The sequence below is a fragment of the Mus caroli genome, unplaced genomic scaffold (assembly GCF_978045245.1).
Source record: "Mus caroli unplaced genomic scaffold, Mus_caroli_1 scaffold_8, whole genome shotgun sequence".
Classification (NCBI taxonomy): Eukaryota; Metazoa; Chordata; class Mammalia; order Rodentia; family Muridae; genus Mus; species Mus caroli.
Genome location: NW_028227263.1, coordinates 102,598,019 through 102,717,715, shown reverse-complemented (window position 1 = coordinate 102,717,715; position 119,697 = coordinate 102,598,019). Strand labels below are relative to the sequence as shown.

At 51.1% G+C, this 119,697-nt stretch overlaps 4 protein-coding genes across 16 annotated transcripts; 2 read left to right on the top strand and 2 right to left on the bottom strand.

Moving 5' to 3' along the window:
- The first annotated feature begins 18,335 nt into the window (after positions 1 to 18,335).
- On the top strand, positions 18,336 to 31,849 carry Napsa (napsin A aspartic peptidase). Its single transcript, XM_021168415.3, has 9 exons — positions 18,336 to 18,600; positions 26,358 to 26,493; positions 26,575 to 26,698; positions 26,837 to 26,955; positions 27,503 to 27,702; positions 29,967 to 30,089; positions 30,187 to 30,331; positions 30,685 to 30,783; positions 31,494 to 31,849. The coding sequence occupies exons 1-9, from the start codon at positions 18,527 to 18,529 to the stop codon at positions 31,731 to 31,733; spliced, it is 1,260 nt and encodes a 419-aa protein (XP_021024074.1). The 5' UTR covers positions 18,336 to 18,526; the 3' UTR covers positions 31,734 to 31,849.
- A 3,964-nt stretch (positions 31,850 to 35,813) lies between these two features.
- Kcnc3 (potassium voltage-gated channel subfamily C member 3) lies at positions 35,814 to 49,788 on the top strand. 9 transcript variants are annotated; one of them, XM_085841796.1, is made up of 6 exons: positions 35,814 to 36,686; positions 40,118 to 41,225; positions 42,512 to 42,541; positions 43,299 to 43,493; positions 45,862 to 45,921; positions 46,884 to 46,989. In XM_085841796.1, the coding sequence occupies exons 1-5, from the start codon at positions 35,814 to 35,816 to the stop codon at positions 45,876 to 45,878; spliced, it is 2,223 nt and encodes a 740-aa protein (XP_085697922.1). In that variant the 3' UTR covers positions 45,879 to 45,921; positions 46,884 to 46,989. The 9 variants fall into 9 exon arrangements, with proteins under 9 accessions (XP_085697922.1, XP_085697919.1, XP_085697921.1 ...); XM_085841793.1 differs by lacking the exon at positions 45,862 to 45,921 and having other exon boundaries at positions 46,884 to 49,788; XM_085841795.1 differs by lacking the exons at positions 42,512 to 42,541; positions 45,862 to 45,921 and having other exon boundaries at positions 43,302 to 43,493; positions 46,884 to 49,788.
- A 1,132-nt stretch (positions 49,789 to 50,920) lies between these two features.
- Myh14 (myosin heavy chain 14) lies at positions 50,921 to 118,006 on the bottom strand. 5 transcript variants are annotated; one of them, XM_029479395.2, is made up of 43 exons: positions 116,489 to 117,149; positions 115,477 to 115,608; positions 111,803 to 112,198; positions 107,655 to 107,811; positions 104,939 to 104,966; positions 104,660 to 104,762; positions 104,143 to 104,166; positions 102,321 to 102,413; positions 101,918 to 101,981; positions 100,652 to 100,750; positions 99,321 to 99,461; positions 88,863 to 88,958; positions 86,437 to 86,555; positions 84,591 to 84,743; positions 84,308 to 84,481; positions 83,649 to 83,822; positions 83,113 to 83,227; positions 79,676 to 79,863; positions 78,792 to 78,913; positions 78,249 to 78,318; positions 77,717 to 77,877; positions 76,894 to 77,002; positions 76,084 to 76,215; positions 75,262 to 75,468; positions 74,666 to 74,803; positions 74,169 to 74,292; positions 73,872 to 74,043; positions 72,419 to 72,631; positions 70,832 to 70,976; positions 70,434 to 70,640; positions 69,786 to 69,890; positions 69,547 to 69,699; positions 68,424 to 68,672; positions 67,179 to 67,391; positions 62,030 to 62,242; positions 61,276 to 61,437; positions 60,151 to 60,279; positions 59,498 to 59,586; positions 59,291 to 59,414; positions 57,350 to 57,558; positions 53,799 to 53,907; positions 51,764 to 51,936; positions 50,921 to 51,479 (listed from the first exon to the last, which is right to left on the bottom strand). In XM_029479395.2, exons 3-43 carry the CDS (start codon positions 112,193 to 112,195, stop codon positions 51,326 to 51,328), a joined length of 6,003 nt encoding a protein of 2,000 aa, XP_029335255.1. In that variant the 5' UTR covers positions 112,196 to 112,198; positions 115,477 to 115,608; positions 116,489 to 117,149; the 3' UTR covers positions 50,921 to 51,325. The 5 variants fall into 5 exon arrangements, with proteins under 5 accessions (XP_029335255.1, XP_021022423.1, XP_021022424.1 ...); XM_021166764.2 differs by lacking the exons at positions 115,477 to 115,608; positions 116,489 to 117,149 and adding an exon at positions 117,961 to 118,006; XM_021166765.3 differs by lacking the exon at positions 115,477 to 115,608 and having other exon boundaries at positions 116,489 to 116,883.
- LOC110297783 (tubulin alpha-1C chain-like) lies at positions 95,647 to 96,723 on the bottom strand. Its single transcript, XM_021166767.3, has one exon. The coding sequence runs from the start codon at positions 96,507 to 96,509 to the stop codon at positions 95,766 to 95,768; it is 744 nt and encodes a 247-aa protein (XP_021022426.1). The 5' UTR covers positions 96,510 to 96,723; the 3' UTR covers positions 95,647 to 95,765.
- Positions 118,007 to 119,697: the final 1,691 nt, after the last annotated feature.

Sequence of the window (119,697 nt, the reverse complement as noted above, 5' to 3'; positions counted from 1 at the left end):
ATCTCATTTCAAGGGTGGCCTTAAATTTCTGAGCCTGTTGCCTCTACCTCCCCATTATTGCGGTAGCAGATCCTCTTCCAGCCCTGTATATTGGTCCTAAATAATTTAAATTTGGAGATGGCAAGATGGTTACAGGATGGTTTTAAGCCTAAAAAGCTTAAAGGCTCTTCATACCTTAAACTTCTCCAGCTCAGGGCTTGGGCTGTCCTTCCCTATATAATCCAGCCGATTTGGTTTTTGGGTCCTTTACTCTCCTGGCTCGCCTCTCTCCCCTTCTCCTCACATGTCCTGGTTCTGGATCTTGTTCACTTTGGACTCTCATGATGTCCCCGCCTCGGGAACTTTTTTTTTTTTTTAAGATTTATTTATTTATTTATTTATATGTAAGTTCACTGTAGCTGTCTTTAGACACACCAGAAGAGGGCAACAGATCTCATTACAGATGGTTGTGAGCCACAGTGTGGTTGCTGGGATTTGAACTCAGGACCTTCAGAAAAGCAGTTGGTGCTCTTAACCGCTGAGCCATCTCTCCAGCCCAGGAACTTTTATATACAAGAATTTATTTTTGCATTCAGCTTCATGATAGGAAGAAGTAAATATAAAAAAGGCAAATTGGGTGCAGGCCCATGCCTGCAATAAGCAAACAGACCCAGGCAAGGCAAGAGGATTGCTTTTAGTTGGAGGCCAAGTTGAGCTAGGAAGTCAGACCTGGCCATCAGCTAAATGTGAATAAACAAGTAGCCTCGGCCCCTCTCCCATAAAAGTAATAATACCAGCTTTCTCACAAAGGAATGAATACTTGTGTGAATCTCAGATGGAAAGCATTCAGAGATTTGTTTCTCCGCACTCCCCACTTGTGGACACTTGGAAATCTTTATTAAGCACAAATGCTTGCTTTTACTTAACTTTTGTTGCTGTTGTTGTTCTTGTTGATTTGTTTTGCGAGACAGGGTTGATTTGTTTGTTTTGCGAGACAGGGTTTCTTTGTGTAGCCATGGCTGTCCTAGAGCTGCTTCCGTACACCAGGCTGGCCTCCATCTCCTAAGAGAGTTGGCCAAGGCCTCTGCCTCCCATGTGCTAGGATTAGAAGTGCATACCACCACTACCTGGTTTAACCCCACCCCCTTTTAAAAGCATGGTCTCGCCATTCTAGCTGTCTAGAACTCTATGTACACCAGGTTGGCTTCCAACTCAGAGATAGATCCTCCTGCCTCTGCCTCATGAGTACTGGGATTAAATGCTATGATTAGTTAATCTAACAAATTCTTACAAAGTTGAGGCTGGAGCCTACGTTACCTCAGTCATGCAACAAAATCAGTCTACTCCTGAGACCCAGCCACTAACCCATGCTTATTTTCAGGAATAAGTGATAGGTCTCAAAACAAACAAAAGCCAAAGCCTGGACAGATGGCTGAGGTGCATATTAATATGTGGACTCTGGGTGCCAGTCCCTCTCAGTATCACCAATACCTGTTAGTGTATAGTTACCCCTACCCTCGGCCTTTCCCCCAAGATTCTCATTCCCACATAATCCAGCTGTTTTGGCTACATGTCCCTTAGCTCTCTTGGTCCTCTTTGTGTCCCGGTTCCCCCCATCCTCCCTCTCTCACCCCTGACCCCATGGCCCGGTTTATTCTGTTGGCCCAGTTCAGTCTGGACTCTTACAAATGCCTCTGGATCGTCTCTTCCCTATATCTACAATAAACCGCCTCTGCCATACCTGGGAGCTGTTATGCGCTCACTGTTTTTCATCAAGTATGTATATATACACTTATATATGTATGTGTGTTTATGTTTATATCTACATCTAATATACATTATATTAGTAAATTGTCACATACTGTTTGAATTCACTGAGATGCTGGCCCTGGAAGCAGGGTTGCTCCCCACTCCAAACCTAAACATATGACTTAGTGTCCTCTAGGACACTGAGGTTATCTGAGGTTGGACTGGTTCCCTAGGCCCTCTGAGATGGGGGAAGGATAGCACCTCCTCAGAGCAAACGACCCAACCACTTTTATCCCTGGGTGCCTGCATAAGTGTACTGAGAAATCTGGACTCTGGGTTTTTAAAAGAACACAGAACTATTATACAACATGTTTTTGTTTTAGTCCAAGGCGTGGGGATGTGGGGCTGTTTGAAACACTTGACCGACTTGCCTGGTGCTCTAGCAGAGGCATGGTTTTGCCAGCTGCAGATAGTTTCTGCAATTGTATAGTCTTTAGAATTCTGGGAACTTTTCAGAGCGTATATAAATGCTAGGGCCCCCAGAGGTGGCTGGTTGTTGTCAGTGGCAGTTTATTAAGTAGTTGAGGGCAAAGAAGAAATTAGATATCCTGGGTTCAAAGATCAAACTTGCCCCAAGGAACTCAATAACCCTAATCAACAGGAAGTAGTCTAACAATGACGTTACCCCTTTCTGACTCCTGGCTTTATTCAGGGATCTCTTTCCCCTCTGTCCTTTTTTCTCTCATACCTAGTGTTAGGAGGTTGAAAGGGTGGAAGAAAAGGGGGTGAGGAGTGGGAGAAGGAAGAACCACAAAGTAGGCAAAGACGTGAGTGTGTGTTCCATACTATTCTGCAACCTATTTTGTCCTTACCATTGTGGGCGAGGATTGCGTGCATGCTGAAGACTGATTCAGTGCGCCCCTGTTGAGAAACTGACTTCCCCATACCTGTGGTGGCTCCATGGTAATGGAGACAAAGGAATGCTTGCACAGGGTGTTGGCCCTGGCCAGGCCAGGATCTGAGCTGCTCTATCATTATCTAAGTCCTGGTTCTGCCAGCTCCTGCTGGGGTCTTTGATACTTGAGTGCACATGGGTTTTATTTTGCACCAGGGTCTTGTTATACAGCCCAGGCAGCCCTCCAACTCTCCTGCCTCGGTGTCCTGAGCGCTAGGATTACAGATACTCATCTCCGTGCCAGGCCTCGGAGGAGTTTTGGTTCTAAGCATAAGATGCTTGTCTGCAGGGCTTGCTGATCCTGGATTTTTTTTTTAAATGTATATGTATGAATGTGTTTGCCTGCATGCATTTTCTTTTCTTTTCTTTTCTTTTCTTTTCTTTCTTTCTTTTTTTTTTTTTTTTTTGTTCGAGACAGGGTTTCTCTGTGTAGTCCTGGCTGTCCTGGAACTTACTTTGTAGTCCAGGCTGGCCTCGAACTCAGAAATTGGCCTGCCTCTGCCTCCCAAGTGCTGGGATTAAAGGTGTGCGCCACCACCACCCAGCTCTGCATGCATTTTCTTAAAAGATTATTTATTTTATGTGCCGAGTGTTTTCTTCATATGCAGTTCCATGTACCACCTGCAGGCCTTGTGCCCATGGAGGCCAGAAAAAGGCATCAGATTCCCTGCCCCTGAAGTCATAGACAGTTGTGAGTCACTGTTAGAAGAGGCAGCTAGTGCCTGTAACCTCTGAGACAGATCTCCAGTCTGTGTTCCTGGAATTTAATATGCACTGAGAAAGAAAAACAAGAGACAACAGACCAGAGGGACAAAAATGAAATCCGCCATGACAAGGACAAGAGCCTCTATCAGGACAGTTGCAAGGGGCCCACCCAGGCAGTCTAGTTTTGTTATCTGACTTTCCTTGTGGACTGGGTTCTGACTCAATGCATCCAATACGACCTTGCTTTCTTTTGTCAATCACTTTGTTGAGATTTAACTTGCTGGACAGTTGACCCATTTTGAATTTTACCAAAAATGCAACTTTTTGTTGTTGTTTTGTTTTGTTTTTTTTTCGAGACAGGGCTTCTCTGTATAGCCCTGGCTGTTCTGGAGCTCACTCTGTAGACCAGGCTGGCCTTGAACCCTGAAATCCGCCTGCCTCTGCCTCCCAAGTGCTGGGATAAAGGCGTGTGCCACCACACCCAGCCCAAAATATGCAACTTTTAAGAAGAGTGTTCACAACGTTTTTCGACCTTCACTATAATGGATTTTAGGACATGTTTGTCACCCTACAGAATAATCCTGTGTCCATTACAGTGGCTCCCAAGTCTCCCATCCCACACTTGTTCCCCGCAGCCATTGATTAACCTGCTGTCTCCATGGGGTGGGCCCAGTCTGGATGTAGAATCCTAGAACTTATTATTCTCTGCAGGTGGCATGGTTTTTTGTTCCTTGTTCTATTTTCAGGGTTCATCTATGTTGCCTTATGTGTCAGTATTTTTATATCTTTCTGTGATTGTATAATATTCTATTGTATAGGTGTATCACACATCATTCTTTACCAATTGACCAACATTTGAATAATTTTTTTCTTTTTCTTTTTCCTTTCTTTCTTTCTTTCTTTTCTTTTCTTTTTGTTTTGTTTTGTTTTTTCCGAGACAGGGTTTCTCTGTGTAGCCCTGGCTGTCCTGGAACTCACTTTGTAGATCAGGCTGGCCTCGAACTCAGAAATCCGCCTGCCTCTGCCTCCCAAGTGCTGGGACTAAAGGCGTGCGCCACCAAGCCCGGTTTTTCTTTTCTTTTTTTTTTTTTTTTTTGGTTTTTTCAAGACAGGGTTTCTCTGTGTAGCCCTGGCTGTCCTGGCACTCACTCTGTAGACCAGGCTGGCCTCGAACTCAGAAATCCACCTGCCTCTGCCTCCCGAGTGCTGGGATTAAAGGCGTGCACCACCATGCCCGGCTCTTTTCTTTTTTTAACAGACTAGGCTGACCTTGAATTTACAGAGATCTGCCTGCCTCTGTCTCCTGAGTTCTGGGATTAAGGGTGTGTGCTGCCATTGCCAGGCCATTTGGATAATTTCTATTGAAGGCTACAGTGCTGCACTGAACCCTGATACACAAGGGTTGGTCATTTTATTTTGTTCTGAGACAGGGTCTCAAAGGCCTAAGCTTGGAGAGATGGCTGAACAGTTAAAAGCACTGACTGTTCCTGCAGAGGACCCGGGTTCAATCTCCAGCACCCACACTCTCGTCTGTAACTACCATACCGGGGATCCAGAGCCCTCTTCTGACCGGTGCAGGAGCCCGGCACAAATGCAAATGCACGTATACACATGCAGACAAATATACCCATACACATGAAAAAAAAAAATAACATTTTAAAGCAGCACCAAAGGCATCATGATCCTCCTGCCTTAGCTTCCTCGGTGCTGGGATCGGAGGTGTGCACCACAATGCCCAGGTTTTTTTAAGGTGCCATCTTGCTATTTTGCATAAACTGGCCCTGCGATCTAGGAGACCAGCAATCCTTCTGCCTCGCCCTCCTGAATTGTATGTGGGCCAACAGGTGCGTGCGGCATCCTGATTTGCCCACGTCTGCCAACACACATTATTATCATTTCCACCGTAACCCCGCTCTAGATGTCAGATTTCACTGTGGTTTTCAATTTGCTCTCCCTGGTAAAATGTGTGTCAAAGGGCAAACTACAAGAATCCAAGTAGTTTAAGTGGGGTGTGGTGGCACAGTCCTACAGTCCCAGCACACTGGAGGTAGAAGCAGAAAGGTCAGGAGTTCAGCTACAGTGGGAGTTCTAGGCCAGCCTGGGCTACAAGAGACCCCAGATGAAGAAAACAACAACAATAAAAATAAATTTGTGTGTGTGTCTGCATCTTTGTGTGTGTGTGTTTATATATTCCAAGTGCTAGAAGGACCAGTGTGCAATTAGTCTTATTTTTGATCCTAGAACTGACCAAGCTTCATTCTATAGAAGAACAAGTATCCTTGGGGAGCAAGCAGAGGAAGATGCTTTCTACAGAGGAATAGCAAAAGAAACAGAAAGAAAATCACAACAGAGCAGCTTGATTGTCCCAACAGCGGCTTCTCGTGCTGGCTGACAAAGCTGCTCACATGGCTGAAGCCTTTGCACCACACTGACAACTTGAGTTCTCTCCCTGAGGCCAAGAGGGTAGAAAGAGAGCTGAGCACTGTGCGTTGTCCTCTGACCTCTGTACACATGCTGTGGCTCGTGGGTGTCATGTGTATACACACATGTATGAATAATAAAGCTGGGAAAATAGCTGGCCAGTGGTGGCTCACGCCTTTAATCCCAGCGCTTGGGAGGCAGAGGCAGGCGGATTTCTGAGTTCGAGGCCAACCTGGTCTACAGAGTGAGTTCCAGGACAGCCAGGGCTACACAGAGAAACCCTGTCTCGAAAAGCAAAAAATTCAAACAAACAAACAAACAAAAAACCCCAATAACAAAACAAAACAAAAAGCTGGAAAAATAATAGACAGCAAAAAAAAAAAAAAAAAAAAAAAACCAAAAACAAGAGACACCAAAGGAGCATCAGAGAAGTTGGAGCTGAAACTACAGGCATTTTGGGGGGTCATCTGAAGCAGGTGCTGACATCAAACCCCAGCCCTGGGACAGAGCAGCTCACAAAAACCACAGCAGATGTGACATTTGAAATTATGTGTACACAGTCACGAGGCTGAAAGTCCACTGAGTGGCACCATCTGTCCCTAGGTATGTCATAATAAAATGTTCCTCCCCCGCATACCATGTCCCGTAGGCTGGGGTAGAGCCGACATTGTTTGTTTAGCAGGCAGGTGGTAGTACCAAAAAGTAAAATCTACTAAAAAGATCTGAGGGGGGCGGCCTTGAGCCCCTGGGCGTGTGTGTGTGTGTGTGTGTGTGTGTGTGTGTGTGTGTGCGCGCGCACATGCATGCACACATGTGTGCACCCGAGTGGGCACGCTACACGGCAGAAGGAACCGCCTGGACCAAGGAGCACAGGGAGGAATATATCCAGAACCGTCAGATACCAGCAAGGCTAGGGTGGGTGGAGACTTTGAGTAAAGAGAGTATGCAAAAGATCTGAGAAGGAAATGGGCCAGGCTTGGACATCCTAGCTACCCAAGAGTCTGAGGCAGGAGGATCACCAGTTCAAGGCCTGTCAGGTTTACAGAACAAGTTCAAATGAACCTGGGCAACTTAGTGTCACCTGTCTCAAAATAAAAAAGTAAAAAGGTGGTTTAGGATGTGGCTCAGGGGTAGAGTCCCTGCCCAGTGAGGAGCTTTGGGCATGGCTCATTGGTAGAACCCCAAGGGTAGCATGCCCTTGTCGCCAAAGGGGGTGGTGATATAGCCCCACTTGCCCGACTGTATGAGGAAGAGCATTTTCTCCCAGGTAGCTTGGAAGACACTGTCAGAGAGGAAGAAACTACCCGCGATGGGTTTGGCTAGAGCCACAAGCAGGAAAGCTGCAGAGAGGTTGGTTGTATCTCCCAGCAGTTGAAGCCCAAGGTACCGCAGAGGGATCTTGTTTGGAAACACAGCCCCACACTGCCACCGTGTGGCCATGTTATGATTTGCAGACAACATTTACAAAGTTCCTTAATAAGACGTAATACGAGGGTCCCAGAAAGAAGGTGACAAGAAGAGGTGAATGGTCAGGGTTATTTAATTTAAATAAATAAATAAATAAATAAATAAATAAATAAATAAATAAATAAATAAATAAATAAATAAATAAATAAATAAATAAATAAATAAATGCACAAATAAACACATACACACACACACACACACACACACACACACACACACACACACACAGATAGTAAAAATGAGGACATGACTGCTCCCAGTTGTGGTTGAGGAGAAGAGAACAGCCAGGCCAGAGGTACCTGGAAGAGTCCAAACTGAACCAGGCTAGAGGACAGAACCTGGCCATGGGAGAGTGGAGCAAGAAAGGAAAAGGAGCGTGGGAGTGTGGGGGGGGGGCACAAGAAAGGAGTGAGGACCGAGAGAAGACCAAGACACCCCGTAGCCAAAATGGTTGATGTTATTATAGGAATCAGAGAAGCTGAGGGGAAAGAAGGGAGCTCGGGGGCTGGAAAGGTTCAGGGTAGGGGGCAGTGTGAAAAGTACTGAGATGAGCCAGGACTCTGTAACAGGTATTAATAGTAATGAGATTGGCCGACATCCACCTTGATATGTTAAATAGGCACCTCAGCCATTTGGGTTTCTTTTTTGGGTTTTTTCTAATAGTTGTAACTGAGACTATGCCTGCAACTGAGGCTCTGCCTGCTGTTTTTGTTTTGTTTTGTTTTTTTAGTTATTTATTATTTATTTTATGTCTATGAGTACAATGTAACTATATTCAGACACAGCAGAAGAGGGCATCAGAATCCCATTGCAGATGGTTGTGAGCCACCATGTGGTTGCTGGGGATTTGAACTCGGACCTCTGGAAGAGCAGTCAGTGCTCTTAACCGCTGAGCCATCTCTCCAGCCTCCTAACAGAATATTTCTTTCTTCTTTCTTTCTCTCTTTCTTTTAAGGTTTATTTATTCATGTTATGTTTGTGGGTGCACTGTCTCTGCCTGCCGTTTAAGAGAAGGCTGGGACAGGGTGAGCATGGGGAATCCACACAATCTCTCCTGCCAGAATTTAGTAGGTGGTGGCTGTTTCTAGGTGCCAGGAAAGTGTTCAGAAATCAACCCACTAATTTTTAATTTTAATTATGTGTGTGAGTACAGTGGCCATGGAGATTGGAAAGAGGATGTCAGATGCCCTGGATCTGGGGTTACAGGCTTTTGTGAATCGCCCAAACTGGATGTTGGGAGCTGAACCTAGGTCCTCTGCAAGAGCAGCCAGTGCTCTCAACCACCAAGCCCCCTCTCTGGTTCTATTTTATTTCGTTGTTTTTTTGTTTTGTTTTGTTTGTTTGTTTTTAAAGAGTCTTATGTAGCACACATTGGTCTTGAACTCTTTATGTAGTGAGGATAACCTTGAAGTTTTGATCCAACTGCCTCCAATTCCCAAGGGTCAGAATGACAGGCACGTGCCACCACATCTTGCTAGAGCACCTTTCCAGGACTGTGGCCTTTGGTCCTGTCCTTTGTTGCCTCTACTCCTTCCTTATGCAGCACAAATATGACACACCACTACAGTCACATTTTGACAAAAAAACATTGTCAGTTGCCTAGTGAAACAAAGAAATATCTATTCACTCCATCTATGGAGGACATGGATGGACCAAAGACAGGATCCCATCTTACTACCTTTGTATATAGTCCAGAAACTCCTGACTAGGGATTGGTGCCACCCACAGTAGGTTGGGTCCTGCACATTCACTTCATATAATCAAAACAACCCCCCTACAAACAAGATCACAGGTCACTCAGATTTAGATAAATTCCTCATAAACACTCATTTCCCAGATGGTACTAATTTGTGCCAAGTTCTCATTTAAAACTGACCGTCAAAGCTACCATGACGTCTCGGGTCCCAACTCACCTGCCATTTTGGTAGCCCCGGGGACAGAGCTGCATGGCACAGCCATAGCTGTCTTGCTCTTTCCCTCCTCGTCACCCAGAATCTCCCAATCTTGTCCACCTTGCTGACACACTGACGTTTTTACCCACTTCGGATGCCAATGCTTGAAATCTTCGTACAGCTTTGAGGTCATTAAGAAATCCCATCTTAAAAAAAAAAAAAAAAAAAAAGAAATCCCATCTTACAAGGGACTGTCCCTGAGTCTCCCTAGAGTTTCTAACGGCTCCAATGAAAGAGCCTGCTCCAGCCACTCCCGTTTGTGGCCCTGGTGTGTCAGCCTGTGATAGGTCAACTCCAGTGAAGTGCAATCAACTGCTCCTTCCTCTGCCAGGCTCTCCACGGGGTAATGTGGGTTTCATCATTTTCTGTGCAACCTGCAGCTCCTGGCGGATTACCTTCCCTCAAGCAGCTCCTCCCGTGGTACTCGGAGTCAGAAACCTGGAGGGCTGGGGTCACCCCCTACCTTGTCACCTCCCTCCCGCCCCCTCTCCCTGCAACCTAGGCAAGCTCTGTAACTGCCCTTGAAGACTTGAATCCACCTAGATTTTTGATGTCACCTTTTCTTTTCTCTTTTCTGTTTTCTTTTTAGACAGGGTCTCACTTTGTAGCTCTGATGGTCCTGGAATTCACTCTGTAGACCAAGCTGGCCTCAACTGCCCTACCTCTGCCACTGGAGTGCTGGGATCAAAGGCATGCACCACCTTGCCAGACTTGATGTGGCCTTTCTAAGGGAAACAAAATCCAATGTTCCATGTTTCCCTCTCCCCCTTTCCCTCCCCATGAGATGGCTAAAGTTATAATTTAAATTACCGTGCTTAAGGGAACTATAAAACAAACAAACAAACAAACAAAATGCCTCTAACCTGTAAGCCCCATTTACCCAAGATAACTTTTTGAAATGCTGAGACATTCCAAGACATGTAAGACAACAAGCCCAGTGTTTTTACGTCTGTAAACAATCATGATTATGCAACTGTCAGTCTCTGGGGGAGGGGGTTCAATGCCCCCTTTTGCTCTCAAGTAACTGCGGGCCATTTCTACGTCTTGTTCAGCCCGTTCTAGCTCTCGAATAAATGACACAGAGACTTGGCAGGTTTACTAACAAGCTTCAGGCCTAAGCTGGGTAGATTCTGAGCTGTTCTAAGGCTGCTGACTTCCTATCCACATGGTCCCCTGCCTTTAATCTGAGTCTTGCCCTGGCTCCCTCTGGTCCCTGTGTGTCCTCATGGCTGCTCTCTCATCACGATTTCATGGCAAACCCTTCTGTTCTCCCCATGTGGTTTCTACATGCCTTCTTCTCCTCACGTTCTTCACTCCCCTCCCTCTTTGATCTCTTTCTGAAACTACCCCATCCCCACCCCAACTCCACTACAAATTGAAAGTCCCACCCTATTCTTTTCTGCCCAGCTAACTGGCTGATTAGCACTTTTATTAACCAGTCGGGGTGATTCAAAACAAGTTTTGTTTTTTTTTTTTTTTTAAAGATTTATTTATTTATTATATGTAAGTACACTGTAGCAGTCTTCAGACACTCCAGAAGAGGGCGCCAGATCTCGTTACGGATGGTTGTGAGCCACCATGTGGTTGCTGGGATTTGAACTCTGGACCTTTGGAAGAGTAGTCAGGTGCTCTTACCCACTGAGCCATCTCACCAGCCCTCAAAACAAGTTTTATGTAACATCGAGACCAGAGACAGTGAACCATGCAGTCCTCTGGACCGCAACCAGCTTTCTGGGCAAGAAAGTCAGCATCCGAATACAAATGACCACACCCATTTCATAGGATGTGCTTGCTCACACACGGGCAGGAGGTACACAGGCTGGAAGTATGTCAGGATGTGTGCTTGCTCCTGATTGGACAAAGGAGGGACGTTCTTGGCCTTGTTGGTTTTGCCTTTATAAGCCCCTGACTAACGTTATTCAGAGCCTTACTCTAGGAATCCTGAGGATGGATCTGGCCAGTATTTAATAAAGCTTGCTTCAAACTTGGCACAACAATGTGGTAGGGGTCTTATTCTCACCCCGTGGGGTTAACACCTCTCTCTCCTACCCTCTCCCTATCTCTCTTCTCACTCTATTATTTTGTGGTTCTAAAGAATGGGCCCTGGACTCCTGTGCACATCAGGCAAGCCCTCTACTGTTGTAGTTCCCCAAACCCCACACTGGTGGGTTCCAGGCAGATGCTCTAAGGCTCAGCCATGCCTCTAAAACTCTCTTATTATTTAGTTGTTATTTTTAATAATGTTTTGTTTACTTTTATGTATGTATATATTTGCTTGCATGCACATATGCGTGTTATGTGGCGGGTGCCCTTGGGGGCCAGAAAAGGGACGTGGATCCCCTGGCTCTAGAGTTAATAAAGGCTGTGAGCTGCCATGTGAATGCTGAGAAGTGATTCCAGTGCTCAGTGTCAGGTCCAAAGGAAACTCCATTTTCCCAAGTTCTGGTGGAAAGTCAAAAGCCAGTATTCCTTATAACCTTGTAAACCCAGTTCCCCTCTACCGAGGAAGCCACTTCTCTCACCACTGGCTGAAGGGACAGATGGCTCTCTGTGGAGGTTACTTGTATAACAGAGTGCACATTGGCCTCCAGGCCTCCAGGCTCCCTCAGTATCACAAGCACTGGTGACTGACTCTTCTGAGCTCCTCTCCCCTCGCCCTGCCCCTACACTTCCTCCAGCTCAGGAGCCTCCGTCCCCAAAGCCACTCACTTCTCCTTATAACCCTGCTATTTTGGCTATGTGCTTTCTCGATCCTCACTCTTGGTCTTCTCCTTTTCCACACTCTCTGTCTTCATTTCCCCGACACCCCAGTTCTGCTCCTGCTTCTCTCCTGGCCAGGCCCTGTCTGGTAACCACACTTAGTCCACTATTTCTCTCTCTGCTCTGGACTCTTCCAAGCACCCCTTGGCTGTTCTCGCTCTCCTATCCACTGAGGTCCAGGAGTCACCTCACAAATCACACAAGCACCAATCTGTCAGGGATAGTTTATTTAGCATTCATCCTAGGACTGATTGATCAAAGCCACAGTCCAGACTCAGGAGCTGGCTGCTACCCCAAGCCAGGATCCTACATATCTTTTATGCCTTGAAATCCACAAATATCGGTGCCAAGTTATTTCACCAGTGAGTATTTAGGGATAGGGGTTTTCCTTAGGAACGTGTCTTTGCTGTACACTCATCCTGCTCCCATTGGTAGGGTGACTCAACTGTGGTGGGGGGCTTGCCTTGTCTAACATTTCATGTCCCAACTTGCCAAACGGGATGTCGGTTACCCATGTACATGTCTCTTTCTGTCAAGTAGGACGTCAGATCCCAGGGACCTCTTGCGAATTTAAATGTTACTCCACCCCAACTCAAAATGGAAGTCTTATTCCAAATAGCTTCTTATATTGGTGCAGGTGTCTCTCTTAAGCTGCGGTCCATCCCGGTGGGTGATTCAGACCCAAGCTTCTGGTAGCGAACTGTACAAAGCAGTCCCAACTGACCTCTATTGTGGTTGATTTCCAAGAACAGCAAAGCACAGAACATAACAGAATCTGCCATCAACTAGAACATGAGAGAGTTTTCTGGTAACAACACATGAGAGAGTTTCCTTATAACATTGGTAACCACACAAAATGGTAGGCTAGACAGGTATCACTTACCCAGGCCTCAACTTTTGACCTAGGCATCCACATCGACAATTCCAACTTTCTGCTTAGCCATACCATGAAGTGGCCACGTTGTCAGTTTACAGGCTCTGGAGGAGCAGGAGGTACTCTTAACGCTGAGCCATCTCTCCGGGTAATTACTAGCTTATTTCATCTTTTACACTGGATTTTTATTTTGTTGTTTTGTTTTGTAGACAGGGCCTCACTGTAGAGCTCTGGCTATGCTAGAACTTGATATGTATGCACACCAGGCTGGCCTTGAACTCATAGAAATCCACTTGCTTTTACCTCCAAGTGCTGGGATTAAAGACAAGACTTACTATATTTGCTGCATATTAAAACTGCTGAATTTGTTCCGGGTAATTCGGAATTAGCCTTGTTATTTATACAACTACAACAGGCAATCAGAAATAGAAACTATCCATTACATATTACCCATATTGAGTCTCATACAGGTTTGACAGGTCCATTAGCACAAGGATGTGAAGAAATTGACCAATTATTAATAGGAAATGTGTTAGAAGACTAAACATTTCATGGAAAACACCATGTCAGCAGTAAAGATTTAAAGAAACAAACTTCTGTCACCTAATACCAAGCCAAGGAAATGATAAGAAAATGTCCTGCTTGTTCTGTGTATAACCAAACCCCATTATACTCTGCAAGGAGCCCTAGGGGTACCAAAAGAAATGAAATCTGGAAGACGGCTGTGTTTCGCTTTGTAGATTTTGGAAAACTAGAGTCTGCACACCATTCTGTAAATACGTATTCAGTTTCAATGGAAATTGCTTTTAGCTCTGAAAAGGCTGACTCTGTAATTAGACATTTACTGGAAGTAATGGGTTGGAAAAATTTTTAAACCCATTTAAAATTCAGGGTTTCTAACCTGCTTTTGACCATTTAGTTCCCAGATAAAAGACACACAACTTTTATTATTTACAATAAGCCTTAAACAGCACTAGAGCTGGGCAGATACCTACCCTCTATGCTAGTAGAATCTCCTTTCCTATAGCTCCCCCAGAGTTATTACTCACTATGTTTCATCTTGGCTGCTCTGAAGTCCAGCCCTCGGGGCCACGTTTTCAAGAACTGACCTAACCTACGGCAGGCTCTCCTTCCTCCTCACCTTTTCCCTGTAGTTCTCCCTCAACCCCCCCCCAGGCCTGGGAACCCTAAAAACCTGCCTATGTCTCTTCTGCCCAGCTATTAGTTGTTAACATCTTGTTTACCCCCAAGAAATAACTTTCGGGCAAGGCTTGGGTCTAACCAGGTCTTGGGGGCCATGTTTAGCATTATAACACACAGCAAAAGACCCAACTTCAACAAATGGCTATTATGGGGGGAGGAAGAGAGTGGGGTGGGATGGGGAAAGAAAAGGCTTCTCCAAGGATCTTAGTGTTACAGCTCTTTTGGGCAAAGAACTTCTCTAATGACCTTCAATTAAACAGTTCTCTGAGATGATCTTAGCTTGTATTTTTTTTTTTAATTTGGGATGGCCTTGTATGCATACACTTTATTCAGGGTGAACCATGTGTTATAGAGTTTTGGGGAAGGGGTGGGAATTTTTGGGGTGGGAAAAGGTCATTCATTGGCTGAAATCAGGCTTAAACTTTTCAAAACCTACCTTCATAAGGGTTCGCACATGCTTCACCCCACTCCCCTTCTAGTCCACCGTCCAAAGGTGGGGGAGAAAAGATGGTAAGTAGGGCAATGGGCTGTGGACCTGGTTAGAAGCAGTGCTTTGTGAGGATTCCAGTCTCCATTGTGGGGATACCAGCAGTCCGATTCAGTAGGATCGGGATACTAACAGCCCAGTTCAAAAGTATCACCAGACACGAAGCAGCAGCAGCTACATAAAAACCAGCCAGGTCTCTGCCAAATTGGCAAGAGTCAGCAGGAGTGATCAGACCAGCTGGAAACGCAGGAGAAGTTCTCCGCTGTGCGTGCGTCTTCCAACAAAGTGAAGAGCATCAAAGACTTGAAACCAATGAAGCCTTGCACAGCTAGCTATGGAAACACAGCATCACTGTCGGGTCCTAGAGGTTCTCTCTGCAAACATCACATGTTTCAGCACACGAGTCTGCATCCCATGACACAACCAGAAATTTCCGCTTCAGCTGAAGGCTAAGGTAAAGGCATTCCAGGAATCTCAGGTGCAGAACTATGTGACATTCCTCAGGTGTGGGGTCTGGGATGCCCCCAAAGAGGAAGTCCCGATGACAAAGGGAGTCTGCCATTTTGCACCAAGCTCAGGGATGTCTGGTAATGTCAGACCTTGGCAGCAGGGTTTCCCAACAAAACGGAACGACAGCACTGGCTTATAGAAAAACTGTTTGAATTAAATCAGCCGATATACTATAAAGATGTGTTAATATCAGAACGGAGGCCAGAGACAGTTTTGCATTAGGGACATGATTTTGTTTTTAGATCCACAGAAAACTAAAATCTGTGGCTACCATCAAAACTGATACAGATTAAAATTGATCAGGAAAGGTCTCCTGAAAACCTTGGCCACTGACCCAAAAAGCTCTTGTTTCATTGAGTGTCTCTGTTGGGGCTGGAGAGATGGTTCAGTGGTTAAGAGCACTGACTGCTCTTCCAGAGTTCCAGAGTTCAATTCCCAGCAACCACATGGTGGCTCACAACCATCTGAAATAGGATCTGATGTCTTCTGGTGTGTCCTAAGACAGCTACTGTGTACCATATACATAAAATAATGAATATTTTTTTAAAAAGAAAAAATCTCTGTTTATAATTTCCCACTACATCCAGCATAATGAATAGCCTAAAATAGAAAGGGGAAATTTTGTGACACTTTTGGAATTTTGGTTTCTTTTAAAACACAGAAATAGAAGAATATGTTTTCATTTTTAATCCCAGGTATCAGGATGTGGGGCTGCTTCAGACTGTCCACAGCAGCTGACTATGATTTGCCTTGTGCTCTAGCAGAGGCGTGGTTTTGCCAGATGCAGAGAGTTTCTGGAACTGTGTGGCGTTTGGAATTCTGGGAACTTTTCAAAAGGGTCTTTAAATGCTGGGGCCCGGAGAGGTGGGTTCTTGGTTGTTTAGGGAAGTTGGTTTGTGGTTTCTTACTAGCTGTGGTCAAAGAAGAAACAAAAGGGAAGAAATTAGATTCAGGGATTTTCCTAACTCCTCTCTCCCCTGTTTCTCTCCTGTCTAGTGTTAGGGGGTGAAACGGGAGTGAGAGGTGAGGTGGGGGGATAAAGAGTGGGACGGAGAAGAACCCACAAAGTAGCCAAGAATAGCTACAACACTTGGCTCCTCTCACTTTTAAATTTCTCAGTAAGTCGCCAAGGCTAACCTTGAACTTACCATCCTCCTGCCTCAGCCTCTCAGGTACCACAGGGCTGTGGCCCTAAGTCTGACTCCCTTCCTTCCTATTCATCCCTTGCTTCTCCTCCTCCTCCCTCTTTGTCTTTGTCTTTCTCTCTCTTTTCTCACAGAGGCCTTGAACTCCTGATTCTACTCCCTCAGGCTTCCAATTTGTAGAATTATAAGCATTTGCCTCCAAGCCCAATCTTCTTCTTATTTCTTTTAACTTTTTATTTATTTCTGTAAATTTCACATCATGAACCCCCAATCCCACTAACTGCCTCTGCCCTTGCAAACCTCCCCCTCCAAAAGGAAAAAAAAAATCCTATTGTGGAAGCTGTAGTGTGTCCCATGTGTCCCATGTGTCATTCAGTCTCCTGCTTGTTCACACTTGCAAGTTTGCTTGTAAATGTTCACTGCAGTGATCATTAGTCTGTTTGAGGCCTCTGGCTTCTGCTACACTATCAATGTTGAAACCGCACCAGGACTCCTCAGATATCCAGATCCTTCAGCTTTGGATCTGCAGGATGGGCCCCTTCTTGGCTCCAGCAGTTCACAGATGAGGTAGATGTTAGGGTGGGCCAACTCCAAGCCCTGGATCTGGGTCTGCATGGTAGCTGAGCTGGTCAGTCTGACAGCTCTCCTGTTCCCACACCACCATGGTGAGCTCTCCAGCACTGGCCTAGCTAGCTCACCCAATGCTACAGCCACCAAGGGATAGAGTCAGCTCTCCTGCTCTCAGGCGCTCAGGGACAAGCTCACCCTTGGCCATGCCAGCAGGGCCAGCTTTATTGTGTTGCCCAGGTGAGGTGCAGGGGCTGATCTCTGGAGTGCTGCAGTCGATGAGGGCAGGGCCAGCTCTTTTTCCTGCCTGCCGCAGGTGGTGAGGGGGCAGAGTTTCAGTTTTCTTTTGAGACAGTTTTCGTGTAGCCCAGGCTATCTCAAACTTAGCCAAAGATGCCCTTGAGCTCTTGATCCTCTTGCCTCTGCCTGATCTCAGTTGCTGAGATCACAGGCATGTAGTACTGTGCTAGGCAGCTCTCCCGTGCATGTGCATCTGGAGGCCTGGGGGCTGTGTCAGGTATCTCCTCTATCACTCTTCACTGTGCTTTTGAGTCAGACTCCCTCACTAAACCTGTGGCTCGTTGATTGGCTAGTCTGGCTGAGCAGCAAGCCCCCGGGGTAGATCTAGCTGCATCCCCAGTGCCAGGACTGCCACACACGGCACAGGCCAGCTCCTTATGTGAGTGTGGGAGTTGGAACTCAGGTCCTAATACTTACGTTGAAGGTGCTTCTGGCATCTCCCAGCCCTGCTGAATGCCTTCAGTCCACAACTCTAGGCAGTGCTTCTCAGCCTTTCCAGTGCGGCAGCCCTACAGGGTCCAGTTCCTCATGTTGGGGTGACCACCAGCCACGAAACTATGCTGTTGCTACTTGGTCACTGTAGTTTTGCCACTGTTATGATTCGTAATGCAATATCTGATATGCAGGATATCTGGCATATGGCCCCCAAAGGGGTCATGACCCACAGGTTGAGAACCATTGTTCTAGCGCCTAAGGCAAGAGGATCACTTGAGCCCAGTAAAGTCATGAGATCTTGTTTCAAAAGAAAAGGAAGGCCAGGGAGATGGCTCCACAGATGAAGACACTGGCGGCCAAGCCTGCTGACCTGTGTTGGACTCCTGAGACCCACCGGCAAAAAGGAGAGACCTGACCCCTGCAAGTTGTCCTTTGTCCTTTGAATTCCTGCTGTGGCATGTGGATGCACACACAAATGAACTAACCAATTAAACTGTGTAAAGGGAGAGGAGCCCCTTCTCCCTAAAAACCAGGCAAGGGAAGAAAGAGTGGGCATCCTGAGGAGCTGACGGAGCCACCCACATAGGAAGGACAGCACACCTCTATTGTAACTGAGTGTCCCCTCCCAGACGCTCCCCCCCCCCCCAGACCTTTCCTGTTCCTTCCTCTTGCTCAGAAAAAAAGTTGTGGTTAATGAGTCTCAGAAAAGTGAACTGAAAGTCAAAAGTAAAATCCATAGAGGGGCAGGAAAGGGGTGGGAGCTGGTCTCCTTCCCCACGCTCTCAAAGGTACAAGCCAGGAACCAGTGAACCTCAGCACACACACTCAGCACATACCTTAAACAACCTGGTTCTGGCCCCTGCTACTGAAGGACTTCACACACACACACACACACACACACACACACACACACACGTCACTTCTATGTTCCAGTAGGTGGTGGGGCGTGAACAGGGTGGAGTCTCAAGGGGAAGAAACAGGCCACAGGACATCTTGGCCCAGCTCTAGTCCCCAGAGATGTCGCCACCACTGCTGCTGCTGCTGTGCCTGCTGCTGGGGAATTCGGAGCCTAAGGAGGCCAAACTGATCCGGTATGGGGACCCCCCTACTCTCACTCCTGACAGATTCCCACCGCTTGTCCTTTAAAACTGAGGCTGGCCTTGGTGCCCAAGAATCCAATTTTTTTCAGGGTCCCCAGATTTTACTTGCTCGTGTCTGTGTGTGTGTGTGTGTGTGTGTGTGTAAGAGAGACAGAGACACACAGAGACAGAGAGAGACAGAAAGAGACACACACACAGAGAGAAAGAGAGAGAGAGAGAGAGAGAGAGAGAGAGAGAGAGAGAGAGTTTTGTGAATGTGAATCTAGCTGCAAGCTTCCTTACCCTCTGAGCCATCTTAAAGGCCTGGGTCCCCAACTCTCAAACTGGGGTTTGCACCCTGAGAAATTCAGCATAATACCTCCTGTTAGAAGAAGTAAAGGCTCAGGACACCCCCACCCACCCCCCGCCCCAGACCAAGTTCTCAGCACAAAGGAGATTTATTTGTGACAGACGAATGGAGCGCGGGAAATGAGAGATAAAGACAAGAGATAGAGGATAGGGAGAAGGGGAAGGAAGCAAGGGAGAGGGAGGAGAGGAAGGTGTTTGTCCTGGTGTGGAATAAAGGATTGCCTCTGAATAGTGAGGACACAGATGTGGCCCATAGGCAAATGGAGGTTTATAACGATGCAAGAGAAAACCCCATGTTTCCCAAAGGGGGCTTTTTTTTTTTTTTTTTGCTGGACTTCAATACTTTGATAGCTGAACCTTGGTAATCAGCCTTGAGAAGAGGAAGTGGCCACAGAATGGTTTTTAGCAAAGCAGAAGGCATGGGAGAGAAAAGCTCAGCCTGCCAGAGCCACGCTCGCTGCACTCAAGCTGGCCAGGGTCCCTTCACGTCCTAAGACCCCCACACTTTTTGGTTGTTTATTTTTTGGCTTTGTCCAGACTTGGTCTTGTGTAGCCCAGGCTAGCCTCAAACTCCCTGCATATCAAAGAATCACCTTAAACTCCAAGTTCTACTGCTTCCACCTCCCAAATGCTGGAATTCCCCAAGAGAGCCTTGAAATTTGTGCTATGTAAGTGCTCTACCCACTGAGCCATATCCCTAGACACGGCTACAGCCCCACAATTTTTAAAAAACATACTGTCTCCTTATGTAGCCCTGGCTGTACTGGAACTCACTATGTAGACCAGGCTGGCCTTGACCTCAGAGAGATAATCCTGCCTCTGTCTCCCAAGTGCTGAGATTTTAAGGCGTTCACCACTGAATTAAGTCCAACATTTGCTTTTGGCTAAGCATTCAGGGAGGCTGAGGGAGAAAGGCTGAGTTCAAGGGTATGGGGACACTGTCTGCAGAAACCAAAGCTGGGCATGTGTCCCAGTGAGAGAGCATTTGTCTAGTAGACACCACGGCCTCCATTCAAGTAAAACATCTCTGGTTCTGAAGCCCAGGATTAAAGACCACTCCTTATCCAGCCAGGATACATTCTATGATTCCGTGAGAAGGTTCCCGGGACGCGAGGCCTAGTGATCTGGCTTTGAGGCTCAAGCCTCCTGACTTTCCCCCTCTTTCTTGGAGGCCCATCTCTGTGGTCTGGAAACTGCAATATCCCCAGATTCTCAGCCTCTGAACATGCCTGTTCCAAGGAGGCCTCCTTGTGAGTTACCCCAATGCCTTGTCTCTGATTCTTCTTGAAATGTCTCCCTTCTTTTCCTTTAGCATCTCCCAACTCTTGACGGGGCTCCCGCCCTTCCAGAAAGCATTTCCTGCTGCCACCACGCTCGAGGCATGCCGGGGGGCCTCTTCAGGCTGAGTCTCAGGCCTGGGCTGGGGTGTTAGGGTTGAGCAGTGGCCAGAGGGTGCTGTTTTGTTTGTTTGTTTGTTTTAAATCTACTTATTTATTGTGTTGTGGGGTTCGTGTGCTAACACAGCCATGAGTGGAAGTCAGGGGACAACTTTCAGGGATCGTTCTCCCCTTCTGCATTATGAATCCTAGGACTAAACTCAGGTCATCAGACTTGTACTTTGGGCCATCTTACTAGTACTGCTGATTTTCCTGTTTTCCTTTCTTTTCTTTTTCTTTCTCTTCTCTTCTCTCCTCCCCCCTCCTCCCCCCTCCCCTCTCCCCTCCCCTCCCCTCCCCTCCCCTCCCCTCCCCTCCTCTCCTCTCCTCCCCCCTCCCCTCCCCTCCCCTCCCCCTCCTCTCCTCTCCTCCCCTCCCCTCCCCCCTCCTCTCCTCTCCTCCCCTCCCCTCCCCCCCTCCTCTCCTCTCCTCCCCTCCCCTCCCCTCCCCTCCCCTTCCCTCCCCTCCCCTCCTCTCCTCTCCTCTCCTCTCCCCTCCCCTCCACTCCCTTCCCCTCCCTTCCACCCCCTCTCTTTTAACTCATGTAGTCCAGGCTAACCATAAACTGGATATATAGCTAAGAATGAGCCTCTGGTTATCCCGTGCCAACCATTATAGGTGCCTACTACCATGCCTGACTTATGTGGAAGCCAGAGTTTCCTGATAGGTGAATGCTATCAATTGAGTCACAACCCCAAGCCCCTTTTAAGCTGAATTTTGAACCCACCATACCACATGGACTTCCAGGTCCATGCCAAGAGCAGTAGATATAGGATACCCAGGTCATTCCTGGACATGCTACACCCCAACACACTCCATCCCCCAGGAGAGAGAGCCAGGAGGATAACATCTGAGCCAGCCTCTAGGTCAGGGCTTGGTAAACACTCAGCTCAAGGCAAGTTCAACAAACCCTCAAGCAGCCGTTGCAGTGGAGTCTGAAGAAGCCGCACCCGTCCATCTGCACACGGCTTTTACTGCTTTCCTGCCATGTAAATGAGTGCTCATCCCCACTAATTTATTATATAATTTACTATTCATTTTACATCTCGATTACTGTTGCCACTTCCTGTTGCACCCTCATAGAGTCCCTCCCTCCATCTCTCTCCCCTATGAGCTGGTTTTGGCTGCTGGTGGTTTTGGATTTTTTTGTTGTTGTTGTTGTTTTTTTGGGGGGGGGGTTGGTTTGTTTTTTCGAGACAAGGTTTCTCTGTATAGCCCTGGCTGTCCTGGAACTCACTCTGTAGACCAGGATGACCTCGAACTCAAAAATCCACCTGCCTCTGCCTCCCAAGTGCTGGGATTAAAGGCATGGGCCACCACACCTGGCTAGGATTTTTGTTTTTTAAACTGGAAAAAAAATGTATTGAGTATTTTGCCTTGCCTCGGGATTTCTATTTATTTATTTATTTAAGGTATGAATTGAACTCAGGACCTCTGGAAGAGCAGTTAGTGCTCTTAACCGCTGAGCCATCTCTCCAGCCCCTGATCTTTAAAAAAAAAAAATTTTTTTAAACTTTTTCTTTTCACTTTAAGGTTTATTTATTTGGGGCACAAACATCTGTAATGGGATCTGATACCTTCTTCTGGTGTCTCTGAAGACAGCTACAGTGTACTCATCATATATATATATATATATATATATATATATATATATATATATATAAAATCTTTTTTAAAAAGATCAAAGTTCAAGCTTCTCTAAAATATTCATCTCTCTCTAAAATTCCAAAGTCTCTTAAAAAGTTCAAAGTCTTAACCATGGGCACCTGTAAAACCAGAGCAAGGACTTTCCCATTCCAAGAGGGAAGAGACAGGGCACAGCCCCAAGGAAGGCAAAGCACAACCAAATTAATAGTGCTAAACTCCGGGTCAGATGTCAGACAGACATCTAAGCTCCGGAGGGTGTGTCCCGGCACTCGTAGCTCATCTCTGAGGCTCAGGCAGGCTCCACTCCACAGCTGCTGCTGCCCCTGGTGGTCATCCATGGTCTTAGCATCTTCAAAATGCAGGGTCTCTGCAACTGGCTACATCTTCACCAATAGCTTCTCCTGGGCACCACAGTGCCAAGCCTCAGCTGCTCTCTATGACCCCTTCATGCCTTTAGAACCAGCAGCACCTTGGAAACTCTTACCCACTGCCGAGTGTGGTTGCCAACAACAGCCCCAGCACCCTCTCAAGCATAGCATCTGTGTGTTGAACCCGAGGAAACTCTTCCCAGAAGATTTCACCTCAATGATTCTGGTTCCTTCTCCTCTTTCTCCTCCTCCCCTTCTTCTCCTTCATCAGAGTCTCACTGTGTAGTCCTGGCTAGCCTGGAACTCTGTGTAGACCAAGCCCACCTGACACTCGATCCCTGATGTGATTACAGGTGTGTGCCACCATGCCCAGACCCTGATCTCTTTTTAATTAGTGCTAATTTCTCAGCTCCAGCTAACCAGGATCAGTTGTCCCAGCAAAGTTTCACTTCGGTAGTTCTTCATTTAAAAAGATCACATACGTTGCCTTGATAGAGTTTTTAAGGCATTCTCTTTTTAAAAAAGAATTATCATTATCATTATTATTTTATGTATTAAGTGTTCTATCTGCATGTGTACCTGCATGCCAGAAGAGGCACCAGATCCCATTACAGATGGTTGGGAGCCACCACGTGGCTGCTGGGAATTGATTTCAGGACCTCAGGAGGAGGAGCCAGTGCTCTTAGCCACTCAGGCATCTCTCCAGCCCTTTAAGGCATTTTTAAACTCCATGTTGGAAGCTCACAAGCAAGGCCTCCATAGTCTGCGCTGCTCTCGGCGCGCTGAGCGTCCTGGTTCCTGCAGAACCAAGCTCTGTGTTCTTAAGCACTTTTTCAGCCCAAAGTGCAATGCCACCACAATCCTCGCCACCAAGACCACACACCAGGTCTGCCACAGCAACACCCATGGACCTGGCACAAGTTCGTAGCTTAGTTGGGGTTTCTGTTGCTGTGATAAAACACCATGCCCAAAAGAGAAGCTTGAGGAGGGAGTGGTTTACTTCAGTTTACAACTCTGAGGTACGCATCACCCAGGGAAGTCAAGGCAGGAAATGAAGCAAAAACCATCAAGGATCCCTGCTTGCTCCCCTTGGTACGCTCAACTGTTTCCTTATACAACCCAGGATCACCTGCCCTGGGGTAGCATTGCCTGCAGTGAACATCTAAAAAGAGAGAGAGAGAGAGAGAGAGAATGCACCATAGGCCTGCCCATGGGACAATCTGGTGAGGGCACAATGACTCAATTGATGTCCCCTCTTCCAAAATGACTCCAGTTTTGTCAAGTTGACATAAAAACTAGCCAGCACATGCATGCATTTATATATAGGCACTGCATATATACATGTATATATACATGCTTGGTACCTACAGAGGCTAGAAGAGGACATTGGATCCCCTAAAACTGGAATTACAGATGCTTGTGAGCTACCATGCGGGTGCTGGGAATCAAACCCAGGTCTTCTGGAAGAGCAATAACGTTCTTGAGAGCTGAGCCGTCTCTCTAACCATATCTTTTTTTTTTTTTAATTATTTATTTATTATGTATATGGTGGCTTGCCTGTATATATGCCTGCAGACCAGAAGAGGGCACCAGATCTCATTATAGATGGTTACAAGCCACCTTGTGGTTGCTGGGAATTGAACTCAGGACCTCTGGAAGAGGACTCTTAATCTCTGAGCGGTCTCTCCAACCCCCTCTCCAACCATATATTAACAATAGTTTTATTCTGCAGGCCAGGGTGGTTTGGAACTCATGGAAATCCTTTTGGATCACGATTGTATGTGGATTAGAGGCTGAGGACAGGGGAAGCCTTCACGAGATACTTGGCTACTCTCTTGTTGCCTTCTTTTTGTCCTGCCTTTGTGGTACTGAAGACCAAACCCACACTCCTATACATGTTACTCTAACACTGAATTATGCCCCAGCCCCACACTGGGGGATTCTAGGCAGGGGCTCTACCTCCAAGCCATTTCTTAAGATCTCTTTTTATTTTTATTTATTTTTTTAAAGATTTATTTATTTATTATATGTAAGTACACTGTAGCTGTCTTCAAACACATCAGAAGAGGGCATCAGATCTCATTAAGGATGGTTGTGAGCCACCATATGGTTGCTGGGATTTGAACTCTGGACCTTCGGAAGAGCAGTCGGGTGCTCTTACCCACTGAGCCATCTCACCAGCCCTTATTTTTTTTTAAAGTATCTTAAAAAAACAAAACAAAACTAAATTCAGCCAAGCAGTGGTGGCACACACCTTTAATTCCAACAGTCAGTAGGCAGAGGCAGGAGGATCTCTGTGAATTCAGGGTCAGCCTGGTCTACAGAGTGAAGTTCAGGATAGCCAGGGCTACTTAGTGAGACTCGGTCTCAAAACAAACAAACAAATAAGACCACCTACACACACCAACTTTTATTTAGTTTTTTTTTTTTTGGCATGTGAATTTTGCATGACGCAGAGACTTTTACAATTTTACCTTTTATTATATTTATTTATTGCCCATGTGGAGGGGTCTAAGGACAACTTGCAGAAATCAGTTCTGTCCTTCCACCATGCATCTCGTCGGTATGCCTGCTTGAGTGTTGCCATGGTGTACTATAAAGGTGAGGTTAGGCTCTGGCATTTATATCCCCCTCCCCCAAGCATGGGTCCCACCATCAGGCTTGAAGCCCCTAAGAATTCACATTGCAACAGTAAGCTTTTGGTCCTCCCTCCCCTCCACAGGGCCCATGTAAAGAACTGTCGGAGCAGGGCCGGAGAGACATGGCCCAGTGGTTAAGAGCACTGGCTCCTCTCTCAGAGGGCTCAGCTTTGATCCCCAGCGCTCACAGCGGTCTGAAAGTTCAGTTTTAAGGAGTCGATCTGACACCTTCTTCTGGCCTCTGCTGGCTCCATACATGTACACAGTGCACAGATATACATGCAGACAAAACAGCCACACACATAAAATACATTTTTTAAACCTCAAAAAAATGTTAACATAGTTAATGTAATTAACATATATGTACATAAATACATATATACTGTATAATTTAAATATTTTATGTATTTATTTTTGATATTTTATACATACTTTTTTTTTGGTTTGTTTGTTTGTTTGTTTGAGACAGGGTTTCTCTGTGTAGCCTTAGTAGTTCTTGAACTTGCTCTGTAGACATATCTGGCCTCTGCCTCCTGGGATTAAAATTGTATGTGCCATCACTGCCTGGCCTATAATATTATATATATATTTTTTTTCACTAATTATTTATTCACTTTACATCCCAATATCTGCCCCTCTCTCCTTCAAGTTCCCCTCATTCCTTCCTTCCCATCTTCTTTGAGAAGAGGGAGGTCCCCCCACCCCTAGGTATCACCCCACTCTGGCACATCTTTTATATATACTTTTAATCATTCTTTTTTAATGATATGCTTATGTGTGCATCTGTGTGTGGGTATCTGAGGTGAGCTCAACGCTGCGGGAGGACAGAAGTGGGTGTTGCATCTCTTGAAGCTGGAGGAACGGGTGGTTGTGAACCACCCAGTATGGGTGTTGGGAACAGATCTCAGGTTTTCTGCTGGATCCTCAAGTGTCCTTAACCACTCACTGAACCATCTTTCCAGCTTCCCTTCCCATCAACTTTGCTGCAGCGGAGGGATGGGGGTGGGGGTTGGGGGGTTGGGGGGCGAATCTTTGGACCCCACAGGAAATGCTGCTTCCTGGAGAATAGCTTACCGTAAGGTATGTGGATCCTGGCAGGTCTTTGAGCCTGTACACCGATCCTTTCTTCTGTAGGACTGTGCAGCCGCCCTCAGCAGCACTTCCTGGTCATTACGGAGCTGCTGTGGATGACTGCTCCTACAGGACCTCGGGGATCATTACCTTCAGGTCCTAAGGAGGGCATCTGTCACACGAGGGTCTCCTGGATGCATTGGTTTGTCACTGTTCAAATTGTCTCTTTCTCTATCTAGTGTCCCTCTTCAACGAATCCACCTTGGACACAGGATCTTAAACCCACTGAATGGATGGGAACAGCTAGCAGAGCTTTCTAGGACCTCCACCTCTGGTGGCAACCCCTCCTTTGTCCCTCTCTCCAAGTTCATGAACGTGAGTCTCGGCGTCCCCGTTTTCACCCTTGCGGCAGACTAACCAGCTCTTCGTTTACCCTGTGTTCTCTTGTGCCACCAGACCCAGTATTTTGGATATATTGGTTTGGGAACGCCTCCTCAGAATTTCACCGTCGTCTTTGACACGGGGTCTTCCAATTTGTGGGTTCCGTCCACGAGATGTCATTTCTTCAGTTTGGCATGCTGTGAGTTTCCCTGAGGAAGAAGGCCAAAGGGTCGGGATGGGAGAAGACAAGGGACTTGACCTCATGCTCCCTAGGCTGTCCTCATAGGTGCTGAGTCTCCCATGCCCTGACTGACACTCATCTCATCTCTTGAATTAGGGTTTCACCATCGCTTTAATCCCAAGGCCTCCAGCTCCTTTAGGCCCAATATGACCAAGTTTGCCATTCAGTATGGGACCGGGAGGCTGAGCGGAATCCTGAGCCAGGACAATCTGACTGTGGGTGACTTCAGCAACTCAAGACTCCACCGCCATCTGGTTCAGGGAGGGGCTTGAGGAGGCAGGCCCTGATAGGAGACAGGGAGGAGATGCTTGAGAAGAGGTGGGTGGGGGGTGGGGTGGGGGTGGGGTTGGGAGTGAGGAGTCATGGTGGTGGGAGTCTCCTGGGCAAGGGATGGATCTTCTTAGAAAGAGGTAGGGTCTGCTGGGAAAAGAGGTAATGTCTCTAGCAAAGAGACAGGGTCTCCTTAGCAAGAGGACGGGGCTTCTTGTGAAAGGGCGGGGCCTCTTGAGAAAGAGGGTGGGACTTCTAAAAAAAAAAAAAAGATAAGAGGCTTCCTTTGCGGCTGATAAGCATTGCCTCCTCAGAAGTGGGGCTGCCTGGATGATGGGGTGGAACCTCCTGAGCAAATGTGTGTGGCTTTTTAGGAAGAAACGGGATGTCGACCATTTAGACTCCTTTCCCAATGGTCCCAAGCAGGATCTCAGCCGTGAGAAGAGTAATGTGTTTCTAGAACTAACTGTTCCCACATCAATTTATCCCTAGATCGGGGGGATCCACGATGCTTCTGTGATATTTGGAGAGGCTCTGTGGGAGCCCAGCCTGATCTTTGCTTTAGCCCACTTTGATGGGATCCTGGGCCTCGGCTTCCCCACTCTGGCTGTGGGCGGAGTTCAGCCTCCGCTGGACGCGATGGTGGAGCAAGGGCTGCTGGAGAAAGCCGTCTTCTCCTTTTACCTCAACAGGTATTGTGTGGGAGTCACCTCCATACCTGGGAGTGCAAATATGGCTAAAATCCCTTAAGGGGCATCTACCGTCGTCCTCCTAAGGTGTCCCAATACCTAGGCACCCTTCTACCACAGTTTACTCTGGGGAACCAATCAGTTTACTATGCTTCCTTCCAGAGAATAGGCGAGGCCTTGCTCACAGTGGTGTGTGTGCTCCTCCACCTCAAAGGCTGTCCCTGAAAAGCCTTCACCCAGAGAGATGAGGGATTCCCGGTAGCTCCAAGGATGGAGCTTCCCTCAGTCTCCCCTGGCCTGTACACTCTAGCACCTCTCCCAGGTCACTAGCAGTTGAAGCAGCGTTGCCTAGGTGGGAGCAGCTGTGTACTCAGGTGAGGATCCCATGCCCCCCTTAGCCCTCCATGATGGGGGTAAACAGTCATCAAGGCCAGCTGGGACGAACTTTTGCGACAGAGCACAGCTAAACTCCCAAGATGTTGGTTGTTCGGCTTGGCACACAATCACAACAATACCCCCAAGAAATCTCCTTCAGGAAGTTTTCATTTATCAACACAGGAAGTCCAGTGGTCCTTGAAGGAAGTCAGTCTCCCAACACAAGAGCTTCTACCTGCATTCAGGAAAGTGCTTACCCAATATAGAAAAATGAGAAGAGAGAAAAAAAAAACAAAAAACCCTCACAACCTAAGTGGCAACTCAGGACATACCATCAATGCTCACCGTGGGTTCACAATGCCCCCAATTTTGAAATCAAACAGGAAATTCCACGCCCATTTGACAAGTACTGCACTTAAGGACTCCTTCTTCACCCCAAAGAGATCTCGCACTTCACTGGAGAGCTCAGCCTAGAGCTAGGGTCAGCCATTACTCACCAGCTTTTAGTAGGCACAGCCTTATACTCAAAAGGCCCTTCTCAGATCACACATGCCTGGCAGCCCAGCACTTGGCAGGTGGAAGCAGGATCAGGAGTTCAATGCCATCTTTGTCTTGCTTCCAGTCCCCATATCTAGGACCTGCTTGCACTCCCCTACCCGCCTGTCTCGGTTAGAGTTACTATTGCCATGGTAAAACACTGTGATCAAAGACAAGCTGGAGAAGAAAGGGTTTGTTTGGCTTATGCTTCTGTCTTCATGCACACCAGAAGAGGGCGTCGGATCCCATTACAGATGGTTGTGAGCCACCATGAGGCTGCTGGGAATATGAACTCAGGACCTCTGGTAGAGCAGTCAGTGCTCTTAACCATTGAGCCATCTCTCCAGCCCTGGCTTATGCTTTTAAATCACTGGTCATTAGTGAAGGAAGTAAGGAGAGGAACTCAAACAGCACTGTCTTAGTTAAGGGTTCTATTGCTATGAAGCAACACCATAACCAAGACAACTCTTATTTATTTATTTGTTTATTTATTTATTTTTGGTTTTTCAAGACAGGGTTTCTCTGTGTAGCCCTGGCCGTTCTGGAACTCACTCTGTAGACCAGGCTGGCCTCGAACTCAGAAATCCGCCTGCCTCTGCCTCCCAAGTGTGGGATTCAAGGCGTGCGCCACCACTGCCCGACTCCAAAACAACTCTTTAATTAAGGAAAACACTGCATAGAGCCGGCTTACAGTTCCAGAGGTCAGTCCATCATTGTCGTGGCAGGAAGCATGGCTGCCTGCAGACAGACATGGTGCTGGAGAAGGAGCTGAGAGTTCTACATCTTGATCCGAAGCCAGCAGGAAATGACAGTGAGCCACTGGACTTGGCTAGAGTGTCAGAGACCCGCCCCCCAGTGACACACTTCCTCCAACAAGGCCTCATAGTAGTGCCACTCCCTATGGGGACATTTTCTTTCAAACCACCACAGGCATGAACCCAGAGGCAGAAACAGAGGTCATGGAGCAGAGCTGCTGACTGGCTTTCTCTCATGACTTGCTCAGCCGACATTCTTCTAGAACCCAGAACCACCTGCCCAGGGGAGGCCCCACCCACAATAGGATGGCCCTCCCACATCAATCACTAATTAAGAAAATGCCCTACAGGCTTGCTAATAGCTTGATCTTTTATTGAGTTATTTTGTCAATTGAGGTTCCCTAATCTTCAGTGACTCTAGCCGGTATCGTTCCAATTTTAGTATATGTGCTGCCGAAGCGAGCACGACTCTAGCTGGTATCAAGTTAACATAAAACTAGCCAGCACACCCATCTAGAAGCCAACTGGAGGAAGTCCCATCCCTGACCACCTCAGAAATCAACAGATGAAACACCTCCTAACTACACTTTGCTTCTGCAGGGACTCTGAAGGGTCTGATGGGGGAGAGCTGGTCCTAGGGGGCTCAGACCCTGCTCACTACGTACCTCCCCTCACCTTCATACCAGTCACCATCCCCGCCTACTGGCAGGTCCACATGGAGAGGTGAGGAGCCTAGCTGGCATCATGGGGTTTGAGCTGAGGGTCTGGACACCCAGGCCCTGCCTCTGATGACAGCTCCTGCCCTATCCTTCCCTCACAGTGTGAAGGTTGGCACAGAGCTGAGTCTCTGTGCCCTGGGCTGCAGTGTCATCCTAGACACAGGCACATCCCTCATCACAGGACCTAGTGAGGAGATCCGGGCCTTGAATAAAGCCATTGGGGGATATCCCTTCCTGAATGGGCAGGTGAGGACTACTCTTGGTGCTGATGGGTCTGCTGGAGGATCTTGGGAATTTGGTGGTAGACTGGTGGGAAGCTGCTGCGTAAGGGACAGAAGCAGGTAACTAGGAAGTTAAGAAAGAGGACAGGTGGGTCTGGAGGTCTGAGTGATAGGGCAGAAGGCAGTAGAAGGAAGCCAACATGCTTTCCAGGTGGGTAGGGGAGAAACATGTAGAACTGGACTTCATAGCAGAAGCCTACAGGAGACTCTAAATACCTGACTGCCCAATCAATATAAGCTGTACTCCAGGGCACTAGGAAGCCACTTGAGGAGAGCAAGAGCCACCTGCCTCCCTTTACTGTTCCTCTTCTTCCACAGTACCTCATTCAGTGTTCCAAGACACCAAAGCTTCCCTCTGTCTCCTTCCGCCTTGGTGGAGTCTGGTTTAACCTCACAGGCCAGGACTATGTCATCAAGGTAAGGTGGCAGCCATAGTGACTTCAGAGTACCAACAACTGAGCTTGAGAGGGTGAAGCTGGGGCTCTGACGCACCAGGCCCAGGTATCCAACACAGGAACTCTGCTCTTAGACAAACTTTCACTGTGGAGCTCTGGCAGGCCTAGAATTGTTAATATAGACCAGGTTGGCCTCAAACTCAGAGATCCTCCTGCCTCTGTTTCTCAAGGGCTGGGATCAAAGGCGTGCCAGCACTCAGCCTGGACCTTGTTTTCCCTTTTCTATTCTTCCTTTCAATTTTTTTAAAATTTATTTTGCGTGTGAGCCTGCCCTTGACTACAACACATGTATAGAAGTCAGAAGACAATTTAAAGGAACTAACTTTTCTCTTACTACGAGCAGGTCTGAGGATTGAACTCAGATCGGCAGACTTAGCAGCAAGCACCTTTACCGGCTGAGCCATTTCATAACTTCTCTTTCATTTCATTTCATTTCATTTCATTTCATTTCATTTCATTTCATTTCTTCCTTCCTTTTAAATGGAGTTTACCTGTATAGCCTTGGCTGGCCTTGAACTCCCCACCCTCCTGCCTTTGTCTCTGGAGCACTGGCATCACTGGCTGATGGCATCATGCCCAGCTAGAAATATTCCTTGTCCTCTTCTGGGTGTAGATGGGATGATCAAACCCGGAGGCCCATGATACACAGTGTCCTGTGTTGTCATCTTGCAGATTCTTCAGAGCGATGTTGGCCTCTGCCTGTTGGGCTTCCAAGCCTTGGATATCCCCAAGCCTGCGGGACCCCTCTGGATCCTCGGGGACGTCTTTTTGGGGCCCTATGTGGCTGTCTTTGACCGTGGGGACAAAAACGTCGGCCCGCGCGTGGGACTGGCGCGTGCTCAGTCTCGTGCAACAGACCAAGCAGAAAGAAGGGCTACGCAGGCGCAGTTCTTCAGAAGACGCCCTGGTTAGGGTACAAGCTCACCCGGCCACAGCAGCTATGCTTCTTTCCAATTAAACAAATTTTAAAAAAATCAACTTTCCATGTAAGGATATACCATTTGGGTAACTTTCGGGGAGGGAAAATGAATGTTTGACCTCTGGAGTTAAGGAAGAAAGGGGAGGGAAGAGAGCATCCCATTTTGCAGGGTGCGAGAGAGGGAACAACAATCCCCATGAAGCCTCTGGCCCCCCATTGCCTGTAGTCAAAGATCCGCACACCGCGGAGCATCACGGATTTTGTAGTTCTCTCCCTGTTAGCGTCCCGCTGGAGGCGGCCACAGCCACAACAAGCGTGGGAGGCGACCGGTCGCGATGACAGCGACAGGTGGCAGTGGGGATTACATCGGTAAAGGGTTTTCCAGTCCTTGTTCTAAGGAAAGAAGTCACCATCCTACGGACCTTGTGTGTCCTACCCTCTCCCTGGGGATTCCAAGGCCCTTGGGTCGGACATAAAGGCGGAGCTTGAAGGAAGACCCTGGGTTGTGGGGATCAAGGGCTGTCCCTCCTCCGGTGGTGATGTCACAGCCTCCATCTGCAAGTCTCTCGCTGCCCAGAGGTGTCGGGGCACGTTCACTCTATCCCCCAGCCACTCTTCCCCCGCCGCCAGATCTCTTCAGTCCCCTTCTCGCCTAAATTTGGGGTGAGTATGGGGAGGGGGCAGAGGCTCAAGCTCTGGGAGCGGGAAGACAAATTGCATCTAGGCTTGTGAGACAGGGAACAGGGGACCAAAGATTGCAGGAGAAGGATCCCCTTGGATTTTGAGCTTTGGGGAGGGACAAGGTACTTGTGTGTGTTTGGGGTGTGTGTGTCTTTTTGTTTGTTTTGGTTTTTATTTTTGAAGACATAGTTTCTCTGTCCTGGAACTCACTCTATAGACCATACTGGCCTCGAACTCAGAGAGCTTCGCCTGTCTCTGCCTCCTGAGTGCAGGATTAAAGGCGCGCACCATCACAGTCTGGCTGGGGGTGGGGGTGGGATGTCTTATGCTGTGCGTTTCCACAGTCTCCGATTTACTGAGACTTTTTCCTGGATTTTGCACTGATGGAATGCGGGTTGGGAGCAGAGCGCAAAGGAATCTTTGAAGTCCAAGAGGGGAAGACTGGTCCCTAGTGACATGGTCTTGGGAATAGGGGAGAAGACAGTCAGAGGGATGACAGAAGGTATCTGGGGAAAGGATATGGATGGATGAGTTAAACCAACACTGAGAAAAAGAGTCTCAAGAAAGGGCCAGATATTTTTCCTACGTCCCCCCTCACTCAGCCTTGATTCTGTTCCCCTCGGGATACCCTGTAACTAGCTTCATGCAGCCTCTGGTGGAAGGGAGCTGATTCTCTAGTGACCAAACCCTCTCCCTACACCCTGGCGAGGTCTTGGAGTGATGACACCCAACTTTCCCAAGCCTTCCTGAGTTTCAAACTGTTGCCTGCCTCTAACCTCACAACTCTTCTCTGTTTCCTCTCACCATCCTCCACCTCCCTCCCAACTTCTGACCAATTTATTTGGTAATTGGATCCTGTTCATGGCCTCTGCTAAAAGCAGCAAGTCGGGGTGGGGGTGAGGGGTGGAGGTGAGGTGCGAAAGGAGTGTGACCTAGGTCCTTATGCTAGTCCATTCCTCAGCCTCTAAAGCATCCTTAACCCCGCCCTATCCCTGCAAGCCTATCCCTAATTGACCTGGGATCCACACCCACTCTCGCACAGCAGGTCCCTCTGTGATATGCCAGCATTAGGAGTACAAAGTGGGCAGTGAGCGCTTCTTTCTATTTTCTGCCCTGGCGCCTCCATCAGAGTATTGAAGTCTCCAGAGGAGGGGGTTCCAGGGTCTGGAGGAGGGTGAGGATGCACTCCCGGGTCTGCAGGACAGACCCCATTTCTGCAACTCTCTTGGAGTGACAGACTCAACTACTACTCAGGACGGGGGTTAGACTGAGGTAGAGAACCCAGAAACGGAGGAACTAAAAATCTGGAGCTGGAGACAGAGACCAAGGCAAGACCAGGGCCAAGAGACCCAGAGACAGAGAGGAACCAAGACCCAGGGAGAGAGGAAGACGGAGACCCTGAGAGAAACAAAAGCCTGGGGAGGGGTGGGAAGAGGAAGCTGGGGAAGAGACTCAGAAAGGGAGAGACAGAGTCAGAGAGAGAGAGAGAGAGAGAGAGAGAGAGAGAGAGAGAGAGAGAGAGAGCCTGAGACCTAGAGGAGGGGGACAAAGACCCAAAGAGAAAGGAGAGATCCACATATAGAGACATGGAGAAACAGATTTAGAAGAGAGAAACCGGATACGTAGAGTGATGGGGACAGGTAGGAGGACAGACAAAGACAGCGGAGAAAGGTGACAGACACACATTAGCGGGAACGGGTCTGGAGACGGGAATACGAACCCGCGCAAAGCCTGCAGAGGAAGGCGAGGAGCCAGCGACCGCCGCAGCCCGTGACCCGCCCTCTTCGTTCCCGCAGGCGCCTCCTCCCGCTGCAGCCCCCGCCGCAGCCACTGCACTCGCGCACTGCCGGCCCTGCGCCTAAGACCGCCCAGAGGGCAGGGCCTACCCGCTCGGAGGTGTGAGGTCTCTCCTCTGGTTTCTCACTTTTCCCTCCATAACCCCGCCCCCTTCCCAATGGTCCCGTCTGACCTCGTGGCTGAGAGGCTGTTATCCGTGCTCCGGGTGTCGCTTTTTCCTGCATGCCTGGTCCCCACTCCTTTACCCATCTCTTGGCCCTTCTGTCTGCACTCTTTGTTGTCTACGCTTCATCCCCTTTCTTCCACCAGCTGGCAACTTTTGCCCCTTCCCTAAGACGTAGTGGACCTTCCTCCGGGGTCTCTAACAATGAATCTCTCTATTCCAGCCCACCCCCACCCCCGTGCCCAGCAATGAGTGTCCTTCCCCTAACAGGTATCTCATTTCCAGAACTCCATCCCACCAGCTTGGAGGCTTCTGGCTGCTCATTTTTAGCACCCCACTTTGCCATCCACTTACTAGTCGCATCTTCCTCTGGACTATTGAAGATGTTTCATATAAGATATAGACCCTGTCCATCTGCCTGTGTCTCCCATTCATCCGGATCCTCTTCGCCCAGGTCTAGCCCCATCTAACGAAGTCCAAGTTTGCAACATCCAGTTGGGCCTGGTGGTGCTCATCTGTCATCTCAGCTACTTGGGATGCTAATGTTGAAGCAGGAGGACAGCGAACCTAAGACCTCCCTCAACTCCACAACTTACAGCCTCCGCCCCTCCCTAGCTTTCATCCAGAGGCTTCCCAGGCCTCTCCTTCCTTCCTTGACCATAGCGTCCCAGTATCTTCCGCTTCGACTGTCTCCTGTGAGTTTTTTATTTAATCAAGTTCCAACTCCACCTCCAGTTCCCTTGTACCGCCCCCACCCCAGTTGAGACCCTCCCCCTTCATTGTCGCGGCCCAATAAGGATTGTTAATAATCTCTTGGGCTCGCTGCATCCAATCACTCCTACTTTCCCCTTCATTTGCCTTTTCAGTGCAGGTACCGCCTGCCCGGGCTCTAGGCAATTTGTTTTCTTTTTGTCAGCTTCTCTTGTTGTGACTTCTTTCTCCCCCCACGCCCCCAACCCGTTCCTCACCCCCACCCCCACCAGAATTGATAGGCCTTTTTTTTTTTTTTTCGAGGCAGAGTCTCATGCAGCCCAGGCTGGCTTCTATTTCACTTTGTAGCATGACCTTGAACGCCTGATCCCCCTTCCTTCACGGTACCTGGCTCTTTCCCATACCTGGCTCTGAGGTCTCCATTTTCGCTGTGCTGCTGAGTTAGGCATTTTTAGGGTCCCCTTGACGCCCCGCCCTCTCCTAGGTAGGATCCAATCCCTGAGCTTTCTGTGCAACCCCACCTCCTCTAGCTAGGCTAGGTCGGAGTCTGCCTAGCCGTGGCCCCGCCCAGTCGCTCAGCCCAATCAGCTCGTGCCCTCCCTCCACCTGCCCAATCACACCCTCCCATCCATTCATAGCCTCCTACTGTCCAATCACGTCTGCCTCTCTACCCGGGCCCCGCCCCCCAGCCCCTGCCCCCCCAGCCCCGCCTCCCTGTCCAATGCTCAGTTCAGTGTGCGTCTGGTCGTTCCGCGGGAGCCAGGGGACCGGCAAGCAGCAGCCTCAGCCGGTGCCAACGCCGCAGCCGCCTGAGTCCTCACCGCCGCCTCTGCCGCCGCCGCCGCAGCAGCAGTGCGCTCAGCCCGGCACTGCCGCCTCCCCGGCGGGTGCCCCGCTTTCCTGCGGGCCTGGGGGCCGGCGTGCCGAGCCATGCCCCGGGCTGCCGGCGGTGGCCATGGGGCGGCACGGCGGCGGCGGCGGCGACAGCGGTAAGATCGTGATCAACGTGGGCGGCGTGCGCCATGAGACGTACCGCTCCACGTTGCGCACCCTGCCAGGGACCAGACTGGCCGGGCTGACCGAGCCCGAGGCGGCCGCGCGCTTTGACTACGACCCGGGCACGGACGAGTTCTTCTTCGACCGTCACCCGGGCGTCTTCGCCTACGTGCTCAACTACTACCGCACCGGCAAACTGCACTGCCCGGCCGACGTGTGCGGGCCGCTCTTCGAGGAGGAGCTGGGCTTCTGGGGCATAGACGAGACGGACGTGGAGGCCTGCTGCTGGATGACCTACCGCCAGCACCGTGACGCTGAGGAGGCACTGGACTCCTTCGAGGCCCCGGACTCCTCGGCCAACGCCAACGCCAACGCCGGAGGCGCGCACGATGCGGGACTGGACGACGAGGCGGGCGCAGGAGGCGGCGGCCTGGACGGGACAGGCGGCGAGCTCAAGCGTCTGTGTTTTCAGGACGCGGGCGGAGGTGCCGGAGGACCTGCCGGGGGCGCGGGCGGCGCGGGCGGCACCTGGTGGCGGCGCTGGCAGCCCCGTGTGTGGGCGCTTTTTGAGGACCCCTACTCGTCGCGGGCTGCCAGGGTGAGCGCGCTCTCCGAGCACTCCTAATTATCCCAACCGCTCTGTTTCCGGAGCACTCCATCCCGTGTCCCTCCTCCTCTTGAGTCCTCCAGTTCTCTAGAAGCCCTTCCTCCTTGCAGCTGGAGTTCCCTGCACCCTTGCAAACACACCCCTCTCTTTAGACCACCCTTCCAAGGACACCTCCCGAAAACTTCAGCGTCCCTGGGACCTTCTAAACCCCAACTCGCTGCTGCTTCTAGTCATCATAGATCCTGGGGAACAGCTTCCTAGCTGGATTTCCCTGACAGTCCCACCCCGCCTTTCTCACACACCTTCTGAGACCTTTGGCAGGTCCCCAGAATGTCCTCAGCCTCTCCAAAACTTCCCCCACTGTCCCTTGAACACTCCAAAGCCATTTTCTTATTCCCGATCCTCAGTGCCCCAGGTCTCACCCCTCTTCAGACCCTCTGAAGTTCCATCTCCATCTCTCCCTCCTTGGAGCCCTCCCTCATTCTCCCTGGGCCCAACTCCTAGATCTGTTTTTCTCTCAACTTTGGGCCTCCTGGCTGTTTGTGATCTTCTGCTCTTAGCTCTCGAAGTTCTAGAAGATCTCCGCCCCCCAAGGAACTCTCAGAGCCTTCTGAACCTCCAATCTACTGGTTCTAGTCAGGACAGTTTCCCACAATCTAGCTGAGTGTGTGCTGGGGGGTGGCATCTTCCTTTCTAAACCCTCAAATCCTTCACCGTCTTTACCAGCCTCCTGCAAAGGACTTCCTCCCTCGAGTCCAGCAGGTTCCACTCCTGTGTCTTCAAAAGAGCCCTATGTTATACTTATCCGCTCCAGTATCCCCAGTATGTGTCGTCCCCCCCCCCCACCGAATTGCTCACAGTTCGTATATCCTTCCCTCCAACTGCACACCTACCCTGTGTCTCAGGGATTAATTTAATTTCCATTCCTTCTTCCCCGGTTACTTTCTCATTTTGTCAAGTGACTTTCAGAAGTTTGTGTCACCTCAAATCCAAGTCATCAACCCAGAAATTTCTCAGTTCTCACCCCAACTCTTCCTGGGATAGCTCAACCCGCAGGGTTCTCCTCTCCCAGCCTTGCTCCCCTCACCCCATCACCCCCACTTCCCCACACCCCCTACCATCACTCTTCTGTTTGCTTCCCCTGGTGTAAACCCAGAACCCTCCCCGGTCCTCCTCTCTTCTCCACCCTCTCCTTTCTTAGAAACCCCAGAGCCCCTCAAAGAGCTCTCCCGGAAGTTTGTAAGCCTCAGTAACTTCCCAGGCCTCATGAAGACTCTCTTGATAGCTCTGGTCATAGGTTTTTTCCCCCTCTTCCTGAAACTTCCTTTGGGCCAAGAGACCCTGGAACGAGGTATGTGGGAATAGCTTGGGGGTGAGTTCAGGGAAAGAGGGGGCATTAGCAAAAGTGGGTAACGGGAGAGCTATTCTCCACTCGCCCCCGCCCCCCACCGTGCTGCGTCCTGGGCCAGGAAGGACGCTGAGCCGCAGTGCCGCATTCGTACTGCGGGGGGGAGGGGGGAACAAAGTGGGGGGAACGGAGGCTTCACATAAAGTTTAGTCCCTGAGAAGCGCTGAATTGGCGACATTTGGGGTTGAGTTGGGGGAAGGGGAAAGTAAGAGGGTCAGGAGGGACATGGCCCCAGATGCTCCTTTGGGCCTCTGAGCATCTCCTCCCCCATTCGATGGCCTGAGTAGTCCTTCATTCCTTTGACCCCATTGAAGGGTGCTGAAACAGAGATAGATCCTTTGGGTAACAGTCAGATTAGGGGTTGAGAATTGCTATGAAGGTTACTCATTTATTTATTTGCACCGTTTTTTAAAATTATTTATTTATTTGAGTATCTATTGTGTGCCGGTACTTTCCAACCTCCAGGTGGACCTTCTTGCAAGTTGGGACCGTAAACCACCTCCAAGCTCAGGGTCCAGTCCTTCTGGCTCCGCTTTCTTTTCCTTCTTACAGAGCCTTGGTACCCCTCCATACCCTCTGCTTAAGGGTCACTCCCGGGGAAACCAACCCTGCACCTGTGCGCTGTAGTAGCTGCCCACCCTTCCGCGGGTCCCTGGGAAGGAAGGGGTTACGCAAGTTGTAGGATAGGTGGCCTCTAGCCATGAAGCCTAAGCCATAGGCACTGCGGCTGCGCGCTGACTTGCGGCGCTTTAGCCTGGAAGGAGTTAAGGCATTCAGAGCACTGCGGCTGCGCACTGCGGCTGGGGGAGCTGTCCATGGTTCTGGCCGCCTCGCGCCCTCCTCCGGGCCGGGTCGACCCGCCTCCACTGCAGTGCTGCAGCCTGCGGGTGGGGGAGGGGAGGCTCCGGGCATGCGCTCTGCAGAGGCCTCTGGCCTCTTCTCCACTGCGGAGAAATCAAGTAGGTGGTCTACACTACTGACCACTCTCCTAACCCTACCCTAAGACCCAGGGCCTACTCACCGCCCAGTTGTTGGGACTCTGGCCCATAGTCTAGGCCCCTGAATTTATCTCTCCAAAACCATAACCCGTCTCCATCCACAAGGCTTTTCGTTCCTCATTTCTCTTTCTTCTCCTTAGCCTGTACCCAGTAAAGCCTTACCCCTACCGCTTCCAAACATCCTTGAACTGCCCCCCCCCCCAGGTCTCTGTTTGCAGTGGGATACTGACAATGAGGTTCTTAGATCCTAGCCATTCTCTGACCCCCCTCATCCTTGCCCCCCACTAACTGATCACCGTACCCTAGTAACAGCTCGGATCTCACTGTGTTCTAGGCATTCAGCCAAGCACTGTTTTTGGAAGCAAGCCCTCTGTACACTCACCAAATCTTCATAACAATTCCATTAAAAAACAAAATACAGATTCAGAAAGCTTAACCCTTGCTCCAATTTGACCAATTCAAACCCAGGTTTTTGAGCCGGGCTTAGTGGCCTGTTATCCCAGCTACTCAGAAGACTGAGTCAAGAGGACTGTAAATTCAAAGCCATCCTGGTTAAGTCAGAGACCCTGTCTCAAAATAAAGAGGGCTGGGAATGAGTCTGGGGCATAGCGCTCACCCACATGCATCAGGCTGTCATGGCTAGTGTCCCCCGTGTCGCCACCTGCCCTCTCCCTTCCCCAGCTCCAGGCTGAGAACCAAACCTCTGAGACATGGGCAGTGTTGTATTCTTTCTCATCCCCACCTGAGAGTAGAATATTTGAATCCTTCTGGGGAACCCTGATACAGAACCCAGAAAGGGCTCTTTCCCTGGGTCACTGTGGCAAGCTCCTGCCCTGAGCCTCTGTTCCTGTCTCAGAACTGATTGCTAGAAGTAGCGGAAGCATTAAATGGGAACGCTTGGATTCTCGTAGGATTTGGGTCCTGAAGTGGGGACCGCGAGGCCACCACCAAGTTCTTTAGAAGCCAGTGATACAAACAAGTCAGTCACCCCCATTCTCTTTCCCGTCCCCCTGCAGTATGTGGCCTTCGCCTCCCTATTCTTTATTCTCATCTCCATCACCACCTTCTGCCTGGAGACACACGAGGGCTTCATCCACATCAGCAACAAGACGGTGACGCAGGCCTCCCCAATCCCTGGGGCTCCCCCGGAGAATATCACCAACGTGGAGGTGGAGACGGAACCCTTTTTGACCTACGTGGAAGGCGTGTGTGTGGTCTGGTTCACCTTTGAGTTTCTTATGCGGGTCACCTTCTGCCCAGATAAGGTGGAGTTTCTCAAAAGCAGCCTGAACATCATCGACTGTGTGGCCATTTTGCCCTTCTACTTGGAAGTGGGCCTGTCAGGTCTCAGCTCCAAAGCTGCCAAGGACGTGCTGGGCTTCCTGCGTGTCGTCCGCTTCGTGCGCATCCTTCGTATCTTCAAGCTGACCCGTCACTTCGTGGGGCTGCGTGTGCTGGGCCACACGCTCCGGGCCAGCACCAACGAGTTCTTGTTACTCATCATCTTCCTGGCTCTGGGGGTCCTCATCTTTGCCACCATGATCTACTATGCCGAACGCATCGGGGCTGATCCTGACGACATCCTGGGCTCCAACCACACCTACTTCAAGAACATCCCCATCGGCTTCTGGTGGGCTGTGGTCACCATGACGACACTGGGCTATGGAGACATGTATCCCAAGACGTGGTCTGGGATGCTAGTCGGGGCACTGTGTGCCCTGGCTGGTGTGCTGACCATTGCTATGCCCGTGCCTGTCATTGTCAACAATTTCGGCATGTACTATTCACTGGCTATGGCCAAGCAGAAATTGCCAAAGAAGAAAAACAAACATATCCCCAGGCCCCCGCAGCCTGGCTCACCCAACTACTGCAAGCCCGACCCCCCGCCTCCACCCCCACCACACCCCCACCACGGCAGCGGTGGCATAAGCCCACCGCCGCCCATCACCCCTCCTTCCATGGGGGTGACTGTGGCCGGGGCCTACCCACCTGGACCCCACACGCACCCCGGGCTGCTCAGGGGTGGTGCTGGGGGCCTGGGAATCATGGGATTGCCTCCTCTGCCAGCCCCTGGTGAGCCCTGCCCATTGGCTCAAGAAGAGGTGATTGAAACCAACAGGGCAGGTGAGGCTGGGGCCAGGACTGGAGGTGTGGGGAGATCTGGGGGGGAGGTGGCAGGGTTGGAGGGGATGCAGGGGCAGGGTTTCTTAGGTACAGGCAGAGTCGGGTGGGAAGCAACAGAGCAGACAGAAAGGACAAATGGCTAGAAGGCTGGAGGGGAGACACAAGGAGCCACAGAAACAGGATTCCATGTACAAGAGCTTGTGAACACAGATTTCAGCCAGGCTGCTCTCAAAGGCCCCTGGTTAGGAGCAGCAGAGTGAGGGTCTTTGGAGAAAGAGATTCGGTAACCCAGGTGTGATGGTGCATGCCTCCTATCCTTTGGAGGTACTTGGTACCTCCCACACTTGGAGATAGAGGCAGGAGGATGAGGAGTTCACAGCTAGCCTGAGTTACATGTTCCTGTCTGAAAAATCATGGTTAGAACAAAAGTGGAGAGGAGAGAGGAGAGAAGGGCTTGGTGGCATTCCCCTGTAGTTCCAACACTGGGGAGGCTGAGGCAGGAGAGTCTACACGTGTTTGAGGCTATCTTGGGCTACATATACACAAACAAAAGATTTGAGTGGCTTCCTGAGCTACTAGTTCACGTCGGTTCTTAGAGACACTCCCGTAGCTATTTGAGAAGGCAAGGGAAGAGAGGGAGAGATAGAAAGAAAAAAGAAATGAGAGCCAGGCATGGTGCCTGTAATTACAGGATGGAAGAGGAAGAGGCAGGATCAGGAGTTCAAGGTTAGTGTAAGTTACAGGAGACCTTGTCTCAAAAAGAAAGGGGCTCAGGGTAAAACACAGCGGGTCTCACGTGACTCCTAGGAAGGCTACAGGCAGGCCTGGCTACCATCACAGTCCTGAGAGCCAAAGCCCGGGGGTCGGGGGAAGGAACAGTCAGTCACTCCAGAGAGGGAGTCAGGCAGCCTGGAGGATAGAGGTCAGGCTCTGCCTACAGGAAGGCAAGAGGGAGACACAGGCCAAGGCCAGCAGAGTCAGGGTGCAGGGCTGCCAGGCAGGGTCTGCAGAGGGCAGCGGGGGACACTGGGGATCTCGGAGAGTTCTTATAAGAGAAGAGACAGCCAGGTCTGGTTGAGCACACCTGTTATCCCAGCATTTGGGAAGCTGAGGCAGGACTGTGAGTTCAGAGCTAGCCTGGACTATAGAGCGAGATTTGTCTTAAATTTTTTTTTTTTTTTTAAATAAGGAGACAGGCCAGGAAGAGGAGGGAGGAGAGGAGAAAACTAGCAGTTGCGCCTGATTTCTCGGGTTGTGTGTGTCCTGGGGGACTCTGTTTTTTGCAGGCAGTGACTTGGGTGTCCTGGAGGAAGGAGGTGAGTGCCCCCCCCTCCCCCCGCCGGGCCTTAAGTAGGTCAAGAAAATGAGCTAGTCTGCCTGGCCCCCCATCTTGCTCCCTTAGCCACTGACCCAGTTTTCCATCCATTAAAAATAGCTCAAGTCAGAGCCTAGGGGACCCCCACCTCACCCTCCCTCACCTGTCACCTTCCCAGCCCTTCCCCATCCTACCCTTTGCAGCACCCCGGACTTGTCCCTAAGCAACCACTTTGAAACCCGTGACATCCTCTCTGCCCTGCCAGTGCTCTGCACCGGAACACTGATGACTGTGCCCTGCGCCCACCCTTTCTGGGTTTTTGTTTTTCTTTTTGGAGGGTGGGATCGGGTGTGAGGTGTGGGATGGGATCTCACTATAGAGCCCAAGTTGGCCTCAAACTCGGAATCCTCCTGACTCAGCTTCTTGAGTGATGGATGACAGGTGTACACTACCATGCCTGGCTTGCAGTAGCCCCAGCCAACCTGCCAGTAGCAAGCACGGCACTCTAGTCTCCTTCTCTGGTCATTCACATGTTCACACCTGACTGCCTCTCCCTAGCACTCACCTCTGCTCTTTAGCCAGCCACTGTCCACACTCTCAGTTGCACTTGCCTTCCCTGCCTCTTAGCACCGCACCCCACACCCCCAGCCATGGCACCAGCAACCTTGTTGTACCCCACGCCCCCAGGATCACTCGAATCTCCATCACTGTCACCGTCCACCTTCAGTTTCTCTCCTCTCTGGCCTCTCACCCTGCAGTAGACCCCCGTCCCAATGGAGACCCTGCGGCAGCTGCACTGGCCCATGAGGACTGCCCTGCCATCGACCAGCCAGCCATATCTCCAGAAGACAAGAGCCCGATCACTCCCGGAAGCCGGGGTCGCTACAGCCGGGACCGAGCTTGCTTCCTTGTCACAGACTATGCCCCTTCCCCTGATGGCTCCATCCGAAAAGGTGAGGTGCCCTCCAGGGGCTCCCCGGAGACCCTTCCTCTCTCCCAGCCCACGGGAGGAAGGAGAGGGGGTGGGGGAGGCGCTGGACTTCCCTCTATTCTGCCCCTCAGCCCCAAACCACCTTCTTCCCTATCCTCCCTCACCTTGAGCCCCAAGGTTCCTCACCTGTCTTTATTTCATCTCCATCTCCCCCACCCGCCCTGACTCTCTGGCCTCTTCCCTCATCCCCAGCCACTGGTGCTCCCCCACTGCCCCCCCCATGCTGGCATAAGCCAGGCCCCCCAAGCTTCTTGCCCGACCTCAACGCCAACGCAGCAGCCTGGATATCCCCCTAGTGGACGAGCCCCTTCCCCCCCAGGGTAAGTAGTTCCTCTCCATGGCCCCTCCTGACTCCCCTTCCTTCTGTACCTCCAACTAACCTCTCTGAGAACATGCTCTCTCCCACTGACCAAGACCCTCACCCATGGTGAACAGCTGTACCCAGTTCCTGACACCGACTCCCACTGTCACCCCAGGATTTGCCTAGTCCTTACACTCCAGAACTAACCCTGCCCCAACTCCCACCTCTGACTCACTCACCTCACCCCCACCCCACCTCTGACCCTACCCCCACCTGTCTGCGCCCCTCTCTGGTCATTATTTTATCCAGTCACCAGGGTGGTTTATGGACATTCCTAAGTGCAGGATGGAGTGAGACCGGAGAGTTCTCCCTGATCCTAAGAGCTGGGTTCAACCTGAGCAGACTTAGTTTCCCAGGGGTTTCTGATGGCCAAGCAGAAAGCAAATAGACATATCAGGGGAGAGATGAAGAAAGTAGGGCCATGCCAGGGGCTGGGAAATGGGATGAGAATCTCGGGACAAGAGGATGGGAATCTAGCTGGGACCAGGTCTACGGAGATGAAAGAAAAGGATGAAGAGTCAGAGGTCAAGGGTCAGTCAAGGATAGTCAAAGCCAGGCGTGATGGTACACATCTGTAATCACCCTTGGATGCTGGGGCAGGGGGATGGTGAGACTGAAGCTAGCCGGGGCTAGAAAACAAGACCCTGCCATCCCAAATGTCTTGTCTTAACCACTACACTTTGGGGTGATTTGTCATGCCACAAAGAGGCCCCACCATGAGGAGCAAGGAACTTTTCTAGCAGGCTCAGGTTCTCTTTGCCCAATTGTGACCTGTCCTCTCAGTGTGGGCAGGCCTGACTGTGGGTAGGCACCACCGCAGCCAACTCTGAGAAAGTGACATGAAAACTGGGTGAAGAGGAGATCAATCAGGAAGGACAAAAGGACAAGTGCATAGGCTCAGAGGCTGAACACACTGGTGGGGCGAGGGTGGTGGTGAGAGGGGGGGATGTCATGATAGAACTGGGGAAGGCATGCAGAGAGCATTGGAAGGCAGCTCAGTGCTAGGTGAGGCCAGCTTCTCCCAATGAGTGATAAGCAGACTGAAGGTGTGTGGTCTACTTCTAGAAACAACACAGCACCTTCTTCCAAAATAGAATCCCATGAAGAATCCCTGCTCTTAGCCGCAGGGCACGCTACAGTCCGTCCCAAGACTTGGGAAGTCTCAGGAAAGGCCAAATGAAAGCGCCATGTTCCACAGACCTCAGGGAAGCAGACAGGTGTGAGAGAAAGCCTAGGGTCCTAGCCCAGCCGGTCCATAGCCTCCCTCCACCCTCCCCCAGCCCTCCATGCCCATCTCATCACTCCTCTCCTCCCTCCTCCCATCTCACCCCACCCCCTCGCTTGAACCTAGACCTCTATTCCTCACCCCTACCCTGAGGGGCTCCTGGTGGGATAGAGGGTAGAGTGGAGTAAGTGGGGAAAGCTGGGGATCCCAGTTGGGTGGACAAGGCCCTTGCTTTTCTTGCATATGATACCAAAATCCATTCATTGAACTCAAATGATGGCCAGAGCTGATGGGGCTGACTGTTCTTTGCCCCAGTGTAATGTCTGTAATGTCCGTACCCTGTCCCCACCTGTCACGCCCCCCTTCCCTCCCTCCTGGCCTATCCCCATTCATCCCCCCCCACACACACACACCAACCTCTTATCCCCTTACCCAACCCCATTCCTTCCATCCTCGGTTGTCCCCCTTACCCAGTCCCATCCCTCCCATCCTTGGTCCCCCCCTTTACCCAACCCCACTCTTCCCATCCTCCATCCTCCCCTCTCCTAGCCACCCCGGAAGCTCCTGCCATATTTGATGTCTCTGGCTGCCCCCATTTCACCGCTCCCATCACCCCCCGGAAAACACCAGAGAGGAGGAAGACATCCCGGCGTTTCTCCGTCCCCCCAACAGTGAGCCTGTGTTGGGGAGCCCCCCATCTGCCTCCCATCCCCCATCCTTGACTCTCTGTATTTCTGTCCCCAGCTCTTGTCACCGCCTGAGACCTCGCGAGACCCTCGGGTTCCCCCTGTCCCTTCCCCCCAGGTTAGCAACTGGGAATGGTGGGAGGGAGTGTCCTAGAGACACTGGGCTTCCATTCCCCTCTAGATTCTCTCCTGCAGTTTGAGTACCACCCCCCAGCCTGGGATGCCTAGAGAAACCATTCTAGCCCCTGGAATTGGCAGAGCCAACAAAAGACCCCAACCACCTTTACTGGTCCTGATATGGAATCCCATGAGCTGTGTGACTTTACTGCTTCCTGTCACCAGCAGACCCCACCCAATTTTGAAAAACTACTTCATCCCACATCCTGGACCCTTGAAAGATGTCCATGCTGAGTTAAATGACTCGTGCCTGTTAGTCCAAGGCCACCTACCTACTGAATTTGAGCTCAGGTTGAGCTAAATATTGAGTTTGAGACCAGCTTGGGCTACAGAGTGAGGTTGAGGTCAGCCTAGGCTACATAATTTGAGTCCAGCCTAAGCTATCTAGGATGTTCTAGGCCAGCCCGGGCTACACAGTGAGCTCTTAGCACAAGGTCCTAAGGAATCCATCCCTTCCCCCATCCCTGCACCAGGCCCCCAGCTCCTTTCTGCGCAGCCCCCTCCACCAGCCGCTGCCTCCACCCCAGCCCCTGCCGTCCGCCCACCATCCCACCTCACCAACTGCTGCCTTTGGGCCTCAGACCAGGGGACCTTGGGGAGGGGGAGAAGAGGGGCGGGCATGGCTGGATGGGGAGGCTCAGTGGGCACCACCCGCCTCCTAATCCTGTCTCTCCCCTTCCCTGTGTCTGCACCTTTCTTGTGGATGCTGACTGACTCTCCGATCTCTTCACCTCTCTCCATCTCCTCGGCCCGCCCATCCCGCCTATCTCTGTGTTTCTGGGCATCTCTCTCCTCTCCATCCCTCTCTCTGCCTGTGTATCCCTGTTTGGGCTCTCTGTTGTATCCTCACCCTGGCTCCCATCCCCACGCCCCCTCCCACCCTTGTCTCTGCTCCTTTCCCAGGTTACGAGAAGTCCCGCAGCCTGAGCAGCATTGTGGGCCTGAGCGGGGTGTCCCTGCGCCTCGCGCCCCTCGCCACTCCCCCTGGCTCTCCCCGGGCCACGCGCCGAGCTCCCCCGACCCTGCCCTCCATCCTCTAGCGCAACCCTCCCCCCCTGTGGGGGGACTGGGGGTGATGGGAAGGTGAAAAGGAGCTGGGAGTAGGGGTGGGGAAAGGGTTCTTTTTTTTTTTTAAAAAAAAAAAGTCAATAATATGCAAAAGAGATGATGCCAGCAGACACCCCCGGGGCCTCTCACTCCCCATACACTAGAAAACCCAGGATAGAGGGGGCAGGGCCGGAGCCTGTACCCCAACTCCCTCCCCCTCCCCAAAAAACAAAAAGCAAACCTCAGGTCTCCATGAGCCATAGGACACCCCTCCCATCGACTCCTGTAAATAACTAAAAGCTGATTCCATCTTGGGGCACCCACTCCAGTTTGCATGCCTTCCCGACCCCCTCTTCAGCAATAAGCCGCCAGGAGCTGTGTGCAAAGAGTTGGAGGGGAGGCTGCTGGGAGCCTCTAAGGTCGGAGCTAGCATTTTAGGGGTCTTCCTGGTCACCCGCCCCCCAAAGGGCAACCCACCCATCACTAATTGATTCAGGAAAAACAAAAACCTCTAGGAACACGTAGGAAAAGGAAGATAGGTTAATCAGCCGCAGCCCCGAGGAGCTCAGCTTGGGGGTTGGGGGGGTTCTGCCAGCTGCTCTTGGGCTTGGAGGACGCCAGCTGGTGCATTCCACCCACGCCCGCCTCCAGGGATCTGCTCCCTCTATTCGCTGCATGGACTTGGCCCTCCAGGCCCAGAACCCTCTACCCACTGCAGTCTCCACTCTATCCCAAGAGGTGAGACTATACCCTAGACTTAAGGAGACAGAACCTGGCATCCTGCACTCCCACACCCCACAGACTCCGGCGCCCCCCACTCCTCACCTCCATCACTCCATCCATCCCCCACTGGCCTGGACTGCACCACAGAGTTTTCCCACTCTTCCCTTGCACCTCCGCTCACTTCCAGCCTTCGGGGTCCTGACAGTCCTCAAGACCCTGACATTGTCTAGACATCCCTATATCCTCAAGCCTCCCCCAACCCCAGACGGCCCCAACTCCCTGACATCACACTCCTCTGTCCCCTGGCGCCTCTGGCACAAGACTTTCCCGGACAAGCTCCGTCTGTCTGATTCCAGAGAGCTCCCATCCCATTCCAGTATTGCTGTCTAGGCAGCCCCTTCCTCACCGCCCTCTCCCCCGCCCCGCCCCCCACCCCATGGTGCCAAAACACACTTTCTTCATGGCCACCAGAGTTTCCCAGAGCGTGGGACTCCCGTTCCCTCTTCGTGTGCTGAAGTTTGCAAAGTGCACAGACGACCAAGTGTTTTAAACTTGTGTGCTCTTTGCAGGCTCACACCCGGCTGCTGCGTCCTGGCTGCGCAGCAGTTGGGTGTTGCCACTGAAAGCAAGTCTAAGACAGGATGGGACCCAATGCTAAAAGCGCTTGCTTAATGTGCTAAGGTCCCAGGGTTCAAACTCCAGCAACCCCTCTTCCCCGACTGGTGGGCAATGAGGACATACCCACCTCGGCTAGGATCTCAGCCTGCCCTTCCCAGCTTCCTTGCCCACCACGTGCCACATTCTCGGATGGAAAACTTTCTCAAATCTCGTCTTGGCTCCAGGATGCTACCTCCCCCAAGCCCAGAGACCACACTGGTCCCAGAATCCTTAGCGAACTATCCCCTTTGGAGCTGGGTGGTCGGCAGAATTAGCAATCCCTTGTTCCCACCGCCTCAGGGAAACCTCCCGCTGTCACCAGAGTTGTCGGTGGGGGTGTCCTTGGGCCCAATTCTTGATGCAACAATTCCTATGCAAGGGACATTTTGAGTCCCTCCCGCACCCCCCGCCTTCCCTCGGGACCTTAAACCCTGGTGAGACAGGGGTTGAGGAGTGGGGTGGGATCTGGTAGGGGCAGGGCAAAGGGCTAGGGGACTCTAGACACCAGGGTATGGGCTGAGGACTCCTAATATTGCCAAAGGATTCAACTTATTTAACAACCCCTATTATCCCCGCCCCGCTGTCCCTCAAAAGAGACGAATGGGGCGGGGAAAGGGGTAAGAGTCCTTTTTGAAGGGTACCAACCACTTCCCACTGTTTCCCCCTGCTCTCCAGTTCCCTACACATATCCAGCTTTTTAGTTAAGCATTTTTAAAAAGCTACAGTCATTATAAACGTCTACAAAACGTGATTTTTGCCCCTCCACATCCCCCAATTTACCAAACAGTGTGGGATTAGGGGAGGGAGAGCCAGGTCCTGGTCTCCCTTTTCCCCACGGCCGCCAGGGTGCCTGCAACTGCACGCATGCGCTGCATGACGCGCCCCCCACATACACACGCATGCGTCGCGCACCCCTCCTGCGCTGGGGGGGGACGCGTGGACTTGGGGGCGGGGCGATGGGGAGGAATGATTGGCAGAGGGGAAGGGGGTCTTTCTGAGCTCAATGGCTCCTCTCCTTCCCCACACACTCACAGCAATAAGTTTCTCTACTTCTAGTGGGCGGACGGGCCTAGCCTGACCTGGCGCGGGAGGGGCTGGCCAAGGGGCGCTCTCAGGGATGGGGGCGGGTCCTGAGTCTGGGGGAGGGGAGGTCTGCAACTCTGGTGCTAATGGCGGGTCTTCCTGGCCCACCCGCAGGCAGGGAGGAAGGAGTCGGCAGGCTCCTCCCCCAAGCCTCCCCCACGCCCACCCAGGGTGCATGAACCACCCACGCAGAAGCTGCCGCATGTCAACCCTCCCCCCCACAAAGAAACAGTGTCATGCCCCTCCCCACCTGCCCTCCCACTCCCCAGCCCAATAAATGATACCTTTTCATTTACAAGTGGCTTTTCTCATTTGAGTTTGGGGTGCATAGAGGGAGCGTCTAGTGTGGGTGGGAACTGGGTTAGGTGGTACCGGCCTATCGTCCCTCTCAAAAGGTTAAGGCTGGGTGGGGGCGGGGCAGGGGGGAATGGCGGAAAAAAGTAAAAGGGGCTGAGAACAAAGTTTCCCAGAATCCCCCAGTGAGACACCGGGGTGCTGCTCAGCAAGCAGTAGAGACTGCCTAGCTTGCGGCAGGCTCTGGGTTCAATTTCCAAAGCTACAAAAATAAAACAACAAAAAGGTTACAAAGATGGCAGAGGTGCACTAGGGAACTGGCTAGGTTGGTTAAGTACTAGCATTAAGAACTAGTACAGTTAAGAGCTAGTACAGTTCAATCCTAGAACCCAGGTAGAAGTTCAGCATGGTAGAGTACATCTGTAATCAGTACTAGGGAGGTGGATGTGTGTGTGTGTGTGTGTGTGTGTGTGTGTGTGTACCAATTTAGCCAGTTGGTGAAATAGGTTTCAAGAACAGAACCCTGTCTCAAAAAAAAAAAAAAAAAAATCATGTGGAGGGGTCTAGAGAGATGGCTCAGCCATTAGGAGCCCTTGCTAATCTTGTAGAAGGCTGCACTTCTGCACCCAGTGTCCAGTAACTTCAGCTCCTGGGGATCTGATCTTTTGACCTCCTTGGGAACTGCGGCAAGCGCCTGACTTGGTTTCCTTGATAACAAATGTGAACTGCCCTCTTAACTGGAATATACGAGAGCACCAGTCTGTGCCCTGGAGTCCTAGGACACAGGGAGAGTGTGGGCATGCAAGGCGAATGTAAAAACCCTGTCTTCGCTTCTGGATGACCAACCCGAAAGTCAGAATGTGCGTGGCTTGGATCCTGCTTCAGACTTCCTGTGTCCCAGAGGCTAAGCTCAGCCTGTCTGTGCCTGTTTCTACTACTCTGAAAGGGCTAGGAAGATGTGCCTCTCTCGGCAATGCGCAAAGATGCTGAGGACACAATGGTTTGCCTAGCATACTGTAAGACACCTTTAATTTCTAGTGTATTGTAAGTGCCCTATCCCTGGGAAGGATCGCACTTACTACCGAAGCTGAAGAAATTCTTCATGCTCTGGGTCCCAATTAGAAACGCAGCCATGGTGAAGGGTCCAGCCAGTTTATTTCTTTAGTGTCTGGAGCATGAGGGGCCATGAGCACTACCCTATGAGCACATAGACACCCCCCTCCCCCCAAAAAGAGGGCAAGATACTGAGAGGGGATGGAAGCACCCTGCCTGCCCTCTCCAGGGGACAGGCCTGCTGAAAATAGGCGCAGACAGGACATTCTTGACATCCACGTTCAATTTTGTTTCTCAAACAAGAGAGACCATCATGGCCTCCCTCCCACCCAGCTCCTTGGTTTGGGGCCCCCAGTGGGCAAGGGTCCTGGGGTCCCAGGAGGGTTCATCAATGCCAAAAAGTGCCAGAGGACAGTGCCATTTCAAAGTGCAAACCAGGAGGGGCACTGGAAAGGGCTATGTCCTTGGGGCATCTAGGACAGACTGGATCATTGGGGTGTGGCAGGGGGCGGAGCCTCCGGCTCTTGGCCGGGTGCAGAGCCAGGTTCTGCTCCTTCAGCCTCTTCCTCGTCAGAAGCCACGCCCTCTTCCAGACGGAACACCTGGCGCACAGTCCGTGTGGTAAAAGTAAGTGGGCCACGCCTGTGGGAGGAGAACGTACAAGTGAGAGAGCCGGACAAAGATGCAGACCGAGATGAGAACACAGATGCAGAAAGGATAAGATGGAGACAGGAAAAGCTGCGATCCAAGGCTGGTAAATGGGCAAACAGGTGCAGAAGGCGGCACCTGAGCAAGATTGCAAAGCACAGGTGGAAAGACAGGGAGACCGCAGCTTCCTCCCCTCCTTAGGGTCCTATCCTGTGCTGGCCATCTAGGCCAGGTCCTGCACGCCTCTCCAGGGTGGTGCCAGCAAGTCAGTAGCTTACCGGAGCCTGTTCCTCAGCGTGGTCACCTCCCGGTTCATGGATTCTGCAGACTCAGTGACGTCCTCCAGCTCCCGCTGCAGCCGCCTCCGACCAGCCTGTGCCCGAGATGCCTCCTCCTCTGCCTCTTCCAGCTGCCTCTTGAGCTGCTTCAGCCGGAGGTTGCTTTTCTCCAGCTGGGTGGAGAGGTACGGGATCATCCCTATGGTGTCCCCCGTGCCTACTGCCACACACCCTATATTCCTCACACCAGCCCCGACCCTGCCTCAGTCTCTCCTTTACATGGCCAGGGTCATCTTGGGGGTGGAACAGCTGTGGTGACCTACTGAGACCTTTAGTTATGGCAACAAAGTATGCAGAAGACAGCTGGGTGTTGAGCAAGAGTGAAGGGGCTCTTAGCAATCCCACAAGGCGCAGGCAGGAAGTACCAGACCCTCTCAGTGAGATCTCCTGCTACACCCCCCCCCCACACACACACACACTCCATGGCCTGTGGTCTTTGGAATGCAAGATCTTTTAGGAGGCAGTCGGGAAATTGAGAGGGGTGGGCCTCTGGGGCTGCAGTGTTTGTGAGCCATCACTCATGCTGGGGTGGGGTGGGAGGTTTGGTGTCTGTGAGTCACTCCTGTTCCTATAAGTGACCCCGATAAACTCACTGGGTCACCAAGCTGTCCTGATGGAACTAGTTCCTTGGGCTGTTGGTGCCCTGTCTGGTATAAACCCTTGGATCCTTGGAAGTCACGTGACTGCACTGGAGAAGTACTGGCACACTTGGAGCTACCCCACCCCCCACAGCTCTCCCTCAGCTCCCCAAGACTGTCATAATTAAGACCAGCCCTAATATATTCTTCCTTATGTCCATGTGTCTGGTGAATTCCTTGGCCACACCATATTCACCCTGATCTGTGTAGACACTGCCACCTCTCCCCAGGGTAAGAACTGCCCTACTTTGCTGCCTCCCACTCCGCCAGACACTGGCTGCAAAACAGCTAATGTTCTTAAAATGTCTCCTGTGCTGTTGATGGTTTTGAGACAGGGTCTCATGTAGCCCAGGCTAGCCTCAAACCCACTATGCAGTCAAGGATGACCTTGAACTCCCGATCCTCCCGCCTACATTTCCCAAGTGCTGGGATGACAGATATGCACCATTATGCCCAGTTAGTTTATGTGTCATGTGACTTCATTTGTCTCATGTATCATAGGCTGGCCTTGAACTCAATATGTAGCTAAAGATGACCTTTAGAGATGAACTTCTGATGGTCTTGTCTTCACCTCCCAAGTGCACTGCTGGGTCGAAACCAGGGTCTTTGGTACATTAGGTAAGCACTCCACCAATTGGGCCACATCTCCAATCCCAACTTCATTTCTTATATTCTTCTCTATAGATATACTGACTCATTCTGCTCACTTCATTTCCTCCAGGCCTTTGAACTTCCTGCTCTTTACATCTGGCTATTCTACCCCTGTGAGGCCTTATTCACATGTCACCTCCTTAGCCCTTCTCAACATCCAGTCTGGACCAGGCTCTCCATTCCTGTATCTTCATTCTTTTTCTTCATAGCCCTCAACAGAGTCTGGCATTATCTTTGTCTGGTTGTATGCATAGTAGTTTTCTTAGGCCAGTAATATGAGCCCTGTGAAGACCAGGACCTTCAGGAAACGTGCCAGCACCTTACTACAAATGCCCAGCAATGTGCCTGGCACAAAGGCCATGCTCAATAATCATCTGTGTAATAAATAGCAAACAAGGCATAGCTGAGCTTTTAAGGACACAGAGATTCTGCCTGGGCATAGACCAAAATAGTCACATCTAGGCTCTGACGCCTACAAACTACAGGATCTTTTTCATTGTTGCTGGTGGTTTGAGAAGGTGGTCTCTCACTGTAATGTAGGCTATCCTGGAACTCATAGCAATCCTTCTGCCTCAGTTTCCACCATAACTTGGATGACCCACTGAGCCACCTGCCAGGCCAGGGTAGCTGTTATTTCCTGGTTTTGATCCCACTGGCTACTATTTGTGGCGATGTCATCTGCTCACCTGGTCCCGGACCTGATCAGCCACCCTGCGTTCTTCATCCACCTGAAGAACTACCTCCTTCAGCCGCTTCTCAGCTCTGCGCACCAGCTTGCCAGAGAGGATGCGCTCCCTAAAAAGAAGAAAAGTTAGTGGCCCAGGAAACCCTCTGTGATCACAGCACTGTGGGTGGCTGTCCCATCCTTGGGTCTCTTTCCTTTATCCTACCTTCCAGCTGCCTCCCACTCCGCCAGACACTGGCTGCAAAACAGCTAATGTTCTTAAAATGTCTCCTGTGCTGTTGATGGTTTTGAGACAGGGTCTCATGTAGCCCAGGCTAGCCTCAAACTCACTATGCAGTCAAGGATGACCTTGAACTCCCGATCCTCCCGCCTACATTTCCCAAGTGCTGGGATGACAGATATGCACCATTATGCCTAGTTAGTTTATGCAGTGCTGGGAATGAAGCCCAAGCCTTTGTGCATGCCAGGCAAGGACGCTACCCACTGAGCCCAGCCCCCAGCCTGCCTCTGGATGCAGAACAATTTGAATGCCCTCCATACTGAGGTGGAAATGCCAAACTGGAAATCAGGAATCACACCCAGACAAGCCTGTCTGGTCTGATTTTCTGTACAGCATATAAGGATCATGGGCATCACATCTATATAGATGGCAGCTGGGCATCAACAGATGCGAACCGTTGGTACTGTGGTCCATGGTGTCTCAACAGCCAGGGGATGCCTGCTGCACTGAACGTTCCTCATGTGTTGGGCTTAGTGGTGAAACTGATGAGTGCAGTGTTTCTTGACAGGTATTATGGGAAGTTCCCTGACAGGAAACTCAGCCTCTATCGCCATTGCTTCCTGCTTCATTTATTTATTTACGTGTGTGTGTTTGTGTGCACGTGTGTGTGTCCATGAGCTATGGAGGTCAGAGGACAGCTTGCAATTGATTCCCCCCTTCTGCCACGTGGGTCTTGGGAACTGTGTTTAGAACTTGGTGGCAAGTTCGCTAAGCCACCTTACCAGTTCTTTCTAACAAATGCTCATCTTTTGGCTGACTGTTGGGGGCACAGAGGCCCTTATGTACACAGATCACCAGTGAACCCAGAAATGTTAAGCACCCAGAAAGGCCTGCTTTCCTTTCCTGAAGGCTGGGGGTGGATTTGGTTAACTTCCTGGTGACCTTTTTGCTATCTGTGGTGGGAGACCTCACCCATCTTTTGCTACAGAGGCAGACCTCACCCAAATCCCCTGTAGTGATTACCCCAGACTTTCCTTCACTAGACCAGTATGTTTAGATCCCAGGTAAAGCCATCCTTTTTTTTTTTTTTGCTTTTCGAGACAGGGTTTCTCTGTGTAGCCCTGGCTGTCCTGGAGCTCACTTTGTAGACCAGGCTGGCCTCGAACTCAGAAATCCGCCTGCCTCTGCCTCCCGAGTGCTGGGATTAAAGGCGTGCGCCACCACGCCCGGCCCTAAAGCCATCCTTAAGGGAGAGGTCACATGCACCTTACGGCCGGTTGACCTCTATGCTATTGGTCAGAGACCACACTAGATCCTAGGCCTTTTAACTATAAAACCCTCCCTCGGGGTCACACATACTTTGTAAAGGACTTCAAAGTCACACCTTAAGCTTCATTGTGCACCTGGAGTAGGAATGATTCTTGCCTGCAAACCTTTTCCCAAATGGAGCTGTTTTAAATATGCTGACAGGGGCTGGTGAGATGGCTCAGTGGGTAAGAGCACCCGACTGCTCTTCCGAAGGTCCAGAGTTCAAATCCCACCAACCACATGGTGGCTCACAACCATCTGTAACAAGATCTGGCGTCCTCTTCTGGAGTGTCTGAAGACATCTACAGTGTACTTACATATAATAAATAAATAAATAAATAAATAAATAAATAAATAAATAAATCTTTAAAAAAAAATATGCTGACAAAGAGCAGTCTGGTATCAGCCTCCCCGAAGTCTGATCTAAGTTGACAAAGTCAGTCTGAGCCAGGTTTTCTCTCTCATGACTTTGCATGGTGTACTTCCCTGTCGGACGCCTGCAGGGACCCCCTCAGTTCACGTTTTCTTTTCTTTGGTTAGTTTTGTTTGTTTGCTGGGGTTGTTTTGTTTTGTTTTATGGGACAGGATCTCACTGTGTAGCCTTGGCTAACCTGAAACTCTCCATGTAGATTAGGCTAGCCTCAAACTTTCAGAGACCTATCTGCCTCTGCCTCTGGATGCTGGGATCAAAGGCATGAAGCACATGATAATTACTTCTGATTAACATGAGACAACACAGAATCAATCAAATGGAGAGAGTCTCAATGGTGGAGTGGCTAAATCAGGCTGGGCTGTGGGGCTTGTGTTGACTGTTAAATAATGTGGGAAGACCCAGCCAGCAAGTGAGCAGCATTTTCCCTGGGTTTGGGTGGACTGTGTAAAAGAGAAGCCGAGCAGAGCATAGACATGCTGGAGTATGGCTGTGACCGGCTGCTTCCGGCTCCTGCCTCCTTGACGTGCCCAAAACAACGGATTAGAGCCTACAAGCTGAATAAGCCTTTTCTCTCTTAAGTTGATCTTGTCCAGGTGTTTGTCATAGCAACAGAAATAAAACTATCACGGTGTGTGTGTGTGTGGAGGGGGGGGGTTGTCAGGGGACAACTTCAGGTGCCAAGTTCCCCTCTTCTGCCTTGTTGGAGGCAGGGTGTCTTAGTTCAGTGCTGTGTATACACTGTTAACTGGCTAGCAAGCTTGCCAGGATTTTCCCGTCTCTCCCTTCCATCTTGCTGTAGGAATGCTACATCACAGACACATGCTACCATGTCCAGCTGTTCTGTGGGTGCTGGGGTTTCAAGCTCAGGGCCTCCCACTTCACAGCAAGTATTTTACCCCCTGAGCCATCTCTCTAGACTGGCTTCTTGGCTCTATGAAGTGCTAACTACAACTGTAGCCATTCTGTGACCACAGGGAAATACACAGACATTGACCCAGAGCCCAGCATCTTGTTATGTAGGAAAAAGACATTCCTTTTTGTGATGGTTTGCCTGGGGTGGGGGATGAGGTCTCCACCCTTCCTGTTCCCACACCCTTGGCATGTGACTGAAGAAGCTGCTCCCATGTGGTTGTGTACATGTGTACACTTGAGCTATCACAAGACTTGTTCTGCTTATGGCTAGAGTGCCACAGTGCAAGCTCCCTTGCTATTGACAGTGTCCCTTATTCTTCCGACCCCAGCTCTGCCATGTAGGCAATCCTGGGTTAGCCTGCTGGAAGATGAGAGGCTGCGTGGAACAGAACCAAGTTAGTCTACACATCCTGGGCAAGGTCTTCCATGTGCATGAGCCCAAGGGAGCAAAACAATGTATCCAACCCTCCTACCACGAAAGATACACCAGACAGCCCAAGCAAGCCTAGCACAAAAGAATCTACTAGTTAGGGCCACATTTAGAACAATAAACTTCTTTTAAAGTCCCTAAGTCCTAGGGTACTTTGTTACACAGAAGTGGCTAGCTGCAATACTGTTGCATAGACCGTACTTTCCATGGACAGATTTACTTCCATGCCAAAGCATCCTCCCTCCTTGCCTGCTCTCCTGCTCCAGCTGCTCTTCTGCCTGGGCCAGTTTAGACTCTAGAGCAGCGATCAGCATTTTCTGCCTGGCTCGGGCTCCAGCATCCTCTTCACCCAAGCGGGCCCGCAGTTCCTGGATCTGCCGCTCCAGCTGCTGCCTTCCACTCTCGGCCTTGGCTGAGAAACTTCGTTCAGCAGACAGTTCTGTGGTGAGGGACTCAACCTGCAGCCAGGAAGAAGGTGAAAAATTGTGACGAATCTGGTGGCAACACCAGGAACCTCCTGGGACGAGCTGAGCTCCCTGTGTTAAATGCACAGCACAGAGCCTGGTGGTACCAAGAACTCAACAATAGTCCTTGAACAAGCCCAGGAACAGCAATCCTCACCAGACTGCACCCTGTACTTTATAATGAACAAGAATGTTTTAAACTTATTTAAATGTACTCAAAATTCTTTCAAATCTATTTAAATGTAGTCTTAACATTTTTATTTAAGATAGGGTCTCATGTTACTCAGGTTGACCTAAAACTCCAAATATAACCGAAGATGAGTCCTGATCATCCTGCCTCCACCTCCCAAATGCTGGGATGACAGGCGTGGACCACCACAGCTAGGTTCAGTTTTGCTATTTTAGTGAGTCCCAGAGATGGTCACAAACTTGCTTAAATGCTCTAAATTCGTGGCTGTGAACTGGACTATTTCAGGCCCTTCACACTCCCCTCTGCACCAGGGTCACCTGCAAAGCCCAGGAGAAGGAGGCAGGCTCTGGCCCCCGCCCGCCAGAGAGTCTGAGCCCTGGGTAGCACAGGCAGCAGAGACCATGGGTGGGTGGGGGGTGATCTGAGAAATGAGGCCTCCGTTCATAGCAGCTGGCAGATGTGTAGACTTGGCCCTGGCCCTAATAATAGCACCTCGACACACTGCTCGGAAATCACAGGGCAGCGGAAGACACTTCAGCCCAGGCTGATTAAAGATCTTCGCATCTCCGCCTCCCAGGGTACATTCATGAGCCCAGCAGCCCTCCTTTAGCCTTTAAAATTTTAATTGTAAATGAAAATGGTGACAGGGGTTGGCAAGAACTCAGTTGGTAGAGGGCTTGCCTAGGACACAAGGAGCCCTGGTTTCCCTGTTCAGCATAATTTGGTTTGGTGGCAAACGCCTATCATCACAGACAGAGGCAGGGGTCAGGAGTACAAGGTCATCTGCAGGCTACATAAAGAATCCCTGGCTACAGAAGACCCTGCCTCATACACTCAATAAGAAAAGAAGTGCCAGCTGGGCAGTGGTGACGCACACCTTTAATCCCAGCACTTGAGAGGCAGAGGCAGGCGGATTTCTGAGTTCAAGGCCAGCCTGGTCTACAGAGTGAGTTCCAGGACAGCCAAGGCTATACAGAGAAACCCTGTCTCAAAAAACCAAAACCAACCAACCAACCAAACAAACAAACAAACAAACAAAAGAAGTGCCCCATATTGGACCTGATCTGTTTTGCAAGAACACAAAAGTTCGCAGAGGATTGCTGTGACTTGAAGGCCCTATGAGATGATTGGTGGGAGGCTGACAATCGGAGCCCTATACTTCCACCTGCAGCGATGAGGTTCTGTTCTGGCTGAAGTGACAATGACAGACGAGGTGTGAAGCCATCCAGCCATACGCCAGTGCTTGTTTTTCGTAGCCCTGGCTGGCCTTGAACCTGTGACAGTAGCCCTGGCTGGCCTTGAACCTGTGACAATTCCCCTGGCTCTGGAAAAATTCTGAGGTTCCAGCTGAGCTTAGTTACTGTTTCAAGTCCGTCTAAGAGACTTCAGAACTGCCGACCAATCAATGAGTCAAGTCTTCCTAACTTTATGAAAACCCACATCAAAGGTCTTCGTATCCAGTGAATCTGAGAGCGCCCGGAGGCTGGGGTGGGGGAGGGGTGGGTCTGGCCGGCAGGGGATGCCTGCCGCGCCCACCTGTAGCACTAGCTTTCGGTAATGGTCCTTGAGCAGCTCCGAGTTGTTCTGTTCTTCCTCCAGCTCCTCTTCCAACTGGCTCAGTCGCCCCTCCAGCTGCCGCTTTTCCTCCAGGGTGGCTGCCCTAGAGGGTAGGGGGTGGCTTCAGAGGATAGGCCTTCGAGAGGAGACTGCCCGGTCCACAGCCCACGGCCCCAGGACACTCACTTGCTAAGATTGCCACTGGCCACCTCCTCTGCCATCTCGTCTCTGTCTTGCTGGGCCTGCCTCCGGGCTCGGTCTGAGGCAGCAAGTTCCTACAAGGACCAGTAGGAACAGAGGGCAGAGGGGTAAGGGGTCAAGACACTGGTGTTAACCCTTCTCTGTCCTTTGGCCTTTTCCTGCTGACTGTGAGCCTGTGAGCCTCACCCTTAAGGGAGCATTTTTCTTAGCGCTGGCCACCAATGCTCCTTCTCCATGTCTCTTATCACTGGGCCTCCTCCTACCCCCATGCTATCCACATGTCCTCCCTCCTACCCGACTGTGCCTTCTCTTCTTCTATGTCACCCCTGGGTCCCAGACTTTTTCTTCACTTCTGCCTCCTGCTCCTGACTTCTTGGCCCGTCTTCCTCGTCTTTCTAGGATTGGCCCTGGCAGCTCCTGCTCTGGTTCCCAATATCCCCCAGGACAAGATCCCCAACTCGGGAAGGCAGAAGGCACCGGGAGCCACGCCTACTTCCAAAGTCTCCCCTCCCAAAACCTCGTGGAAAGCCCCGCCCACCCACCCCCCGAACCTCCAGTTAAGCCCCGCCCATCCTCTAGGACCTCCAGTTAAGCCACACCCACGCCAGGCCTCCCACTAGAACCTGCCCACCTCTTACCTCTTGCAGACGCAGCACCTCAGCTTCCAGCCCCTTGAGCTTCTTCTCATTTTCCCTGCTCAGGGTAAACATCTCGTCGCGGGAGCTACGCGTCTCCTCTACCTCCCGCCACAGCTCCTTCATCTGGACCTGGGTAGGTGCGGGTTTAGTTAAGCTGCGTCTAGAAACCCACCCTTGAGGGAGCACATTACCTGCAAGCAGGGCCAGGGCGAGCAGGGGCAGCACAGAGCCCATTGTCTGCCTCAGAGCCCGTGCGTGCTGTGTGCCCTTGGGCCAATTCCACTCCTTCTCTAAGCCTTAGTTAACCTCTTCTTAAAGTGAGTCAGAATAGAATATTTAGCCTGCGGCTCTGTGGTCACTACCTAGGAGTGTGAGGAGAGGCCAACACAAACTTTTTCTCCACCCACGGGGAGTCCAGCACTGCTATGAGGAGCCAGTGATAAAGAAGATGGGCCACAGTGGTAAACCTTATTGTTATTATTACATGTCTGACGAAGGGGTTAAACAAGGGATCCTTTCTCTGGATGCTTGACCTGGCCCTTTTGCCTGCTACCCCATAGTAAGATACCACAGGCACCAGTCGGTTTAAATATCCTAGTATGGCCTAGGGGTGTGGTTCAGTGATAGAGCCCTTGACTAGAATCCCCCAGCGAAGAGCGGGGGCATGGCTCCTGGATAAAGCTCCTGCTTAGAATCGCCCAGAGAGAATTATTCAAGGCGCTAGGTTCCATCTTCAGTGGCACTAAATTTATTATCTAATTAAATGATGAGTTTAGATTTCAAAGTCTAGCACCTAAAATGAGTGAAACGCAAAGATAAAAAACAAACAAACACACATCAGAGGCCAGCATTTTCTAAGGCCACTAGTTAATCCAGCAACTGCTGCCAGTGAAGGTGATGGGACCAGACCTCCGATCCTGGATCCCTGGCCCCGCCCCCCCTCGACCCGCCCCCCCAGCCCTCCCACAGCTGCTGTTGAAGGTGATGGGACTCCGATCCTGGATCCCTGGTCCCTCCCACCCTCGACCCGCCCCACCCCCCCACCCCCCCGCTGCTGGTGAATGTGATGGGACCAGACCTCGGATCCTGAGTCCCTGGCACCTCCCACCCTCGAGCCCCCCTCACCTGCATCTTCTTCAGCTGCTTCACTGCCTCTTCCTTGCCCTGCCCAGCAGCAGATGTCTGTGCCTTCAACTCCTCCAGTTCCAACTCCAGCTTCTTGCGGGCAGCCATAGCCAGTGCCCTCTGCTTCCGTTCCTCATCGCGCTCTACCTCTGCGTCTCTCAGCTGGGGGCAGGGTCAGAGAGGTTAGAAGTCATGGCACCCAGATTTCTCCTCTGTGACTCATCCTACCTTGGCCTTTTGGGTCCCTCCTGGCCTCTTCCCTCCTGCCCTGTTTTATATCTATTTCCTTTATGAGATTCAAAAGCTCCCCTCCCCGAGGTCACAGAGTAATAAGCACCGACTGAGGGAGAGGAGGCTCTTCGGTGGAGCAGATGGCAAAGTGTGCAACCTGGAGTCAGTCACTCTCACTGCTATAAGCAAGCCCCAATCAACTCAATGATTTACCAAAGGTGGACTGGAATCTTTTCTATGGTCACTCCATGTCCTTTCTATCAAAAGTAAAAGTCTATTTAAACTTCCTAAGGAAAAGTCTAGCCACACCTGCATCCACCCTGCTTGGTGGGTGGTGGGTGTGCTAGGGAATGCTGATATACTCCCAGTGGCACGGGTGTGTCCCTGCCTCCTGGCAGAGCAGAGAGGTGGCTCTCTGGGTGGACAGCAAGTGGACCCTGGGGAAAATGCTCACAAAGGGGAATCCCCTCCCACATGCATCCGCCAGGGCTGCACAGGTGCACTGCAGCCTCTTGCTCCATACCTGCTTGGCCAGCTGCCTCCGCCTCTCCTCACCGGCATCATCGCGGCCCTGCAGGTCGCGTTCATGTTGAGCCTTCAGAGCCTGCACAGTCACCTCCAGGCGCAGCTTGGCATCCTCTGCGGCAGTCAGCTCATCCTCCAATTCTGTCACCTGTGTCCGCAGGTCACTGGCTGCCTGTTCAGCCACCTTACGGGCTCGCTCCAGCTCGTGCACCTGGTGGGAAGGGGGAGTAAGTTTGAGGCCTAGGCCAGGATTAAGATGGTGTCCTGAGTAGAGGGGAGGCCAGAGTGATAGCTGGTAGAGTGGTCTAAGTGAGTTATTTCTCTCATTCACACGAGTTACTGAGCACCTACCAGTTCTCATCTTAAGTGATCTGAGAACATTTGATGAAAATGATCTGAAACATTTTAGTGTGTGATAATTGGTTTTGTTTTTTGTTTGTTTTGGTTTTTCAAGACAGGGTTTCTCTGTGTAGCCCTGGCTGTCCTGGAATTCACTCGGTAGACCAGGCTGGCCTCGAACTCAGAGATCTGCCCTGCTTGGGTTCTAAAATTGTTATTGTGACACAATCTAGAATCACCCAGAAAGAAAGTCTCAGTGAGGGACAGTGGGTGGCACCACACCCTTGGTCTGGGACTCGGGCTGTATTTTAAAAAGGGGGGTGCATGTATTCACTCTCTGTTCTTGACTGTGCATGTGACCATCTACTTCTCAGGCTCCTGCCTTGACCCTGCCAAAGATGGAGCAAAACCTGGAATTGTAAGGTGAATAATCCTTTCTCCCTCCCATTGCTTTTGCTGGGATGTCACCATGGCAGCAGAATCAGAAACCCAGCTAGAAGAGCGGGTACCAGACAGGTAGAAACCCACTAATCCAAACCTTCTGAAGTTAAAAAGAAAACTGCTTGGGGATGGGGGGGGGAAGTAAAAATAAAAAGCCCTAGCAGGTGTGTCTAACCTGTAGCCCACTAGCATGTTGCCTGACAATGGATACAGTTTGTTACAAACTCATGCACTCAGGGATAGAGAAATGCCTTAAGAGTTGATCACACTGGCTGCTCTTCCAGAGGATCCAGGTGTAATTCCCAGCATCCTTAGATAGCTCACAACCATCTGTGACTCCAGTTCCAGGGGATCCAGTGCCCTCTTCTGGCCTCTGAGGGTACTGCATGTATATGGTGCACAAACGCAAACAGAGGCAAACTACTCTCACACATAAAATAAATGCATTAAGAAAAAACTTGAAAAAAAAAATCAAAGGGGCTGGAGAGATGGTTCAGTGGTTAAGAGCACTGCCTGTTCTTCTGAAGGTCTTGAGTTCAATCCCAGCAACCACATGGTGGCTCACAACCACCTGTAATGAGAACTGACGCCCTTTTCTGCATCTGAAGACAGCTACAGTGTACTTAGACATAATAATAATTAAAAAAAAAAGAGCACTGGCTGCTCTTCCAGAGGTTCTGAATTCAATCCCCAGCATGCCCATGGTGGCTCACAGCCATCTACAAAAGGATCTGATGCCCTCTTCTGGAGTGCAGGTGTACATGCAGCAGAGCACTCATACATTTAATTAATTACATAATTAATTAAGCATAACAACCCCAAATCATAAAATTTCCTTAAAGATAATGAGATTTGTGTTTTCTTTGATTTTTGGTACAGTTAGTTCTAGAGACTGAACTCTGCGGGTGACAGTATCTTACATCGAGGTGAGGAGGGCGGACTTGCCTATTTAAGGTGCTAGAGGGAGAATAAAAACCTTCTTGACATGACTTTGTTTCCCAGTCAAACACAGGCGAACTAAACCTATAAAACCACCTCCAGCTGAGCCAGAAGGCACCCAGGAAACCGGAGCACATTTCCTGTTCAGACCCTGTGAGGTCTCAGCACCCACCCACGGCTACTCTCTTCAGAAAGCAGCCACAATCCCAGGCTCTTCCTGACACGGGCAATAACCCTGCCACGACCTTGAGACTCTCAGACATCTTTCTCTGTCACTGTGGCTGCAACCTTCCCTAACTGCACAAACCCATGACCATGTGGAATTTCCATTTGTGCGTGTATGCACACACACGTGCCACAATGTACATGCACAGGCTAGAGGATAACAGGCAGGAATCAGTTCTCTCCCTCCACCACGTTGGTCCCAGGAATCAAACCAAGGTCAGCAGCCTTGGCGGCAAGCACCTTTATCCTCTGAGCCATCTCGCTGTCCCCATCCTTGAATTATATTTGACTATTCACAATGCCTTGAAACTAGATCAAATGGTATGGAACTCATCCATTGTTCTCATTAGCACTGTCAACTTTGTCATCTGAGAGAAGAGCCCTGATTAAGGAATTGCCCAGATCCGACTTGTCCGTGGGCACATCTGAGGGAGGGGGGATGTTTTGCTTATTAGTTGATACAGGAGAGCCCCGTCCACTATGGGCAGCAGCATTCCTAGGCTATATAAGAAAGTTAGCTGAACTGGGCAGTGGTGATGCATACTTTAATCCAGGTGGCTCTCTGTGTTCAAGGCTAACCTGGTCTATAGAGTGAGTTCCAGGACAGCCTGGACTACACAGAGAAACCCTGTCTCGAAATACAGAGAGAAAGAAACTGAAAAGAAAGAAAAAGAAAGCTAGCCGAGCGTGAGGTGGTGAGTGAGCCAGCACGCAGGGTTTCTGCCCAAGTTCTTCCCTTGAAGCTCAGTGGGCTTCGTCCTAGCAATGGGAAGGCAATGAGAACACGCTTGAAAACCTATTCCAGCAAGAAGCCCTCTTCCTTCTCCAGAATGTAAGGCTTTCCCCCCTCGAGACCCCCACTGTGCTATAGGTGGAGGGTGCTTTCCAATGCTCATCACCTCCTATAGCCGTGAGCCTACAATTCTCTTATGAGGTGTAACTTTGACCCAGGCTTCTTTATACAAAGCAGCTTTATATATATATATACATATATATATTATTGGAGCTGGATAGGCGGTTCAGGGGTAAGAGCACAGACTACTCTCTTCCAAAGAGCCCAAGCTCAATCCACAGCACCCACATGGCAGCTCACAGCTGTCTGTGACTCCAATTCCAGAGGGCCTGACACCCACACACACACATGCAGGCAGATCACCAATGCACATGAAAATAAATCTTTTTAAACAGTTTTAAAAGGACACACCGCCATTGATATTTCAAAATAAAGACTATATTATTTTAAATCGTGTTTATCTATGTTTGTGTATGGGTATGTGCATGCGTACATCCAGTACACATCGAGGCCAGAAGGGGGCACCAGAGCCTCTGGAGCTGGAGTTACAGAGGGTTTTTAACTGCTGGTGTGAGTGCTGGGAACAAAACCCAGAGCCTCTGCAAGAACAGCCAGTGCTCTTGACCACTGAGCTGCCTGTCAGTTCCTCCCAATTACAATGAATGCACTATCTACCTCCATTCTTCCCTCAACTTGGGGGTTTCCATGTCTTCCAGAGAGGCAAAACTCCAGGCACCAGATACAACCTGTGGGAGACTCCGCTTAGCTGTCACCTCCTGGAGAAGATGCCTTTGCCCTTTAGCCCTGCAAATCTAGCTGCTGCCAGCTGCTTCCATGACAATCTCCTGGTTCCGACCTGCTGAGCACAGGCTCCATGTCCATCACATCCCTATGCCAGTGACCCACACTGTCAGCTGAGCCTAGAGGTGCAGGCTTGGGCGCAGGCAAGAGCTTGTGTTTAATAGCATTCCTATTATATATATGTGAGTGGCAATCATGTTCTGTATGTGACATGTGACTGGCAAGATATGGTGGCACATACCTCAACACACAGAAGGCTGAGGCAGGAGGATTGCCAGAAGTTTCAAATCAACTTGAGATTTGAAAAAAAAAAATGGAGAAGCTGGTTGTTGTAGTGCATGTCTTTAATCTTGGCATTTGGGAGGATCTCTGAGTTCAAGGCTGACTCTACAGAGCAGTCCCAGGACTGCCAGGGCTACACAGAGAAACCCTATTTGGGAAAACAATAAAAATAAAGAGCCAAACAAAACTGTGACTATGTGTGTGACCGAGTGTAATGACAATTTTGGTCTCTTTATAAAACACAGGACTATTACAAGAACATAGTTTTGTTTTAATCCCTGGCGTGGGGATTTGTGGCTGCTTCAGATTGTCCACAGCAGGTGACTATGATTTGCCTCCTGCTCTAGCACAGGTGGGATTTTAGCAGCAGGAGATAGTTTTTATGATTGTGTGACATTTGGAATTTTGGGGACTCTTCAGAGGGTGTATAAATGCTAGAGACCCAAGAGGCTGGATGGGTTGTTGGTTGTTAGTCATGGTTTGTTAAGCAGTTGTGCAGAAAGAACAAAGAACAAGAAGAAATTAGATATCCTGACAGAGAAGATCAAACTTGCCCCAAGGAACTCGATGCTCCTGATAAGCAGGAAGTAGTCCAACAATATCATCATTCCCCCCTTTTTTCTCCTATCTAGTCTTAGGGGGTTGAAAGAGAGGAGGGAGGGTAGAGAAGGGTGGAAGAAAGAAGAACCCACAAAGTAACCAAAGTCTAGCTACAATTCGAGAATTCTGTTCACACCATGCAAGTGTGCATAGAAAGCCCATTTGTGATTTGGTAAGCAGAGCGCTTGGCTATGTGACCACATGCCTGCAGTGTCTCCTATGTGACCACATGCCTGCAGTGTCTGCTGTGTGAGCACATGACTGCAGTGTCTGCTGTGTGAGCACGTGACTGCAGTGTCTGCTGTGTGAGCACGTGACTGCAGTGTCTGCTGTGTGAGCACATGACTGCAGTGTGTGCTGTGTGAGCACATTGCCTGCAGTGTGTGCTGTGTGAGCACATGACTGCAGTGTCTGCTGTGTGAGCACATGACTGCAGTGTGTGCTGTGTGAGCACATGACTGCAGTGTATGCTGTGTGAGCACGTGACTGCAGTGTCTGCTGTGTGAGAACATGACTGCAGTGTCTGCTGTGTGAGAACATGACTGCAGTGTCTGCTGTGTGAGCACATGACTGCAGTGTGTGCTGTGTGAGCACGTGACTGCAGTGTCTGCTGTGTTAGCACGTGACTGCAGTGTCTGCTGTGTGAGCACAACTTCAATGTTTGCTAGGTGAGCACATGTGTGCGCTCACAAACCCTCCGTCCCCACTGTGCCCACAGCCGGCTTACGTTCTTGCCCACGTCATCCTTGCTGCTCAGCAGTGCTTCCAGCTCAGCCCGCAGAGCACGGTTCTGCCTCTCCAGCTCCTCCCGTGCCTCCTGCTCCTCTTCCAGGGCCCGGGTCAGCGACAGGGCCCGGGCCTCTCGCTCCCGGCCTTCGGCCTCTATCCGTTCACGGTCTTCCACAGCCCGTAGTACTGCAGCTTTCTCCTCTGCCAGGAGCTGCAGAGAAAAATGCAGGGGGAGATGGGTTGATTGGAAGGAGGATTGGGAAGGGAGGAGGAGAGGGAGGAAGGAGATACTCGAGAGAGACAGAGTTAGAAATAAACACACATACACAAAGACACACAAGAAATAGACAAGGAGAGACAGCTAGCTGGCTTGCCCTGCTGGCCACCAAGGCTGGAACTATAGATGGCCACCACACCCAGCCAGCATTTACATGGGTGCTGGAGAGGCAGAACTGCTTCCTTCACTTTAACCAGGAAGCCACCTCACCCACCCTCTGAAAGTCTTTTAATCAGCTAGAAAGACACACGACCTTTACTGTAGACACTGGGGCTGGAAGCTCCCATTTGTAATTGATGGGCATTGTGGGCAGTGGACATGTAGGCAGGGATAGTTGAGAAGGGCTCTGACTTGTTTATGCCTCCCACATGCTGCCGCCATGATATTCTGACTCAGAGCTGTCAGCAATAGCACCAATGGCCGAGAGCCAAACCCTCCAAACCCGTGAGCCAAAACAATGCTTGTTATTTTCTAAGTCAGCTGCCTCCAGGGTCTGCTACAGTGACTGAGCGCTGACCGACACATGGACCTTTGGCATCTGCAATGATTATTTTAATCCTCCAGGATGTGGAATACTTGATATGATTCATGCTTTCTAGATGGGTAAACTGAGTCGGAGATGGGCGCAGCAATGCCCAGGACAATGAGTCAGGATGCAAGCACCCTCAGGGTAGGAGACAGGACGTTTTGTACATCATTGTTCAAACTGGGACACTCAAGCAATGGGCGATAGGCACAAGCAGGGCACTCAGGGTGGCCTGCTTTGTAAATGTGTTTGTGTGTGTGTGTGTGTGTGTGTGTGTGTGTATGAGAGAGAGAGAGAGAGAGAGAGAGAGAGAGTCAGCACCTACCTGGCTGACTTTTAAAACTTATCTCGAAAGTCCCCTCCCCTAGCAAGTTTCTCCCAGTATTCAAATGGGTTTCTGGTTCCTCAGGGTAGCCAGCTGGGTAAACCGAGGCACTCACCTGGTCAAATTTCCGCTGCTTCTTCTCCAGTGTGCTCAGGAGCTGCTTCTGTTGCCCCAGGTCCACAGTGGCATCGTCCAACTCCTGCTGCAGTCGCCGCCGGGCTCGCTCCAGTCGTTCTACAGCCTCAGTCTTTTCTGCCAGGCGCTGGGTCAGGGTCTCTGCCTCCCGGGCTGCACGGCGCCGAGCCTCCTCCCCAGCCTCCAGCACCGCGGCCTCTTCTTCCTGGCGTCGCCGCCATTCAGAGAGCTGCAGGGAGAAGGGTGTAAGGTGACAGCTGTGAGTGACTGTGGTGTGGACTTCTGGCGCCCCTTTTCCTGGGTGTAAACTGAAGTCTAAAGGAGGGAAGGAGCTGACCACTGGGACCTCCTGCCTCACAGCAGTTGAGAACTATCAACCTAGGTCTTCCAGGGTACTGGTACCCTCAGCATGACCCAGCACTCAGTTCAAATGGGATTTGCCCTTGGATCCCCACACCAAAGCGAAAGTGACAAATGCTGAGGAGGAAGAAGAAGAAAAGAAGGAGGAGGAGGAGAGAGAGAGAGGAAGAAGAGGAGGAAGAAGAGGAAGTGATAATCTGGGGACTTCACAGGATGGGGAAGAGTCTCCATTGGAGATGGGTTTTGAAGTACAAATAGGAGCCTGCCAGTGCAAGGCTCATTCATTCATTCTGCTGGCGTCTCTTAAGGCTTCCTATACAGATCAGGGTCAGTTATTTGAAGGGATTCAATCTGGTGGGGAGACACAAGGGTAGAACAGTCACAGCCTAAGGTGGCCAACATTTAGCCAGAGTAAAACAGAGAGTTGATGGGACAAGCGACCAACTACAAGGGAGGGAAGCCCCTAAGTCTGGAAGAGCAAAGGCCTGCAGACATTACTGGGAAAGACAGGCAGAGGCTCTGTCCAGGGTACTGGCAGCCACAGTAGGCTGTGAGGAAGGGTGGGCAGAGCCCTTGAGCTACCTATGGAAAGAGGAGGAGCTTGGGGGGGGGCAGGGCTCACCACCCACACTGTGCACTGTGGGAGTAGGGAAGTCAGGGGCAGGCATGGCAATGGGGCCTCAGCCAGAGAGACATCTGAAAGCAGCATGGGGCATGGTCCCTGGACGGGTGTGGCTGCCCACCTGGGCCTGTGTGCTCTGCAGCTCCCGGCCAGCCCGTTCCCTGGCAACCACCTCCTCTTCCATCTGCTCCCGAAGCCCGGCCGCCTCGGCCTCTAGGGCACGCACACGGGACCCCAGGGCCAGCTTTGCCCTGGTCTCCTCCTGCAGCAGTTCCTGTGGGTGGAAGGGATGACGGGGGTCAGGTGGAGTCAGCGGCAGAGAAGAAGATGGGGGAGGGCGTGGGGGACAAGCAGGGTCACCTGGGTGTCGTGCAGCTGGGACTCTGCACTGCTCAGCTCCTTGCCCAGCCTGATGGCTTTGGACTCCGCCTCACTCAGGGCTGTGGACACGCTCTCAAGTTCCGCCTGTGGAAAGGAGATCATGAAGCTGGCCAGGATAGTTCAACACAGTGGGCTTTATTGACACCTCTGTCCCAGATGTCCTGGCTGTGTGCATGGTGGGAAGCCAGTGCCTGGCCAGGGTCTAACAGAACTGACACAGAGGCCAAGTATTAGCAGTTTCCAGAGGAGAGGAACTTCTGCCATGTCACCAAGGTGGACAGACAGTCAATAGAAGAAACAAAAGGGGGAATACCATTCAGCAATGAAAGGGACGAGGGAGGGAGCTGGGTGTGGTGGCTCAGGCCACCTAGAACTTGGGAGGCAGAGGCAGGAGGATCTCTGTGAGTTCAAGACTAGTTTGGTGTACAGAGTGAGTTCCAGGACAGCCAGTGCTGCACTGAGTAAACCTGCTTCAAAAACGAAAACTATTTGAGCCAAGTCAGACTGGGGTGGAGTCATCTTTTTTTTTTCTGTCCGTGCTGCCCTATTTAGAGTGAAACCATTCACAGTCCGCTCCCCACCCCCGCCCCCAGGGATAGTCACATGACACCCCGTGACCCCGCCTACCTGGGCTCTCTGCAGCTTCTCAGCAGCCTCAGACCGAGCCCGCTCTGAATCACTGGATCGGCCCTGGACCTCCTGTAGCTGGGACTCCAGGCGTCGCCTCTTCTGCTCACCCTCCTGTCTCGAGGTCTGCAGGCTGCTCAGCTCGGCCTTCAGCTCGGACACCTCAGCCTCCAGGGATAGCCGAGTCTTCTCCCACACACCTTTGCCCTGCGTGGAATGGGTGGACTTTCTGAGCTCTACCTCAGAGCCTCCATACACTCAGCGTCATCGCTCACTCCTCATGCCCACGGCCTTTGGTTCAATATTTTCTTTGCATCAAGGATTCGGTTTAAGTAGTTATGCAATGAACATGTATTCAAGGCTATATCCCAGAGGGTGGCCGGTCGCTACCTACTCACCCTCCGGGCTTGCTCCAACTGCTCTGCCATCTCCACCAGTGCCTGGCTATGCCTCTGTCTCAGCTCCTGCATGGACACCTCATGGGCATGGGACTCCTCTTCCAATGCTTTCTTCAGCTCTGTCACCTCCTGCTCCCTCTTGGACCTTTGATGTGGGCAGGGGAGAGAGGACAGGAATTCAGAGCGGAGGGCAGTGGGATGCGAGGAGAACCAGATATGGTCTCTTTCTCCATTCTCGCTGAGGATGGACCCTGTAGTTTGTGCTTCCTGTGAGGGTCTGGATATGAAAGCTCCCCAAGAGCTCACAAGTCCCCCTGCCTCCGTGCTCAGCTGGAGGCGCTGTCTTGAGAGGATGGAGAAGCTTTAGGGCAGGGGTCCAGCTGACATAGGGAGGCAGGCGGAGGGTCATAGCCAGCCTGGGTTCCTGCAGAGTCCATCTGCTGTTCTGTGAAGATTGGAGCCAGCCCTACTGCAAGCTCCCGCACCACAGGCAGGAGACACTTCTGCCACTGTGGAAGCCACTTCCTTGCCATGACATCATGGGCTAAAACAGACCTTCCCTCCCAAGTCACCTCTTGTCAGGCGTTTGGTTGTATAACAGATACATTTCCCAAGGTATCTGGGTGGTGATGCAGAGGGGGAGGGGTTGTCAGGCATCACTTCCTATTTATTCCTCAAACCCTTCTCAAAGGGCCATTCTCAACAAGGCCTTCCAGAGCACAGACTTACCTTAAAGCTCTTTTATTACTTATGTGTGTGTATGTGGGCATGTGCATGTGACTGCAGTGCCCAAGGAGGCCAGAAGGGGGCGTCATATCTCCTGGAGCTACAGGAAGTTGTAAACCATCATGTAGTTGCTGAGAATTGAACTCAAATCCTCTGTAAAAGCAGCCAGTGCTCTAAACCACTCTCTCCAGCCTTTGGACTTCACTTAAGAGCTGGCATTGGGGCTGGAGAGATGGCCTAGTGGCTAAGAGCACTGACTGCTTTTCCAGAGGTCCTGAGTTCAATTCCCAGCAACCACATGGTGGCTCACAAGCATCTGTAATGGGATCCGATGTCTTCTGGGGTGTCTGAAGACAGCAACAGTGTACTCAGATAAATAAAATGAATAAATCTTTTTTTTAAAGGTGAATGTCTGTGAATTTAAGGCCAGCCTGCTCTACAGAGCAAGTTTCAGGACAGCCAGTGCTGTTACACAGAGAAACCCTGTCTCAAGAAACTAAAAACAAACAAACAAACAAACAAACAAAAAAGAAAAGTTCTCTAAGAATGGGGTAGTCTGAGGGCAAGGCTTGGGTCTGACTCTTCCATTCACACCTTCAGAGCTGGTGCCTGTGTGTGTGTGTGTGTGTGTGTGTATGTGTGTGTAGGTGTGTGCATGTGTGTGTATATGTGTGTATGTGTGTGTATATGTGTGTATGTGTGTGTATATATATTGTGTATATGTGTGTGTATGTGTGTGTGTGTATGTATGTGTGAGTGTGAGTGTGTGTGTGTGTAGCCTCTGTCCTGATGTGCCCCACCTGCCACACCCTCCCTGTCCCATCCACTATCCTCCCACCCCTACCCACCCCATCTCCTCACCGCAGCTCCTGCTGGGCGTTGGTGGAATCCAGAGTGTCCTCGAGCTCCCCACGTAGGGCCTCCAACTCCTCGCCCAGGTCCCGGCGCTGCTTCTCTGCCTTGGCTCTGGCTACCCGCTCAGCTTCCAGGTCCTCCTGAGCCTCAGCAAGGCCAGCCTGTGCCTCTCGCAGGGACTTGAGCAGCTGGGCACGGGCACCACCCTCCTCCTCTACCCTGTGGGTGTGACAAGGACCAAGGGGGTTGGTTGGCACCCAGGCAGGCAGAGCTGAGGGTTAGGTTCAGGGTCTGGAGCGATCAGATGTGGGTTCAAGTCCTGGCTCTGTCACTGGTCATGTGATTTCTCGTCCCCAATCCTTCCTATTCATATTCCTGGGCAGAATGCTACCCACAGTTCTCCTGGGTGATACCAGGCTCCTGCCATGTGCCCAGCCCTTTACTGAGATCTTTGGGGAGTTGTTGCTGTTTTCTAGGACAGGATCTTTCTAATTTGTTCAGGCTAGCCTAATACACACTCATGGCAATGCTCCTGTCTCAGCCTCGAAAGTGCTGGGCCATTTAACTGCTGTGTTTACAGTGGAAGCCAGAAGTGCCCTCAAATCATTTCTCCATCTTTTTTTCCCCCCGAGACAGGGGTTCTCTGTGTAGCCTTGGCTGTCCTGGAACTCATTCTATAGACCAGGCTGGCCTCGAACTCAGAAATCCTTCTGCCTCTGCCTCCCAAGTGCTGGAATTAAAGGCATGTGCCACCACTGCCCGGCTTAAGTTCATTCGTTCTCTCTCTCTCTCTCTCTCTCTCTCTCTCTCTCTCTCTCTCTCTCTCTCTCTCTCTTTCTTTTTTAAAGATTTATTTATTTTATGTATCTGAGTGCACTGCAGCTGCCTTCAGACACACCAGAAGAGGGCATCAGATCCCATTACAGATGGTTGTGAGCCACCATGTGGTTGCTGGGAATTGAACTTAGGACCTCTGGAAGAGCAATCAATGCTCTTAACCTCTGAGCCATCTCTTCTGCCCCCTCCACCTTAATTTATTTAAAAAGGTTTATTTTTATTTTATGCAACTGACTGTATGTGCGCCATGTCTGCAGTGCCCGTGGAGGCCAGAACAGAGAGTTGGGCTCCATAGGACTGCAGGTACAGTCATGAGCCTCCATGTGGGTGCTGGGAACTGAACCTGGATACTCTGCAAGAGCAGCCATTGTTCTTAACCACTGAGTTATCTCCAGCCTTCCTAATTCACATTTTATTCCTAATTCCATCTGCAATGGAGCTGTACCCACAAGCCAGGATGTCTTGGAAGGCCTCACATGCAGTGTGGTCAATGTGTTTCAAATAGGCGCCACAGCTTGTACGCAGTAGTAGCTCAATAACTGTGCGTGGAGCCCTCACACTTGAGGTCCCTCACATGCTGTGCCTTGGTGGGGGAGGCGGGGCCCCTCCTGGGGAGACCCACCTGAGCAGGGCAGCCTGCAGCTCATCCTCCTTGCGGCCCAGCTGTGCGAGCAGCTCCTCTGCCCTCTGCTTCTGCTCCACCATCTGCTCCTGAAGCTCTGAGCTCTCCCCATCCAGCCGTCGCTTCAGCTTCTCTAGTTCCTGGCGGCCCTTCTCCTCCTTCTTCAGCCGGTCTGTGGGCACCAGGACAGGGGCTGACTGCAGACTGAGGCCTGGCACCATCTGCCTCCTCCCTCTGACCCTCTGCCTGCAGGTCTCCAGTATGCACACAGCCCACCCTGGCTCCCCTTTGCTTTACCTTCCATGTCTGAGATTGTGGCTTCATATTTGAGCCTCAGCTTGTTGAGACTTTTGACTTTCTCTTCCTCTTCTGCTGCCTGTGAGGAGAACTCAGCCAGGCGCTCCTCCAGCAGCCTCCGCTCCTGGGGACAAAAGAGACTCAGGACCCTTGCTTGCCTGCCATGTCCCCAGCATCTACCCTTCCCTCCCTTCACCCTCCCCTCCTCTCCATCCCCGGGGTCTGGGCCCAGCCCACCTTAGGGACTCACGAATGGCATTAAGCCACCAGCACATGGAGGGATGTGGGCTGCTCTTTTGAACAACACTTCAGGACACCCCCAGGAGGCAGTGCACCCTAGCCATCACCCCCCCTTCACACACACACACACACACTCCTGCCTCACTGGACCAAGATCCCAGCAGGAGCCCATCTACTGTATCTTGCTTTGGTGTGCCCATGGTCCCCAGAGGCTTCCCCCTGCTGACCCAGGATGCGGTGCTGCCCAGAAGCCCCACCTTGCTCAGCTTGGAATTCTGGTCCTCCAGGAGCAGCAGGTCCTCTTCAAATTTCTTCATCTTAGCCTCTGTGGTCACCTTCTCCAGCTGTAGCTTCTGCCGGGCACCCTCCTCGGCTTCCAGGTGGCTCTCCAGTTCCTGTGGGGGTAGAAGGAATGAGGACCCCATTGCTGTGGCTTTACACGAGTCCATACCAGAGGTATGCAGCAAGCTTTTCCTTGCCTCCCCTGTTTGTTCATTCTTTGGCTTGACAACACTTACTGAGTGCATACCAGACACCATCACAGACCCTGAAGACGAGTAACGATTTCTATTCATGCACAAAAAGAACCCAATTGTCCCCCTCAGTGCACACAGATTTGAGAAAGTAGTCACAGGAGGGTGGCCTGCTAGGGTCAGGGCTGAAGACAGATGCCTTCAGAGCTAGGAGTCGGAGGTTGAATCCTGAGGAGGGGACTTAATTGAGGGATCCAGCGGCACCTGAAGCTGGATTCTAGTTCTCCACTATTTGAATGAAATCTATATAGTCTTTGTGCTTTGGACCCTCGGAGCTGAGGTGTGCGGTGGGGTGGACGGGGTGTCTGGGTCCCCCACACCTGGATATGCTGCTGCAGCCTCTTCTTCTCACTCTGCAGCTGCCGGCTGCACTCTTCTTCCTCGCCCACTCGTGCCTCCAGCTCTGTCACCACCAGCTCCAGCTCCTGCTTCCGGGCAGCCAGTCGCGCCCGCGTCTCCTCGGCTTCAGAGCAGAGCTCGGCTTCTGCTCTCAGCTGCTCAGCCAGGCGCATGCGCTCCTCCTCTAGCTGTGGATGGTGGGTACCAGTCAGGGGCCCCCTCTCAGGCTGCCCCCACATCCCCACCTCTTACCTCTCACCACCCAGCCTGAGTGCAGCCAGACCCTGTCCCTAGAGCCCTGGCTTCGTCCCCTCATCCACACAGCTCTGCCATAGCTCCACCCAAAGACCCACACTCACCATTCCACCCGTAACCTTGCTGTTGGCATCAAAGCCATATCTCAAGGCCTGAAGACAACCTTGAACCCCAGCCCTGCCCCTGCGGCTCACCATAGAAATTCTGTCCATCACACAGGCTCTGCCTAGTAGCCTTACTTGCCCTCCAGGCCCGATCCTGATACAAGGACGGACGGGCGCGTGCATGTACACACACACACACACACACACACACACACACACACACACACAGCCCCACCTCCTCACCCTCTTCATTCTGCCCTTCATATACTGTCCCGCCCCAAGCCCTACTCTTGACCATGCCCTTATGTCCACCCACCGCTCCACAACCCCACTCGGTGGAAGTGGCTCCACTCAAAAGCCCCGCCTCTCATACCATGGCCACACCCACACAGACCCGCTGTCCGGCTAGGCCTCACTCCTTGTGTTACATGGCCTGCTCCTCACCTGTGCCACTCGACCCTGCAGTTCCCCCACTTCACGCGCGCTCTGCTGCTGCAGCTCCTGAACTTTCTGCAGCTCCTGGGCACGCGCCTGCAGCACCTCATCCTGCCGTGTCACCTGCAGCAGGGGCTTCACCTGGGGAAGAGCACAGTGGCTCCAGGAAGGGGAACCCGCCACACGCCTGTCACTCTTGCTGATGTAATGATCCCTGGGGACCCGAGGGTGGTCAGGAGACCACTGGCTTGTTCTGGATCCAGCTGCACCTGAAGCTGTCTGTTCTTTTGATTTGTTTGTTTGATGGTGGTTTTACATGTTTAATGGAAGTCAGTTTTCTCCTTCCACAGGGTGGGTCCTGGGAATTGAACTCATGTTATCAGGCTTGGCAGCAAGCACCCTTAATCTGTTAAGCCATGATATTATACACCCTCCCCCCTTTTTTTCTGAGACAAGAGTTTATATAGCCCTGTCCAGCATCAGACTCTATATGTAGCCAGAGATGACATAGGACGCCTGATCCTCCTGTTTCCTGAGTTCTGGAATGACAGTTCTATGCATGTTGAGCAAGCACACTACCAACTGAGCTGCAGCCTCAGCCAAGGCCTCAACCCGTCCTCTCCAGTGTGCAGATTCCAGACAGGTTTCACTGCCACCCCCGTGTCGTGTCCTGTATTAGACCAGTTTAAATCGCTTGCCTTCTAAAGACTCCTGGGTAACGGGCGGGAAGATGGGCTCCAACGCACAGGCTCTGAGAACTGGGTGCCCCTCCCCCCGCCCCGGGAGCTGAGGCGTGTGTGTAGGTGCAGCCTCCCTCACCTTGATGAACAGCCTCCACCACTGCCAGTTCCTGAGCTTGAGGTAGGCGGCACAGTTTCTCTGCATCACCCTCAGAGCACTCTGCTGCTGCTGCCGTCTCTGGAAAGCCCTGTGGGGGACACCGCTGAGAGTGGGTGCTGGCCCACAGGAAGCAGCCACTCTACACAGGGGTCTTGTGTAGCTCTGGCTTTGAACTCTTGATGCTCCCACCTCCACCTCCATAGTGCAGGGATGACAGGTGTGCATCCCCACGAGGATGGAACCCAGGGTCCCACGCATGCTTGGTGAGCCCCCTGGCAACTGAGCCGAATGCCCCCACAGCAGACTTGACGATCAATCTTTCACGTCCTGCTCTTGGCTCTGCTCAAGCCTCACCCCCCCCCCTTCTTTCTTCTCAGTGCATTCTCACACACTGGCCCTGCCTTTGGCTCTCAGCTCTCCACATTCCCCAGGGTCCCTGGGCAAGGTCCATAGCCCCCAGCTTGGGGCTGGGCTATCCCTTCTACTGGCTATTTGTTCCGACAGGAAGAGCATGTTTTACATCTGTCTGCATTCTGAGACCGGCCAGGTGCCCTGCCGCGGGGCCCTCACACAGACCAGCTTCTCATACTCTTTCATCCGGGCATCTTCATAAAGACATGTCACCCCTCCAGCTGGGGTCCTGAGCAATTGGTTGGGGCCAAACAACGTGTCTGGCTGGACCCCCAACCTTTTGAGCTCAGGCAGCATGCAGCACCCCAGCTCCCTCTGAGTGTTTGCTGGCCTCAGGCCTAGCCTTGGCCTACAACACCCGACACAGCTTGGCTTCCTCAGGCTTCCTCACCTACGGGCCAGGTAGCCCCGTGCCGCTGCCTGGAAAGACACTATGATGTCGGTGACTTTCAGGTCCCGCTCCTCCTCCAGCTGGGCCAGGACCCCTGCCCGGAAGAAGATCTTGCTTTGGCCAACACGGTACAAGTTGGGGTCTAGCTCCAGGGCCTGGATCTGGGGGATGAGAGTGGGAAGGGGAGGAGATAGAGAAAAAGAAACTGCATGAGGAAGGACAATGGGGCAGTCCCCCCACACACACCTGGATCCCTGTCCAGACCCTACACCTGCTATCAACTTCACCCCACCCCACAGGCCTCACGAAACATCTTTCTGAAGGTCCAATGCTTCCTATACATCTCAGCCCAACAACAAAGGCCCTGCCCATGCAGTTAGCACCGCCTCCATCTATAGGCCCCGCCCCAAGAAAGAGAAACCCCTCCCCACCCCAGCCCCTGGCCCTACCCACTGCGCAGGCCCCACCTCAGATCACAAAGCCTCATCCCTCCACAGTCCTGCCCCCAAACATTGGCCCCACCCCTACGTACCATCTTCTCACAGGCCTGTTTGCCGTCCATGAAGCCCTTGGGAATAGCGTTCGGGGTGAGGATTTCATAGCTGCAACCAGAGGGGAGAGTGGAGAGGAAGACGGTTCACAGTGGCGTGAGAAACCATATAAGCAAGGCTTCATAGACAACAGGAATGCAAACCACATCACTGGGATGGCCCACTTTTAGAAGTTTGGTTTTTTGGGGTTTTTGTTTTTGTTTGATTTTTGAGACAGGATCTCATTTAGTAACGTTGGCTGCCCTGGAACTCGCTATGTAGACCAGGTCTGGCCTTGAATTCAAAAGCTCCTCCTGTATTTGCCTCGCCAAAGCACTATGCCCAGCTTCGACTTCCGTTTTAAGTATAGAGGATCGCACACTTGCAGTGACCCTAAATACAGCTGGCACCCCAGGCCCCTTTCACACGGATCGTTTCTGAGGCTCAGTTAACCTAGCATCCAGACCCCAATCTGAGATCGCACTTGTAGGGACTTGGCTCCCATCCTGCCCAACCCCCTGGGGCCTTTTGTTGGCCTGGCTCACCGCTGTCGGAACTCCTGGAAGAGGATGCGGTTGGGGAAGCCTTGGCGGCAGATGCGGATACCCTCGAGGACCCCGTTACAACGGAGTTGGTCCAGCACCAGGCGCGGCTCCAGCTTCCCAGCCTGCAGGGGTGACGGCAGGGTCAGTGGTGGCCACCAGGGGCGCCACAAGTAGGACCGTGGCAAGTGTTTACCACTGATCCATACCCGAGCCTCACTCTGGGGGATTCCAGAAAGGAACTTCATTGCTGAGTAACACACTTTTTACTTATTTGAAACAGGATGTTATTAAGTTGCCCAGACTGTCTTTGAACTGGTGCTGTAAGAGAGACTGGTCCTGAACTTAACAGTTGTTCTGTCTTATTGTCCCTAGTGCTGAACTGACAGGCCTGTGTCACCTCCTATCCCCGCAGCCTTCTTCCATTCTGTATTCCCACCATGCTCCCACCCACCTCTGGGCCTTTGCACAAGCCGTTCTCTGCTTGGAAAACTGCTTAGGCTATGCAGTTCAGTCACCTCCCCTCAGGGATCTTTCTCTGACTCCCTGGCTAGGTAAAAGCCAATGTGACCTTCTTCTCATACCTTCAGAGTCACCTGAACATTCACTCGGGGTGCCGGGTTGTATGTGTATCTCATTAAGTCCCCTCTTTGCCCTGTCTACCAGCAAATGTGAGAACTCGATGTCCTCCCTTCACCTTGTTAGCTCCTTGGAGGGCACAGGAGCAGCTGGAACAGGCTCTTCTTGTCTCTCTGCCACTGTGTCCCCAAGTTCTGCTTCTGCCACACAGTGGACACTCAGAAACTTTAGGTCACAGAAGCAGAGAGCCCAAGCATGGTGGCCACTTGTCCCCACACACAGAGCACATCAAGTCCCCTCCTACTCACCCTCTTCTCATGATTGGGAACGATGCAGCGGACAAAACTAGGGTTGGTGTTGCTGAGCGTGGCCATGAGGCGGCTCAGGGATTCTTTGTAGAGCTGCCCCACGGTCCGGAACATTCCACGGCGGGGGCGGCCTCCCGGCGGGCCATCTCCAAGGCTGCTCACTTGCTCCAGCCCCACGATGCCCTCCACTGTGGAGGGCATAAGAGATGCACAAAAGGGATCAAGGTCAGCCAGCCATATGTTCATGCCATCCTCCTGCCTCAGACTCCAGAGTGCTGGGCTGGAGCCACCACACTCAGCTCCTTAGAATCATCTTTAAGGAGTGAAGTTAGCTGAGGTGGAGTATCTTGTTGTTTATAGGACCTGGCATGTCACACAGAGCACTGCTACTTGGCCTGGGGGCTGGGGGTTGCAGTTGACAGGCAGACAGAGAGCCAGAAATGCAGCAACTGGCCTCAAGGTCACATAGCTCAGAAAGCAAAGACCCAGGGCCAGAACCTGGTAATGTGTCCTCATGTGCCCTGCCACTGCTGGGCCTCCCCAAGTTCAAGTCTCTCTGGAGCCCCTATGCTGTCAGTCATTTTCAAAATGACACATCTCATTGATTAGGTTTTTATAGCATAAGAAAGAGCTAAGGTTCTGGGTTCAAATCCCGACTCTGTCACTTACAGGCTGTGTGACCTTGAGCAAGCGACATAACCTCTCTGTACTTGTTTCCTTGTTTGCACATTAGGTGCTCAGGAAATGGCTTTCTTAAAATGTAATTCACTGTGTGTGTGTTCATGTGAGTGTGCACGCGTGTGTAAGGCATGTGTGGAAGACAGTTTGTGGGAATTGGTTCTCTCCTTCCCCCATGTGGGTCCTGGGAGATGGACCTCAGAATGTCAGGCTTGGCAGCACACACCCCTTTATGTGCTGACCCATCTTGCTGGCCCCTTCTCTGTATTTTTAATAGTGGTCTAGCTAGAAGGTTCTAGAACCACCAAGGGCTCAACAAGGAGGGAGAGACCTCATGCAGAGAGGAGAGGGACCAGCATTTCCACCCAGGACCCCTCCCCACAGTCCCCCCAACTGCATTCTGCAACCTCACCCGTGGGTGCACAGAGAGACCCAACCCCTGGAGGAGAAGCGCCAGAGCTGAGTCTCCCTGCAGGTCCAGGGGACGGCGATGGGAAGGAGCCAAGTAAAGTGAACTGTTGGAGACCCCCTTGTTCTGGGGATGGGCAGATGAGGGGTGGGGAAGATGGCAGTGGTGGGAGAGATGTGTGGAGATGGGAGAGGGAAAGGTGAGAGGAAGAGAGAGAGAGAGCATTAGTCAGCACAGAGCAAGCAGGCAGGACTCAGCTGTTGCCTGTGACCTAATCAAGTCCTGTTCACCCTAACATCGGTGCCCAGAGCATCTGTGAGGAGTCAGTACCAAAGAAAATGACAGAACACCTTAGAACCCAAGTCTACAACTGTTGTCTTAGCTAGTCCTTTTTGCCCTGGAAGCCCGGAAGCACAGCAACTAACTTGACATAGCCACCCCACCTGTTGGGGACTGTTATGGTTTATTCATGCTTGGCCCAGGGAGTGGTGCTATTAGAAGGTGTGGCCCTGTTGGAATCGGTGTGTCACTGTGGGTGTGGACTATAAGACCCTCATCCTAGCTGCCTGGAAGCCAGTATTCTGCTAGCAGCCTTCAGATGAAGATGTAGAACTCTCAGCTCCTCCTGCACCATGCCTGCCTGGATGCTGGCATGTTCCTGCCTTGATGATAATGGACTGAATCTCTGAACCTGTAAGCCAGCCCCAATTAAATGTTGTCCTTATAAGAGTTGCCTTGGTCATGGTGTCTGTTCACAGCAGTAAAACCCTAACTGAGACAGGGAATATCTCATTTGCCCACCCCCGACCCCTGGCTGCTAGGACACAGCATGTCCAATTCTGGGATCAAGGTGGCCACGAGTGAGATGGATGTAAACTGGACCAAGTCCCTACTCCTCCCCTTCCTGCCCTTTGTGCCAGCCTTGTTAGTGACTCCTCGGGGGGGGGGGGGGAGATTGGTTTAGCATCAGCTCCAGAAGATCAGGACTGTCACTCGGAGCCAGGCACACAGGGGCTGGGACAGACGGGTAAGCGGTCATGTGCCCACAGTGCCCATGAACTACGCCAAGCTTTAGAAAGGATTTATTCTGATTATTTGTAATTGTGTGTGTGTGTGTGTGTGTGTGTGTGTGTGTGTGTGTGTGCAGGTACCCATGGAGGACAGAGGTGTTGGAGCCCCTGGAGTTAAGAGTGGTTATAGGTGATTATTAGCCACCTGACATGGGTGTCGATCCTGAACTCGGGTTCTCTGATGGCTCAACTTGTTTGTTTGTTTGAGTTGGGGCCTCTCTGTAGCCCTGGCTTCCTTAGAGCTCATGATATAAACCAGGTTGAGCTCAAGCTCACAGAGATCCACTTGCCTCCCCCACCCCGCCCGCCTCCGAGTGCTGGGATTTAAAGGCTTGCACTACCATGCCTGGCTAAAAATATCTATATAAAATCAGCTTTCCGTATATTCAGACTCAGCGCTTGCGGCTGAACAACGAATTAAAACTACTCCGAGGAAAAGAGTCTCTACTGAACACAACACAGGCTTTTCCTGCCATAGTCTGTGTAGTAGTGCAACTGCTATTTACATATCATTTGCATCTTGTTAAATAAAGAGGATGAGGGCTGATTCAGCCTATAGGGACAGAGAGGAAAATGTATACAGGAAGGGGTGTGTGTCAAATGTGAATACTAGGGTATCTAGGTAAGTCTTTGAGTGGCCTAGTGTCCTGTGCATCCCAAGGGATGGCTGCACTTATTTCTCTGGTCTGATTGCATAGGAGACTATTACTAAAAACGATCATTGACACTAATATGCCCATGGGTAGGCCTGTATTATTTCTTATCCTTGTGTAAGATCTAGTTTAGATAACAACACATCAATACACCAACCCATTCCTCAACCGACCTAGCTTTCCACCCGTCCATCTACATCTGTCTGCTTACCCATCTACCAACACATCCTTTCACTCACCAATCCAACCATCCATGCACCTACCCACCCACCCATGCACCCTCTCTTCAACCCATCCAGCCTTCCATTCTTCTACCTGTCCATTTATACACCTGCTAACCTGTCCATCCATCAACTCACCCACTCCCTTACCAACCCCCTCATCTACCTATCTATACACCTGCCCATCCACCAATCAGTCCATCCATATGTCTATCCATCTATCTATCTATCTATCTATCTATCTATCTATCTATCTATTCATCCATCCACTGGCCCACCCACCTACTCACTCATCCATACCCACCATTCCTCCCTCCCCCTCTAGCCTCTGGCTCCTGCTCCCACTGGGGGACCATGGCATCTGGAGACAGACCCTGGGGACAGACCCTGGGTAGGGGGACCTTACCATCCTTCCAGATCTCAGCTGTGAGACGATCTGTGCTCTGGTGAAGCAAGGCGGCCACATTGTCATTCAATGGGTCCATGTTCTTCATCAGCCACTCACTGGCTTTGTAGTCAACCTGAATGGAACAGGCAGATGACCACATGATCCCCACACAGGTTCTTAGTGTGGACTGGAACACTGGGGTTAACTTGTATCCATGCTCTGAACTGCCCCTCACCTGCAGGACCCTTCTTTCTATGCCCTTCCCCCACCCTTCTCTAGCCCATCCCTTGGCCCTTGGCCCTCCATGACTACAACGTTGTTCTAGTACACTCTGCTCCGGCCACATAGCCCTTCCCCCCTCCTCCCCCCCCCAGTTCCTCAAACATAGTCTGTTCCCATCAAAGGGCCACAGACGTGAGACTCTCTGTGGAATCTCACGGGTAGCCTCCCTCTGGAGGGCGCTGTGGCTGACTTGGTCTTAAACTCTGTGTGTCACAAGAGTCAGTGTACCCCTGGATCCTTGAGTGGTGACCCACAGTCAGCCTAGTCCTCACCTTGCCGGCGTAGTGCAGGACGCTGAAGTCGGCCTGATCTCGCAGGTTCCTGGGGCGCTGGAACTTGGGGTGGCTGCCCTGCTCCTGGGCAACCTTCTCCACAAAAGACTTGTCCGTGGCCTTGGGGAACCAGCACTCCTCGTCCAGCAGGGCCAGGAGACCTGGAGGGTTGGCCTAACCAGCAAGGGGAACAGAAGTCAGATTCCCCAAGTCTGGACACAGGTTGATGCTGTCAGTGCTTGGAAGTGGCTCGAGGTTGGGAGACTGGAGCATGGCTGAGCAGCTGAGAGCTTGCCTGGCATATGCAAAGTGCCAGGCTCCAGCACCCAGCACCGAGCCTCACACTGTCGCAGGAACTCAAGTGGGACCTTCAATGTCCAGAGAACCTGCTGATCACACGGATGTGACTGCGGGTGGGACATTTGCTCTTTGGGTCAGTGAAGGGCACTGTGGCAGGTGGGCAGGGTTGGGTAGTAGGTGGAGCCAAGCTTTGTGGGTCTGAGCATTGGGAGGGCAAAGTTTTGTGGGACTAGGTGGTGGGCGGAGCCAAGTTTTGAGAGGTAGGGAGAACTGAAAGGTGTGTGTCCGGCGGTCTGGGCGGTAGGGGGGGCTGAGCAGTGAGGGTCTGGGTTGTTCGCTCATTGGCTCTGGCCTCTCACCGGACGCTCAATGAGGTCGATGCAAGGTTGCAGGTCCAACCCGAAGTCTAGGAAGGTCCAGGGGATGCCCTCTCGCTGATACTCCTCCTGCTCCAGCACGAACATGGTGTGGTTGAATAGCTGCTGTAGCTTCTCATTGGTGTAGTTGATGCACAGCTGCTCGAAGGAGTTCAGCTGCGAGGGTGGTGAAGGATGGGATGGTGAGTGCGGGGCGGGGCCGGGCCGGGGCGGGGCCGGAGGGAGCCAGAGTAGGCGAGAAGGACCGCATGACCACGGTGCACACCTGGAAGATCTCAAAGCCTGCGATGTCCAGGATGCCCAGGAAGGAGGCACCCTGCCGTGGGCTTCTGTCCAGGGCACGGTTGAGCCGCAGAACCAGCCAGCGGAACAGGCGCTCATAGGTAGCTTTGGCCAGAGCCTCCAGCGCAAAGTCAGCCTGCAGGGTAGGATGCAAAGTGACACTGGGTGTGGATCAAGCAGGATGTCTCTGAACTTTTAGTTCATCTCACAGTTCATCTTACAGTTTCTTGGGTATAAACACCAAAAAGGACCACAGTAACAACACTCTGCCATAACTGAAGACCCTGTGTGCATCAGGCACCTACCCTCCTCCACCTCTTAAATCAACATCTACAGCACAGTGGGAGCACCAGGTCCAAGAGTCTGGGTTCGAATCCCAATAAAGCCACTCAGAGGCTGTAGCCTCAGGGCCTTGAATAAACCTCTCCAGGCCCTAGCATCTCTGTGCTATTAGAGACCACACCTGAGACAGAAATCCAGGGACTCCCAAGCTCCTTCCTGTTCCCTGTGGCTAACCTGTGGTCACCTATCTGTCACCACTGTGGTCTGAGCCACCATCTTTGCCTGGATTTTGTCAGTGGCCCTGAGTTTCCTTGCTTCTGTATGTACTCTATGGACTCGGTTCTTGCAGTAGCCAGAAGAATCTTTATATAGAGGACAAATGAAATCAAGTCACTTCCCAGGCTCCCACAGTACCTCTTTACTCTGTCCCCCTCTGAGCATGGCTTCAGGGGCCCTCTCCCTCGATCCTTTGTTTTGACATCACTAAACCTCCTCCGCAGAGGCATCGCTAAACAGAACCATCCTTTTCATTAACCCGCTTATTCGCCATGTCCCTAGGACAGTGTTTCTCAACCCGTGGTCAGGGCCCCCCACAGTCACAGAGATGTAAGATCTCTTGCATATCAGATATTTACAATACCATTTAAAACAGTAAGCAAAATTACAGTTATAAAGTAGCAATATAATAACTTTATGGTTAGGGATCACCACCACAATGCGAGCAACTGTGTTAAAGGGTGGAAGTATTAGGAAGGGTGCGAACAACGGTCATAGTACATCCCAAGCCCCTGAGAGACAAGCCTTCATTTTCGCTTGTGTGTATGTGCACGTGTGTGCGCATGTGACGGCTCATGAGGGTGTGGAGGCCAGAGGTCAAGCTCAGGTGTCATGCCTCGGGAAGAGCCATTTCCCATCTAGTTCTTTCAGAGAGAGTCTCTCACTGAAGCTGGGGCTTGTTCACTCAGCTAGAGCAGCTGACCAGTAAAAGCCAGGGGTCCTCCTGTGTTCATCACCACAGCTCTTTATGTGGGTCCTGGGGTTTGTGGGACTTGGGTCCACGTGCTTGTGAGGCCAGCACTTGCTGATGGAGCGACCTCCCAGCCTTGACCTGTGTTTTCATTACTGCTCACCCTCACCCCTCCCCCAGCCTGGTGATAGAGTAGGGACAGGCAAGGTTGCTGAGCGTGAGAGATGGGGAACGCTGTCTAAGGACCTAGTAAGGGGATTCTGAAGATAAAGGTGCTCGCTGCCAAGCCTGACGACCTGAGTTCAATCCCCAGGACCCACGTGGTAGAAGGACAAAACTAACTGCTGTTGGTGCTCTGGTGCCAGCCTGCATGCTGTGGCAGTGCCCCTCCCCCAACAAATAAACAAATAATTGTAATAATAATAATTTAAAAGTCCCAGGATCACAAACCATAAGCCAGTCGTTCCTGCCCTCACAGGGCTTCATCCCGCCTACTACTGAATCCCGCCTACCACTGAATCCCTCCTACCGCTGGATCCCGCCTACCACTGAATCCCGCCTACCGCTGGATCCCGCCTACCTGCTCCTTGGTTTGTGCTTTCTGAACATAATCTCGGCCCACTTTGATGCGGGGTGTGAGAAGGGCTCTGGAGAAGTCGGTCACTCCGAGTCCCAAGAGGCGGCAAAGCTTCTGGGCAGCTGAGGGAGAGAGCAGGTGACAGGGGCTAGTGGGGAGGGACATCGGACCCCTCCGTTGGGGGAAAGAGGTGGAGGCGGCCCTTTCTGGGAGGAGCATCCTGAGCGAACTAGGAGCCGGGTTAAGAGGCCTGTGCCTCTGGGCCTCGGATGATGCACATTTTCAACAGGAACAACTAGCACACCTCTGCACTAGCACGTTAAATAGATGGATGTTTGCGGCGGAGCACGCCAGGGCTGCGTGGGAGGCGTGTTTCCCTTTCTACTCTGAATTAAAGCCTGAATCAAGCCACGTTCCCAGGCACCCGTCAGCTCCACGGAGGGAAAGCTTACTCTGCGCTTGGCCCCACAGAAGAAAAAAAGAGAAGCCTAGAAAGAAATGCATTTAAAAGGCACCAGAGTCAGACATGGTGGCACATACCTGCTAACCCAGTATCTGAGAGTCTGAGGGAGGAGAATCAAGAATTCAAGGTCACCCTCAACTATAAAGCAAGTTGAGGGCCAATCTGGGCTCCATGAGATCCTACCTGAACCCAACACTCGCAACCATTGGGTTCTAGTTAAAACATAAAGCTATTCCTTGTGGCATGAAGGGAAATAAGCAGGTTTCAGAAAGGTTTGTAGCCACGAAGTAGCCATGTTTGTAGCACGCCTTTAATCTCAGTACTCAGCGCCCCGCACTCAGGAGGCAGAGGCGGCTGGGTCTCTGAGTTTGGGGGCAGCCTGGTCTACAGAGTGAGTTCTAGGACAGCCAGACATACACAGAAAAACTCTGTCTCGAACCCCCTCCTCCCCCCACATCCCCAACATACACAGCAAAAAGATAAAAGAAAGAAAGAGAAAAGAAAAGCTTGTAGTGTCTGCCCCCAATTAAGTAAAGCAAACAGGCAGTACGGGACAGTGCCGGATTGGTGAATAGCACCCCCGGTGGCCACAAGTGGGCGCTGCAGGGTTGGGTGAGCGGGCAGCAGTGCCCCAGTTCCCCAGATTTTCAGAGCTGTGCAGAGTTTGAGAGTGAGCTGGAGGGTTTTTATAACCAGGACAGAGAGCTTCAGATGTCCAGAGGGAGCCCGTGAACTCTATTTCTGTCTGGATCTCCAGCTACACCGGCACAGGGTAGGAAAACCCCAGGGGAGACCCCGAGGACGCAGACAGCATTGGAGTCTGACTGTGGGCAGTTGTCTCTCCTTTCTTGACAACCAAATCCCAGCACTCTGGATGCAGAGGCAGGTGAATTTCTGTGAGTTCAGGGCCAGTCTGGTCTATAGAGAGAGCTCTAGGATAGCCAGGGCTACACAGAGAAACCCTGTCTCAAAAAAAAAAAAAAAATATATATATATATAAAGGGGATTGGATGCAAAAGGATTAGGAGTTCAAGGCCATCCTGAGCGACATATGGCCCAGTCCCAGATAATGAACAAGAAGCTACAGCAAGAATTAGTGATTTTCGGGCTGAAGAGATGGCTCAGCGGGTAAGAGCACTTCCAAAGGTCCCGAGTTCAAATCCCAGCAACCACATGGTGGCTCACAACCACCGTAATGAGATTTGACGCCTTCTTCTGGTGCATCTGAAGCCAGCTACAGTGTACTTACATATAATAATAAATAAATCTTTGGGCTGGAGCGAGCAGAGTTGACCAGAGTGAGCAGGCCAGAGGTCTTAAAAATTCAATTCCCAACGACCACATGAAGGCTCACAACCATCTGTACAGCTACAGTGTATTCACATACATAAAATAAATAAATAAATCTTAAAAAAAAAAGAATTAGTGATTTTCATTGTTTAACAAAATCAAGGAAGGGGATGTGAAATTGGGTGTGGTGGCACACATGGTAAATCTCAGCACTTGAGGGGCAGAGGCAGGAAGATCAGGAATTAAAAAGGCCCAATGTAGGGGCTAGGAAGATGGCTCAGTGGCTAAGAGCACTGGCTACTCTTCCAGAAGACCCGTGTTCAATTCTCAGCATCCACATGGCAGCTCACAACTGTCTGTAACTCTAGTTCCAAAGGATCTGACAGCCTCATACGGACATGCATGCAGGCAAAACACTAATGCACATAAAATAAATAAAGTATTTTTAAAAAGAAAAAAAAAAGGACCCAAGGCTGGAGGAGGAGAGGTGCTTCTCAGGCATGGGTGGGGCTGTCTACCTATCATGGTGGGGTTGTCTTCAGCAGGGTGTTTAAAATGGAGGAAGCCTGGCCATGGTGCTCTGGGCAAAGGGCAGGAGTTTGAGCCCTCCTGGGTGAGGGGCAGAGGTAGGAGGGGATGCTCTGGTGAGGACAGAGGACATTGGCCTTGGTGGTACCTGTGTTGTCAGGCATGGTGGCTTGGTCCGTATTGCGCTCTTTCTTCAGGACAATGTTGCCAAACTGGAGGACAGCAGAGACAGTGCGCAGCATGGCTGTGGGGCAGAGAGGACGGTCACAGGGGAACTCTGGTACCTGTCTAATCATGCTGCAGGAAACCCAAAGTCATGTCCAGTACCCCAGAGCTCAAAGCTCACCTGTGACCCCAGCTAAGCCTTTCAAACTGCAACAGAATCAATACACTCAGCTTCCTGTTTTCAAGCTTTGAAAAGAGAGAGAACCTGCGCACTCTTCAGAATGAACCAAATGCTGCACTAGGCGATGGCTCAGTCAGGAGGGTGCTCCCTGAACAAGCATGAGGTCCCAAGTTTGATGCCTTAGCGCCCACATAAAAAGCTGGGTCCAGTGGTACACATCTGTAACCCCAGGCCTGAGGAGACAGACAGGACAATCCTGGGAGATCCGTGGCTGGCCAACCAGCCTAGCCAGGCAGTCAAGCTCCAGGTTCAGTAAGAGAACCTGTTTCAAAAAATAAGATCACGGGCTGGTGAGATTGGCTCAGTGGGTAAGAGCACCCGACTGCTCTTTCGAAGGTCCGGAGTTCAAATCCCAGCAACCACATGGTGGCTCACAACCATCTGTAACAAGATCTGACTCCCTCTTCTGGAGTGTCTGAAGACAGCTACAGTGTACTTACATATAATAAATAAATAAATAAATAAATCTTTTAAAAAAATAAGATCACTAGACTTGGCAGAAAGCCCCTTTAACCGCGATCCATCCTGCCAGTCCCATGCCCAACGCTTTACCCGAGTGTTAACGGTTGAACCCAGGTTCCCGTGCTCTGCCCACTAAGCCATCTCCTCAGCCCATTGCTGATTCGGACACACAGAGCTTGTGGCCAAGGGTATTAAAGTTGATGCCCCAGGGAAGTGAGTTGTCTTCCACGTTGGGCACTGAAGCCTCTTTGCTCCAGCAATGTGCTGAGGGTGCACTTTTCACAGCCGGAACTGTTCCATGGTGAAGAACGCTTGCTGTTCAGAGTGCCCGAGTCAGGTAGCTCACAACCACCTGGAACTCCAGCTCCAGGGGATCTTACATCCTTTTCTGGACCCCAGAGATATGCATTCAGATGCACATAACACACACATGCCCACATACACATATGCACATGCACACATGCACATACACATACACACACATCTTTTTTTTTTTTTTTTTTTTTAATCTCAAACTAGGGAACCAAGTAAAGCCCAGAAGGACACTTGTCTGAACTGACATGGCTGATTCTGGGACACTTGTCTGAACTGACAGAGCTGAGCACCAAGGACACTTGTCTGAGCTAACAGGGCTGAGCACCATGCTTGTGTGTTCTTGAAGCCAGATCACACTACTGTGCTCTGTGAGTGGCTACAATTGGGGACTCTGGAAAAAAAAAAAAAAAACAGACCCCAGAGAGCTAAGATTTCTCTAGAAAATTCCCTACTAGAGCTGAATACCCAGAATCCCCCGCAACCGGAGGGGACAGCCCCCAGAAAGCCGTGCCAAGCCACCCCACAGTTTGATCTACACATGTGTGTTTCCTGGCTGGTGGGCTCCATCTCTTCTATACAGACACCTTACAGGAGTTGGTTCTCAAGCCGGGCGTGGTGGTGCACGCCTTTAATCCCAGCACTCGGGAGGCAGAGGCAGGCGGATTTCTGAGTTCGGGGCCAGCCTGGTCTACAAAGTGAGTGCCAGGACAGCCAGGGCTACACAGAGAAACCCTGTCTCGAAAAACCAAAAAAAAAAAAAAAAAAAAAAAAAAAAGAGTTGGTTCTCTCCTTCTGTTGTGCAAATTTTAGGAACTGAACTCTGGTCTTGAGGCTTGGTAGCAAGCTCCTTTAACTTACTGAGCTGTTTCGCTGGCCCATTTCCTGGCAGAACAGAACAAAGGACTCTTCTGTCCTTTAAATAAATCTATTCTCATGCCCATTCCTATTTCCTAGGGTTTTGTTGGGTTTTTGTTTGTTTTGTTTTGATTTGATTTTTGCACATCTGAGACTAGTTTCATACATCCCACGCTGACCTGGACCTTTCTGTACAGCTAAGGGTGAGCTTGAAAGCCTGCCTTTACTTTCCTAGTATTAAGATGACAGAACATCACTGCCATGCCCGACTTATGAGAATCCAGGACTCTGCCAACTAGGTCCTAGCCCCAGCTCCTATATCTCAGAGCTTTGGTAAGGTGTCCAGCCACAGACCTGAGACCTCTAACCACAGTAGGGTTTGGCTTACAAATAGATCTAGGGAGAAAATACTTAGATTTCACAAACGCCTTGGCTGTGATCACCCAGTGCACTGTTTGTCATTGGGAATGTTAGGTGCATGCCAGGCTGTCCAGGAAAGGCTGTGGATTAGGGATGGCATACTTGGCATGCCCCAGGGACAGTCAGGGCTGCAGCCACCTACCATGCCTGGTCAGCAAGGTGTACACTCCAACCCAGCCTTGCAGACCATGAATACTCTGCAGACAGGTGTCCAGAGAGCTGGCCTGTCCCAGCAGCAGCAGCCGCAGCAGCAGGCCAGCCACCCATGGGAGCCATGAGTCCCCAAGCTTAGCAAATGAACATAAATCGCAATCGCATGCCTTCACAGTTCAGAGACATCTTAAGATGTCAGATGATGCAACCGCAAGGAGCAGGGCCAGGAATTGGCCCTGGAATGGCTAACCACAACCAGCTTCAGCATCCCCCAAGAAACTGGCTATTCATCCCAGCAGCGGCGGCGGCGGCAGCGGTAGCGGCAGCCGCCTTGAATGCAGCAAGGAAATACGGGACAAATGGCTCAGCTTCCCCAGGCTCTAGGGGCTGAGGCAAGAGCCAATCTATAGGACTAACAGCAGCAACTTCTTCAACAACAGATGGGGTCTCCTGCTCAGCCCAACCCTGAGTCCAGAGCAGCAAATGCTCCCAAGTCAGGCACAGTCCCCCACACCGGCAAAGTCAACAAATCCTCTCCAATCAAGGGCGCTCTCCCGAGCCTGTCCCTTCTCCGACCACAGTCTCAGCCCTACCCCACCCCCCATTCTAGCCCATCTCCGAGGATGCAGCCTCAGCCTTCTTTACACCATGTTTCTCCACAGACCAGTTCCCCACATCCTGGACTGGCAGCTGCCCAGGCTGCCAACCCCATGGAACGAGGGCATTTTGCCAGCCCAGCCCAGAATTCAATGCGTTCACAGGTCGCTAGCAATCCAGGCACGGCAAACCTCCACCGGGCAAGTGCCTCGCCAGGGCCCTGGGATTGAGCAGCGATAATGCAGATTTGAATTCAAACCTCTCACAAGTACACTAGACACACATGAGCGACACCTTGTAGTATTTTGGGAGCAAAAGATTATTTTCTTTTAACAAGACTTTTTGTACTGAAAACACTTTTTTAAAATCTTTCTTAGCCTAAAAGGCCCATTTATTTTCCTTGGAACATGTAAGAACTGTGCAGTAGCCATTTATGGTTTAAAGCAAACATGCCAGATGCACCTGAGGGATGATAGATAGAAAAGAACATATTTTTGTTGTGGCTGGTTACCCCAGCTCTTTTTCCCCTTGTGTGTGTGGTTCAAGTGCGCACTGGGAGGCAACTGAGGTCTGAAGCCAACCATATGCTCCTGCCTTGCACCTCCGATAAGTCTTGTTACTTTTTTTAATTAATGAAAATATGTAATATTAATAGTTATTATTTACTGGTGCAGATGGCTGACGTTTTTGTCTATTTCCTCACTTTATGAAAGATTTTTTTTAAAAAAGAACATTTCTAAAATCAGAGGACAAAAGGGGTTAATGTTACATAAAATTATATATATATATATATATATACACACACACACATACATATATATATATATGTACATATATATATACCAATTTTTTCTCTGGGTGCAAAGATGTTCATTCTTTTAAAAACATTAAAAAACATAAAAATAAAAGCCTCCTCTTTCCACCCCTCAAGTCAACTTTTGTGCTCCAGAAAATTTTCTATTCTGTAAGTCTAAGGGTAAAACTTCAAGTATTAAGATAATTTGTACATGTAGAGAAAAAAATGACTTTTTCATAATATACAGGGGCAGCTGCCAAGTTGATGTATTATAATATTGTGGTTTCTGTTTCCTGAGAGAATTTTTTTGTTATTTTTACATCTAACAAAGGGGAAAAAAAATCAAAAAAAGAGGGTAAGAAATGACTCCTGGGTGATTTTAACATGCAAATGGGAAAAAAATTTAAAAAAAAAAAGAGGGTAAGAAATGCCTCCGTGGGTGATTTTAGCATGCAAATGTCTGCGGTCTCTTCGCTCGCTTCTACTGTGCCCACACACGAACACTTTCTGTAAAACTTGAAAATAGAAAGCAAAACCCCTCAACTGTTGTAAATCATGCAATTATGGTTGATTACTTACAACTATGAACTTTGGATCACTGTATAGACTGTTAAATTTGATTTCTTATTACCTACTGTGTGAGACAGACCAAAAAAAAAAAAAAAAAAGGAATGTCAGGTGCTCCAAGAACAGAGGTTGTGCTGCCCCCTTGAGGACACCCGGGGCACTGTGGAGGAGCAGCTCAGCCTGTGTCTAGGGATTATCACCATCCGTGTCACTACTTATCACAGGAGTGTTTTCTATGTGTAGGGGGGAAAGAGAGGGGGTAAACACTGTGTGACCTGGGAAACTGTTGCTATTTTTTTCCTTTATTTTTAATTTATGTTGTATAGATTATCTGTGCATCATGTGCACACAATTCCCACAGAGGCAGATCCCCTGGAGCTGGAGTTACAGATGGTTGTGAGCCACCATCTGGATGCTGGGTATCAAACCCGAGCCTTCTGAAAGAGCAGCCAGTGATCTTAAGGGCTGAGCCATCTCTCAGTCCCTGCTGCTGGTTTAACTCAGAGTTCTATCAAAACTTGAGACATTCTGTCCTCTGAGCGCAGGGGTCAATGACAGGCGGTGGCAGCTGTGTTTGTGTCTGTTGTCTCCATGGCACCATTAAGGAGCAACACCGCGTGCACTGTTCCCAGCCCAGCCGCTCCGTCTCCGATGTTTACGCAGTCAACAGACACAAGAGCATTTTTCTTTTCCCTGTACCACATCCAATCCAAGCACCTGACCTTCAAATACAGCTCCAGGAGGTGGACCCAGCTACCCATGATCCCAAGGTGACAGATGGAGAGACTGAGGCAGGTAACTCACAAACTCAGGATCACTCAATTGATAAGCTGGCAGAGGTAGGGTTCCAGCTGAAGTTATGCGAGCTTTCCTGTCAGCCACACAGTCAGTGGGAACAAATAAAGACCTGCACACAGCACAGCAAGAGAAACTGGGATCACACGCGTGTGCACACGCACGTGCACACACACAAGCACTCCCGCACAAGTACACACTCAGTCACTGTGATGGTGCACGCTTATCATCCCAGCAATCAGGAGGTGGAGGCAGGAGGATTGTTGTTCAAGACCAGCCTGGACAACAGACTCTGTCTCAACAATCCAAGGTAGGTGAAATGGTTCGGCTGGAGAAGGGGCTTGCCACCAAGCCTGAGTGCGTGGGCTCATTTTCCAGCACCTGCATTGTAGAAGGAGAGAAAAAACTTCCCAAAGCTGTCCCCACCTCCAAGTACATATGCATGCATATGTTAGTGCTAAATAAATAAATGTGGAAAAGAAGAAAACAAACAAAAAAAACCAGATATTTAAACATAAGCCCAGTATTCAGAGATAGAATTTGCTGAATGGAGGCTGGAGAGATAGCTCAGTGGCTAAGAGCACTGGCTGCCACCCTTATAGGGGACCAGGGTTCAAATTTCATTACCCACATGGTGACTCACAATTCCAGGGGAACTGGCATCCTTGGGCATACACATGCAGGCAAACCATCCATACATATATGATAAATAAATCAAAGACGTAAAAAAAAATGCTGAGTGTCAGTCTGGGCCTCAGTTTCCCCAGCGGGGCAGTGGGAAGGGGCTGGACTCACTGGTCTCTCATTTGACACTCTTAGAGTGAGGGGTAGGGCAGAGACAGGAGTTTCAGGAACGCTGAGAGCTCTGCAGCTGATAGGAGCCACTTCAAACAAGGTCCCGGGTCCCAGAGCTGAGGCCTGGAGTGCTAAGAGCCCGAGACGGAGATCACTGCTGCTGAGTGCTGGAAAGGCCTGTGTTAGGCAGCTGACACTCTGGGGGCCTCCCAGGACCAAGGCTGGGAGATCTGTCTGTACAACTGGCAAAAATGGGGTGCCATGGGGATCAGGCAGAGCACGGTTGGGCACCAAGCTCAGCTAACCTGGGGGTGACAGCCAGGTCTGCAGAAAACGGGGCCTGCATCCTCCTCTGTGGCGGAAGCACAGCTGTGGGTCTTTGTGGCTGCCCCATCCATTGTGGGTATAAATAAATACAACAGAATAATTTACAGTCAGTGTGTGGTCACTCTGACCCTGAGTTAACCCCGTGATCAACTCCAGGGGCCGCCTCCAAAATGAAGTGCAGCTGAGTACGGTGGTTCATATCTGTAGTTCCGAAAACTGGAAGGCTGAGGCAAGAGGACTGTCATGAGTTCAAGATTCTTTTCTTTTTTTTTTTTTTTTTTTTTTTAGGTTTTTCGAGACAGGGTTTCTCTGTATTAGCTGGGGCTGTCCTGGAACTCACTTTGTAGACCAGGCTGGCCTCGAACTCAGAAATCTGCCTGCCTCTGCCTCCTAAGTGCTGGGATTAAAGGCGTGCGCCACCATGCCCGGCTCATGAGTTCAAGATTCTTTTTTTTTTTTCAACTTACAACGGAAACACCTTTATTGACAGTTTAGGACAGTTAGAGCATACGCAAAGACAAGGATGAGACCACAGAAGTATAGACTGGCAGCACATGAATTAATTAATATTCCTCACCCTCATGGTCTCCTTCAGCACTATCTACCCCAACCTCTTCATAACCCTTCCCGAGGGCAGCCATGTCCTCACGGGCCTCCGAGAACTCACCCTCCTCCATGCCCTCACCCACATACCAGTGCACAAAGGCACGCTTGGCATCCATCAGATCAAACTTGTGATCTAGGCGAGCCCAGGCCTCAGCAATGGCTGTGGTGTTGCTCAGCATGCACACAGCTCTCTGCACCTTGGCCAGGTCACCACCGGGTACCACAGTGGGAGGCTGGTAGTTAATGGCAACCTTAAAGCCAGTGGGGCACCAGTCCGCAAACTGGATGGTACACTTAGTCTTGATGGTGGCAAAGGCAGCATTGACATCTTTGGGAACCACATCACTACGGTACAGCAGGCAGCAAGCCATGTATTTACCATGGCGAGGGTCACATTTCACCATCCGGTTGGCTGGCTCAAAGTAGGCATTGGTGATCTCTGCTACTGTAAGCTGCTCGTGGTAGGCTTTCTCAGCAGAGATGACAGGGGCATAAGTGGCCAGAGGGAAGTGCATGCGAGGGTAGGGTACCAGGTTGGTCTGGAATTCTGCCAGATCAACATTCAGGGCCCCATCAAGTCTGAGGGAAGCAGTGATGGAAGATACAATCTGGCTAATAAGGCGGTTAAGGTTGGTGTAGGTTGGGTGCTCAATGTCGAGGTTTCTACGACAGATGCCATAGATGGCCTCATTGTCTACCATGAAGGCACAATCAGAGTGCTCCAGGGTGGTGTGGGTGGTGAGGATGGAATTGTAGGGCTCAACCACAGCAGTGGAAACCTGGGGGGCTGGGTAAATGGAGAACTCCAGCTTGGACTGAGTTCAAGATTCTTACTCATAGGAGAGACTCTCAGGTTCCCTGTGTCTGCTAACCGTTCAGCTTCCCAGCCTGGCATTCACAGTACCAAGGGTTAGCAGAGAAAGATACAAAGTGCGGTGACAGACACACAGAGGTCCTCTCTTGTTGGGTCCCAAACGCTGTCTGCCCCAGGCTGCCTCGGGCATGTCCATCTGCATTTCTGGCTGAGGGTTATGGGGTCCGCCACCTCCCTGCCATCTCCTGAGGGGAGATGGGACCCAGGCAAGACTTCCTGACCTTCTGTCTCATCTTTGAGCTGAAACAGAGTCTATGCAAAGATGTTGGGCTCTAGACCATACAAGTGGAGCACAAGGAGGCTGCCACATGATCCCATCTGTCTGCCACTCCAACAAAAATATACGAACTTCTTAGATGGAGGGAACGCAAGCCCAGAGCTAGGAAGTGGAGAACTGGCGCCACCTTGTGGATGGTGGCGAGGTGGCTCCTCTGCAGCCAAAACCGACCAAGGTGTGTTAGGGTATGCCTGGAATCTCCCAGTGATGGGCTGAGGACGCTGCTCAGTGATAGTGCACCTGCCCATCAGTCACATCTCAGCACCAAAATAAATTAATGAGTTAAGTTAAATGTGTATGGGTGGACACTGAAAGTCTAGAGCCAGGCTCTGGGGCCTTGGGATGAAGATGACCACCCATGGTCCTCTCTCTGGAAGGTGTAAGTGTTGCTGAAGTTGTGGTGGCCCAAAAATCAGGCTGTAAGCACATTCAAACTCTGAAAATTGAGTTTGCACAATGGAAAACTCCCATCTGCCACTGAACCCAGTACACACAGGCTCCCAATAGGAGGGTACCGTGGGCCATCTGGTATCAAGAGGCTGGGCTGATGATCATGGCCAGGTTCTGAATTTCTTTGCTAGTTGGCTGGTGGGAAAGACTAGCAGGCCGGGGAATTACAAAACCATGGTTAAGAAATCTGGCCATGGCTGTAGGTGTGGCCATGAGTGGGTACATTGAGGTGCTCAGCACTCTAGATTGAGCCCTGAAGGCTACATGAGCTCCCGAGGAGAATCAAATTGTGAGGTGGAGCCCAGCAGACCCACATACACCTAGAGGTCTCTGTCTGAGAGCCAAGTGCACCCAAAAAGGAAGATATCAAAACCTCTCAAAAGATGCTGTGGTCCAGCTGGGTAAAGGGGCCAGTGCTTGTCATCGTCATACTCTGGAGGCTGAGAAAGGAAAACTGCTACAATCTTGGGGCCTTCCTTAGCTACACAGCTAGATCCTGGACAGTCTGGGCTCCAGTATGAGACTCTTTCTAAAACAAACAAAATCATCACCATCACCACCACCACCACCACCACCATCATCATCATCATTTAAAGGGTTGTAAGTGTAGTTCAGTTGGTGGCGCACCTGACTAGCAATGTGTGAGGTTCTAGGTCCCATCCCCAACACCACATAACCCAGGCCTGGTGCACACCTGTCATGCCAGCACTCAGGAGGTAGGGACGGAGGCAGGAGAATTAGGAGTTCAAGTGATCCTGTCTCAGTTTCTGATCTACTTTGCTTTCTGCTGCTGTGGTGAGACCTTCTAACCAAAAGCACCATAGGGCGAGAAAGGGTTTACCTGGCATACACTTCCAGGGCACCGTTCATCACTGAGGTGAGGGCAGACACTCAAACAGGAAAAGGAGCCAAAACCATGGATAAATGCTGCTTACTGCTTTGCTCTCCAGCTCGAGACACCTACCTAGGAATGGCACCACCCACAATGGACTGGGTCCTCCGACATTAATTATCAACAAGACAATCCCCTACAGACATGCGCACAGGCCAATCTGAGCACATAAGACTTCGGCTGACATCCCTCTTCCTGGGTGGTTCAAGGTGGTGTCAGGTTGACAATAAAAACTGACCAGAACACTCCAGCCCTCGCCAACCTGACACACATCACTGTTAAACCATCACCTTTCCTGTCCTGTTTGTCCCCAAGAGCTCTTCTTACTATCGCAATATAAAATGTCAAATGAAGTTCAAAGAAGACCCAACTCACTCCTGAAGTGTCAAGTTCTCCAACACACACTTCCCCTGCCCCAGGGCCTTTGCACAGCCACCCCAGAATGCTCTTCCTACTGTCCTCACCTCAGGCCTCTGTCCAAGCACCTTTTCTCCCAGGTACCCTCGTCTGGCCTCCTGTGTGGAGCTGTACTCCAACTCCAACCCCTCTGGTTCCCTGCACTGCACCCACTCCCCATACTCTGACCAGGTTCCTATCATTTATGTGGCTGGTTGATCTCACGTCTGTAGTGTCCATGAGGTGAGGGGGGGAGATCTGCCCACCTCCTCCCTGGAAGAGCTCCAGCCCTTTATACACAGCAGTATCAATAAATACTTAAACAGTAGGCTGGGAGGTGGATCCGTTCAAGTGAAGACGAAAAGATGGCTCAGTCAGTAATTGTGTTTATGTACACATACAAGATGGCCTGAGTTTAATCCTCAGAACCAACAAAGCATCTACAAGCCATCTCCTGACACACTCACTCACTCACTCACACACACACTCACACTCTTACACACACACACTTGCACTCACACAGCAACACATTCATGGACATAGCTCACACACACTTGCACACTCAAACACTCACTCTCAAAGACAACCCCATTCCCAGGTAGGAGTGGCCCAGGCTCACTCACCAGTGATCTCTTCTGGGAGGAGGCCCAGCACACGCAAGGACTCCAGGGTCTCCTGGAATAACTCCCGCTCTTGGCCCGGGGACGATGAGGGCCCATTGGTCAGGAAGCGATAATGGGAATAGGGCTCCAGAAGGAGGTCAGCTGTGGACAGAGGGAGTGCTAGGATCAGTTGAGTCATGACAGGGCCTGAGGTCTGTCACTGAGGGCTGGGCTGGGTGGGCCTGGAGCAGGCAGGCTGGAGAAGGTGCTGGAGAAGATGGCAGAGCCAGCACCTGGGGACACACATGCTGCCAGAAGCCACGGAGTTGGAACCAGGGTGTCAGGGGACCAACACAGGAGTCAGGAGGAGGGACATAAAAAGCTGTGGACAGCCGGGCAGTGATGGCACACGTCTTTAATCCCAGCACTCGGGAGGCAGAGGCAAGCAGATTTCTGGGTTTGAGGCCAGCCTGGTCTACAAAGTGAGTTCCAGGACAGCCAGGGCTATACAGAGAAACCCTGTCTCGAAAAAAAAAAAAAACAAAAACAAAAACAAACAAACAACAACAAAACCCAAAAAACTGTGGACAGAAGGCAGAGGAATAAGGAGCTACAAAGTCAGACACGGTGGCTCGCTTGCTATTATTCTAGCACTTAGGAGACTGAGGTAGGGGGTGCTGGGAGTTCCAGACTAGCCTGGGCTACATAGCGAGCTCTTGTCTCAAAAAGAGAGGAGGGCTAGAGATATGGCTCAACAGATGAGAACACTGACTGCTCTTCCAGAGGCCCTGAGTTCAATTCCAGCAACCACATGATGGCTCACAACCATCTGTAATGGGATCGAATGCCCTGTTCTGATGTGTCTGAAGACAACAATAGTATTCACATAAATAAAATAAATAAATCTTAAAAAAAAAAAAAAAAAAGAGGAGACAAGAGAGGGCACAACCTCTGGCATAGCCTCTGAGCCGGCAGGAACCGCAACAGAAGGCAGCTTGCAGGCGCAACAGCACACAGTAAGGTCAACTGGAAGCATGGAATTGCGAGAGGCCACAACAAGGCAGAGCCACTATAGGGCCAGGAGGAACAGGGGTGCAGGAACGGAGCAGATGCCGCAGGCAGGAGCAAAAGCCAGAAGGCAGCTGGAAGCAGAGGGTAGAAAGCAGGGCTTGGGACACGACAGGAGCCCAGAGCTGCGCAGCTCCGCTACTGCGCTGTTCCCACACATCATAGGGATGGCAGGACTGGACACAACGATTCTGTTCTGGGGATGGTGAGGGTGTGGAGAGTGGGAGATCTTATGTTTCTCGACCACCCCAGGACAAAGCAGGCTGGGAAAGAGTGACACTAACCTTTTAGCTGCTCCCCAGCGCCCCCTAGCAGCTGGTAGAAGATATGGAAGCTGCATTCATCCTTGGCCTGTCTTATGGCCCGGGACTTCTCCAACAGATCTGGTGGGGGAGGCAGGTCAAGGAGCCTGCTGCCTGAAGTCTAAGTATTTGGAATTGCAGATCAGCCTAGACTACATAATGAATTCCAGACCAGCATCTCAAAGATTAGTTAATTAATTAATTAAATTAAATTAAAATAACGTGGAGCTGGAGGGATGGATCAGCAGTTAAGAGCAGACTTGTGTGGGTGTGTTTGTTTGTTTGTTGTTGACGTTGCTTTACAGTTTTCTGAGACGGGGTTTCTCTGTGTATCTTTGGCTGTCCTGGAACTCACTCTGTGTACCAGGCTGGTATTGAACTCAGAGATCCGCCTGCCTCTGCCTCCAAGTGCTGGGATCAAAGGCGTGCGCCACAGGCTGTTCTTAATCAAAGGACCAGGGTTCCATCCCCAGCATCCATGATATGACTCACAACAATGTGTAACTCTGTCACAGGACATCAAATGCCCTTTTCTGGCCTCTGCCAGCACCAAGGATGTGGTACGCAGACCAAAGCACACGCAAAACAACGGAGTAAGGTACATCTAATTCAATGGGAGATTGCAATAAGGCTCAGTGGGTAAAGGCACTTGCCACTAAACCTGAAGATCTGAGTTCAGTTCCCAGGACCCACAAGGAGAGCCCTCTCCTCAGCCCTCAGCCTCTCATTTTGTTTGGTATTTTGAGAGAGGGTCTTGAGTGCCGGGATGACAGGTATGCCTCACTGTGTGCTGCTTCAGTGTGGTACCTACCATTCCAGGAGGAGATTGTGACCCAATAAGCAGTGGGGTTGCCTCACCCTGATAACACTGAGCCCTGAAGCTCTGCCTAGATTTCCTAGGGGACTTTCCCCTGCAAGTTCCCATGTTGTTGTTTAGACAGTTAAACATACCCTCTATAACCTCACTAAGAAAAAATTCTGGACGCTCACCTGGCTTTCCCGGACCCATCCCCTCCTGTCTCTCCCTGGACTCTACTATGCCCTCACTCCATAAAGCACAGCCAAGAGTCTGACCACGGGCTGAACAGGACATCAGAAACGCGTGAATTCGAAGGTCCACACAGGCCTGCCCTCACAAGGCTGCTCGGTTCCCAGCCGAGCAGCACCACGGGGCATCTTTGCAGGGTGAAGGTTCAGGGCTACCCTCCTTGGCTGCTACCCATTCCTCCCAGGTTCCTCAGAGGATACAGGTCTCGATGTTTGCTCCCACGATGTAGCCAGCAATATCAAAGTTGATACGGATGAATTTGCCCTGTAGCAAAAATGGTGCAAGGTTTAAGTCGTGCAAGGGGTCTCCCCAAATCCAGACCTCCTCCTACCCCAAGCTCACACCAGCAGTGCGTCCCAAGCAGGGACTCTGCAGGAAATCCGGGTCCAGACAACTTGGCTGAGCCACCAGCAGCTAGGTTGTAGGACCTCCTCCCTTAGACTCGGGGTTCAGACCCCAGCCTCCTTTCTCAGACCCAGAGCTCCTCCACAGACCTCCTCTCTCAAACCCTAGGGGTCCAGACCCCTGTCTCTTCCCTTCTTCCCTACCCCCAAATCGGGCCCCAGCCTCCCAGACTGACAGATGCACAGCCCCCATACTCACAAATCGGGAAGAGTTGTCGTTCTTCACCGTCTTGGCATTGCCAAAGGCCTCTAGGATGGGGTTGGCTTGAAGAAGCTGACGCTCTAGCTCCCCCTGCAGGGCATGGGAGACGGTGCATCAGTGAGAAAGGGAGAATCCCTCATGGGGCCAGGGCGTCGGGCTGGCCTTCTCTGGGTGGGGCCTTTTGTATCAATCAGGGTGGAGGAGTCTTGCCTGCCATGTGTATAGTGAGGGGAACAGAGAAAATTCTTGGAGATTTACTGTTGAGTGCACATAAAACAACCAAACAAAGGGGAAAAATGTTGCAGAACCAGTCGTGTTCCCATTAATACGAAACAAAGCAGGTTAGAAACTACAGCACAACCTGGTTATTTCTACAAACATACACGGTAGTCAGCATAGGGAGAGAGGTCTGGAAGGGTGCACATCAAACTGTCAGCCACGAATACGTTGCTGCGGTTCACAGATCCCTATCGTCACTTGTGGAAACGAGTTTGGAGAATAATATGTATTTCACTACTCATAGAAAATGCTTCAAACACTCTGGTGCACAGTGGACACTCAATAACTGGTAGTTTTGTGCTGTGAGGGCAGTTCCTTATTCTGAGCTTACTTCTAGCTCCTTTGGTTTCAGAGCCAGGCACACAGTAGGTGTTCAATAAATGTGCTGAATGTGTTTTTCTCAGTCTACACCAGTTAGTGGCTTTGTCAAAAGAACAAAAAACAAACAAACACAGCCCCACATGGTGGCTCACACCTGTAATCCCAGCATTTGGGAACACGAAGAAGGTAGGAAAGTTGATATAAGTTCAAGACCAGCATGTGCTATAGAGCAAATTTTGGGCCAGCCTGGGCTATAAAATAAGATCCTATTCCAGAAAAAAAAAAGACAAACAAAAAAGATGATGTGCAAAGTAAGGGTCCTGTGGCCTGGTCCTGTGAAAGCTTGTTTCTCCAGCCCTCCTGGGAGGAGTGGCTTGGGTGTCTGGGTTACCGTGTGATGGTATCTGTGGCCTCTCTCTGTACATATGGCAGGCAGTACAGACCCAGGCTGCATAGAGTAGGACTGGAGTGTGCACACAGTATAGCTTCTCTGCCAGTAAGGACCTAGTTGCATTGACACAGTAGGGCTTCCATGAGCAATAGAGGGGGCATGGCTCTGTGCAGACAGTAGGACTGCACTAAAAGCAACATGGAGTCTGGACATGTGCACATAGTGGGGTCACATTGAGTGGTGGCAGAGACCCTTGCTTTGTGCGCATGAATACTGGGGGGAGGGGAGCAATTACAGGCACATAGTAGGACTGTACTAAGTGACAGCATGGGGTCTAGGCCTGTGAATACAGTAGAGCTGGTATAATGAGAGGGGGCTTGGCCACATGTACTGCATTAAATGCCAGTATGAGGCCTGAACATGAGCACAGCAGCAGGCTTGGAACAAACAATGTGGGAGAGCCATCTTTGTAGACAGGGAGACCCAAGTAAATAGCAGTACAGGGCCCAGGGACATACACATGCCAGGGCTGCCAGGAAGGGCAGGGTACATATGGTTGTCTGTACATAAGGGACTTTCTATGACTTGTTGAACACAGTGGGGCTGATGGCAACAGTAGACAACCTTGACTTCATGCACATAGTCTGTCTGAGCTAGAGGGCCATGTGGTCCTAACAGGTGCATAGCAGAACTGTCAGCAATGGCTTGGTGGGTGCCTGTGGGGCGGGTATGCCATTCTCGGACACTGTCTCCTGGATGGCTATGGGCTGGTGGCCCCAAGTGACCCTGGGTGACACTAGGGTGGCAAGGGGATTTCCTGCTACTCACATAAGACATGGTGCTGACGGAGGCCTGAGGACGTCACAGGACAGGACACACGAACCAGGACACGGCACATGGAACATGGACAGACATGCAGGTGAACTGGAGGCCTTAGGGTAGAGCTGGGGACAAGGGGCTAGGGAGCATGCGGCAGGGAAACCTCGCAAATTATGTGCCAGGCTTAAGTCTCACTGTACCACCTCCTTCTGCCCCCATCAGGACTCACCCACCATGACTGGGGCTTCCTGTAAGTGTGAGTATTGTTGGTAACCACTTCCTGAGGGCTCAGAGGCTAGGGGTACCTCTACCACCCCCCTAACCTGGACACGGTCACCTAATATCAGGCCTCAAAATGAAGCATGCACTATGTGCCAAAGCACCATTCTCAAATGAGCACACAGTAGGTGTCCAGGTAACACGGGAAGACATAGGGCCCTGCACCAACTGTGAATGTGGAGTGCAGCCCGAAATAAAAGATGCTACTGGTGACATGTCTGGAGTGTCCCAAGGCCGTGTGGCTTACAGGGACACCAGGCTCCTTCCTGCCCTTTGGAGATGAGGCCACATGGGCCAGGTACTGGATGACCTTCTTGGTGTTCTCCGTCTTCCCGGCGCCAGACTCTCCCCTGTGGAGGGAGGAAGGGGAGGTAGGGTGGGCGGGAGACCAGGCAGCCCCTGCCCCACACAGTTAGGTAGAGCCATGCCCGCTGGCACCCTGCCAGTTTACCCAATTCCACACCCACTGGTACAGAGTCACATTCGATGGGCGCCTTTGCCCCTGGAGCCCTTGAGGACCACTCACGTGCAGAGAATGGATTGATCCTCACGATCTGTCGGGGACAGAAGGGAACGACATGTTACCTAGAGAATCTAGAAGTTTCCTGACCCTGTTGCATCTCACAATCTTTCCAGAACCATAAAGAAAGGTCAGCATTGCTATGCACAACCCTCCTGGGTTCAAATCCCTCCCCACTAAACCTCCCTGAGTGACCCTACAGACGCAGCCGTCCCTCTCTGAACCTTTATTTCCTCATCAGTAGAGACGAGGAACCCAAATTACACAGATGCGATTCATCTACCAACTCCAATTTGAGCCCCTACTGTGCACCACCTACTGTGCACCACCTCAAGCTAAGCATCACAGGCTCAAGAATTGGAAAGTGAGCTGTGAGCTGGACAGTGGCGGCGCACACCTTTAATCCCAGCACTTGGGAGGCAGAGGCAGGCGGATCTCTGAGTTTGAGTCCAGCCTGGTCTACAGAGCGAGTTCTAGGACAGTCAGGGCTACGCAGAGAAACCCTGGCTTGAAAAAAAATTGGAAAGTGAGGTCCGGGACCCTAGAAGCTTAGCTTAGACTATTCTGCATACACTCTGGGCATAGTGTCACCATCTCACTATATACTCTGACCACCTACTAAGTGCTAGGTCCTATTATCAGCATAGAAAAGAACACTGAATCAGGGCTAAGGCGGTGACTAGAAGATGAGGAGCCTCCAGTGCTTCTCAAAGGAAGCGTCATTTAGGGCACAGATCTGGAAATCCTTCGGCCACACAAGAGTTGGCTTCGGTGTGGTTCCAGAGTAAGCGTCCATGTTTGTGTGTCACATGGACCTTATTAGTGAATCTTATACACAATCTATATTTTCATGGGTGAAGGCTCTGTGGACAGATGAGGGTGAGGGTGCAGGTTCTATGCACAGATGTCAGGTTATAGACGACACAAGGGCATCCACCTAACTTGCCATGACGTACCCTGTGACACGTGTCAGGTCTGAACCAGCCCTGTGAGCCAGTCTCCTCTCGTGTGACTCTGACCCAGTCTCTGAGTTGCTTTGCACCTCCATTTACCTATCCAAACAATGGGTTCAGCACAGCTCCTTGTCTAACAAGGCTGTAGTCAGAGTCTGGAAATGTTTAAAACACATTCAATATGGGCTAGAGAGATGGCTCAGTAGTTAAGAACACTGGCTGCTATTGCAGAGGACACAGGTTCAATTCCCAGCACCCACACAATAGCTCATAACTCTAGTTCCGGGGGGGTCCAATGTCCTCTTCTGGCCTTCGCAGGCATCGGGCATATAACTGATGCATAGACACACATGCAGGAAAAACGCCCGTTTCCAAAAAGATGAAATATATAACCCGTTTAAAAAAAAAAAAAGCAAGATTGAGATGGCTCAGTGGGTAAAGGCAGCTGCTACCAAGCTCGATGGCCTACAACCTACATGATACTGACGTGGTTCATACAACCCCCCACAGGCCCTCGCCTAGCATGTACAAAACCCTAGACTCCGCTCTCAGTACCACACCAGGTATTGTCCACACCTATCATACCAGCTCTCAGGAGATCAAGGCAGGAGAATCTGGGGTTCAAAGTCATCCTCAAATACATAGGTGTTAGGGGCCAGCCTGGGCTACATGAGGCCATCTCAAAAATACTAACGTCCAACACAATACTCAGCACAGAGTGAATACGGGAAGCAGTGTCCAGGACCCTGGGTTCAAGTCCTACCTTAGCACCTACCCTTCCGTGTGGCCATGGACAGTAACTGTCCTGCCTCAGTTTCCCCATCTGGAAATGAGTGCTAATGAAAGAAACTACACCACAGGACTATGATGAGGTTAAATAATGTAGCCAAGACTGCTATCCTAGAGACTTCTATACCTTGACAGAAACGGACTGACCCTGACTGACCCAGTGGACACTCAGTGGCATCACCGGTGGACCTACAGACAATGCCTCACAATGACAACTGAAGAGAGACTTCTGGAGACTGAGCCTCAGGGGACTGATCACAAGACAGAGCACATTCAGGGGCCTTCACACCAAAGGCAAGGCGGCTTGCCTTGGACTAATCAGAAATTAGCAACAGAAAGACAGGGCGAGGGGTCTGGGAGACACAAAGCTGATCAAGTGCTACCGATCCTGAGGACCTGAGTTCAAGCCCCAGCACCCACACAAAAGGCTGAGCCTGGTGAGGCACACCTGTAATTCCCCTGCTGTGGAGGCAGAGACAGGTGGATTGCAGGGGCTCAATGGCCAGCTAGTCCAGCCTATCTGGCCACTCCAGGCCAGTGGGTAACCTAGGAAGGACACCTGAGTTCAGTTCCTAGCACCCACATCAGGTGGCTCACAACTGCCAGGGGATCTGATGCCCTCTTCTGATTCCCATGGGCACTGCGCTCACATGCACACACGCCCCACCACCACCACCACCATTCACATACACATATACATCATTTTGAAAAAATAACTAAAAACAAAAAAACCAAGGAAGGAGTGAGATCACATAACCCGACCCATTATTACTCGTGACCCTACCCGAGTGTCGACTGCAAGCAGATGCGCATGTTACACAGTTGCTGACTCTGGAAAACCTCTACAGAAGGCCTCCATGGTAAGAACTGGATCCTCACCCACGTTCCAGTGTATTAAGTCATTACTCAAGCCTAGCCCTGGCTCCCAGCAGCACCCAGTGCCCACCCCAGTCCTCCTACAAGGCTGACCATATACTCACCCTGAAGCATGCTGCGGTACGCGCCCTCTGTCACAGCATACACGTGAGGTGGCACCTCGTGGCGCTTCTTGCCCCGGTACATTTCAACAATGGCCTCCGTGTAGATGGGCAGCTGCTTGTATGGGTTAATGACCACACAGAAGAGGCCAGAGTAGGTCTATGGCAGGCAAGAGGGGAGAGTGTGTCAGGTGGCTGCCCTCAGTGAGAACAGAGCTGCGGTGTTCAATGGGGTGCAAACTCCCAGAGGAAACCTGTATATGGCATATGGCATACCTACACCCTGACAACATAAAGCTACTTTGTTCTCTTGGTGTTTTGTTTATTTTGGTTTATAAAAGGTCTTCCTATGTGGCCTTGGTTGGACTGAAACTTACAGGAATCCTCTTACCTCTGCCTCCCCAGGGCTGAGATTGTGGGTGTCACTAGGCCTGCAAGCATGTCTGTGTACTACATGCATATGGTACCCACAGAGGCCAGAGGAAAGCACTGGCTCTCCCGGCTGGAGTCACAGATGGCTGTGAGCTGCCGTGTGGGAGGTGGAAGATGGTGCTCTTTGCTGCTAAGCCATCTCTGTGGGCCTGTTTGTTGGTGTTTGTTTGAGGCAAGTCTTGACATTGCAACAATCCTCCTGCCTCCATCTCCCACGTGATAGGATCATGGGCATGAGCCATTCTGCCCAGCATGAATGTCACCAACACCGTAAGCCGGGGAGGCAACAGTGTGTGCCTGTAACCCCATCATTCAGGAAGCTGAAACAGGAGGACTGCTGTGAGTTCTAGGCCAGCCCGAGCTACAGACTCAGAGCTCATCTTACAAAAGCAGAAGGTGGAGACATAGCTCAATCAGCAGAGCGTTTGCCTGGCACACACAAACCGCTGGGCTCCATCCCTCGTGCCCCATGTGCCAGGCACACATCATCCCAGCGCCCAGGAGGTGGAGCCAGAAATATCAGGCCATCTGACTACATATGGAGTTTGAGACTAGCCTGGGTTATGTGAAACCCTGTAGGCCTGTTTTCTCAAAAAACAAAGAAGTAAACAAACAAGAGATGAAGAAGTCAGATATGGCAGGACTGCCTATCATCCCTGCACTCTGGAGGCCAAAGCAGGAGGGTTTTTGTCAGCCTGAGATTCTGCTGAACTCACAAGGGTGTCAAGATCAACAGGAAACACTCACCGTCCACAGAGGTGGATAGATAGCCAAGAACTAGTTAGCCCTTTAGCTAAGTCAGCCCAACTAATGCACTGGGGACAGCCAGCTGAAGGAGCTAGAAAGCTCAACTCATGGCCACAGCTGCTTATTAAAGCCAGTCAGCCAATTGCAGGCTCTCTAGTGGGTACCTGCTTTCCCCTCCCACCTGGCTGCAGGAGGGTGTAGCCACCAGGCTGCCTGGTATTACCTCCTCATAGAGGGGGCGGGGCAGCTGGCCACAAGCGGGAGAACCGGTCAGCCTAGTATCTGTCTCCCTAGTCTCCCAGGCTGCTCCCACTGGGCTCTCAGAGGTCTCAGGGTGGGGCGGCTGGACCACATTCCCTGGGAGGGTATCTCATGGCCGCTGGCGCCAGAGCCCACTCCCCATGCCAGCCCCTCTGGCCAGACACAGCTTGGGTAACACCCAGGATGGAAACTCTAGCTGGCCAACAGGGCCAGGAAAAAAGGGAAGCGGCCACAGTTCCTAGAGGGTCCCTGGAAGGGTCTGGAAGGGCTGTCTAGCCCAGAAGGCTCTGGAGACAGGCCTACTCCTCCCTGCACCCCACACCCCACGCACAGTTTGAGGACATTCCCTTGTCTGGCTTCCTCTGGAAGAGGTAGAGAGCCTGCCTCATTACAAAGGCTCAGGGATTAAGAGAATGAACAGGAGCCAGCCAAGGTGGCCCCACCTCCCTCTCCAAACAGCAGGCTGGGATGCTCGAGTTACAGTCCCACCTAGGAGCCAAAGCTGCTGGGCTTTAACTGTCTAGGGTTGGAAGCCCAGAGGCTGAGGTTTCCCAGCCATGGGCAACTTCCAGGAAGGACTGGCCCCCTTAAAGACTCAGTGACAACCAGGGCTGATAAGCATAGGCCTACCAACATAGCTTCTCTGGAGACTGAGGCAGGAGGATCAGAAGGCTACCAAAGGCAAACCAGTGGGAACCTGTCTCAAAATAAAAAGAGATCTAAAGATGTGGATTAGTGGTTAGAGCCCCTGCCTGAGGCAACCCTCTTCCCTCTGCCTCTATAGTCCCACTGAAGGGACCAATTCCTTATTAAGTCAAGGTCCCTAGGGACCTCAGCTTCCACTGTTCTCCCTGACATCACTTAGCCAGGCAGTGAACACACACCATGCACTGGACATCAGACAGGAACTGAGCCTGAATCTTAGTACTACCAATTTCCTACTGGTCGACCCGAGCAAGTAGTCTCTCTAGGAATCACTGTCTCCATCAATGGGGACAAGAATTATGCTTCCCACCTGACACGGCTGGTGTTGATGTGGCACGTTAATGTGGCTTACTGGGCACTCATCACTGCTCAGATTCTACAACATCATGCATGTTTGCGCAATAGTATTATCAGCTTCTGTTAGGCCAAGCTGAGGGGAAAAGGAGAGATTGGTCCCCACCGCAGAGCCTGTGTACACGGCTGGGGAAGGGGAGGCAAGAACTCAGAACTGAGCCTAGCAGCAGACACTATGGTATGATTATGGTCATTATCAGGGCTGGATGGGCTTCCATAGATTCCTCAGTGGCTCGGGCCCTGGGCCCGGGTCACTTAATATTCTAGAATGTCGGGTGACATCAATAGTCCCCAGTCAAGAAGCCAGCCAAGAACTCAACAATGGCACTCAGAACAGGGCCCAGTACAACATAAGTACTTAATAAATATTTACCAGTCATTCTAAGGGTTTTTTTCACTATGGCTATAACATTCTTTGTTAAACTCTATAATCCTGTTTGCTCTCTCTCAGATGGAGTTAATCACACCTTGGCTTTCCACGAGACACACCCTGCAAGCTTATTTAAAAGAAAAGTGAGAGAGAAGAAAAACACCCCAAAAACCTATGTTCATGTCACACCCACCATCATCCCAAAGCTCCATGTTGGTGGTAGTGGTCTGAAGCAGCGAGCAGACATTCTAGAGACCTCCCCCAAATGATCCTAACAAGAAGCCAGGATGTGGAACCATATCTGGTGTAAAACAACTTCCTGTACACCACCTATGTGCTATGGCAGACATCAAAAATGGATCACAGAGCTTGGCAGACCACCTTAATCAACTGGACATCATCAATCTCATCACACTATTTTGTTTTATTCTGTTGTTTTGAAATAGTATATCACTCCATAACCCAACTAGCCTCCAAGTCAAGATTCTTCTGCCAGGAGGCAGTGAGATGGCTCAACTGGTAAAGATGTTTGCCCCCAAGCCTGATGACCCGAGTCTGAACCTTAGGACACATGTGGTTAGACAAATAGAACCAATACAGCAAGTTGTACTCTGACCTCATACCCCCACTCCCAAATAAATAAACGTTGTCATTTTTTTAAAGATCCTCCCCTCTTCTCCATGCCTGGTTAAATAATGGTTTTTATTTTCCTTTCTTTCTCTTGATTTTTGGTAAAATGGGGTTAATAATGACCACTGCCTTGCTGAACAGAATTAGATGAACTAATGGGATTCATAAAGGCTTAGTATTCATTAATTTTCATTCTTTATAACTATAAAATAACAAAGGTACCCTCATATCGGACACCCCAGTCAGGAGGAAGCAGGCTCCAGTCATTCAATAAGATATAAGTTGGGCCAGTCTTAAGGTTGCTACTCTGAGGGATAAGGGCAGCAGGAGCCCAAGTCAGAGGCCAGCTGTGGTTACCAGGGAGATCCCATCTCAACTGCAAACAAAAAAACCAAACACCCCAGAAAGTGGGCTGGGGAAGTCGCTCAGTAAGGAACTGCCTAGAATCCCCCAGTGAAGAGCTGGGGGCGTGGCCCAGTGTTAGAGCATCTGTCTAACTCCGCCTCCTGCCCCATTCCATAAAAAATAAAGCATCGTAAGTTTTCACTAGTTGGAGGACAGTCACCGGACGTGAGGCAGATACTCTAGACCACGCCCTGCCAATCCAGGTCAGGTTGGTGACACCTGGCACCCCACCCGGAACGTCACTCACATAAATGAGCCCGGAGTAGTAGCGTTCTCGCAGGTTGTGCAGGACCGAGGCCTCGTTGAGGCAGGTGAGCTCAGCCATATCTTCTGCTTTGCTGAACTTGGGTGGGTTCATGCGCTGGATCTGGTCCCTGGGCAGCCGCAGGCGGCGCCCACTCTCCGCCAGCTCCACTTCTGCCTCCTCTTCCCCTTCATCCCGCAGGGCTGCTGCCTCGAACCCATGCAGTTCCGAGGGCACCCACACCATGCGCCGGGCTGTCCACTCCACCTGGGGCCCTCCAGGGCCACCTACGTTTGGCGTCCGGGGCGCGAAGAGGAACGATTGGGCTGCCTCAGGCACCGGGCCTGGCCTGGAGGCTACCTTCCTCCCAGACACGGACATGGTCGCTGCAGCCATGGTCTGTGGGAACAGAGTGGACACATTAATTGGGACTGTCCCCTCTCCAATTTCTTTGTTTTGGTCATACTGGGGCTTAAACCCCTCCTGCATGCTTGAGAAGCACTGTACCCCTGAGGCACATTCCTAGACTTTTTTTATTTTTTAATTTTTTTTTTTTTTTTTTTTTGGTTTTTCTCGACAAGATGTAGCCCTGGCTTTCCTGGAACTTGCTCTTTAGACCAGGCTGGCCTTGATCTCAGAGATCAAGTGCCTCCCGAGTGCTGATATTAAAGGTGCATGCATGCCACCACTGACCTTCAACTTTTTATTTTAAAACAAGGTCTTGCTAAGTTGATTCGGGATGGCCTTGAACTTACAACCCACCCTGCCCACAGCCTTAGAGTAGATGGGATGATAAGGCTGTGCCAACTGGCCCAGCTTTACTTTAAAAAAAAAAAAAAGGCATTTCAACCAGGTGTGGTGGTGGCAGAGGCCTTAAATCCTAGTACTCAAGAGGCAAAGGTAGGCAGATTACTGAGTTCAAGGCCAGCTTGGTGGACAGAGTGAGTTCCAGGACAGCCAGAGTCACACAGAGAAACCCTGTGTCCAAAACAAAACAAACAAATAAATAAACACATTAATTAATTTAAAAAATCACTTATTATGGGGCTGGAGAGAGGTCGCAGCAGTAGAAAGCATATATTGCACTTTCCGAGAACCTGAGTTTTGTTCCCAGCACCTGTATCCAGGTTCACCACTGCCTGTAGCTCCAGCTCCTAGATACCCTGTGCTTCCACAGGCACCTGCACTTACACACACACACACCACACACACACACACATCACACACACACACACACCACACACACATCACACACACACCACACACACACCACACACACACACCACACCATACCACACACACACACACACACCACACACACATCACACACACACACACCACACCACACACACACACACACACATCACACACACACACACCACACACACCACACACACCACACACACACACACCACACCATACCACACACACACACACACCACACCACACACACACACCACACCACACACACACACACACACACACACATCACACTCACACCACACACACACACACACACATCACACCACACACACACACACCATACACCACACCACACACACACAACACACACAACACACTCACACCACACATCACACTCACACACACATACACACACCACACACACACCACACACACACCACACACACACCACAACACACACTCACACACCACACATACACACCAAACTCACACCACACACATTTCACACTCACACACACACACATACACATACCACACACACACACACACCACAACACACACACACACCACACATACACACTCACACCACACACACACCACACACACATACACACACACATCACACTCACACCACACACACACACCACACACACACACACCACACACACATCACACACCACACATACACACACACCACACCACACACACACATCACACTCACACCACACACACACACACACCACACACACACACACACACACACACGCACGCACAGTTTAAAGTAATATAAATAACCTTCCTGTAAAAGATGTATTATTTGTGTGTATGTGTGCTTGGCTGAGATTATATGCACCACATGTATGCAAGTTCCCACAGTGGCCAGAAGGTGGCAGCAGCTCCGTGGAACTGGAGCAACGTGTTATGGTTGCAGCTCTCTCCAAGAACAATCAGTGCTATAAAACGCCAGCAGTCTCTACACCCCACTTTTTTATAAAAAGAAAAAACACATTTACATGTAAGGGTGTTTGCCTGCATGTGGTATGCTTATACCACATGCATCCAGTACCCATGGAGGCCAGAAGAGGGATTCCAGAGAACTGTAGTTACACATAGCTGGTTCTGAACCACCATGTAGGTGCTGGGGCTTGAGATCCTCTTGGAGAGCAGCCAGCCAGAGTTGTTACCACACAGCCACCTCTCCAGTGCCCACCCCCAAATGTGGTTACCATAAAACTTAAATACACTCTTGGCTTGGGCTCTGTTTATACTGGACAGTAAATATCATTCTCATCTCAAGAAACAGAATAAAAAGATGCATTGTTATAAACATGCAAATGGTTTAAATGGTGATAAATGGCTGTAGGAGGTATAGGGCCGGGGAACTATACCTCCTGCTGGGGCTGGGACTGTGTTCACATTTTTAACTGGACTGACTGGAGAGCCCTTCCCTAAAGACTCAGATCTTTACTTTGAAAAGTAAAGACCCGAGTGACTCTAACCAGCAGGCTACTGGGGTGCAGGGACAAAGCAAAGGCCCTGGGGCAGGAATGTGCCTTGTGTCTGCAGCTGAAATGAGAAGAGGGCAGGAGGTGAGGTGGCAAGGACAGTAAAGGTTGCCACCACAGTTGGCACTCTGAAATGGGGCCCAGGTGGGGCACGGCTGACGTTTTGTGCACCGCTCGGTCGTGCCTGCCCCATAATTACAGGTTGATTGCCCAGTCCCTGAAGTCTCTCTGGCTTCATGCATTCACTCGTTCTCACGTTCAGTCAACATGCTCAGAGGCCTTTCAGAGCCCAGGCTCTGGAAACCTGTCACGAGTTGCTGGGGCCCTGCCTTTCAGCAGGTCTTGGGGTATGGACCCAGCTAAGTCTCAAGATTCTTTAAGAAAGCTTGCAGGAGGCAGTCAGGGTGTCTGGGCTTCCCCCCCGACCCCCACTTCCAGGGACGCTGACTAGGAAACACAGCCATTTCAGGGTTGTCCAATATCCCGCAGAAAATGGCCCAGAGCAAGCAGCCCCTACTGACCCAAGCAAGCATCCCCACTCAGACTCTAACACCTGAAGACACCTGCATCTCTGCTTTCCACTTTCACCTCTGTGTACCAGGTCAATGGCACCTCCAACACACCCCTTAGGGACAGCCATCCAAGCACTCAGCTTGTTCAAGAGGTGTCCTCCCAGATCTTGTTCTCTCAAGCTTGCCCCAGGAGCCTCTCCCACATGCAAACTTCCTCTGCCTCGGGACCCTCTTGGCTCTCCTTACACACACCAACCTCAGTAGCCTGGTTCCCAGTCACTTTGGCCCCCTGTGCTCCACAAATGGTCAGCCCAAAGAGCCAAGGATCGCCCCAGGCTCCAGTGTGGTAGATACACCCAGAGCCAAGCCCCATCCCAGGGACTTTAACCCACCCCACCCACTTGCTTCCTCTCCAGCCCTGTAGCCTTTGACCAGGAAGAGTTTGGTGGCTTTGTACCTCACAGCCCTGCTGTTCTCAACAGCTTAAGAGCAGCCGCAAGCCTCCTCAGACCAAGAGTCCAGGCCCAGAACCCCAGAGTGCGATCTCCAGCCCTGTCTCCATTAGACACGGGTGATGTCGAGAGGTTTCCTGCAGCCATGGGTCAGAAGTGGGGATGTGGGGATTCAGGGAAGTTAACCAAGCCAAGAGGGTGGGCCCAGGGCCTGGCCCCAAATGGCTGAGCCCCAGCCACACACCCCTCCCTCAGGCAGCAGGAATGCGGTGCCAGGACTCATTAGTGTCACTTAGGCAGGTGAGAGCACCTGGGAGGAGCAGACAGAGCTGTGTGGAAAAGGAAAGCAGCCAGGGCCCCGCCCGCCTGGGCAGAGGCTGGGGCAGCACCAAGCTTATGACCTCAGCTAATGGGTGACATAGATCCCGTCCTGCCCCAGCCTCCTCCCTCAGACTCAAGAGGCCAGGACCCACCTTCTTCCCTCAGACACAGGGGTCCTGACCCCAGCTCTCCTCCCTCAGGCCCAGACGTCCGGACCCCAGTTTCTCTCTCAGATTCAGGGGTCCAGAACCCAACCTCTTCCTACAAACCCAGGGGTACTGACCCCAGCCCAGCCTCCTCCCTCAGATCTAGACTGGTCAGGACCCGGTCCTTTTTCCTCAGACCCTGGGGTTCTGGCCCCAGCCCTTCTCCCTCAGGTACAGAAGTCCAGACCTCAGCTCTCCTCCCTCAGGCACACGAGTCCAGACCTCAGCCCTCCTCCTTCAGGCACACGAGTCCAGACCTCAGCCCTCCTCCTTCAGACACATGAGTCCAGACCTCAGCCCTCCTCCTTTAGACACTTGGGTCCAGACCTCTGCTCTCCTCGCTCAGACACTGTGGTCCACGCTCAGCTTCTTCCCTCTGACTTGGGGTAGCTGGCCCATTATCGCTCTGGGAGCATGGATCCTAACCCCCTCTCGTCCCAACCCAGCGCCCTATGGCATAGCTCTTTTATCCCACGGATCCCGAGGCTACCTGGGCGCCTGGCGGTAGAGATGGGGAGGCCTCCGAGTCCAGATCCTCTCCAGCACCCAGGTGAGGCCGGCTCTGCGGTCCAGCAAGAGGTGGGGCCTCTCCCGTCAGGAGGCAGGACCGGGCTCTGACGTCTCCTGACACCTGCCAGGCTGGGCGGGGGCGGGGCCTGGCACAGCAGCCAGCAAAGATAGAACCTGTTGCCAAGTGGGCGGCTATGGGCAAAGGTGAAGGGCTGGCACAGAGTCAGACTGAGCATGCTAGGGTTCGAATCTCTCTCCAGCCTTCTGAACCTCCACTTTCTTCGCTAGGAATTGAGGCTCATGAAATCAACAAAAATCATGTGAGGAAAAGGACCCAGGTCTCTGTTTTATCGTTTTGTTTTGTTTTGTTTTGTTTTTTATCTTAAATCTCAGTTTCCTGAACCCTGGAAGTGGGATACTCCAATCTTCAGATATGATGTCAAAATGCTATGCCAGCCTCAGGCTTGGGTCTTCTTCTCAAGGGTAATCGAGGAAGAGACATCGGGTGATCATGCCTATGATAAACTTGTGGCTTAAGAGGTGTTAAGAGGTATGGCTTACAGAACAATTTATTTTTGTTTTTTTGTTTTTCAGATACAGGGTCTTAAGTAGCCCAGCCTAGAACTCATCATGTAGCCGAGGCTGGTCTTGAACTCCTGATTACTATTATGATGTTAAAAAAAAAAGGGCACAGGGCCAGGCACACCAGGACCCTGTGTTCCCCACCTTGGTCCAGTCTATATCTTTCACTCCCTGTGAAATGGAAACCACACAAACCTACCTCAAATCCATTCTCCTACACTGGAGGGGAGTTTAGTTATACATTAAAGTGCCCACGTCCATTGTGAGGCTTGGTGGCACACTCTTGTCATCTCGGCCTTTGAGAGGCTAGGCAGGAAGGTTGGGGGTTGAGGTCAGCTCGGTCTACACAGTGAGTTCAGAAGCTATCTCAAAAAAATAAATAAATAAATAACCAAAACATCTAACTAAACCAAGTCAAATCAAAACAAACTGGGACACCCAGCCAAACACATCCTTCTCTGTCCCTGTCCCTGCCTGTCGCGACCCCTCTCTCTCTGGTCCACAGCTTTTTCCTCCTCTGACATCTGACACGGTAGTCCTGAGAGCTGGGGACTGGAGACCATGACTCAGGTGTTCTATCACGCAAGGTTCCAAGCACTGCCTCAGTTTCCCCTTCTGCAGAACAGACCGTGTGAAGCTGTCAGAGATGACCCCAGGCTGTCTGGCACAAGGTGGGAATCCGGGCTGGGTGACTACAACCTTCCCCTTACCTCTCCCGGACCCTAGGGTCGCTTGCACCCAGGGTGAATTCTTGACCCACCCCTCTCCAAGACGCCCCGCTGTACCCCACCTGCTCCGGCCTCCCCAAGTCTGACAGGCTCTGGCCAACCCTTGGGGCGCACCACGGGGGGGAGGTCCCCCGACACTCACCGGCGCCCAGGGCGGTCCAGAGGCCTCGGCCTGGACAGAAAAGGAGGCGGGGCCTGCAGCGGACGGCCCCGCCCACAGGTAGGCATTACAGACCAATCAGCACTTGCTGCGGTCCGCTCAGACCTCGCCCCTGGGGCTCAGTGCTGCCCAATCAAAAAGAGCGGCTGGCGCGCCAGACCAATCAGAAGTTGGCAAAGCGTGCCAGGCGTGGGAAAAGAACCTGGCCGAGAATGTGCGGCAGTAGGCGGGGCCCGGACCTGATGGCCAGCAGGAAGCACCAATAGAGAGGCTTGGGGAGCGGCCAGCAGCTGCTGGTTCAAGGGGACAGGGTGAATGGGCTGCTTTGTAAACAGGCATGAATGGATGCCTTTGTGCGCACCCGTAGGGGGCGGCGGGAGGCCGGAATGCCTGGGTCCCCCGGGAGCCGGCGTGCCGACACACACCAAGAAACTGCTTTTGTAGAGTGCAGACCGTGAGCAGACCCAAAGCAGGTGGATGGGTCAGAATCATTTATTGAGCTCAAAGATGTGTGAAGCATTTCCACTACATAATTTCCCTAAAGCCTTGAACTTGGTGCGATTGAGACCTTATATTGAGGCTAAGGCTGGGGCACCGTCAATAGAGGGTTTGCCTAGCATGCACGAAGCCCTGGGTTCCACCCAGTCACCTTGCAAAGCAGGAGTGATGGCACCAGCAAATCATTCCAGCCCTGGAGAACTGGAGGTTGGAGGATCAGGAGTTCAAGGTTATCCTACAGCTATGTAAAGATTTCTAGGCCAACCTCGATTATAGGAGACCTTGTCTCAGAAAACAAAGCAAAAACCCCAACCTCATCTGGAGGACCACACCTACCACCCTAGCATTGCCGGACTGAGGCAGGAGGACTGCAATGAGTTGAGGTCATGGGTTTAAACAAAGTGATTGAGAAACTTAGTGTGACCCTGTCTCAAAGTACAAAAAGAAGGCTTAAGATGTGGCTCAGTTATAGGGCACTTGATCTGTAAAGCACTAAATTTAAATCACCTTACTGCAAAAATAAATATATCAGCAAACAACGATAAATAAGGACCAAAGTCCCCAAGGCCCTCACCACATAGACACACTCCACCTTGTCTTCCAACTGCTTAGCTCTTGTTGTTCCATAGTCCCTTAAGCACTTAGATCTGCCTCAGGCTTTGAACATTCTCCTAAACTTGCTGTTTCCTTGTGTGTGTGTGTGTATGGCTTTTTTATCTGCATATATGTATGTGTACTGTGTGCATACAGTGCTGTCGGAGGCCAGAAAGGGGATGTCAGATTTCCTGCAACTGGAGTTACAGATGATTCTGAGCTGTCCTGTGGGTACTGGGAATTGAACCCAGGTCCTCTGTAAGAACAGTTTCTGCTCTTAACCACTGAGCCACTGCTGCAGGCCTGCTTCTTTGCTTTGGAGACAGGGTTTCATTCTGCAGCTCTGCCATCCTGGCACTCTATTGTCCATTTGGACATGACAGCTCAGGTGTCTGTAGCCAACCAACCTTACCTGCCAACTATGGATATCATTCATGCCATCAAGGCTAAATCTACCCAGCAACTGGTGATGTCATCATCTGTCTTTACCGGCCTGGTTGCAGAGGTAGCTTTAGTTCTGCTTGCTCAGCCTAAGGGGAGATGGGACTACCTGCATAACAGAGGATGAGTCTGAACTTCTGATCGCTCTGCCTTTGCCGTCTGAGTGTAGGAATGACTGGTATGCAC

Excerpts from the sequence above, each read along its gene's own strand:
- Napsa (XM_021168415.3), top strand. The coding sequence starts at position 18,527 with ATGTCGCCACCACTGCTGCTGCTGCTGTGCCTGCTGCTGGGGAATTCG. Across the intron at positions 18,601-26,357 it reads AAGGAGGCCAAACTGATCCG|TGTCCCTCTTCAACGAATCC; the intron begins GTATGGGGACCC and ends TTCTCTATCTAG. Across the intron at positions 27,703-29,966 it reads TTCTCCTTTTACCTCAACAG|GGACTCTGAAGGGTCTGATG; the intron begins GTATTGTGTGGG and ends TTGCTTCTGCAG.
- Myh14 (XM_021166764.2), bottom strand. The coding sequence starts at position 112,195 with ATGGCTGCAGCGACCATGTCCGTGTCTGGGAGGAAGGTAGCCTCCAGG. Across the intron at positions 88,959-99,320 it reads CCTCCCAGAAGAGATCACTG|CCATGCTGCGCACTGTCTCT; the intron begins GTGAGTGAGCCT and ends TCTGCCCCACAG. Across the intron at positions 51,937-53,798 it reads CTGATCAGGTCCGGGACCAG|CTGGAGAAAAGCAACCTCCG; the intron begins GTGAGCAGATGA and ends CTCTCCACCCAG.
- LOC110297783 (XM_021166767.3), bottom strand. The coding sequence starts at position 96,509 with ATGGTAGACAATGAGGCCATCTATGGCATCTGTCGTAGAAACCTCGAC.
- Kcnc3 (XM_085841790.1), top strand. The coding sequence starts at position 35,814 with ATGCTCAGTTCAGTGTGCGTCTGGTCGTTCCGCGGGAGCCAGGGGACC. Across the intron at positions 41,226-42,511 it reads GATTGAAACCAACAGGGCAG|GCAGTGACTTGGGTGTCCTG; the intron begins GTGAGGCTGGGG and ends TGTTTTTTGCAG. Across the intron at positions 42,542-43,298 it reads GGGTGTCCTGGAGGAAGGAG|TAGACCCCCGTCCCAATGGA; the intron begins GTGAGTGCCCCC and ends CTCACCCTGCAG.